Below are 114438 nucleotides of genomic sequence, written 5' to 3'. Positions count from 1 at the left end.
GAAGAGGTGGCAAGAATACACAGAAAAACTGTACAAAAAAGATCTTCATGGCCCAGATAACCACAATGGTGTGATCACTCACCTAGTGCCAGACATCCTGTAATGTGAAGTCAAGTGGGCCTTAGGAAGCATCACTATGTTCAAAGCTAGGGGAGGTGATGGAATTCCAGTTGAGCTATTTCAAATCCAAAAAGATGATGCTGTGAAAGTGCTGCACTCAATATGTCAGCAAATTTGGAAAACTCAGCAGTGGCCACAGGACTGGAAAAGGTCAGTTTTTATTCCAATCCCAAAGAAAGGCAATGCCAAAGAAAAGGCATTAGATTTTGTCAAATTTTTTATCCACATCTACTAAAATGAGCATATTATTTTTTCCTATAACACGGTGAATTACATTGATTTACGTATTTTGGACCAGTCTTGCACTCCAGGGATACTTTTCACATGGTCATGGTGTATAATACTTTTTCTACATTGCTGCATTCCATTTGCTAGTATTTTGTGGAGAGTTTTTATATTTCTGTTTATAAAGTATATTGGTCTGTAGTTTTCTCGCGATGTGTTTGCTTTTTGTATCAAGGTGTAATATTGGCCTCATAGAATGTGAGGTATTCCATCCTCTTCTGTTTTTTCTAAGACTGTGTAAAGGATTGGTGTTAGTTCTTCTTTGAATGTTCAGTAGAATTCACTAGTGAAGCCTGACTCCCCAGGTGGCGCTAGTGGTAAAGAATCCGCCTGCCGGTGCAGGAGCCAAGGGTTCCCTCCCTGGGTCGGGAAGATCCCCTGGAGAAGGAAATGGCAACCCACTCCAGTATTCTTGCCTGGAAAAGTTCATGGACAGAGGAGCCTGGTGGGCTACAGTCCATGGGGGTCGCAAACAGTCAGACATGACTGAGCACCCAGACATAGTGAAGGTACTGGATTTGGAATTTTCCTTGTGGGAAGATTTTGGATTAGTAATTCAATCTCTTGATGGAGGTCTATTCATATTTTCTGCTTCTTGAGTCAGGTTGTGTGTCCAGTCCTTAGAATATGTGATGAGAATGGCACTTTAGCTCCAGGGTCTTCTTCTAACTACTTTTAAATTAGAAGAATTTCTTGACACATTCTAACACATTTTTTTTTTCCACTGATATAACTCTGCCCTGCTTAACAAGTACAGCTAAGCATGAAGAGGAACATTTCTCAGTAATGTATGACACAAAAAAAGATAAAGCATTAAATTTGAGCCTAAACCACAGCTTCAAAATGTATAAATCAACTGTTGGCCAAATCAAAAGGAGAACAGACAATTCTACACTGGGATTACACTAGAAATCAGTGAGGAAAAGATAATTAGGAAGTCTCAGTTGTTTGGAAATTAAGCAGAACACTTCTAAATAACTTACGAGTCAAAGAATGAAAATTAGAAAATAAAAAAAATAAATAAAAAAATTAGAAAATATTTGAACTGAATGATAAGGAAAATAGGACATAAAAGCTTGTGAAACAGTTAAAATGTGCTTAGATGGAAAATTATAGCTTTAAATACTTAAAAAAGAAGAACATTTGAGAATTGGTGATCTGAAGTTCCATCTGAAGAAGCCAGAAACAATAGCATTATGAATTCAAAGAACGTAGGGAAAAAAAAGTAGTAAAGATAGGGGTAGAAATCAGTGAAATATAAAAACATCTACAGTGGGGAAAATGAACAAAGTCAAAAGCTTCTCCCTTGAGAAGATGAACAAAACTGATAAATTTCTAGTAAAATGAATTTTTTAAAGAAAGATAAAATACCAAATAATATCAGTAACGAAAGGAAATACCAATTAGTATCGGTAATGAAAGAAGGTTACAGATCATTTTTTAAAGAAGATATATTAACAACTCCATGACAATAAATTTAATAATTTTAATGAAATGGACTATTTCACTTGGGAAAAAAAAGCTTTCCAAACCTGACAGAAGATAAAATCTGAATAGGCCTATATGTGCATGCGTGCATGAATGCTCCGTCATGTCAGACTCTGCAACCTCATGGCCTCTAGCCCTCCAGACTCCTCTGTCCATGGGATTTCCCAGGCAAGAATACTGGAGTGGATAGCCATTTCTTACTCCAGGGCATCTTCCTGACCCAGGGACCAAACCCGCATCTCCTGCATTGGAAGGTGGATTCTTTATCACGGAGCCACCTGGGAAGCCCAGCCTATATGTAATACAGCAATTAAATCTTTAATTAGAAATCTGCTTATGCCAGAAACTGCAGGCTGAGATGGCTTCAGTGGTGGATTCTTCCAAATATTTGAGGAAAAATTAATACCTGTATTATACAGACTTTTCCAAAGAATAGAAAAGAGATAAGACTTCCAAACTTGTTTTATGAGGGCAGCACATCTCAAGTACAACACCTGACACGGACATCACAAGGGAACACGACAGGATAATATCTCTTATGAATAAGGATGCAAAATTCCTAAACACAGTGTTAAAATCGAATCTGATGATTTCTAGAAAGAATACTATATCATGGCCAAGTGAGGTATATCTGAGGAATCTCAGGTTGGTTTAACATTGAAAAATCAATTGTTATAACTAAATAAAGGAGAAGACTGTATGGTTTTCTCAGGAGAAAAACTGATTTGATTTAAAAGAACAAGACATTTATTATTAAAAAGTCTTAAGAAAGCTAGAATGATAAAGAAACTGCCTTCATCTGATAAGGGGTAGCTTTAAAAACTCTGGGCCTAACATTTTAGTTAATGATGAAATATTACTTTCCCTGAACTCAAGAACAAGACAGAGGTGTCCACTATTACCCCTTCTGTTCACAGCTGCCCTGAAGATTCTCAGCAGTGCAATAAGGCAGGAGGTAGAAATAAAGGATGTGAAGACTGAAAACAAAGTAAAACTATCATGATTTGTTGATGGCATGATTGTGTATGTGTAGAAAATCCAAAACAACGAAGAAGCCACTGGAACTAATACATGAATGTAGCATGGAGCAAGCAATAAACAATTAGGACATTTTAAAAAATATAATTTAAAATGCGTCCAAAAAACTCACCAAGGTACGTGAGAATAAACATAATAAAAGTTGTTGACTTCTACACTGAAAACTACAAATTTTCCAATATTCTTCCTAAGTTTCTGAAAGAAATTTCAAAAGTTCTACATAATTGGAAGTATATTCTATGTTCATTCATCAGAAGACAATGTTTTTACAGCAGTAAAAAGACTCTTGAGTGTCCCATTGACAGCAAAGAGATCAAATCAGTCCATCCTAAAGGAAATAAACCTTAAATATTCATTGGAAGGACTGATGCCGAAGGTGAAGTTCCAATACTCTGGCCACCTGATGCGAAGAGCTGACTCATTGGAAAAGACCGTGATGCCGGGAAAGAGTGAGGGCAGGAGAAGGGGACGACAACGGATGCGATGGTTGGATGGCATCACCGACTCGATGGACACGAGTTGGAGTAAACTCCGGGAGTTGGTGACGGACAGGGGGGCCTGGCGTGCTGCGGTCCATGGGGTCGCAGAGAGTCGGACATGGCTGAGCGACTGAACTGAACTGCGCGGAGAAGGGGGAGCTTGGCCGCGGGAAGGCTGAGGTGATCCTGAGCCAAGAGAAGTCGCTAAGGAAAGCTGAAGAAGAAAGGGAGAGACTCGTAGAGACGAACCTCGGGCCCCCCGGCGTAAAACGCGCGGGCCTGGGAGGCTAGCCACGCCCGCCCGGGAGGCCTGGGGAGGCGGGACTAGGAGTGCACCGATTGGCGGTTGGCCCCGCCTCACCCCGGGGCGGAACCAATTGTGACGGCGGCGAGGTTTCCTGCCGGCGCCGCCAGCGTGCGGCACGGAGACGGCGGCGTGCGCCGGCGTGACGCGGCCCCGCGGGATGGGCAGGGCGGAGGCCGAGGAGGCGACGGCGGCGGCGGCTGGGAGAGCGAGAGACTGCGGCCGGACGACGGCCCTCCGACCCGACCGCCATGAGCACCAAGCAGGTCACTTGCAGGTCAGCGCGCGGCGCCGCGGGTCCTTCCTCGCGCGCGCCTCACCGCCGCGCCAGGGAAACGAACCGGAACGGGGCGGTGGGAAGCGGCTCTCCCGAGGTTCGGGCTCCGGCCTCCCGCAGCGGGGCCGGTGCCCGGGACCCGGCGGTTCGTGGCGGAGCCCCGCGGGCGTTGCGCCGGCCGCCGCGCGGCTGGAAGGAGGGCGCGCTGGCGGGGCCGTGGGACCTATGGCGCTACCGCCCAGGTGTAGGCTCTCATAGTCGGTGAGGGCCTAGGGAAGCGGCCTTCGGTTCCTAAGCGTCTGGAGAACTCACGTGCAGAGTCAGCGTGTCACAAGCGGCTGTGTGGGAAATAGCGTTTGCTGTAAGTTTCTTTCTTCCCCCGCGTATCCCCAAGGCTTATGTTCTCGGCAGCCTTCACAGTAACGCTACTAGGCAGATTTTATTTCTGTTTTGTAGTGCAGGAAACTCAGGCCGACGGAGGGTGAGAGTCTCCCCTTAGGGAGAGACCCATTTCTTTGGAGAAATGCAACAGGAATGGATGGGTGGCTGTAGAAAATTCAAAGCCGGATGGTCCCACTGCGCCCGTTGAATAGAAGTGGTTTGGTGTGTAACACCCGCATTCCTCGGCGGGTATGTGGCTTGAAGGTTTGGGAGTCCTGCTTTTACTGCACGTGGAAAGTACAACTTTTAATAGTTGGTCTGAGTTAAATCTATGTGGGAAACGTTGATGGGCGGCGGTACCCAGCCCCTCAGTCGTATGGTTCCATTATATGTAATGAAGAGTTTAAGTATCATTTATGTTGTTACTTCTCTTCCTTACTATGAATAGTTGAGAAACTGTGATGTAAAAAGTTTCCTGTTAGCATTAATCTCTATTAACCGTTCAACCAGTTTATCCAAGGCCTAGGTGCTGTTGTCGGAAATTGGCCGTTTGTGTGGATAGAAAAGAATTTCACTAGGTTATTTGTAATAGAAGGTCTTTGTGAGGACCTGTGCGCATGTTTATGTGTATTTCTGTAAACTTACCCATGTTGGACAATATCTTTAATCGTTGTGGTCTGTATACAAAATTCCGGTTAAGGGGGGGTCTAAGCCGCGTCTGCCTAAGGGTTTTTGTGTCTGCGCTGCTTTGTAATGGAATCTCCCATCTGCGTGGTGTCTCATTTGACAGATGAGGAGAAGCTGTGCTCCGACTTGAAGCTTGCCCCGAATTCACATCCACCTGGAGGAACAGAAATGTAAATCAAGATCACCTTGGGGTTGTTCTTTCTATCCTAGGAGATGGCTTGACCTCAAAGCTTTGGTTCTGGTTTTTGTAGATAGGAGTGTCCTGCAAGAAGGTGGCGAGGAGAAACTAGAGTGGGTTGGACGGTTGAGAAGGAAACAGTTCTGTAGGAAGTGATGTTTGTTGGCAGGGCGCTGGGTGCTCTTTGAGATTCCTTACCAGCCATGTTGCTTGTCATCCAGCAACACACGTCATTCCGGCGATCACCAGCCAGGCCTCAGCAGTGAAGTGACTTCCAGGGTTACTCAGCTTCCAGGTGGCACATATGTGGCATCAGAGTTTGTGCTCTTGTAGGTGCTCTGGCCCCCAAATAAGTTTGGGAAATGCTAAATTAAAGTTTCTTTACTTCAGGAATTTTCAAAGCTTTTAATTTGCTTATACAAAAAAGGAAAACTCATCCAAAACTATACAGTGGGACTGTGCCTAGTGGTCCAGTGCTTAAGACTTTGCCTTCCAGTGTAGGGGAACTCTGGTTAGTGTAGTTCGATCCCTGATCCCTGGTTAGGGAGCTAACATCTCACATTCCTCAGGGCCAAAAAAACAGAACATAAGCAACAGAAGCAATATTGTAACAAATTCAGTAAAGACTTTAAAATGGTCCCCATTAAATAAATAAATAAATGGAGGTCCCTTGCAAAGGGATGTGAAAGAGTCTGGCGTCACAAGGTCTGCCTTGCCAAAGGAGAAACAGAGGACATATTTACATAGGAAAAATGGCAGTGTTAACCAAGAGTACCAGGTTAACGTTAATGCACTAGTGTTGGAAAAGCTTTTCTCACATCAGTACCTTATACACTGAGATCTATCTCCAGACATTGGCAACGTACATGAAATGTTCAAGGTTTGATTTGTTTGGGAGACCAGATCTAAAACTGGGTGGTCTGCTGTTTTTGGTTTATGTCAAGGTGCAAACTGGTATTGGTTTTCCTGGCTGTGAGATATGATGTATACATGCTTATGCTGCGTGTCAGCAGGACAAAGTGTTTGTTTTGCTTCTATTATAATACAAGCTAAATGGTAGGATTCCCAGACCTAAGGACAAAGACATTCCATGTTTATTGCCTGGAATGCAAGAATGGCCACTCACACCTCTCTGCTGTCGGTCAGCTCCCCTGACTCCTCAACGTTCCACTCTGTCCAGAATCTCAATTTTTTGCTGATTGTTTTTTCCAAACCATCTCCCTAGGTTTTCCAGTCTGTTTTCAATGGCCTTTATTATTGCTTGGTAACCAATTTGTTTGTCCTTCTCCTCATGTGATAGCAGTCCCTTTGTTAAGACCCATAATTACAGTTTCCAGAGAGTCAGGCCCGGAGCTTGTGACTCATTGAAAGGCACCAACAAAATACAGGGCACCTTGTGGCCCGTGAGTGATAGGAAGCACTTGAGCTCCAGACTTGGGCATCTCTGGATGCTGATTCTGGCTTCACCTGGGCTGCAGTCTCCTCATCTGTAAAATGGGGATGGCCATGCCCACCCAGCTTGGAAAAGCCCCTGGTGCTAGGAAAGTTCGAGGGCAGAAGGGGAAGAGGGCGTCAGAGGATGAGGTGGCCAGACGGTATCATTGATGCAATGGACATGAACTTGGGCAGACTCCAAGAGATGGCAAGGGACAGGGAGGCCTGGCGTGCCGCAGTCCATGGGGTGCCAGGGTCAGGCACAACCGGTGACTGAACAACAATGCCCAACCAGTAGGGCTGGTTAAGAGATAAGATAATAACAAATAATCCTAAGACCATTGAGGATGTTTTAGGCTAAGCACTGACATGCAGCCTATGAAGTACTGTGAATTATAATCATATTACGGATGGGAAAGGCTTGGAGATTTAAATTATTTACTCAAGGTCATATAGGAAGCTAACTTCACAGTCTTCCTTTAACCACTACACTGTTCTTTATTTCATCACTACCACTAATCAGTTATTTCAAGCCTGTCACCATGCCTCCCATTAGCTGCGTTCCTTCCCCTTTTTATAAAGTTTTTGTTTTTTATTTATTTGGCTGCAGTGGGTCTTAGTTGCAGCACACAGGTGCTTTAGTTGTGGCATTTGAACTCTTCGCTGTGGCATGCAGGGTCTAGTTCCCTGACCAGGAATCCAACCTGGGCCCCCTGCATTGGGACCTCAGAGTCTCAGCCACCGGACCACCAGGGGAGTCCAAATCTGCCTTCCCCTTTGATGGATCTGTTGTCACAGGCAGTACAGCCATAGAATTTAAGCCTGGGAAAAGGTAAAGGAAGGTGACACTGAGAATGCAAATTTCCCGTGTGCTTGGAAGTGATTTGCAAAAATGTTCTGCTAGAGGCAGGCACCATGGAAAGACCTGCACGAAACCAGGTTGATTGTGTTTGGCTCAGCCTTCAGCCACAGCTGCTGGTGGTTCTGTAGCTAGTAGTGAACCTAATACCCTCTGCAACAGATAAAAGCCACACCATCTGGAACAGTCTTTAGGGTCACCCCGGATAACAGATGACTTTGGAGTGTCCCCTGGAAAGAACCTCCCTACTCTGAGTCTCAGCTGTGCACGTGCCCCCCCCCCCCCCCCCCCCATATCCCAACAGCCCACAGTCCTCTCCAGCTTGTGTCTCAATCTTCTCTCTAGGGAGAGAGGGATGGTTTGGCCATCCAGAAGGGTGAGCAGTTGGAAACTCATCACGGGATACATGCCGCACGAAAGAGGCCGGGGTTAAGCTTAGTATAACCCAAATGGTGAGGAATCACTGTGAGCAGCTGACAAATGCCCTGGAAGGACTGGCGGGACGCCCCCAGAGAAGTTTTGGGTTTGTCACCGGGCAGTGGAAACGGTGACATACACTACAGAAATAGGACTGGACCGGCTCCACTTCTTGTTTCACACTTGCTTTGCTTGAGGCAATGGTGGAGGCTTAGAAGTTTTATTTGAAACCAAATTTCAGTTTAGTCACAGAGGTGAAATGCCTTGCATGGAGTCACCAGCTTCTAAGTGAGAAAACTCGGAACTTGGGTGGTGGTTAAATATTTCGAATTTTTGATGGGGAATATAATTAGTGCAGTTTGGAAGGTGCATTTTCTAAAGAGGACTTGTGGGAGGTGGTGGTAGAATTACTCAGTATAAAAGACATCTGCAGGCCCACCACTGAGGCCCACCACTGAGCATCTTTCCTCTTCTTGCCTGGTTAGTAGATGGTATCTAGCAGTCTTGCCCTGGTTCTTTGAGGAAACTTTGTCTAGTTTCTCTGAAAGAAACCTTTAATGAAGCATTTGTTAGATCTCACTTGTGTGGAACTGTTTTTGTAGCCAACTGGAACCTGTTCTTCTCCACTCTTTAGGAGTCTACTAATTCTGATAACGGATTTAGCTCGTCACTGATTGATTTTTTTTTTAACACCTTCAAAAATTACCCTACTTGAGGATGGTTGGAATTATCGCAGTCTGTGTTTCCTTTATATTTATTTGTTTGGCTGAGTTGGGTCTTGGTTGTGGCACGCGGGATCTTCACTTGCAGAGCATGTGGGCTCAGTAGTCGCAATGCCCGGCTTTAGTTGCTCTGCGGCAGGTGGGATCTCAGTTCCCTGACCAGGGGTCGGATCTTCATCCCCTGTACTAAAAGGCGGATTCCTAACCACTGGGCCACCAGGGAAGTCCCGGAATTACGTCATGATGTTGAGTAGGGTTTCTCCAGAAGAGTTCCCAAACTGTTGAGAAGTGTGGTACACTTTGATGTTGGGGATCCCAGAATTACCACTACAGCTGGTGATTGGCTAGAATGACCTGTGGAACTCAACGTATCGTTGTGTTCAAGACTGAGGTTGATCACAGTGAGTGGTGAGGGGTTACGGCTGGACCCTAAGGGAGACAGACTCCAGTGGCATCTCGGGAACCCGAGAGCAGGCTTGCTGCCCTCACCTCCTCCCGTGAAGGTTCACAGCACCCTTCTCCTCCCGTGGTGGGAACGCAGCGCCCTGTGCCCAGGGAAGGCCAGCAGAGACTCCGTGCCCAGGCCCGTCTCCCTCCGCCCGGCGTGTCCCCAAACCAGACTCGCGGGAGAGCAGGCGCGCAGCCCCAACGAGATCCTGCACAGGAGAGGCGGAGCGAGCCTCTCGGCACTCAGAGACCGCCTCTCAGTGTGGGGGCCGTCTCCCAGCCGGGTCCCGCGGGCTGCAGGCAGGGGCCTGCCTTCTAAGCGGGCTCAGGCCTGCCGTATTCACAGTGCTTTTGCACACTTGGAAAGCCAGTATGGTGAATACCAAGGTTTATTTAGGCCCTTTCTTTTTCTTTTTGTTTTAACAAGAGTACCCTTAGTTTGCCAGGTTCTGAGCCTCTTCTTTTTTCATAGAACTACAGCAGCCTTATAGCAGGTTACTGCACACGTCTCTGGTCTGGTGGCAGCCCCGGGGGTGTTGCCTGAGAAGAGCCTAGCTGACCACCTAGACAAGCCCCTGCAGGCCGCTGCCTCAGTGTAGTCGCTTGCATCGCAGGTCCAGTCATCTTTGTCGGCTCAGAAACTTCATTCTCTTGGTGTGTTTAGAGGTGACACGTGCTACCCGGGGGCTTTCCAGGTGTCACTTCTTATGTGAGCGGCTGAGCACGTGCTCCCGGCTCGGTGGGCACTGACATGCAGAGCAGAGTGCCCTGCTCACACTTCCTGGGAGAAGAGAAACTGCCCGGCGGGCCTGGTCAGCAGTCCGCCGGTGGGGAGACGTGGACGTACGTGTGCAGAGCAGGGCCGGGCGAGGGGCTGCAGAACTGCGGCGTCCAGCTGAGCAGCCTCGCCGGTCCTCTGTGGGGCCGAGGCGCAGCGTGAGCCCGTGTTCTCTGGTACCCTTCCTCGCCTCCGTTGCTGTTGGTGAAGCTCACATGATGTGAAACATACTGTTTAGCCGTGGTTGACTGTACATTTCAGTGGCGCTCAGTAAGCACCTTGTGTGCGTGCATGCGTGCTCAGTTTCCACTGACACTTTGTGGCCCCATGGTCTCTACCCACCAGGCTCCTCTGTGCATGAGATTTCCCAGGCAAGAATGCTGGAGTGGGTTGCCGTTTCCTCCTCCAGGGGATCTTCCCAACCCAGGAGTCAAACCAAGTATCCACAGCTCCTGAATTGCAGGTGGATTCTTGACCACTGAGCCACCATATGGCTCACCATCATCTATTTCTTGAGTATTTTTTACTTTCCTAAACTGAAACTCTGTCATCATTAAACACTAACTCCCCATGCCACTCCCCCCCCGACCCCTGGCATCTAACAATTTATCATTACTTTCTGACTCTCTGAATTTGACTAGGTATTCTCCATACCTTGTATACATAGGAATCAAACAGTATTTGTCTGCACTGTAAATTGGGACACCTGTTTAAGGTTAAGTTAATGTATGTCCTACAAACAGATTGTACTTTCTTCCCACCCCACCCCCTCCCCGCCCCAGTGCTGTACAGTAGGTTCTCATTCACCTCAGTTCAGTTGCTCGGTCATGTCTGACTCTTTGTGACCCCATGGATTGCAGCACGCCAGGCTTCCCTGTCCATCACCAACTCCCGGAACTTGCTCAAACTCATGTCCATTGAGTCAGTAGTGGCATCCAACCATCTCATCCTCTGTTGTCCCCTTCTCCTCCAGCCTTCAGTCTTTCCCAGCATCAGGGTCTTTTCCAGTGAGTCAGTTCTTCGCATCACGTGGCCAAAGTATTGGAGTTTCAGCTTCAGCATCAGTCCTTCCAGTAAATATTCAGGATTGATTTCCTCTAGGATGGACTGGTTAGATCTCCTTGTAGCCCAAGGCACTCTCAAGAGTCTTCTCCAATACCACAGCTCAAAAGCATCAACTCTTCAGCACTCAGCTTTCTTTATAGCCCAACTCTCACATCCATACATGACTACCGGAAAAACCATAGCTTTGACTAGATGGACCTTTGTTGGCAAAGCAATGTCTCTGCTTTTTAATATGCTGTCTAGGTTTGTCATAGCTTTTTTTCCAAGTAGCAAGTGTCTTTTAATTTCATGGCTGCAGTCACCATCTGCAGTGATTTTGGAGCCCAGGAAAATAGTCTGTCACCGTTTCCATTGTTCCCCATCTATTTGCCATGAAGTGATGGGATCGGATGCCATGATATTAGTTTTTTGAATGTTGAGTTTTAAGGCCAACTTTTTCACTCTCCTCTTTCACTTTCATCAAGGGGCTCTTTAGTTCTTCACTTTATGCCATAAGTGTGGTGTCACCTGCGTATCGGAGGATATTGATATTTCTCCTTTAAATCTTGATTCCAGCTTGTGTTTCATCCAGCCCGGCATTTCACATGAAGTACTCTGCATATAAGTTAAATAAGCAGGGTGACAACATACAGCCTTGACGTACTCCTTTCCCAACTTGGAACCGTTCCTTTGTTCCATGTCTGGTTTCAGCTGTTGCTTCTTGACCTGCATACAGATTTCTCAGGAGACAGGTAAGGTGGTCTGGTATTGCCATCTCTTTAAGAATTTTCCACAGTTTGTTGTGATCCACGCAGTCAGAGGCTTTGGCATAGTCAATAAAGAAGTAAATGTTTTTCTGGAATTCTTTTGCTTTTTCTGTGATCCAATGGATGTTGACAACTTGATCTCTAGTTCCGCTGCCTTTTATAAATCCAGCTTGAACATCTGGAAGATCTTGTTTCATATACTGTGGAAGCCTGGTTTGGAGAATTTTGAGTGTTACTTTGCTAGCATGTGAGATGAGTGCAGTTGTGCAGTAGTTGGAACATTCTTTGGCATTGCACTTCTTTAGGATTGGAATGAAAACTGACCTTTACCATTCCTGTGGCCACTGCTGAGTTGTCCAGATTTGCTAGCATATTGAGTGCGGCACTTTCACAGTATTATCTTTTAGGATTTGAAATAGCTCAGCTGGAATTCCATCACCTTCACTAGCTTTGTTCACAGTTATTCACTAGCTTTGTTCATAGTGATGCTTTCTAAGGCCACTTGACTTTGGACCCCAGGATATCTGGCTCTAGGTGAGTGATCACACCATCGGGGTTATCTGGGTCATTAATCTATTTTTGTATAGTGCTTCCGTGTATTCTTGCTACCTCTTCTTCATATCTTCTGCTTTTGTTAGGTCCATACCGTTTCTGTCCTTTATTTTGCCCATCTTTGCAGGAAATGTTCCCTTGGTATCTCTAATTTTCTTGAAGAGATCTCTACTGTTTCCCATTCTATTGTTTTCCTCTATTTCTATGCACTGATCACTGAGGAGTGCTTTCTTATCTCTCCTGGCTATTCTTTGGAACTCTGCATTCAAATGGGTATAGCTTGCCTTTTCTCCTTTGCTTTTCACTTCTCTTCTTTTCACAGCTATTTGTAAGGCCTCCTCAGACAGCCATTTTGCTTTTTTGCATTTCTTTTTCTTGGGGATGGTCTTGATCCCTGTCTCCTGTTCAGTGTCACAAACCTCCGTCCATAGTTCATCAGGCACTTTGTGTATCAGATCTAGTCCCTTAAATCTATTTCTCACTTCCACTGTATAATCGTAAGGAATTTGATTTAGGTCATACCTACATGGTCTAATGGTTTTCCCTGCTTTCTTCAATTTCAGTCTGAATTTGGCAATAAGGAGTTCATGATCTGAGCCACAGTCAGCTCCCAGTCTTGTTTCTGCTGACTGTATAGAGCTTCTCCATCGTTGCCTGCAAAGACTATAGTCAGTCTGATTTTGGTATTGACCATCTGGTAATGTCCAGGTGTAGAGTCTTCTCTTGTGTTGTTGGAAGAGGGTGTTTGCTATGACCAGTGCATTCTCTTGGCAAAACTGTTAACCTTTGCCCTGCTGCTTTTTGTACCCCAAGGCCAAATTTGCCTGTTACTCCAGGTATCTCTTGACTTCCTACTTTTGCATTCCAGTCCCCTGTGATGAAAGGGACATCTTTTTTGGTGTTAGTTCTAGAAGGTCTTGTAGGTCTTCATAGAACCTTTCAACTTCAGCTTCTTTAGCATTACTGGTCAGGGCATAGACTTGGATTACCGTGATGCTGAGTAGTTCACCTTGGAAATGAACAGAGATCATTCTGTCATTTTTGAGGTTGAACCCAAGTACTGCATTTCAGAGTTTTTTGTTGACTTATGAGGGCTACTCCATTTTTCCTAAGGGATTCTTGCCCACAGTAGTAGATATAATGGTCATCTGAGGTAAATTTATGTGTTCCAGTCCATTTTAGTTCACTGATTCCTAAAATGTCGATACTCACTCTTGCCATCTCCTGTTTGACCACTTCCAGTTTGCCTTGATTCATGGACCTAACGTTCCAGGTTCCAATGCAATATTATTCTTTATAGCATCGGACTTTACTTCCATCACCAGTCACATCCACAACTGGGTGTTGTTTTCTCTTTGGCTCCATCTCTTCATTATTTCTGGAGTTATTTCTCCACTATTCTCCAGTAGCATATTTGGCACCTCCTGACCTGGGGATTTTATCTTTCAGTGTTGGATCTTTTTGCCTTTTTATGCTGTTCATGGAGTTCTCAAGGCAAAAATACTAAAGTGGTTTGCCATTCCCTTCTCCAGTGGACTGCTTTTTGTCAGAACTCTCCACCATGACCCGTCCGTCTTGGGTGGCCCTACACAGCATGGCTCATAGTTTCATTGAGTTAGGCAAGGCTTGGTCTGTGTGATCAGTTTGGTTAGTTTTCTGTGATTGTGGTTTTCATTCTCTTTGTCCTCTAATGAATAAGGAGAAGAGGCTTATGGAAGCTGACTGAGGGGGAAACTGGGTCTTGTTCTGATGCGTGCGGCCATGCTCAGCTCAGTTCAGTCGCTCAGTTATGTCCAACTCTTTGCAACCCCATGGACTCCAGCATGCCAGGCCTCCCTGTCCATCACCAGCTAGCAGAACTTGCTCAAACTCAGTGCATCGAGTCGGTGATGCCATCCAACCATCTCATCCTCTGTCGTCCCCTTCTCCTCCTGCCTTCACTTTTTCCCAGCATCAGGGTCTTTACCAGTGAGTCAGTTCTTCGCATCAGGTGGCCAACGTATTGGAGTTCCAGCTTCAGCATCAGTCCTTCCAATGAATATTCAGGACTGATTTCCTTTAGGATGGACTGGTTGGCTCTCCTCGCAGTCCAGGGGACTCTCAACAGTCTTCTCCAACACCACAGCTCAAAAGCACCGATTCTTCGGGGCTCAGCTTTCTTTATTGTCCAGTTCTCACATCCATACATGACCACTGGAAAAACCAGAGCTTTGACTAGACTAGATTTGACTTTGTCAGCAAGGTAATGTTTCTGCTTTTTAACAGGGGGCCATGCCCAGTAAATCTTTAATCCAATTTTCTGTGTTCCCTCCCTGTTGTTTGACCTGAGGTCAAACTGTCACCCACGCCTCCACTCTTGGACACTCACGGGCGAGTCTGGCTCGGTCTCTTGTGGGGACATTGCTCCTTTCTCCTGGTTTGCACACACGGTTTTCACTGTGCCCTCCAAGAGTCCGTTTCCTTGGTCCTGTGGAATCAAGTCTGTAATCAAGTCCCACTGGCCTCCAAAGTCAGATTCCCTGGGGGTGCGAGTCTGCTCAGTGGCTCTGTGGTGGGGCTGATGGGGATCTCCTCCAAGAGGCCTATACCACACGCTGCGTGACCCAGGTCTGCTGCAGTCAGAGCCCCTGTGCCCGCGGCAGGCCACTGCTGGCCCGTTCCTCCGCAGGAGACACTCAAACACTCAAAGGCAGGTGTGGCCTGGCCTCTTTCCGGCCTCTGGGTCCTGGTGCGCACACGGTTGTGTTTGAGTCCTCCTTGCATCTGCGGCGGGTATGGGGTTTGATTCTAAACGCAATTTTGCCCTTCTACCATCTTGGTGGGGCTTCGCCTTTGTCGTTGGATATGGGGTATTGTTTTTTGTTGGGATCCAACATTCTCCTGTCGATGCTTGTTCAGCAGCAAGTTGCAATTTTGGAGCTGGTGCAGGAGAAGAGGAGCACACGTCCTCCTACTCCGCCATCTTGCAAACAGTTTGAGGTTCTCATTGGTCACGTGTTTTATATGTAATGGTGCATATATGTCAGTCCCAGTCTCCTGACGTAACCCCTCCCCTCTTGGTGTTTGTGGATTGTTCTCTACATCTGTGTCTCTGTTTCAGCTTTGTAAATAGGTTCAGCTGTACCATTTTCCCCTAGATTCCACATATATGTATTAATATATGATACTTATTTTTCCCTCTTTGACTGACTGCTCTCTGTATAACTGTCTCTGGGCCCATCCACTTCTCTGCAGATGGTATAGTTTTGTTCCTCTGTATGGCTGAGTAATATTCTGTTGTGCGTGTGTACTACACCTTTATCCCTTTGTCTGTCGATGGGCATCTTCATTCCTTCCATGTGTTGCCATTTAAATAGTGCTGCTATGAATATGGAGGTGCATGTACCTTTTCAAATTAGTGTTTTGGATTTAAAAAAAAAATTTTTTTAATATACCCAGGAGTGAAATTGCTGGTTCCATTTCTAGTTAGTTGGGAAATCTCCACACTGTTTTCCACAGTGTCTGCACCAATTTACATTCCTACCAACGGTGTAGGAGCATTCCCTTTTCTCCATGTCCTCGCCAACATTTGTTATTTGTGTCCTTTTTTATGATACCTGTTCTGAGTGGTGTGAAGTGATCCTGTGGTTTTGATTTCCCTGATGAGTAGTGATGTTGAGCATCTTTTCACATGCCTCTTGGCTGTCTGCATGTCCTCTTTGGAAAAAATGTCTATTCAGGTTTTCTGCCCATCTTTTTCAAATCATGTTGTTTGTTTGATGTTGAGTTGTATGAGCTGTGTATATATTTTGGATATTTACCCCTTATCAGTCAAATCATTTACAAATATTTTCTGCCATTCAGTAGGTTGTCTTTCCATTTTGTTGGTGTTTTCTTTTACCATGCAAAAACTTAATGTTTAATTAGGTCCCATTTGTTTATTTTTGTTTTTGTTTCCTTTGCTTTAGGAGACAGATCCCAAAAAATATTGCTGTGGTTTATGTCAAAGAGTGTTCAGCCTATGTTTTCCTCTAGGAGTTATACTGTTTTCAGTCTTACTTGTAGGTCTTTAATCCATCTTGAGTTTATTTTTGTGTGTGGTGTGCACTGGATGGCCCCAGGCATGTTTTCAAGAGCAGCAGTTCTCTCAGGTCAGGGCCCCGGTGGGAAGCACCGCACAGTGAAGCTGTCGGGAAAGCACTTGGTGGGTTGGAGGGGTGGGACGGTTTCTTGGTCCAGCCAGGACTCATACTGGTCATGAAGGAAGGTGGGTTATCACAGCTCGGTGCAGTGAAAGATGGGGTGCAGTGTTGTAGACAGGGGCCATGGTTTGGACAGAGGCAGAGTGACAGGAAAATCAGTTTGTGTAGGAAAAGGTCCGGGCTTCCTGGGAAGACCAGAGCTGGGGTCCCCTGTCCAGCAATTAGATCTTCTCTAAGCCTCAGCTTTCCTGTCTGCGTCATTGGTATAGAGCTGATACTCCTCAGAGTAGTGTCAGGATTAAGTGAGATATAGAAGCAAAAGTGCTAGACAGAGTCTTATTGACAGTACTGCTGGTCGAATCTGTTGTATTTTTCCTTACTTGTATTTCTGAAAACTTGTTGAGAGAGAGGGAAGGCCCTCTTTGCCACAAAGTCAAGAGGTATCCCTCTTTCAAAAAGATACATCGTCACAGGCTTACCAGGGAGAAATGGGTAAAACCAGGGCGCTCCAGAGCTGACAAGATGAGAGCTGGTGTGGAACATCTTGGGGGAGTTATCCTGCCACTCCGTCTGCCTTTGTGTATTTTGAGATTTTCCACACTATGTTTTTTAAGTAAGTTAAAACATAGGTTCACAGGTGAAGCCCCTTTACAGAGCACCTTCCTGATGAGATCCTCACTGACTTCTCCAGCCTCTCCAGTCTGGCCCTTCTGGAAGAGGCCTGGGAAGGGGTGGTGTCTTTCAGCCCCGTGTCCCTTACTGGGGGCACACTGGTCAGTAAAGCTGCCAGTCTGGCTGTGACCCTCCCGTCTGTCTCAGCAGGCCTGCTGCGCCCTCAGGAGGCCTCCCTTCTCTGCCTTTCTGTCTCTTCTCAGAAGAGACACGTCCTCCTCCCGCCCATGGGCACCCTGCGCTCTGCACACTGCTTGGCACGGCCCCCTGGGCTGCCCCCTCCCCACTGCGGTCCCGTGTCTCCTCAGCCCTGTGCGTGCATTGTGGTAAGGCACAGGTCTGCCTTGTAACTGTCTGCTTAATCGTCAGCGTTTTTTTACTAAACTTTAATAAGAGCTGACTCATTAAAGAGGTGAGTGACTGCAGCCATGAGATTAAAAGACGCTTGCTGCTTAGAAGAAAAGCTGTAACCAACCATATTAAAAAGCAGAGACCTTTGCCAACAAAGGTCCGTCTAGTAAAAGCTATGGCTTTTCCAGTAATCATGTATGGATGTGAGCGTTGGACTATAAAGAAAGCTGAGTGCCGAAGAATTGATGCTTTTGAACTGTGGTGTTGGAGAAGACTCATAAGAGTCCCTTGAACTGGAAGGAGATCCAACCAGTCCATCCTAAAGGAAATCAGCCCTGAATATTCATTGGAAGAACTGATGCGGAAGCTGAAACTCCAAAACTTTGGCTACCTGATGCGAAGAACTGACTCATTGGAAAAGACCCCAATGCTGGGGAAGATTGAAGGCAGGAGAAGGGGACGACAGAGGATGAGATGGTTGGATGGCATCACTGATTTGATGGACATGAGTTTGAGCAAGCTCCAGGAGTTGGTGATGGACAGGGAGGCCTGGTGTGCTGGAGTCCATGGGGTCACAAAGAATCAGACACAACCGAGCAACTGGACTGAATAAGAGCTGAACTTTGGGGGTTAGGTGAGATAGGTATTTATATTGAGCATTTATGTTTGTTTTTTTTAAACACACTCTCCCCAGTATTTGATACTTTTTATAATTTTTTAAAAACTAAAACAACCATCATTTACTCTTACAGAAGCAGTATATATTACATTCATGGTAGAAATACCTTTCTGCATTTTTGACACATATGTCAAACTGTGTGTGAGAGCATACTGTATGTGCTGTTTTAAAATTTGTGGTGAAATGAACGTAACAAAAATTTACTGCCTTAGCCGTGTGTCAGTGTGCAGTTCAGTAGTTAGTACATTCACACTCCTGTGCACCCATCTCCACCATCCGCCTCCAGAACTTCCAATCCCCAAACCAAAGCTGCCCCTTCAAACACTTCACTCCTCCATCTGCCTCCCCAGCCCCTGGCACAGCCATTCTGCTTCCTCGCTGTGAATTTGACTGTTCTGAGCGCCTCGTGCAAGTGGAATTCGATAGTGCTTGTCTTCTTGGGTCTGGTTTCATCACTTAGCATACCATCCTCAAAGGTCTTCCGTGTTGTAGCAACTGTCAGGCTTTCCTTCCTTGTGTGTGCAAACCACATGTTGTTTATATCCATTCGTCCATGACTGAACACATGGATTGTTTTCACCTTTTGTCTATTGTGAATCACGTGGGGTGTACAGATACTTGAGTTCTTGTTTCCGGTTCGTTTGTGTATATACCCAAGAGTGGAATTGCTGAATCATATGGCAGTTCTATTTTTAATTTCCTGAGGAATCGCTGTACTGTTTTACATAGTGATGACTGCACCATTTTGCTGTATGTTCTGTTTTGTAATATGCTTTTTTCAGTTAATACTCCTCAGTTTTCCATGTCAATAAGTTATCTGCTATCTAGTCTGGACGCGTCTGTACTCAGATTTTCTCATTTGTCCCACAGATTTTTTTTTTCATTTTCACCAAGAACTTTATTAAACAGTGTATTCACTGTTTTATTCCACCTTGTTGTTTAGTCACTAAGTCCTGTCTGAGCTTTTTGCGACCACATGGACTATAGCCCACCGGGCTCTTCTGTCCATGGGATTTCCCAGGCAAGAATACTGAAGCAGGTTGCCATTTCCTCCTCCAGGGGCACAGATGTTTTTTGGAGCTGCTTTGTCCAAACCAGAATATAATCCAGGACCGAGTATTGCGTTGGTTATTGCATACCTTATATTCTACTAATCTAGTGCAATCTTTGACAGCTTTATTGAAGTTAATTTTTCATGCCATTTACAGGGACTGTGTCTGTATGCAGCCTATATCAGCCGTGCAGTGGTCTGTATAAGGAGCGGTCTGTCCCTGTAGATGTGCCCCGTTTTTAACACTACATGTAAATGAATTCATGCAGCATGTGGTCTTTTGTGTCTGTCTTATTTCACTTACTATGATGTGTTCACACTTCATCCTTGTAGCGTGCATCATTATTTATTCCTTTTTATTGCCAGATTAATACCCCACTGTATGGACGTTTTGCAGTTTGTTTATCTGTTCACCAGTTGATGGAATTGTCAGAGTTCTCACTCTTTGACTATTATGAATAACGTTGCTATGAACATTCCTGTCCAAGTATTTGTTTGAACATGCTTTCATTTTTCTTGGATAGACAGAGTCGACACCTGGGAATGGAATTGCTGAGTCCTGTGGTAAATTTATGTTTAAGTTTTAAGAAACTGCCAAACTGTTTTCCAAACCGAGACCCTCTCCCCTTAACCTTTTTCCCATGACGCTTGATAAAGAGACCTGACCCACATACTGCCTCCTCTTTTGTATTTATCTGGTTGATTCATCATGAAGTCTTTTAGTTTGTTCCCAATCCTCCTGAATTTCCTATAAACTCAAAGATGTGCAGTTTTGGGTTTTCTTGAACTTTTTATTTTGTATTCTGGTATAGCCGGTTAACAATGTTGTAACGGTTTCAGGTGAACAGGGAAGGGACTCAGTCATGTATATATATATATATATATACACATATATATATATATATATATATACACACACACACACACATATATATGTATATATATATCCATTCTCCCCCAAGCCCCCCTCCTATCCAGGCGGTCACATAGCAACGAAGAGTTCCATACACTATACAGTCGTCCTTGTTGGTTATCCATTTAAGATACAGCAGTGTGTACATGGCCATCCCAAACTCAGTATTTCTTCCCCCTCAGCAACCATAAGTTCATTTTCTAAGTCTGTGAGTTTCTGTTTTGTAAGTTCATTTGTATAATTTCTTTTTGGATTCCGCATCTAAGGGATGTCACATGGTATTTCTCCTTCTCTGTGTGACTTACTCAGTATGATACTCTCGGTCCATCCATGGTTGCTGTAAATTGTATTATTTCATTGTTTTTTAATGGCTGAGTAATATTCCCTTGTATTATATGTACCACGTCTTCCTTATCCACTCCTCTGCCAGTGGATATTTAGGTTGCTTCCATGTCTCTGCTGTTGTAAACAGTGCTGCAGTCAACATGGGGTGCACATATCCTTTTGGGTCATGTTTTTATCCGTCTGTATATGCCCAGGAATGGGATTGCGGGGTCATATGGTAGCTCTATGTTTAGTTTTTTAAGGAACCTCTGTACTGTTCTCTATAATGGCTGCACCAGTTTACATTCCTCGCAACAGGGTAGGAGGGTTACCTTCTCTTCATACCCTCTCCAGCATTTATTGTTTGTCGATTTTTTTTTATGATAGCCATTCTGGCGGATGTGAGGTGATCTCTCATTGTAGTTTTGACTTGCATTTCTTGAATGATTAGCGATATTGAACATCTTTTCATGTGCCTGTTGGCCATCTGTATGTCTTTGGAGAAATGTCTGTTTAGGTCTTCCCATTTTTTGAGTGAGTTGATTGTTTTGATACTCTTAAACATCATGAGCTGTTTGTATATATTTTGATCATGACTAATCCCTTATCTGTCACATCATTTGCAGATATTTCTCCCAATCTGTGAGTTGTCCTTTCGTTTTGTTTATAGTTTCCTTTGCTGTGGCAAAGCTTTTGAGTTTGAGTTGGTCCCATTTATTTTTGTTTTTATTTCAATTATTCTGGGAGATGGATCAGAAAAAGATGTTGCTGTGATTTATTGCAGAGAGTATTCTGCCTATGTTTTCCTGTAGGAGTTTGATAGTATCTGGTCTCTCATTTAGGTCTTGAGTCCTATTTGAGCTTATTACTGTATGTGGAGTTAAAGAATGATCTGTTTGCATGTGGTTGTCCAGTTTTCCCAGCACCATTTGTTGAAGAGACTGTGTTTCTGACATTGTGTAGTCTTAGCTCCTCTGTCATAGATCAGTTGACCGTAGGTGCTTGGGCTTATTTCTGAGTGTTCTGTCCTTTTCCATTGACATGCATTTCTGGTTTTGTACCAGTACCGTACTGTTTTGATGACTGTAGCTTTGTAGTGTAGTCTGAAGTCCAGGCGCCTGATTCCTCCAGCTCTGTTTTTCTTTCTCAAGATTGCTTTGGCTATTTGGGGTCTTTTGTGTCTACACACACAGATTTTGAGATTTTTGTTCTATTTCTGCAAAAAATGCCATTGAAATTTGATAGGGATTGCATTGAATCTGTAGATTGCCTTGGGTAGTATAGTCATTTTGACAATATTGATTCTTCCAGTCCACAAACATGGTATATCTTTCCATCTGTTTATGTATTCTTACAGTTTTTGGAGTACAGTTCTTTTGTCTCCTTAGGTAGATTTAATCCTAGGTATTTTATTCTTTTTTGATGTGTAGATCCGCAGTTTTGTTGGATTCAGGTTTAAGTGTTTTTGGCTGGGATACGTGGCAGTTTTGTTGTATACTTCACTCATACTGAGTAACATCAGCAGACATAGTGTTTTTGTTTTTTTCATGTATGTATGGGTCCAACATCATTTGTTGAATTACCTTGACGCCTTTATCAAAAGTCAGTCACTGTGCCCGTGCAGTTCTACTTATAGGCTTTTAAAAGAGCCTCCCTCTGCGTCCTTGAACTGCAGTTGCTGTCTCTTCATCTCAGCAAGACAGCGGGGCTCTGCTTGGGGTTGTCCTCCCTGCTCCAAGGCCCAGATATGCCTCACGGCAGAAAACCGGGCTTGGCGCCTTTGTTTGCCTTCTCTTCAAGGGCCAGTCTGGTGTTGCCTTTTGTCCAGGTATGAAAGCAGTTGTTTGACATGTTTTGTTCTGTTTCCTAGTTTTTCACAGTGGAAGGACAAGTTGCATGTGCCTCCTGGCTGGAAGCAAAAGTCTCTTTTCTTGTGCGTCAGTTTCTGTTGCTGTGTCTTCAAGTTTTCTGTGATTTTCTTAGGTAGTGCTAATTTGCTGTCACAGTGTGATTGTCATTTCATATATTATAGCTTTCATTTGGTACATATATTGTAGAAGTTCCATTTGGTTCTTTGTTATATTGTCCAGTTCTCCTCGTGTTATTTTTGTGTTTCTCTTAAAACCTTCAGCATATTGAACATAACCTGTAATAGCTATAATTAAAGTCCTTGTCTCCTGAGTCTATCACCTGCCATTCCTGTTACTGTGACTGATTTTTCTCCTGATTGTGGGTCACATTTTCCTGCTTTTTGGTATATCCAGTGTTTTTGAGCATTTAGATTTTATTGTCCTCCCTCACAGAATGCTAAAGTTTAACTGCCAGTAAGTTATTTACTATCATCTAGCTCATTTTGAAGCTTTTCTCTCTTTTTCTAAACATTATTGAGGAAGATCTAAAATCTCTTTATTTGAGAACGTGTTTACCCTTAATGCCAAAGCACATCCTGCTCCAGTTCGCTCTTGAGTATTCAGTGAGGTCTCTCTGCTCTGGCTGGACAGAGCTAGAATGCCTCCCTGTGGTTCCTTCAGAGCTAGGATTGGACAACTTAGTGGAACGTTCTTATTTGTAAATGTCTTGGTGCTACGCTGTCTTGTTTGGTCCTCACCATGGGTTAGTAGGGTAGGTAGTAAAGTTTTGTCTTACAGGTGAAGGTAGCGGGGCCCACCAAAGCTGGTTTTGTGACGTGCTGACAGCTGATACCGCTGGGGCTTGAGCCCAGATCTCTGACTTAGTACAAGCAGACCCTTTAACTCTGAGAACAGAGCAGTTCTTCAGTTAGGAGGCTCACATTTTGCGTGTGTAATATATCTTAAATCAAGAGGATGTATTGTCAGGTAGAAATACATGGGATCGTTTTTCTTCTGGAAACGCTGCCACAGAAGTAGCTGTGATGTGTCTAAGATCACGGTGTCTTCTAGTCAAGGATGCATGGGTCCCCAGCGCCCACTTGGCACGCAGTTTGAGGAGGGTGTGCGTGCACTTGGCCCAGGAACGCGGCGGCTTCAGAGAGTGAAGCACACGCTCCTGAGAGCCCGCGCCTCTGCTCTCTCCCCAGGTACTTCATGCACGGCGTGTGTCGGGAAGGAAGCCAGTGCCTGTTCTCGCACGACCTGGCCAACAGCAAGCCGTCCACCGTCTGCAGATACTACCAGAAGGGCTGCTGCGCCTACGGGACGCGTTGCAGGCAAGAGCGCGTCTGCGCCGGCTGTCCCCTGAGCCGGCTGCGCGCGGGGCTCTAAACCCTACATCTGCAGCTTGGGTCTTGATGAGGGGAGAACTTCAAAAGGAGTATGCAAAAATAATTTGGAAACCTCAAACTTAGTGCCCTAAAAACAACTATAATTTTCCACAAGTCACTTTAAGGCCCATTCTTATGAGTCTGTAATTACAAATTTGCATTCACAGTATACCCAAGATTTTACGTCTTGCCTTTTTTTGTTTAATAACATGTCATAAGCTCTTCCCAGTGCTGCTACTGTTATGCACTAACTGTAATATTATAATTGTCCATAATGTTGATGTACCGTCATTTAACTGTTCCTATATTAGCTACTTTTAGAGACTTGAGTAGCTTCCAGCTTTTTGTTGTGAGTGCCCATGCAGAGACATTTATGTGCGCATAGAATCTTCGTTTGTAACCGACATCTGTAGGCAAGTTCTGTACCTTTTGGACAGGAGCACATTTCAAAGCCTTCCCTGTGCGGTCACAGTGAGCGGCTGCTCTGCTTCCGGGACCGTGGCGCGCCCCCTGTCCCTCCCTCTGCTCCCTGGACGCAGACACTTGGCCCACCCTGCTCTCCTCCCTCCAGTGGGCGCCCCCAGGAGTCCAGGAAACAGCCAGCATCTCCTGGCAGGTCAGGCTCCGTGTGGTCTGGGCAGCACGTCCGTCCCACTCAAGTTCCACACGGGCACTTAGTGGGAGTAATAGACAGCAGTGGACCACCCACTCTGAGTGGCCAGGCAGTTCTTACTAATTGATAAGAGTTTTATCGATTAAAATACAGGAGAAGTTTGTCTCCCTGTCCACGTCCTCAGATGGAGCAGAAGGGGAGACGCTGCGGGTCTGGGGCGGGCGGGAGGCTGTGCGTGTGGGGTGTCCTGATGCCTCTGCCGTGCGTTCTGTGCAGGTATGATCACACGAGGCCCTCTGCTGCGGCTGGTGGGGCCATGGGCAGCGTGCCCCACGGGGTGCCCTCCCCGGGTTTCCACAGCCCTCGCCCTCCTTCTGAACTCACCGCATCAATCGTGAGAACTAACCTACATGAGCCCGGGAAACGTGAAAAGAGGACGTTGGTGCTGAGAGACCGAAGTGAGTGAGCACGGCCCTCCGTCCCCCCTCTGAGCAGCACCCTGTGTTCTAGGTCTTCCCTGCCAGGGGGCTCCTCACCGCCTACCCAGAGCCAGCCTGAGAGTGGCCTCCTTTGGCTGCAGGGCGCTCTGGCCACACGCCTGGCCTCGTGCCCGAGGTGGGGCAGAGCCCGGGTCTGCGGGCAGAGCCCGAAAGGGACGCTGTTGGCACCGCGTGCTGTCACCGCGTGGGGTGCTGGCCCAGCTCTGAGAGGCCACAGGCTGCTCATCGCAAAGCTCCGCTTTTCGATGAAGCGCATGTTTCACTGTTTCTCGTCTGTGTCAGTTCATGGTCTTAGTTCTCACGCTGAGCCAGTTGCACTTTCAGAAATAAAACAGCCCGTTGGGGTTTGGGGAGTGGTCTGTGCCCTGGAACAGGGTTTGCCTGGGTCGGAGACTACAAATTGTAGTTGTTTTTATTGGCTGGTTCTCACCAGGTGAAGGAGTTTCTACTTCTGGAAATTGTTCAGCATAAGATAGGCAGATACCCTACCAAGCAAACAGCAGGTCCATCCCATAGATACCCGCTCTGAGGAGGTTAGGAGCGTGTGCTGGGGCGACGGCAGCTCCTGTGTGACAGGTGGATGGTGGCTAAGCAGCCAGCAGTCTGCCCCAGATCTTTAGTCTCCTCACCGTAAAGTGACTGGTGAAAAGGCAGTCTCTGTAATTCCGTTGACATCATTCCGGATTCCATTTGACTTTTTCTTCTTTTTTTTTAAGTGTAACTGGTCCATATGTTGACATTTCAATACTTGCCGTTTTTAAAAAGCAACTTTCACATTCTTTTATATAAATATATCACTGTCTGCTTTGCTATTTCCCTATGTTGCCAATTATGGCTTTTTGGTTTTTATTACAATTCTAAGTAATATCACTCTGATCATTTTTCTCCTCTGGCCTTTTGTTTTTTTCCATACATTCCCAAAGTCAGGGTTAATTTGTCAGGTTTTGACTGATGGCTTCCCAGAAAGGCTGGGCCCGTGTTCACGGGTCTGTGTGCTGTATCTTCTCTTCAGATCTCTCCGGCATGGCTGAAGACAAGACCTGCCCGGGCGTGGGGAGTAGTCCCGGGGGCTGTAGTGATGTGCAGAGCAGCCCCGAGCTGAAGCCACACTCCTACCTGGACGCCATCAGGAGCGGCCTGGACGACCTGGAGGCCAGCAGCTCCTACAGCGGCGGGCAGCAGCTGTGCCCCTACGCGGCCGCCGGGGAGTGCCGCTTTGGGGACGCGTGTGTCTACCTGCACGGGGACGTGTGCGAGATCTGTAGATTACGCGTCCTGCACCCCTTCGACCCAGAGCAGAGGAAAGCTCACGAGAAGGTACAGTGCCCGGCTTTGCATGATCGCGTCTGAAGGAGCGGGAAGCGCACCAAGTCACGAAATCCTTGGCAGCTCTGTCCACGTCTTTCTGCCAGTAATACCTGCATCCTGGGCCTGGGCAGCCAGACCGAGCCCCGGAGAGTTTGAGGAGCCTGGTGCTGGAATGGACCGGGCAGGGCCGGAGGCTCCAGTGTCTTACGGAGGCCTCTGCTCAGCACAGGCTGTGGGGTGGTCTGCACCCCCGCCGTCTCCAGGGGGTGTGGCGGTGAACACCGATTAGGGCTGCCCTCCTCCCCAAGGACGCGGTGCCCGGTGTCACGTGGGTTCACTCCTGTGTGCGTCCACTGTGCCAGGGCCTAGGCTGCACACCCTTCACGTTGACTCTGGTGCCTGGTACGTGGTGCCGCACCGGGACATGTTCACCTGCTTCCTGAGTGGAGGGCTGCGTCCAGTAACTGCTTCTCCTGGGAGGAAGTGATGCTGCTGACCCCTGCCCCTGGCCTGTCAGCCCGACATTTTAGGTTGAGAAATGTTCACCACGTCTGGTGTTGGTGTGGGGAAGGGCAGTGCCCAAGGGGCCAGGAGACCAGGGTCCCCTTCCTGGCAACCTCTGTGACCCCACGTTGGCCCTGTAACCTTCTCGGGCCTCTGACCTCGGGTTTAGATTGGAGGTGACCCTGGAGCAGTGTGGCGGGCAGGGGCCGAGCCAGTGGCGACCTGAGAGCGCATCGTGTCCCGGAGGCAGGCCCTGCCTCGGCAGCCTCAGTCCCCCGTCCGAGCTGGGCCGCGTGGGCGCCAGCTGCTCCCGGCTCGCGCCTCTCCCCGCTCCCGGACCTCAGGCTTCCCCCCTCCCCCGTACCTCAGGTTTGCATGTCAACATTTGAACATGAGATGGAGAAGGCCTTCGCCTTCCAGGCGAGCCAGGACAAAGTCTGCAGCATCTGCATGGAGGTGATCCTGGAGAAGGCGTCGGCCTCGGAGCGGAGGTTCGGGATCCTTTCCAGCTGCAACCACACGTACTGCTTGTCCTGCATCCGGCAGTGGCGGTGCGCCAAGCAGTTTGAGAACCCCATCATCAAGTAAGTGCAGCCGGGGTGAGCTGTAGACGCTGGGAGGAGGTTTGACCCGGGACCTTCTTCCATCCGCTCTGAAGCCTTCCCTTGTCCTCCAGGCTGCAGGGCCTTGAGCAGGTTGCAGAACCCCTGAACCCAGATGCCTTCTTTTAAATGTGGGTGTCAGTTCCTGCAGGCATCTGAGGTGTCGGGGGGACCCTCAGCAGGCACCCCTGTGCGAGAAGGCCCACTGGACTCCGGGGCTCACAGTCATTGGTGGTCCCCTCTTAGGACAGTTGCCGATTTTTTTCCCATCTGTTAAATAGGGGTCATTTGAACCCTAAATGAAGTAGTGCATGTAACACATCTCACATGGCGTCTGATACTGGAAGTTCCTCAGTGAGCCAGCAGAGGGCTTTGTCCCCAAGCCTTACTGAGAGAGAACTCACATGTAACAACATGGGAGTCTTAACTTCCTTGGCGGGGAGGGAGAAGAGCTCACTGTCAGTGAGGAGTCACCACATGTTGTGTAGCGTGAGAACGTCACACGTTAAGTCGTCATTCTCTCAGTGACCCCGTGACCATCGCCCTCGTTTTGTGTAGGGAAACTCGGCGTGGCAAGGTCGGGTGACTTGCCTGAAGGCACACATCTGTGTGGGGAGGTAGCAGCTTTGCTGAGATAAAACATACAGTTCAGAGGGTTTTTATTATTTTCAGAGCAGTTCAGCTGTCAGTACAGTCTAATTTTAGGACATTTTCATCATCTTAAAAACAAAATCTCTGCTTTGAGTCACTGCCTACTCCTCCTTCCAGCCCCTGGCAGCTACTTTGTTGTTCAGTCGCTCAGTTGTGTCCGCCTCTTGGCAACTCCATGGACGGCAGCGCGCCAGGCTTCCCTGTCCTTCACCATTTCCCAGAACTTAGTCGGACTCATGTCCTTTGAGTCGGTGGTGCCATCCAGCCGTCTCATCCTCATCGTCCCCTTCTCCTGCCTTTGCTCTTTCCCAGCATCAGGGTCTTTTCCAGTGAGTCCATTCATTGCATCAGGGGGCCAGAGTACTGGAGCTTCAGCATCAGTCCTTCCAGTGAACGTTCAGGGCTGATTTCAGTCAGTAAATCAGTGTCTCTTTGAGATTGCTTGTTCTGGACACATGAAGTGGAATCATACAATAAGCAGGCCTTTCTCCTTGGCTTCTTAACTCAGCATGTTTTCAGAGGTCACCTATATTGTAGCATGAATCAACATACTGTTCCCTGTAGTGACTGAGTAACATTCCATTATATGCCTAGACCACATTTTGTTTATGTGTTCATCAGTTGATGAACATCTGGGTTGTTTTCATCTTTTGGGTTGTTTAGCTGGTGTGCTTGTGAATATTTGTGTATTTGTTTGCCTGCTTATTTTCAGTACTTCTGGGTATACACTTAGGAGTGCAGTTGCTGAGCATATGGAAACTCTGTGTTTAACGTTTTGAGGACCTGCCAGACTGCTATCCAAAGTGGCTGAACCAGGGACGTCCCTGGTGATCCCGTGGTGAACAACCCCCCTTGCAGTGCAAGGGATGCGGGTTCAGTCCCTCCTCAGGGAGCTGAGATCCCATATGCCTCGGAACACCCCACGGCTCCCCACCCCATGCGCCACCAGAGTCCGTGTGCCGCAGCTAAGACCAACACAGCCAAATAAAATGCCCCAAAGCTCTTAGTCTGTTAAAAAAGTGGGTGAACCATTCTACATCCCCAGGGTCTTTCCTGATAGCTCAGTTGGTAAAGAATCGCCTGCAATGCAGGAGACCCCAGTTCAATCCCTGGGTCGGGAAGATCCACTGGAGAAGGGATAGGCTACCCACCCCAGTATTCTTGGGCTTCCCTTGTGGCTCAGCTGGTAAAGAATCTGCCTGCAGTGCGGGAGACCTGGGTTCGATCCCTGGGTTGGGACGATGCTCTGGAGAATGGAAAGGCTGCCCACTCCAGTATTCTGGCCTGGAGAATTCCAGGGACTGTATAGTCCATGGGGTCACAGAGAGTCGGACATGACTGAGCGACTTTCACTTTCAGCAACGTAGGAGGATTCCAGTTTCTCCACATTCTTGCCCACACTTATTTTGAAATTGTCTTTTGATTTCTGATGTTAGCCATCCTAGCAGGTGTGAAGTGATACCTTAGTATGGTTTTAATTTGCATTTCCCTGATAACCAATGGTACTAAACATCGTTTTCTGTGCTTATTGGCCATTGTGGAGAAATGCCTACTCAAATCCTTTCCCCATTTTAAAATTAGGCTGTTCTTTTACTGTTGAACATGTTTTAACTGTAAATTAGGCTTAGAGGAGTGTGTCTGTGCTTTTTAGAATTCAGAGGTGAGTGGCACCGGGCTGGTCACACACTTGCACACGAGGTTTGGTGGTGGAGTGGGCACAGGGTTTGTGACTGAGTCTCTCCCTCCCTAACCCGCTTCTCGTTGCAGGTCTTGTCCGGAGTGCCGCGTGATATCAGAGTTTGTAATTCCAAGTGTGTACTGGGTAGAAGATCAGAACAAAAAGAACGAGCTGATTGAAGCTTTCAAACAAGGGATGGGGTAAGTGCTGTGACCGCGGTGTGTGCGGCCGCCCTGTGGGGGCCTCAGGCCACTCGGTGTCTGCTCTCTCTCAGGCAGCGGGCCGGGCTCTGAGGGCGCGGAGATGAGCACAGCCGGGGTGAAGTGGGCTTGCATTTCGGTTCTTAGCTGAGCGGTGTGCCCCTGAAATCCTGCTTGTAATGCTGAGGTAGACCTGTCATGCCGGATGATTGATTCAGCACGAGACAGTGAGGATGGCGGTGAGGATCTATATGACAGACTTGTTCTAGTTGCTGGGGATACGGCTGTAAACAAATGACAGACAGCCCAGCCCACGCACTGTTCACATTGCACTAAATGAAGTAAACAAATGAGGTAAACAAGAAAGGATTTATTAGACGGTGGGACTAAGGAGAGAAGTAATCCTGGGAATGGGGACAGGAAATGAGGGGCTTGCGGCATCCGTGTTGGAGCCTGCAGAACCTCAGCAAAGCAAGCAGAGACCTCGAGGAGGTGAGGCAGTGACCATGTCCATGTGGTTGAGAAGGACATCCGAGGGAGGGGCCGGCCACTGCAGAGAAAGACTGCAGCCAGAGCGTGTCTGCCGTGCTGGGAGCAGCAGGGCGGAGGTGGGTGAGAAGGGAGGGTGGGCCACATCGTGTGGGGCTGGGGGCACTGGGTAGACCCCACTTTTATTCTGGTTGAGGTGGGCAGCCGTTGTAGGATTTTGACCAGAGGAGTGACATGACCTGATGTATATTTTGAAGGGATCACTGTGACTGAACCACTGCGAATATATTGAAAGAGAAGACAGGGGAAATGGGGAGACCAGTCAGCCTGTTACAACAAGCCAGGCGAGATACAGCAGGGGGGCCGGGCCGGGAGGCGTGGAGGTTTCTGGAACAGATCTGGACTCCCCATCTGTTGGGGAGAATCAGGATGAGTTTGCCGGTGCACTGCAGACGGTGGAGAGCTGAGAAGTCAGGTTTCACTCTCACTTCCAGCGTCACCACTCTCCAGTTTGTGGCTGCGCGTCTGTCCGTGTTGGCCAGTTTCTACCAGTTTTTGTGAAATCTGTTGAGGATTCAGCACTGGGAAGCGAGGCAACACAGCGCCGCCGACTGACCGATGGATGCACCAGTGGGCTGTCGCTGGCAGACTGGAGAGGAGAGTCCAGACGGTCGGTCCTGACCGCGCTCGTGTGTTGTCTGGTGGTCTGGACTGAACTGAAGAGCTGGCTGTGCTTCATGCGGTCTGTGTCGTGAGGATGGAATCTGAACCGTGTTGCGGGGGCACCAGTGACGGTTTCCAGAAGCGTGGGGGTTTGTTTCCATGGCTGCTGGAGCACTGGAACGTTACCCAGACTGTGTGGCTGGAGACAGCAGACAGCGCTCCACCGTTTGCAGGCTGGAAGCCCAGAGCCAGGTGTGGCAGGCTTGCCTGCCCGGGGCTCCGAAGGAGACTTGGTCCCAGACCCTTCTCACGACTTCGGGTGGTTGCACCCCTCTGCCTCCGCCTCCTCCCCTGCTTCTCCCCCTTCTGGCTCCTGTGAGGCTCTCTTGTGAGACGCCCCCCCCATTAACCCAGGACGAGCCCCTCTCAAGATCCCTCCAGAGGAGGTCCGGGTCCCGGAAACCGGGGATGAGGATGTGCCCACGATGCATCTCACTGGACATGGCTTCTCAGCCTGTTTCGGATGCTGTAACAAAACAGCACAGACCGGGAGACTTAAAAACAACAGGTGTGTTTACTGTTGCAGTTCTGGAGGCCGGGAAGTCTGAGATCAGCGAGCCGCACGATCAGGTTCTGGTGAGGGCCACACCCCGACCGTGTCTTCATGTGCTGGGAGGGTGAAGGAGCTCGCGGGGTCCCCCTGCAGGAGCGCCGCTCCCCTTGCTGAGGGCCCGCCTCATGACTCCATCACCTGTCTGCTGATCTCGTCCAGCTGGACGTGAGGGTTGCAGGGAATTAACCCATTCAGACGTGGCCCGTGATGGCTGAAATGCACGCACACCGCCACCAGAGCAGGCCTGCCTGTTTGAGCGCTGATCTCCTCCTCTGTTGGAGGACACCGCTACTGTTCACAACTGAGAGCTCCTCTGAAATTTTTTTTTAGAATTCCATTTTAACTGACATCTTTTAGGTTGTCTTTTTTCTTCACTGGTTTTTTTTTCCTTGGGATTACAATGTATTCCTAATTTTTCAGGCAGTTAATACTCCTGCTGCCATACATGAAATGCATGCAGTTGCCTCTTGATTAGCATCTTTGTGCTGCAGATGAAATACATATGCATTATGTTTACATACATAAGGCTACACAAGTGGAGATACAACTTTTAAAACTCAGCCTGACTGAGGTGTAATCGGCAGCTGCAGTTGGTTGTTCAGTCACTAAGTTGTCTCCAGCTCTTTGCAACACCATGTACTACAGCATGCCGGGCAGGCTTCCCTGATCATCACTGTCTGAAGCTTGCTCAAGTTCACGTCCATTGAGTCGCTGATAACATCGAACCATCTCATCCTCTGTTGTCCCCTTCTCCTGCCTTCAGTCTTTCCCAGCATCAGGGTCATTTCCAGTGCGTCAGTTCTTCACATCAGGTGGCCAAATCATTGGAGGTTCAGCTTCAGCATCAGTCCTTCCAGTGAATAGGGAAATAATGATTTCCTTTAGGATTGACTAGTAGGAACTCTTTGCTGTCCAAGGGACCCTTAAGAGTCTTCTCCAGCACAGTTCGAAAGCATCAGCTCTTTGGTGCTCAGCCTTCTTTATGGTCCAACTCCCACATCCGTCCATGACTACTGGAAAAATCACAGCTTTGAGTATACAGACCTTTGTTGGTAAAGTGATGTCTCTGCTTTTTAATAGACTGTTTAGGTTTGTTATAGTTTTTCTTTCAAGGAGCAAGAAGTGTCTTTTAATTTCTTGATTACAGTCACAATCTGGAGTGATTTTTGGAGACAGGAAAATAAAGTCTGTCACCATTTCCATTTTTTCTGCATCTGTTTGCCCTGAGGTAATGGGACTGGAAGCCATGATCTTAGTTTTTTGATGTTGAGTTTTAAGCCAGTTTTTCCACTGTCCTCTTTTTACCCTCATCAAGAGACTCTTTAGTTCCTCTTCACTTTCTGCTAGTAGGGTGGTATCATCTGCATAATATCAAATTATTGATATTTCTGCCGACAAGCTTATGATTCATCCAGCCTGGCATTTTTCACAGTGTACTCTGCATGTAAGTTAAATAAGCAGGGTGACAGTATACAGCCTTGACGTTCTTCCCAATTTGGAACCAGTCTGTTGTTCCATGTCCAGTTCTGTTTTTGACCTGCATACAGGTTTCTCAAGAGGCAGGTCAGGTGGTCTGGTATTCCCATCTCTTTCAGAATTTTCCACAGTTTGTAGTGATCTCCACAGTAAAAAAGCTTTAAGGTAGTCAGTGAAGCAGAAGTAGATGGTTTTCTGGAATTCATTTGTTTTTTCCTACGATCCAAGAGATGTTGGCAATTTGATCTCTGCTTCCTCTGCCTTTTCTAAAACCAGCTTGAACATCTGGTAGCTCACAGTTCACGTATTGCTGAAGCCTGGCTTGGAGAATTTTGAGCATTAACTTTAACTAGCGTGTGAGATGAGTGCAATTGTGCGGTAGTTTGAGCATTCTTTGGCATGGCCTTTCTTTGGGACTGGAATGAAAACTGACCTCTTCCAGTCCTGTGGCCACTGCTGAGTTTTCCAAATTTGCTGGCATATGGAGTACAGCACGTTCACAGCAGCATCTTTTAGGATTTGAAATAGCTCAACTGGAATTCCATCACCTCCACTAGCTTTGTTCGTAGTGATGCTTCCTAAGGCCCATTTGACTTCACATTTCAGGATGTTTGGCTCTAGTTGAGTGATCACACCATCGTGATTATCTGGATCGTGAAGATCTTTTTTGTACAGTTCTTCTGTGTATTCCTGCCACCTCTTCTTAATATCTTCTGCTTCTGTTAGGTCCATACCATTTCTGTCCTTTATTGAGCCCATCTTTGCATGAAATGTTCCCTTGGTATCTCTAATTTTCTTGAAGAGATCTCTAGTCTTTCCCAATTCTATTGTTTTCTTCTGATCATTTCTTTGCACTGATCACTGAGAAAGGCTTTCTTATCTCTCCTGGCTATTCTTTGGAACTCTGCATTCAGATGGGAATATCTTTCCTTTTCTCCTTTGCCTTTAGCTTCTCTTCTTGTCTCAGCTATTTGTAAGGCCTCCTCAGACAGCCATTTGCCTTTTGGCATTTCTTATTTTGGGGGATGGTCTTGATCCCTGCCTCCTGTACAGTGTCCCAAACCTCCATCCATAGTTCTTCAGGCACTCTGTCTATCAGATATAATCCCTTGAATCTGTTTATCATTTACACTGTATAATCGTAAGGGATTTGATTTAGGACATACCTGAATGTTCTAATGGTTTCCTCTACTTTCTTCAAGTTAGGTCTGAATTTGGCAATAGGTTCATGGTCTGAGCCACAGTCAGCTCCTGGTCCTGTTTTTGCTGACTGTGTTTAGCGTCTCCATCTCTGGTTGCAAGGAGTGTAATGAGTCTGGCTTTGGTGACGTCCATGTGCAGAGTCCGCTGTCTGAGCAGCAGTCGCCATTGTGCGCTGCAGTGTGCTCCGCACACTCACTGTTCTACGTTAAACGCTCACTCGTCCTGTGGGTGAGGGTTTGTCGCCTTTCACCACCTCTCCTGTTTTTCAGCACTCAGTTCCTGGCAGCCAGTTTCTCCTCCGTTTCTGTTTGTGTGACTTTGGCCCTGAGAGCCCGGCATGTGTGTGAGTCTTCCCTATCTGACCTCACTTAGCGCGACGCCTCCAGGACAGTCCAGCCGTCTCGCGCGGCGGGGCTTCCTTGTCTCCCGGATCGCGTCTCTTACGGTCCGCCTGGTGGCCCGGGGGTTCCCAGGTGGCACTGTTAGTAAAAATAACACCTGCCGATACAGGAGATACAGGAGACGCACGTTCGGTCCCTGGGTGGGGAAGATCCCCCAGAGGAGGGCATGGCAAGCCAGTCCAGTATTCTTGCCTGGAGAATCCCACAGACAGAGGAGTCTGGCGGGCAGGAGTCCTACGGTCGAGAAGATTCTGACACGGCTGCGACAGCTGAGCACGCGTGCAAAGTGCTGAGCGGTAAAAAAGCTGCTTCCAGTGCGGCAAACACCAGTGCAGTCCAGGGATCGGGAGTGTATACTGGAGAAGGAAATGGAAACCCACTCAGATCTTGCGTACAAAATTCAATGCACAGGGAAGACAGGTGGGCAATAATGCATGCGGTCACAAAGACTTAAGACAAAACGCAGGAACAGAGCTCAAAGACAGGCGGTATTTACATTCCCCAAATCTGTGTAAAGGGGCCCGAACACACCGTATTTTAAGTTGTTGGTACAGACACAAGACGGCAGCATTCCTGCATTTTCTGTTCTGGTTGCTAGAGCAGCGAGAGGCTAGAGAAGGTCCGGGTGCTAGGTGAGAGTGGGGTGTGCCAGAGGACACAGCCAGGGACTTGCGTCTCCTTCCCGCCTCCCCGTTGGCCTCACGCCCCAGCAGGCAGATCTCAACCGCTGGAAAACCGCTGGGCTGAGGGTGCTGTCCCGGCAGGGAGGGGCTTCTCATGGAGAGCGGGAAGAAGTCTGGCCCCAGGACGCTGGCAGACGCGGTGCCTTTTCGGAGCCCTTGCTGACTGGAGGGTGCGCCGACCTTGGGCCCTCCCGGCTCTGCAGAATGTGGTCCCCGCCGTGCGGGGCCCAGCGCTGTCGTGGGCGGGCTCATCCTGACCAGCTCCTGTAGCTCCCTCCGTGTCCAGCGTCGGGACCCAAGACTACTCAGGCTTCAGGGGTGGGACACAGCCGGGCGCCAGAGCCCTCGGGGAGTGTCGCTGGCCTTGCTTTTACCTTCAGTTTGTGGTTTCCTTTGGAATAGGGTTCCTTTTCTGTGTTGTTTCTCCTGGGTGTCCAGCCACTTGATTGACTTATGTATGCACATAAATATGCGTGTGTGTGTGTGTGTATGCACATACACATATATTTTTGTTTCACTTAGTGCCTTAGTTTATTGCAGAGTGGGGTCTAGACTTGGCCGTGCTGGACAGTGTCTTTCTGGACCATCTGCTCTGCATGCGTGTGTTCACGTCATCAGGCCCTCCCGCCCGCCGTGCCGGCAGCATGTTTTCGTCGGCGGCGCTCAGGCTGTGCCGTGGGCCTGGCGGCCAGTTGTTTGTGCCGCGGGCTCAGTTGTCTTGTGTTTTAGAGCCCACCTATGACCAACAGCGTATGTATTTTCCAGAATGCCTGCATCTAAGGTCTTTCACCCTGTATGCCAAGTCCAGGGCTGTCCAGGCTGCTGGAAAAGGCCTCGCTTCCTCCTTGCTTTGTGGCTGAGCAGCCCCTTCTGTACAGGACCCCACCTCCCGAGCCCTGATGGCCTGCCCCAGACACTGCTCTGCGGCACGTGTCACTCTCGGCCCTCTGGCCGTGTGACTCAGAAGGGCCCGTGACCGGGGTAGCACGGTGTGGTGACAGGAGACGTCCCCAAGGCGGCAGCGGGCCTGCATCTCCTCCGGAGCCTGGCGCCCGGCGTGTTCCAGGCGGCGGGGGAGCTGGGCTGGAGGAGCGCGCAGGGGCTGGTGTTTCGTGCCTGCTTCCCGCTGGCCCTTCACAGAACTGGGGTGAGGTCTTTCTGGGGAGCTGTGTATACGGGTGCACGGTGATCTGCCGTGGCGGCGGGGGGCCACTCTGGGAAGAGGAAGGGAACCCACCACCAGGACCCTTGCAGACCGGAGGACTTTCCAGTACTCCTTACAGCCCACAGGGCGCTCTGAGCTTTGGGTTCACTCGGCTTGCTTGAGTTGTAGGCATGGCCCTCCTGGGTCTGTATAGACCGTGATCCCATCCTGAATGACCGAGGGTGTTGAAGAATTAGTAAAAGGTGACTCACGACTTTGTTCTGTTTTGCTGTAGGTCCCTAGGATATTTTTCTCCAGGACCTGATGGGAGTCCTGTGTGCGAAAGTTAATGTACTTGAGGTGTCTCTTGAAACATCTTTATTGAAATACATCAGTTGGTTACGTTTAAGCTACCAATTTTATGCTAATCACGGAACTATCTTGACATCAGCAGTCTATGTGACTTGCTTCTCTGAAGTGTCATTGTATTTTATACCATGCTTTCTTCTCAAAACTTTTCTCTGTCTTTTCCATTTTTCTTTCTCAATATGTTAAATATTGGTCTTCCCTTGTAGCTCAGTTGGTACAGAATCTGCCTGCAATGCAGGAGACCCAGGTTCAATCCATGGGTCAGGAAGATCCCCTGGAGAGGGGCATGGTTACCCACTCCAGTATTCTTGCCCGGAGAATCCCTGGACAGAAGAGCCTGGCGGGCTGTGGGGTCGGAAGAGTCAGATGCAACTTAGCAACTAAACCAACCAACCAACACATACTTTAGGATCTTACTAGCGCTATTTCAATCAACTAATTAAGCAGAGTTGCCCAGTCTACCTAATAGGTTTTTAACGTAAAGTGTAAGACAAAACAGTAAAGTAATATTTTATCTTACATGAAAAATATTTAATTGCTAATGCAAAGCAAAAGAATGAGTATTTAACTTTCTCCAACAGAAATAAGGGGGCCATTGTGTTCACATGTGTAGAACATGTGAAGCGATTTATGGAAATGGAAAACTTTTGGTAGTATGGATAATGTAAACCTGTATCATCCCAAAGTGGTTAGCTTCCATTTTAAAGGTGAGAAGACAGAACTGTCTGCTGGGTACTTATGACATAGCAGACAGTGCTCTATGTGGGATATTACTCACTTAACCAAGTAAGGTGCTCTTCTGCTAGCAAATAAAGCCTCCTGAAGTTTGGAGGAACACTGGCAGTATCAAGAGGCAGGCAGACTTGTAATAGAAGCCAGGCATTTGGATAATTTACAAACTTCATATTCAAATGATATTCAGCTAATCATATTCAAACCAGTGGAAGGCCATGGTGCAAGTAACTCTAACAGGTAGTCCAGAACTTTTTACCTGGCTTTTAGCACATAGATCATATATGTTTTGTCTGCATTAGCATCAATTTTAGAATATTACTCAGCACACACTGAACAGCTTCCAGTGTCTGACCTCAGAATTACTGCAGGAGGTCAGCATGGTCTTCCTAAGTCAACAGGAACTTACACCGTTACCTGTTAGATCTTATCCTCAGAGGCCATATAACTCGGCTCAGGGAAATTTATAAAACAGAAAATAATCTCAGACCGTCTTCCAATTAAGGGCTAAATATTGTGACACAGACCGAAAATGCTAGAGGCTTTTATTCTCACATGTAAGTATTACTGTTAGGAACTGATAACATATTTTTTTTGTAAGTGATAAACTTTTTTATACTGCCCACTCAGGTTCTTTTTCTCCCCCCACCCCGTCTTTCCCTCTCTCTGTTCATCTTCTTGAACGTCTTTAAGCAGCAGCTGCTTTGAAATGCTTGTTATCTTGAAGTTAGCCTCTTGTGTCTTTTCTTGTTAAGAAGGGTCACTTTTTACTGATTCTTACGTGTATCATTTTATATTGTTAGCACCCAGAATGGTGGGGAATGACAAAGAGCCAATGACAAATCTTTCCTTACCTCCAATAGTGGATTTCCACCAACATTGTCTTTACCTTCTTCAAGCCACAAAGACATGGCTTTTCCACTGAGTTTTAGCCCCCTTGCCGAGGTATTTGACTGGGACCTGCTCTAGGTTGAGCACTATTATTTCTTAAAAAGGTAACTCAACCTCTTACCATTCCATTCTTCTAGGTGTCTATAATCCCTTGAAAAACGCTGCTTTTGTTCATTCTTTAGCGCCTTCAGGTCTTTTTATCATATCTGTATTTCTAGTTTATCTGCAGAAATGGTACTAAGAGCAAAACTAGTTCCTTTAAGTTACTAAAGGCTTGAGATCTTGTTTTACTGTTTTTTTACTTCCTGTGGTGTCCCGTGTGTCCCCCAGAGGGCAGGAGCAGCCGGGCAGAGGGGTCCCGCCTGTCGAAAGCTCTGCTGCAGCTGGCTGAGAAAACCCTGGTGTAGCCGTTGGGCTTCAGGGCCTTGCTTTCTGTTGCAGTGTTTCTGTGCACTGCACAAATTGAGCTGTGGGCCCAGCCCCTTCAAGCTAAACGCCAGTGTGGGAGAGCTGGCTAAGAAACCTGATGGGAAGTTAAGGACAGGTATGACACAGGTTTCCTGGTGACAATGTCAGAAGAGCAGAATGGGGTAGGCACCTCGAGCCCTGTGTGTGAGGGGTCGCGGGGGCAGGTGGAATGGTAGGGGTGCACATCTGGTCTGGGGAGCAGTCCCTCGGGTTAAAGAAATGTGGGAAATGTGGGGTTTACAGCAACCCAGACACAGCCTCAGCCTGACCGGGGTCTTTAGGAAAAGGACGGCAGGGCACAGTGGTCACGGCCCTGTCCCTACCGGCTCCCCAGGTTCCGCCCTCCTCACCCAGCACACCAGGGGCCGCCCCCGAGGGGCGCCCCAAATGCTTCGGCAGTGCGTGAAGCGAGAGGAGGGTCGCCCGGGGGGGTGCTCTGTAGACAGCGGTCCTTGGTGGCCAGATAGGGCTGGGGAAAAATCATCCTGGGGTGGGGACTCGAGGACAGTGTCTAGAACCTGACAAGTAAAAAGCCAGTGTCCCAGAGACCCCAGTAAGAACCCTCAGAAGCTCGGGAACAGGGGCCACAGCCCTCTGCCGGCCTCCACGGCCCGTCTCCCATGTGGGTCAGACCTGTGGGGAGCTGGGCTCCAGCTGTCCTCATCCTCTGCATCTGTCTGCTGGGGTCGGCCTGCGTCTTTCCATCTTCTCCAGACACCTTGCGGCTTCTTGGGCACCTCTTCATCTTGGGATAACTTTGGACCACATATAAGCCAGATTTCATTTTCGCAAGGAATGTGAATTGTCTGGTTTTGAGTTTCAGGAGCAGGGATTTTTGAGAGAGATCTGTAGCTAGAAACTGAAGACGGGGGCAAGTTTAACTTTCAGACTACGTTTTGTAGACAAACACTGTTCTGAGCAGGGGTCTGTGGCACAGAGTGAAGAAGCCCTGCTCTGGAGGGTGGGACCAAGGGAAAATTGGAATGAGACCCGTAAGGCAGCGGCCGAGGTCCAGGCTCCTGTGGTCACCTTGACATCACTGCTGGCCGGGAGGACGGGGAGCTTGCCCGGGTGGAGCCAGTGCTGGGACTCCGGGTGGAGACGAATCAGCTGGGCCGGAGGTGTGGTCAGGCCTGCTGCCCCGGAGGCCACCAGGGCTCCCCGTGTGCGTTGAGACTCCGCACCGTGGTGCACCACCGTCCAGCGTGGAGATCGGCTTCCAGCATCTCTCAGCCTCCCTGTCACCACCTCTGATGGGAGGCTGACCCTGCTCCGGCAGAGATGGCGAGGAGTGGTTCATCTACACCCAGGTTTTGACATTATCCTCTTCTGTTTTCAGGAAAAAAGCTTGTAAATACTTTGAGCAAGGCAAAGGGACCTGTCCATTTGGAGGCAAATGCCTTTACCGTCACGCTTACCCTGACGGGCGGCTGGCAGAGCCTGAGAAACCACGGAAACAGCTCAGCTCCGAAGGCACCGTGCGGGTGAGGACTTTGTGGGCACTGGCCCCAGGGGAGCCAACAATCTCAGCCACTCTGCTTGCGTGTTGCTCTTAGCAGTAACCAGGTGTGTCTGCTGGCTGTCTTTGCAGTTCTTTAACTCCGTGCGGCTCTGGGATTTCATTGAAAGCAGAGAGAGCCGGCACGCCCCCAGCACTGACGACGTGGACATGACGGAGCTCGGGGACCTCTTCATGCACCTGTCCGGGGTGGAGCCGTCCGAGACCTGAAGAGCCGCCGCGCCCTCCTCGGGGGCTCTGCGGCCAAGCCTCCTGCCGCCGGGGGCGCCGAGCTGCATCCAGGGTGGCCCGGGGCGGCGGGGGCCGGAGTCGGTGGGGCTGCACTCCTCTGGGTCTCAGCCACTCGTTATTACAGCCGTGGGAAGAGTGAAGGATATAAAATAACCTAGCAGTAGATGGGGTTCTGCGTCTCTAGTTGCTATTGTAGGGGACCCGGCCTGGCCCTGTCTGTGGCTCGGGCTCCACGGACAGCCAGCGTGTGGCGCCCCCGCAGCAGCAGGCACGCTGAGGGGAGACCCCTTTGGGGGTCAGAGGGCTCCGGCGTGGCGAGCACCCCAGCACCTGGCTAGGTGCAGAACAGCGTGGGTGCCGCACACCTTCCTTCCCTGGCACGCAGCTTGCCTTAGGCTTCTCCAGTGCCCCCAGGCAGGGCAAGGGCATTGTGGCTGATGTTCCTCTGAGGGGGGCTCCTGAAGCAGCAGGGGGCAGAGCAGATACTGCCCCCCGTGTAGGGTTTGTTTGAGGGTCACCAGGCAGATGACAGCCTTGCCCGGATGCCCCAGGGACACGCCCCTGGCTGTTACCTGCCGACTTGTGACCCAAGGGTCCCTGTGCGCACTCTCCTCTGTAAACTGGCTTTGATTTGAAGTGTCATACAAATTTAACAGCACCTAAGAACAGTTTCTAGTTCTGACCCAGCAGTGGTCCTGAGAAAAACCAAATACAAGTTTCTCATCAGTTGTGATTTTAAGAGCTTAAAATACTATCAATCCCAACTCACTCCAAGCCTGAATTATCTATTTTTATAGACATCTGTAGATACCAGATATTTTATAAAATGTATTAAAGTATGGGTAGAAGAAAGTCTACTCTTTACCTGAGTTTAGAGTGCTTTTTTGCATAATTCCTTTACAGTTATCTCTTTAGTGGAGGGTGAACAGAGGCTGGATTCCATTCACTCTGGCAGAGACTCTGGCCCATTTCCCGCTTTTGGAGTTCTGCTCCGGAAGGCTGAACAAACAGAATTCGATCTGTGAGCTCACGATTTACTTTCAGAGGAGGAAACAGCCATTAAACCTACATTTAATTTATTTTATTAAAATAACATAATTGAATAACTGTATTTTGTCAGGCGCATAAAAACAAAATTAAACCCAAATTATCAAGAAAACCTGTGTTCCTGGCTTCCTTGCACACGATGTGATGCAGAGACAAGGCTGGCCAGGCCCCGCCCCACGGGGGCCGCTCCTGGAAGACGACTCGGCAGGCTGAGGACTGCTCCCCGGGGCGGGGAGGCCCAGCGCCTCTGGTCACCAAGCCCAGCGCTGGAGCCCGTCAGGAAAAGGACGTGTCCCCGAGTCAAGTCCCTAGTACCAAAGCGGGCTCGTCCAGGCTGCCGCGGTTCCAACAGCCCTGGGCCGTTCGGTGCATTATGTGCAAAACTACCTGTTTGCCGCCACACCAGGTATCTGCAGAGAAGTCCTTCTGTGATAGAGTCCCTCCTAGAAGCTGACTTAGAGAATCCACACGTCCCACGTCACGGCTGGTTTGCCTGCCACCTTCATTTCCCCTCTGAGCATGTTTGTTGCCCCAAAGACACTCCTGCAGCTGACAGCTGGGCCCAGTGTGTGACCATCAACAGCCACGGGTACGGCTGGAGGAGGTTGGCTCATGAGCTCGGGGGCCGCCGGGGGAGCAGGGCAAAGCAGCTGGAGAATGGCTTCCTCCTCCCGGGACAGAAAGGGCAGAAAAGGCAACGTGAAGTTAAGGCCCTGTTGAGTGGTGTAGAAGGTCCTTAGCAGCAGCTTCTCGGAAGACCAGCTCCGTCCCCACAGAAAGGGAACAGATGGTGGTGCCTGCTAACCACCCTTCCCGCCAGCAGCCCAGGCGCGGGGCCACTAGAAGACGGGCAGCCGAGGGGACGTGGTCAGCGTGCAGGCGTTGATGTCCTCGGTGTGGGCTGCCCGGTGCAAGGAGGGCTCCGAGGCACTCCGGTTGATCTTGGGCAGAGAGTGCTGGAGCAGCTCGATGGAAGAGAGGATCTGAAAGAGGCACCAGGGTGGTCTCAGGGGGCGCGCCAGGTGTCCCTGCAGCAGCTTCCCCTCGGGCCTCGAACCCTTCCCACCCCACGCACGGCGTGTGCAGGGCACGCGTCCGGCCGCTCCGCATCACTAGACCCGCTCTAACCCACTCGAGCGCCCAGAGCCAGCCTTACCTGGGGAAAGAGAGGCCTCTCTTCCTTCACTTTCTTCACGCAGTCGGCTACCAGCCTCTTCATGGCTTTGGGGCAGTTCTTGTAGAGCTTGCTGAGGTCTGGGGAGGCGTAGCCGCGGCCCACCATGAAGATGATCTGGGGAGAGAGCGGGGGAGGGAGGGCGGTGAGCACAGCGCCTCCAACCCTGTGCTGGGAGGCGGCCTGCCCTCCCAGAGCCAGTGGATGGGCGCCAGGGACCCACCTGGTCACGGTTGTTGATGTGGGAGTAGGGGAGCTCCCCCGTCATGAGCTCGTACAGGACGATGCCGTAGGAGTAGACGTCGGACTGGAAGCTGAACGGGTTGTTGTCCTGCATCCGGATCACCTCTGGGGCCTACGGGACCAAATGCGCCCGTCACTGTCTGGAGCCGGGCTGCCCCGGGGCTGGGTGTGCCCGTACTGTCCTCAGAAAGCCCCGCGGCGGCTCATCCCCAAAGGCTCCCACGCTCAGCATCCATGAGCTCAGGGCCCGACGGGAACCCAGCTCCACGCCGCGCTGTGCCGCCAGCTCCCTCCAGGGAGCCCAGGAGCTGCCCGTTCGCACCCGGCCCCCCACCCGCCCGGGGCGCCGAGCCGCCTCACCATCCACAGGATGGAGCCGGTGGGCTGCTCGACCTGCTGAGAACCACTCCAGCGCGACTTCACCGTGGCCAATCCAAAATCGCCGATTTTCACCGTCAGGCCTTCATGGAGAAATATATCTCAATGCTCGTTAAGGACACTAGTTTAGAAGGATGGTCCTGCTCCTCCTGAAAAGCTGCCCCAAGTTCTCCCTGGCACCTCCTTCTCGGCCTTTCCTGCACTGGACCTGCAACGCTTTGGGGGGGGGGGGGGGGGCGCAAGGGACCAGAGCGAGGGGCCTGGCCAGCCCTGCCCTCCCCACAGCCTGCAGGGCCTCAGGCCCCAAGACTGTGAGCATGGCCCGCGGCCTGCGCCCCGCCCTCCCATGACCAAGGGAAACCCCACAGTCCTGAGTGCTATCTGCCTCCAGACGTTTCCCGCGAGAACAGGTACCATGGTGACTTCAAAATCACAGCCAAACTTGCCTCCGTCCCGGGTAAAGTAGTCAGGCGGTTTAAGGCCGACGTGTGCCATCTGCCAGTGCCCAGTAATTCATACCTGCTTAGAATCTGCTGTCTGCTTTCGTGGTATGATGTGTCGGCCTCCAAACCCACCACTAACAGGTATTTCCTGCCTCAGACACATGCCCCAAGTAGGTAACATCCCAAATTCCAACCCGTCACAACTGCTGTGCCTCGCACTGGCCAGGAGGCAAAGCTGGGCTATAAAGCCCACTCCTCTGAGAGGCTGGCGGGGGGCGGGGGGGGGGGGGGAGGCAGGTGCACCCTTGTCTACCTCACGCCTACAGCGTGAAGACTGCTTTTATCCACTTCCCTTCTGCAAAAGCACATTAAAGCCTAGAAAAGGGTTGATTCCAACGGTAGTCTATAAGGAAACCATTTCTGTACATTCAAGAAAGACAAATTCAAGTAATAATTTTAAAAATCTTACAACTTTCGGCTTGCATCTACTTTCTGACCTGATATAATCCACAAACCAGAAATAAACATGAGAGACAAAAGGCCCATTCCCCCAAGTTAAATTTAGTAATAAACAGCATTCTAAATTAGGCCTGTTTCAAGCATAACCAAAACAAGTATCTCAACTTTGGTGGAACTCTTTCCAAAGTCACTTTTGCTGAGGTAAACTTTAAAAGTCTTCTAAACTTAGAACTGAGCAGTCTGATGAAACCACCACCAAAGGATACTGTTGGATTTCATGTCTCTGTGGATGATGTTCTTTGCATGCAAATAGCTGTGAAGGGAAAATAAATCTATTAAAACCAGTTTGAGAGACATTGGTAAAAAGCAGCTTCCTTTAAATTACATCAAAGAAGCAAACCACTTGGAAGGCCTGACTCCTAGATGAGGAGTTAGAGGGTTGGCCAAAATGTTAGTTCAGTTATTTATTTGGTTGCATCTTACAGAAAAGCCTAACTGAACTTTTTGGCCCCCCTAGTGCATTCGGGAACTGGTCCTGCAGTGGTTCAGCGTGCTCCCCATTAGGACTTAGACCTGAAAGTGAGGCTACAGCACAAACGGAGGGTCGTCTTTTATCATCAGTTTTATTCAAAAGGGAATTCTGACAACCCAGATGTCCATCAGCTGATACACAAGTAAAACCGTATCTGTACAACGGGCTGTCCTTCCACAGAAAGGACTGCAGCACTGAGACGCTGCAACATACACACACGCCTCAGAAACGCCACGGCGAAGAGGCAAGACCGACACGTCCATCTCATTAATCTTGAAAATGTTCTACAATTAGACAGTGGTAAGTGGCTGCACAACTCTGAATATGCTAAACAAAAAAAACACCTGAACTATAAGGGTGAATTTCATCTCTAAAAAACGAGTAGTCATTTCTGAAAACACATACCATGCAAATTCCATATGAATTTTACAAACACGACATGAGATTTTATAAACCCCTTGCAAGCACAACTTTAGTTCGGGGAACTTCAAAGGAAAACAAATTATTGGAAAAGTGACATCTGATAAACCCCCAGTGGGTAAACCACACTGGACGGCTACACCTCAGAGGCATGGTGCCCCCCAGAAGCCGCCGGCCCACTCTGTGTTCTGGGGTGTCTGGCAGAACTCTGAGGGCAGCAGCTGGAACCTGAATCTGAGCCCCAAGCAGGTAGACTCAGCTCAGGCAAGAAACCCGACTTTCTCGTTCCTTCAGTCCACCCCTCAGGTTCACTTCCAGCTGCGCAAAAATACCAGGGAAACCACTTAACAGACTTGGCTTTCCCTAATCTTGGTTTTGATTCAGGGACAAGCTGGTGCACGGGCCCCAGACCTCCTCCTCGTCAAGCCATGCACTCACTCCATTCCCTGAGCCGTCTGCCGGGCGATGTCGATCAGCTGGAACATCTGGAACTTGGTCTCCTGGACGTGCAGGTGCTTGTAGAGGCTGCTGCCCTCGCACCACTGCGTCACGATGGCCAGGTTCTCCTTCGTCATGTAGCCCATGAAGAGCAGGATGTTCACGTGCCGGGTTTTGCTGGAGAGGGGAGGAACAAAAGGCTCGGAGCTTCTGCCTCTGCAGACAGGGAGACCCATCCTGCCCCCGAGTGCCTCCTGTGGGCAACTGACACCGCCGTACAACCCCTGGGCTCGCAGAGCACCCACGGCAGACTGCTCCCACACAGCTGCTGCTCTGGGCTGGCAGAGCGGCCCTCGATGCCGGCCTGGATGGCAGAGAGGACGTCCCCCGCCAGCAGCAGAGACTCACCGAACTCCCCACAGGGGTCACAAGGACCCCTCATCCACGGAGCCCATCCTCTCAGCCTATTCCTACAAGTCTAAATAGTGACTCCAAAAAGATTTATAAGCTGATGGTTTTGAAGTCCAAATTAAGGCCATTTGGTTATAAAGAGTTCTTGGAAATAAATGTGAAAACAGAACCTATTTCTCCCTATGTCAAACTAAAACCCAGCAACAGAACCTGAGCTGTTGAGGTGGTGAGCCCAGAGGCTGACGCTGAAGGGCGGTGCCATCAGAGCGGCTCTTCTCAAGGCCTAACAAGCACAGGAGCTGGAAGGAGGTTCCACTCCTTTCCACTTGAAAGGCAGCCCCACAGGAGCACGCCCCCAGAGGCGGGTCTCGCCGCAGCCCGCTTCCTCCACAGGGCTGCGAGGTCCACTCTCCACTCACCGGAGGACAGCCACCTCGTTCCTGAAGGCCTGGAACTGCTCTGGGGTGGGGTCCACGACCTTCAGAATCTTTACTGCGACGTCTCCTGCAAATGAGTTTATAGTCAGTGCAGCTGATCTTAACTTCATTTTTCATGTACACCTGTCTGAGGAAGAGGCAGTGAATCCCTTATTCAAAAATCACAGACAAAAAAAAAAAAAAAAATCACAGACCTACACAGATAGAACAAATACTATGCCAATTTTTGAATTATTCAAGTGGCTGGAAAAAAAAAAAAAAGGTTTTATACCACTATCCTTCAAATTCTGCCCCAGAGGCCTTGAACCAGCTTAGCTTCAGCTGTTCCTGTCAAGCCAGGCGTCCCCGGTGGTGAGGTGACTGTCACAGCCTGGGCCCGTGAGGACGACAGCGGTGAGATGTGAACCGCCCGGCGGATGCTGAGTCTCCTCCGGGGCCAGATGGGGGGGCCCAGGAGCAGGCCAGCGACAGCCCAGATGCTCCCTTGCACAAACTCAAAGATCTGTATTGTAATGAAGCTCCTCTGCCTTCAATCCCATTAGAAACCAATCCTATCAATGACTGCTGACGCTCACTACACCCTGACATGTCTGCTTTCACAGGTTATCACCTCCTTCAATCCTCACAGCCGCTCTATGAGGTTAGCACTGCTGGCCTCACCTTACAAGCAACGCACAGAGGTTTGGTCAGTTGGCCAAGGTAGTACTGCCCAAAAACGCCAGAGCCAGGGTTAGAACCCCGGTCTCACAGCTGTACTTCTAACAAAAATACTGTCAGTCACTCTTCACATACCTTTAGAAACATCCACAGAGCGATCCTACTTTATAGGTACGACTGATTTAGAAGCCACTTTCAGAAGTTATGTTGTCCTTGTAACAGTGACGATGATAAACTGCCTGAAGCCCTAGGAGGACCTCAACTTTCAGGACAAATGATCAGACAAAGCGGCACCTTGGAGGTGACCGAGTCCCCCCCACATCCTGAGCCCGTGCCCACAGCAGCACCCCGGCACCTCCGCTGGGGTACTCGTTTCACTTTTGTGGGTGCCAAATGGTAGAGAGATGGTTTTCATGTCAGGTCGCTGCCCTGCGATCTCTGCATCATCTGAAAATGAAATCACCTAACAGCAGTTTCCATGCTGATTCTTAACCAATTTCTGGCCACATGAATTTGCAGAGGGCCCAGGCTGCCTGCGGACGGCAGAGACACACTCCGCTTTCAGAGCTGCCTTCAATTCCTGGGCAGATGGAGCTGGTAAACCGCGCAGCCCAAGCCCGAGCTCCTGATGCCGGACAGTGGGACAAGAGTCTTCTGGGTACCTGCCCATCCTGGAGCATCAGAGCCAAGACAGAATGCGGGTGAGGGCGGTGACACAAGAGGGGAGTAAGTACGTCGGCAGAGGATGGAGGTCTTCGGAGGGAGATGGGGCGTCAGCCAAGGGAAGAGGCAGTTCTGGACGAGGAACCCCAGGAACACAGTGAGGTGAGGGGGAGGAGAGAGATGCCAGGGCAAGGCCAGCGTGTGCTGCGACACCTGCAGGACGGGAGGGGGGCTGGGGGGAGTCTGAGCACGGGCCCAGGCTCGGAGCAGGCGGAGGTGACAGGAGGGCAGGAGAAGGGACAGAGGCGGAACCTCGTGAAGGGGGACTGGCTCAGCGGCAATCGCGGAGAGGCAGGGCGGGCTGGGCCGGGGTTGCATGAGGACAGGCTGGGGAGGATGCGGGCGGAAGGCCCGGGTGGGGCGGGCTGCCCTCAGTGGAACCGCTTCCGCGTGCTGGGCCTAGTCGTGCAAGCCCTGCCCCTCTCATGGCTCTCCTCCGGGCACACGCAGTCCCGTGGTGGACTGATCAGCTCAGCAACCTCAGAGAGATCAGCAGCAGCCACAGCCAGCCCCCCGCGACGCCCCCTGACCTGCACTCAGCTGAGCACCCTCCCACTCTAGGCTCTACTTTCTGGAGCTGCGAACAAGACGGACTCCCGTGAAACAGTCATCTGTCTGTGTTCCACCGTCACGGCCACCTGAAATCCTCCCATCGTTCTCAGTCCAAACGCCAGCCCCCAGGTCCGTGTGACCGCGCGGGGGAAGTCACCCACAGGCCCGGGTCGTGCACGTCGCTGACGGGGAGACGGGGCCCAGAGGCCCGCCAGCTCAGGTCAACGGCCCTGCCAGCGGGCTGTGCACTGGGACTACAGTCTGGGTCACAGCCGCCCTCGTCTGTGTGCCCCGGAGCGAGGCCAAGTTTTCAGGTCACTCAGAAGCTCCCGTCACTGGTCTTCAGGCCAAGGCGGGGCAGCCTCCTGAAGGCCGGGCAGGGTCCGGGACGCCCGCCGCGCCCAGTGAGACCAGGGTCTCTCCAGGCCCTCAGAACCCACAGCCGGGCCTGACCGCCCCAGCCTGCAGCCCCTCAGGGCTCCTGGGGTCCCCGGGACAGGCCAGGGGGGCGGCCCGCTCCACCTCTGCTGCCGCCCTCCTGCCACTCCCTCCCGGACTCCCCACCAACCAGCCGACTGGCCGCCGGGAACCAGGCCCGCCACTCCTTACCTGCCTTCCTCCATGTTCCTCCTGAGCACTCAGCACACACCATCTACTGGGCTTTCCTTGGTCATTATCCCCACCAGAATATTAACTCCGTAAGAGAAAGAATTTGTTTCCATTTTGCTCAGGGCTTCAGCCCCAGCCGTTAGAGAAATGCTCGATATTAGAATGCTCAGGAAACACTGGCTGAAGAAACGAGTAGCTTCTAAGCGGCACCGGTCAGCAAGCCAAGTCATGAACTGAAAAGCTGCCTGTCTGAGGCTCTGGAGCTGGAAGTGGGCACAGCCTCTGACAGGGAACGCCGGGCACTGAGACGGCCCGCGGGGCCGAGCGCGTCAGGACCACGGCCCCCTCAGTGGCTCGGGGCCACTGCTGAGGGGCTGCATGACATGGGTGCTAGTCATCAAACCAGAACTTCGCACTTTCCCTCCACAGTAATGTCAGAGGCAGACGTGGTACAAGCTCTAAGATACACTGCTCCTGGTTATCATGGGTTTAATAAGACACTAAGCTGGTATGATTCATCCACCATTGAAGAACAGCTGCCATCACTGATGAATCTGAAGTGGGTTTGTTTTCCCTTTTTATATTTCAATTAACCCTCCTGTTTTAATCATCTAGGATTGTCTAAAACTTATTACACACAGCCCTGCTTTCTAGAACAGAAACAAACTGAACCCCATTCCTCCTCTTCATACTGACTCAGTCAAGACGAGGCTCAGCCTGAGGCGGGGCCAGGGGTCCCCATGCATGGCTCCGCCAGCTGCAGACCTCACACATGACCCCCGAGTGTCCTCGGTTTGGGGATCTGCTGCCTCTTCTCACTCTGAGAGAATGACCCTGCTGCTAACACTCTGACAGCTTCAGCTGCTATCTTCATCGCTTTTAATGCATTTTTGCAATTGGGAGACCCCAAATTCACGCTCCAAAGGAGACTCGGCTCTCGGGCCCAAGGGGTCTCTTCTGTACATGAAGTCAGTGGGCTCTGTTCACGGGTCTGAGGCCTCCATCTTGGCTGCTTTAAGACCTTTTCTGTTTTTAGTTTTTATTTTTGTTCTGCAGCTGGGTAAAATAAAAAGCACTTAAAAATCACCAAAACAGCTGTAATTTTTAAGAAATTGAATAAAGCATTATATATAGGAATCAGAAAAGCATGGGGGGGCGGGGGGGGAGGAAGCAAGCATAGCATAAAACATTCACTCTAGAAATCATGGTTTCCTTGACCCTCTCCTTCTTCGTCTTCATTTGCAGACCACAGCTGGCTTTCTGAGAGGCTGACCTGAAAGTCCATGGCTCCTCACTCCTCTGACTTTTGAGACTCTTAACTCAGAAAAACTAGAATCTTAAAAGCATTAGATGTTATCCACATTCTAATGGCTGTCTTCATGGAAGTAACACTAGAGCAATATACCTCCTTACAGTAACCTACAAGCTCACAACTGAGAGAAAATCTACCACCTCAACGGCAGTACTGTGGCAAATCTAATGCTCTAAAAAATTATGAACCCCCAATAAAAGTGCTCAATCGGAGGAGGTTTAAATTTGGGCAACACTTAAACTGCATGTGCTGGCTTTTGGTGAAGGCTCTAAAATGTATAAAAATGATAAAATGCTCTTAGTGGGCGCATTAAAAGAAGTATTTTCTGCTCCAGTTCCTGCAGTTACTTACAGGCTTGCTGTCTCAGATATAAGCACTCTATCTCACAAAACTGTGTTTTTCTTTTCTAAGGGATCACCAAGACATTTATGACATCTATTTACAAAATATTCAGCAATAGTATAATTTCTCGGTGACCTGGGAGGCAGGCCAGTAGTATATTAGATGCAATATTCAAAAGGACGGGAATCCCCCTTCATGTAATTTACAAATATTCAGTCCTTTCCTAGTTCTTACAAAGAACCAGAGACTTGTCAGATGATTAGCTCTAAGTGGAAACCCCACATGTTAATGAACATAAGCTACTTGCAACGCTGCAAGTGTTTCTCAGTTGTTAACAAGTTGAATCTTAATGCTCCAACGCCTTTTATGCTCATGACTTCTCTCAGCCTTTGTCCATTTATGTGTAAAGATAAACACGGTGGCAACCAAAGTAGAAATGCAGGCACTCTAGATTCTGTGTGTGGTCTTGTGGGGCTTTTGTTGGTCTGCTTGCTTGCTTTTTTGTTTTATTAAAATCTGAATTTAGAGAGATGTCTTTTGGGGAACATGTAGCATTTTCAAGAAAATACTGTATCTGCTGACATTCTAAAGGCAAAGGCTTATTAAAAGCCTGACAGAGAAATGTTAAGTGTGTTGCCAAAATAAAGAAGCTGTGGCTACAGACCTTAAAATAGAAAGTTTCTTCCAATGACAAAGTGTTTCCATTCAAATAAGAACATCAACTCCAAACAGATTCAAGAATACAGTCTGTGCATTCCTGTCTGACAAGAGGTTCCCACAACCAATCCCAGGGCAGAGCAAAGACAATCTACCTTAGGAGGCTCCAGGTTTTACTGTGCTGACTGTCTGACCATGGGTGTGTCAGTTCCCCTTCTTGAGAACTTGGTTTTCTGCATGTAAAATCTCTAAGGGCCTTGCCAGCTTTAATTTGCTGGAGTGCCTGACCCTCCTAATAACAGACTCTTAAACACATTTAAGGAGCTTCAAAGCATGTCCCTCCCAGGTTCACACTATCTAGTCAATTTATAAGAAAGAAGAGACTGTGACATTTAACAAAGATGTTCTCTGGGGGAGGGAGAGGGAGTGCTCAACTCTTGTTCAGCAATTTCAAGTTATCCTGAAAACTTTTTTGTACCAATTATAGATTGTTGAGTCCTACAAAGCACAGTATGCAATGTCACCGAGACGGAACAGGGAGCCATGGACAGTGCTGCTGGGAGCCCACCTGGCCCTCTCTGGACTGAAAGAGGGCTTCACCCTGGTAGTTGGCGGGGGTGCGGGGGGTACCAAACTCACCATGCCACTTGCCCTTATAAACAGTCCCGAAAGAGCCTGACCCAATCCGAGTGGACAGCATCACTTCACTGGCTTCTATCTCCCAGTAATAACTCGAATCTCTCTGTCCACGAGGCCTCTAAAGCAAGCACAGATCATTAATATATTTCATGAACAGTTAAAAGTCTGCTTAAGAAGGGTGTCAAAGAAAGGATCAACCCAACTCCGTCCATTCCCAGATCTTTTAAAAATACATATTAACTGTAAGTCTACTTTTTGTCATTTGAGAAAATACTATTTTGGTTCCTGCCTTGCAACAAACCAGCAAGTTTTCCAGTGCAAGCATGCCAAAAACAGCACTGACAGGTATAACATATTCATTTAATGAGCGTTCCCCACCCCTAACATGAACGGCATCCTCATTTCTGACCAGGCTTTTCTTGCTGAACCCGGACATGCAGCGGGTGCTGTGGGTGCACTCACAATTTTGTTCTTCTCCTGGGTGCTGGAGCCCGGCGCCCGCTCTCTCTGTGCCGGCGCAGGGGTTTTGGGCTGTGACCAGCCTGTCGGGCTCAGGTTGTTGGGGCTGCTGGACAAGGCTGAAGGGGAGCCTTAACAGACAAGACAAACAGGATCCACTCATGGATAAGTCAACAGAAGACACAACAGCATAAAGAGAAACAGCCCATTACTATCTGCTAAATGACTTAAGCAAGTACCTGATTCACTGTGACTTCGAATTGCATCCTGAAACAGAAAAGGAAAGCTGGTCAATTTCTGCCCTAGAAAAGATGTTCTCTGGGGGAGGGAGAGGGAGGATAAGGATTTACAAGAGCAAAAGAGATTATAAAATCTCTAAATCACAAAAGGTCTAATTACATACACTAACTTTTCTTTGATTCAATTCATCAAATGTCTGTAGCCAGTATTATCATCATATATTAGGAGGACTGCTGCTAGTTTCTCATACATGACAGACATGACATTCTTTTTTCTCTGAAGAAAGCAATGCACACAGCAGACTGGTACTCTTTAAAGGAAGGCTAACAAAGTTACTATCAAGCTGAGAGGTTTCCAATGGTTGGGGATCTTGTTCCACTGAAGCTCAAAAAAATAATATTTTTTAGCAAGGGATTCAGTGCCCAGTTCACTCTTACTCCTCTAGGAGTTAGATTTGCGAAGAGTAAGCACCATGACTACATACTTTATCCAAGCCTAAAATCATGGAAAGCTGGAAGAACCGTAAATCCCCTAGTCTGAAACCTACATTTTACATGTAAGAAAACATATGTGAACAGGCAAAGGGACATGGCAAGGGTCACACAACCAGCAGGTGGCAGAAACAGAACGAAAAATAACCACCCAAGGACCTCAGCCAGGAGCTCATTCATCACAAAATGTTCCTCAGATCTTGTGGGGAAGCTCGGAAATGAGTTACATTCTACTCAGGTGAGAGGTCAAAGGTTACCCTTAGAATTTATTAGAAACTATTTAGTTGGAACAGTTTAAATCACAGGGCCCTCCCATGAGGCCTAAATCCCTTTTCTAAAAGGCTCACTTGGAGTACATAAGTAACAACAACATAAAACCACTTCACCCCATATCCTCGAAAACGAGATTTTTCTTGAAGTCCTACTCTGTTCTCCTTGTGTAACCACAAGGTGCTTTTTTTACAGAATTATTACCAGAATGCTTGCACCCTGCGGTATCTTTACAAGAGACAAGAGAAATCACAGGCCAAGCCCCCCACACTTTGGCAGCCCCATCTTCAGAGTTTACCAATAAAGCCTGGTTTTAGGGTTCCCCAAACTGGTCAGTCTTCAGAATTACGTGGAGAGGTGTGTAAAAACACAGATTCCCAAGCCCCTCCACCAGTAGAACTGATCTAAGAATGTCTGGGAGAAAAGGTGGGAAATCTAGGAATCTGCATGCTCTTAACAATGACAAGATGACTGCCAGGTGGACAATCCTTTGTCCAAAAATAACCTGAATGTCAGTAGAATATTTAGCAGCTGTAGTTTTCTTATTCAACTAATCTATTGTTTTCAATCAAAGTATGGCACAACATATTTTTATTGACCAGAATTATATGCCCAGTGCATTAGGATTTTTTCTTAATGCCATAGTAATTTTCTTCCCTGTTTTTTCTGTGCTAATTTCTACAGCTGGATTGACATGTCATCTTGAAATCTAAATATTAAAGAGAACTAAGATGATTTATACAAAGCAAGAAAGTGTACTTTTAAAATGCTGAATCAAAATTTTAAAACACAGGAGTCAAAAATGTGCTCTGCTTCTGAAGTACAGACAGGATCAAGCACAACAGATGTGCCAGTTATTCTACAATTCAAAAATTTTCACTTTTAGTGTTCCCCCTAACTCTAAGAGTGTTTATACAAGAACAGATTATATATCAGAAGAAAACTGGTATATTACTGTATCATTATCAAGGCTCATCACAATAAAATAGTAAGATTCATAGTCTGCATACACACAACCTCACAATAATCGTGTGATAACCTAAGTGCCCCTAAACGACCAATTTAGACCCCACATTCAAAGGACAAGTATGTCAGAAATGACTTGAGGTCTGAGTACTGTGAGTTGTGTCTGAGGTCACAGGTGGCCCTGAGGTTTTTCAAGGACCAATTCAGAATGCAGAGCACAGTTGTCTCTGATTCAAAAAAAAAACCTCTTATCAAAGGAATTTCAGGGTATACCAACCAAACTGACACATTTTGTTGTAAACAGAATAGTGATGGTGTTCAGTAAGAAGTAAACAAACTAGCATTAGTCTCTGGTTTAAAATTATTTTTAAAGAACAATTTTAATACCCTGAGACTCAAAATCCCACCTGAGAAACTGATTTCACCTATCAACAATACCACATACAGTATCTTTTTTAAACTCCTAAATATGCTGCTGCCAAAAGAGAAAACATGAAAGCAAGTCTGATGAGAAATATAAAATGCAGGGATTGTTTCATTTTTGATAGTCTACTGTCTGACAGTCTAAGAAATCCTGATAGTTTACAAGAAAGCAAAGGCATGAAGAAGAATACCTACTCTTCCCCTCACACAAAATCGTCTGGACCACGCCCTGGGAGAAGCATTCAGGCTGTTATTCTAGTCCAAAGCAATGAGAAATAAGAAGAATAAAGAACAAAGGAAGTATTTTAAGTGTATTCAGTTGTTAATAAAGATGAACCAGAAAGCAAACCAAACAAATAGAACATACCACAAAGCAAAGAAAAGAAAAAGCAGTTTGAAAACACTAGCTTTGGGCACTTTCATATATTCCTAAATACCTGCTTGTTAAAATCTTAGGACTCCACCCTTTTATTTCTAAATAAAATCACAAAGTCTTTCAGAGAGTTCATAGTCCTCTATCACTATTATTTTCTTTTCCCCGCTCCCCCTCCAAAAAAACACTACTCTTTATTGTAACTTATCCACTAGTTCACTGAAATTCTCTTCCTATCTAACCTGGAAAGAATGAGCTCAAATGTTAACATCTCTTCAGGAAATTTCAGTTCTCCATTTGAATGATATACCAACAGGATCATTAAGCTAGTCCGAGGATACAGTGAATAAGAAATTCAGGAAGTCCAGGGGCCTGAGAAACTGCTGCAACATTCTTTACCAGGTTAGAAAACCAAAACTCTCTGACACAACTGTCAACCCACCCGAACGACTGACTGATGCTCTCCACCACCCCCAAGGGGCCCTTTTACCTCAATCATCCTGTTGTCCACAGGCAGAGTGGTGCTGACCATGTGGACGTTAGGTGTGGACGTCGACCTCTGCCTCTGGGAGAGCGAACCTTCAGAGGAGGGGCTGGAGGTGTTGAATGTGAAAGCGTGGGGTGTGGAGTATCTGTGCTGGGAACTAGGCGACAAGCAGAAAGAAAGTCCATGGTTGACACTCAGGCCTCTGGAATGGAAAGTTTTTCGACTACTTGCTTCATTAACATCCTGGGGCAAACCCTACTTACACTATGACCTTCGGCAAAAGTATTCGTTTCTTTTGTCAATCTAAATATGCACCATTTAAATTTTTTCTTCTATTGAGGTGCCTCTGCATGCAAATTTTTAAGAAGGAAATAATATATGCGCTCAGCATTCACGTACAAAGAAATGATACTTCAATAAATCACGTCTACAGAATACTCCAAAACTTTAGACCACCTCAACACTACCCTCTACAATTAAGCTAGCTGGAACTCTCCCAGGTTCATTTCGAGACTAAATGAGAAAAGCTGCAGGAAGGTCCCTGACACTCCTAGGCCCGCCCAGTGCGCCTGCCCACAGGCAGCACCTTCCTCCTGGGCATCCCCTCCCCGCAAACAGCTCACAAAATCAATCACACTGACTTCGGCTTTTAGATCTGAATACCTCTGACATTTATCACTGGCTTCTTTTACCCAATGACACTCTCCTACCAGCCAAACTGGGAACATGCATTCAGCATAACACTGTCATTATTTGTTCAGAAGATTACTCTGGGTTTTATTCAGACAGGTTAGCACCATGCATGAATTCAAGGGATGAAAGACTTTTTCTAAGAGAAATTGTTCTATGGCCTTGAAAAACTGCCTTTCCAGGCAATTCAACATGAATGGCCTCAGAGGCCTGGTTTTTTCTTCTATGTAAATATTCAGAGGCAAGTACAATTTTTCAGTCAAACATGCTTTTAAATTACCAAGAAAAATAAAGGTCATACACTAATACATCCAAGTATCATTTCAATACAAATTCCTTATTCTAAGATATGCTGCCTTGAATAATTTCCATGTTAGTTTTACAAAGGCCATTAAATATTATATGACTACATATAAAGTGAAGTCAGATATTTTGGGCAAAGATGTAGAATTATTTTAGGTTCCAAATTCATGTGTAAAACTGAATGAGGCATGTGAACTCAACAAAACTCTGATTCTAAAGTTGCAAAACAGAATAAAGACAGATTATGTGCAAACTTACAGGCACATTAAAATGGATTATTTATATTAAAAATCTAATTAGATTTTTTCAAGATAGCAGTTTATTAAACATCATGGTTTTAGCAATGCAAGGCCATAATAAGCATTTCAAAGTCAAGGGTTTTATTTTTATTGAATCACCGTGTATCATTTTGGGACCCTTTCCCTGAGGCTCACTGTATACTGACAAAGGCAAATCTCCAAGTCTTTAAAATGTAATGAATGGATAAAGAAGATGTGGTACATATATACAAGAGAATATTAGCCATAAAAGGAAAAAAACAGGGTCATATGTAGAGATGTGGATGGATCTAGACTCTGTCATACAGAGTAAGTCAGAAAGAGAAAAACAAATGTCAAATACTGACGCATACATGTGAAATCTAGAACCACAGTTCCGAAGAACCTATTTGCAGGGCAGCACTAGAGACACAGACGCAGAGAAGAGACCTGTGGACACTGGGGGCAGGGGCGGGTGCGATGAACTGGGAGATGAGGACTGACGTGTACACACTACCGTGTGTGAGACAGAGCGCTAGTGGGCCGCTCCCAGACAGCACAGAGCGCTCAGCTCAGCGGAATGGTGACCTAGAGGGAGGGATGGGAGAGCGAGCACAGAGGTCCAAGGGCGGGATACGTGTATTTATACAGCTGATTTATGTCACTGCAGAGGAGAAAGTAACACAACACTGTAAAGCAATTACATTCCAATAAAAAATACAAAAACAAAACACACAAATGCGATATAAGGAACATGCCAGGATACCAGGATTAATTGTATTCAGTCACTTTCCAGAATTTAAGAACTAAAGGACTACAAAGAGAAAGTTCTACACTTTGCTCTAACACCAATGTGGAGTTCCACAGAGGCCGCACGGAGTTTACATGGAAAGAGAAGGGAATCCGAGGGAACTCCAGTCCTCTGTGTCACACTTTCAATCCCATCTGCCCCAGCACAACTTCCCATAAGAAAAGCAATAGGTGCAAAGTACCCAGGAGGTATCCGGGAAACAGACTCTCGCATCCGACGCATCGTCAAAGAAGGCAGCGCTGGGACCCCACCATCACCAACAGTGGAATTTGGGAACAATCTAAATGAAATCAGAGAAAGGCAGGTTTACAGACCTGTGGTAGTGATTTTACAGTCAGCCTGCTTGGCCTTCCAAACTCAGCTTCTCCTAGTCACATTTTCCTGGACCATTTTAGGCTACCCAGAGTAAGTTGTCTAAGTAGCTCAAGTCACGTCCAACTCTTTGCGACCCTATGGACTGTGGCCCGCCAGGCTCCTCTATCCATGGAATTCTCCAGGCAATACTGGAGTGGGCAGCCATTCCCTTCTCTACAGATCAAACCCGGGTCTCCTGCAAATGGATTCTTCACCACTGAGCCACCTGGGGAGCCCACCGATGGACTACCAAACTAAGTGACTGGGCTTAAATGACCACAGAACGTGAACAACCTTGACCTGCCAGTGAACACAGAGTCTCTAGTGTGCATTTCTAGGAAATACTGGCCTAATGTCCAGCTACATCAAAATAATGTTTTTTAAAAAATCTATACATAGTAGGCACTTTGCAACCTAAATCATATAGCTTTTCTAGAAACATTCTGTCTCGGAAATGCACAAATGGTAAGACTGAAGCATGAAGGACAGATCACCTTCAGCACCAAAAGTCATACACAGAGAAAAAGTGAATTCACATCAACTGGGCATCTTCCCGCCATGAGATGAGCACTCAGTGCCTGGAAAGCTCACGCGTTATCACAGAGAAGGCTCACAAGAATGCTGCAGCCAGGGGAATGCCTCTTTTACAGACGAGTGAGCCGAGGTTCAGAAGTAATGACAGTTAGTTAATGATAACAGTGAGAGTCTGACCAGTGTCTGCTGGACTCCAAAGTCTGTGCTACTTACAAAGTTCTCTCTGCAGAAGAGACAAGTTCTCTCTGCAAAAGCTACGTGTGACTACCACGAAAGCGAAACAGATGCTCCCATGGTGGCTTAATGATAACACGCCCTTAATTTTTCTAGTGCCCTCAAAAAGAGGTAAAGTGCAACTCTGACGTTTCCTATCCCTGTTCACAGGTTTTAAGAGGTGCTCTGGAATACTTCTTTAAACCTTACTAAAAAAAAAATAGTCTGTCTATATGGAATATATTTGAGTAACTGGCTTGTTGTCAGAGGGATATACGTGTTTATAGTTTACTGTAAAATCATTTGAAGACTAATGTGTTCCCTAGTTTGAGGTGAAGAAAACAGCAGCAGCCATACTCACCAGCCCTTCTCTTCAGAAGGTCTCCTCGGCGTATTTAACACAATGCAGAGCAGTGTCTCCTAGCAACCGAGTAAGAACCCTGGGGCTGCTCACGTCACCTGCTCCTGGTCTTACGGAGTCACAGTGTATCAATCTCTATTCAACAGTCCCCTCAGCTCGTTTTAGAAAGTTGTATACACACCACACTAAAACTTACTAATTTCAGAACTGTCATATTTCTAAAGTAGATCATTTCCAGATCATGATAATTCACTTAGAAAGTCTAAAACCCAGACCTGTCAGTCAAATATACAATTTGCATCCTCCAAGGAGGTTTATACCTCCCTGTCCCCTTATATTCTTTGAAAAAAGAACAATGCCTTACAAGAGCTGTCTGATATTACTCCAGTCCACACACATAGTGGGTACTTTGGTGCTACAATGCTCGTGAAACTTGTAGCCACAAGTCTGACATCTAAATCCATTTAGCAAGAACTTCTGACAGATGTCACAGAAGGCAAGCTTCAGGAAGGTTTTCCGAGCCTGGAACAAGAACACAGGTGTGTAAATTATGCTGAATAAAAGACAAAATAATTTCCTCCTTGGCCTCCATGAGGTTTCATTACAATGGAGAATCCTACTTCCAACATTTATAACAAAATTCATACACAGAAACTGAAGTACATCTGTGATCTAGTGAAACCTAAACTGCTTTACTGTAAACAACGGCATAGCTTTAAACAATCCAACAACATACATGCTTATTATCTCTGAGAAATTCCGACTGTGCCGGCCAAAGCACCCAACAGACCACAAAGAGAGAAGAGATCCGCCACTTACAAAGTTGTGTGTTGTGAGGGGAACATGATCCAGGAAATCCACTTGAAGTTCCTCTCCGATCAATGAGGCAGCATCAGTATTCCAATCTAACCGTGCTTTTTTACTAAAGAGGATTTTAAAAAGCATTACATGAATGGGAAATATTTAAACGAGGTAAAAGAACTGAATACCCATAAATAATAAATACCATTCAGCTCATGCCTCATAAACATAAAACCTAAAGCCCCACACAACACTAACACTTCATTCACACAACAAATCCAGAGCAGGTTCCTACCTCCATCTTAAGAATGAGAGAACTGCGGCTCTAAGAAGGTGACTTGGCTCAAGGCTACACAGAGTTTAAGGGCCTATTGGAATCTAGGTCAGTCAGACTACAAATGGGTACTCTTAAAGTTTTTTTTAAACAATGCAATAAAACAATCTCATAATAAAGGAAATTTGCAATAAACTGGGTATCTTTAAACATTAGAATCCTATAAAAATCCTATAAAACGGGTTAAAAATATTGCAAGAGTAGCAAAATTTAATCTTCACTAGCCTACTTCATTCTTGAAAATAAATAAGTGGAAAGGAATCACAAATGAAATGCACTTTTTCTATTAATAATGGTCTCAACTCTGTAGAACTGTTTATAGTCTATAAACTGAGGAAAGACTTAAGTGTCTTAATATTTACTCTGAAACTATTCTTCTGTGCCTACACGAGACATAAAAGCAGGTATATATAAGTAAAAATGAATGCCCAACTCCTTTCCTGTGTCCTATGCAGTCCACCCGGCCCATCTTCTGAAGGAAGAAGACCCTCGGACAGGGAGAGAACACTGCATACACAACACCATTCAAACTTCTGCCCTTTACCTACAAGAAGCCTTCAGAGCCATTTCTCTAATTACCTAACAGGAAACAATCCATTCCTTAATTCCCTGAACAGGGTACAGGAAACCCAACATGACTCTAAGTCCCGTTTCACCCTAGTGGAGAAGGTGAGGGTGAGTGCTGTTTTCTGATCAGCCCTCAGGTGCCCTCCACCCAAGGGAGAACTGAGGATGGCTCCAAACAAACGTGCCTGGACGAGCGGGGCTCAAGTCCCCCACCCCCACCCCGTCTCAGCCCCCCAGTCTCTAAGGAGCTCTATGCACGAGCTTGGGGACCAACCCGCAACTGTACCCAAACAGAGCTGGCATCTGCTTCAAAGATTTTCACTTCAGCAAAAAGCCTCCGAAGCTGAAAGGAGCATCATCAACAGATGACTTTATGCTCACCCTTCTGAGCAGATTCATTCCCTAGTCTCCTCTCTCAAACTAGGGAGTCCCTTGAAAAATAAAACATGCAAGCAAAAAAAGGAGGGAAAGTTAAGGTATCATCCCAGAATTCTGGGGGGACAGTAACCGGTAACGGATGGTCACAGACAGCTCTGATGCTTCAGGGTATTTATTATTATTACTCTTAGACTGTGAAGTGATGTCTCTATCTTTCCATCATCATTAGAAATAGGATGTCCTATGGATTGTCCCTGAAGCAAATTCTCCTGCATCTTTTAGCCCTGTGTCTGTCAAACTGCTGGGATTCAGTAAAACTGAATAAAAATGAGTGAATTGTCAAAGTTTATCTCTTACAGACAACATTCTTTAACTATAAATAATAAGGCAAACACTTTCTAAGTACCCATTTTGTAAACTGCCTTAGAGCAAACACAAAAGCCTTGCTCTCAAGAAACATACCATCTGACATTACTGCTTCCTTCTGTGGAAACGGTATCCAGCACCTAATATGTATTTTATTTTCCAATGTGATATTTAAGCAAAATTTTCAAGTTCTTGGTATCTTACTTTTCTAAGCTGTCTCTTTACAAACAAGATATTCAAATATTCACTATTGAATAGGTAGCAAGTACTTTTTTTTGTTTGATGGAAACAGTTACTATCTGAAGCTAGGAGATCCTCACTAGTATGAAGGAAGACCTGGCTGACTTTCAAGTTCTTACCCCTTGTGTTCGTGGAGAAGTCTGAACACTGCACAGCACTCTGGTTGCAGACCCCTCACCTTGAGAGCCTTCATAAGGCAGTCATGCAAGCTCATTCCATTCCGCACATTGACCTACAAACGAAGGACCACCATTAGAACAAACACAGGCTGTGCAAGCACACTCCTTGGAAAGTGAGCACAAAATAAAGGCATCGGTCTGTAAAGGTGTATGCAGAAAATGTATGACAGCATTGCTCGGACAGCTGACCCTTGAACAACATGGCTCCAAACTGCACAGGTCCATTTACACGTGGACTTTTTTCAGTAATAAATAATACAGTACTACATGAGTCGTGGTTGTTTGATCCAAAGGCTACGGAACAGGAAATACAGAGCAACAGACCCAGGGGCTGACTATAAATTATATCTGAATTCTCAATTGCACACAGGGAGGGCACCCACAACCCTCAAGTTGTTCAAGAGTCATCTATAATGGCAAATACATACACAGAGAAGACAACCAGAATGCCTAGCAATAGGCGAGTGCTGGAATAAAGCACTGAACAGCAGCGTGTGTCCCACTGCGCTGTTATTACATTACTTCTAACGACCTGTCAGAAGGGGGTCATCTTAATTGGGGGAAAACATTTTTCAGAATAAAACAAAGAGTAATATTAGATGCAAAAGATTAGATCTGATAAGAGTGCCTGAAGAACTATGGACAGAAGTTCATAACACTGTACATGAGGCAGTGACCAAAACCATCCCAAAGAAAAAGAAATGCAAAAAGGCTAAGTGGCTGTCTGAGGAAGCTTTACAAACAGCTGAGAAAAGAAGAGATGCAGAAGAGAAAGGGGAAGATATACCCAACTGGATGCAGAGTTTCAGAGAACAGCAGAGAGAGATAAAAAGGCCTTAAGTGAACAGTGCAAAGAAACAGAGGAAAACAGCAGAATGGAAAAGACTAGAAATCTCTTCAAGAAAACTGGAGATATCAAGGGAACATTTCACAAAAGGATTGGCAAGATAAAGGACAGAACAGGTAAGGACCTGACAGAAGCAGATGAGATCAAGAAGAAGTGACAAGAATACACAGAACTATTAGGGGGAAAAAAAAAAAAAAAAAAAAGGTCTTAACGACCCAGATAATCGTGATGGTCTGGTCACTCGCCTAAAGCCAGATATCCTGGAATGTAAAGTGAAGGGAGCCTTAGACAGCATTACTACAAACAAGGCTAGTTGGAGGTGATAGAATTCAGCTTAGCTATTAAAATCTTAAAAGGGGGACATCCCTGGTGGTCCAGTGGTCAGGACTCTCCATCTCAGGACTCTCCACTTCCACCAAAAGGACCACAGGTTGGATCCCTGGTCAAGGAACTAGGAACTAAGATCCCACATGCCACATGGTGTGGCCAAAAAATAAATAAAATCCAAAACACGATGCTGTTAAAGTGCTGCATTCAATATGTCAGCAAATTTGGAAAACTCAGCAGTGGCTACAGGACTGGAAAAGGTCAGTCTTCATCTGGAAAAGGTCAGTTTTCATTCCAGTACTAAAGAAGGGCAATGTTAAAGAATGTTCAAACTATCATACAACTACACTCATTTCACATGCTAGCAAAGTTATGCTCAAAATCCTTCAAGTTAGGCTTCAACAATACATGAACCGAGAACTTTCAGATGTACAAGCTGAGTTCAGAGAAGGCAGAGGAACCAGAGATCAAACTGACAATATTCTCTGGATTACAGAGAAAGCACAGGAATTCCAGGAAAACACCTACTTCTGCTTCACTGGCTATGCGAAAGCCTTTGGGTGGATCACAACGAACTACGGAAAATTCTTTAAGAGACGGGAATACCAAACCACTTTACTTGTCTCCTGCGAAAACTATATGCAGGTCAAGAAGTAACAGTTAGAACAGGACATGGAACAATAGACTGGTTCCAAATTGGGAAAGGAGTACATCAAGCCTGTATATTGTCACCCTGCTTAACTTACATGCAGAGTACATCATGTGAAATGCTGGGCTGCATGAATCACAAGCTGGAATCAAGAGTGCTGGGAGAAATATCAATAACCTCAGATACGTAGATGATACCACACTAACGGCAGAAAGTGAAGAGGAACTAGAGTCTCTTGATGAGGCTGAAAGAGAGTGAAAAAGCTGGCTTGACACTCAACATTCAAAAAACAAAGATCATGGCATTCAGTCTCATCACTTCATTGCTAATACAAGGGGGGAAAGTGGAAACAATGGCAGATTTTAGTTTCTTGGGCTCCAAAATCACTGCAGACAGTGACTGCAGCCATGAAATTAAAAGATGCTTGCTCCTTTGGAAGGAAAGCTATGACAAATCTAGACAGTGCATTAAAAAGCTGAAACATCACTTTACCAATAAAGGTCCGAATAGTCAAAGCTATGGTTTTTCCTGGAGTCATGTAGTTATGAGAGTTGGACCATAAAGAAGGCTGGGTGCTGAAGAATTGACGCTTTTGAATTGTGGTGCTACAGAAGACTCTTGAGGGTACCTTGGCTGCAAGGAGATCGAACCAATCAATTCTAAAGGAAATCAGCTCCCAGTAATCAGTGGAAAGACTGAAGCTCCAGTACTCTGGCCATCTGCTGCATAGAGTCAACTCACTGGAAAAGACCCTGATGCTGGGAAAGATTGAAAGCAAAAGGAGAAGGGAGAGACAGAGGATGAAATGTTTAGATAACATCTCCAACTCAATGGACATTTGAACAAGCTCCGGGATATAATGAAGCACAGGGGAGCCTGGTGTACTGCAGTCCATGGAGTTGCACAGAGTCACAGATGACTTAGCAACTGAACAATGACAAGAAGATGATTTAAAGGGCGGGGAACCTATATATGTTTATACATGTCATATGCATGTGAAAAAGTAGCTCTTGCCCCTAAGAGAAAGTGGTTTCTTCTTGTTTAGTCACTAAGTTGGCTCTGACTCTTTTTGACTCTATGGACTGTAGCCCACCAGGCTACATGGGATTTCCAAGGCAAGAATACTGGAGTGGGTAGCCATTTCCTTCTCCAGAGGATCTTCCCGTCCCAGAAATCAAACCCCATCTCCTGCATTGGCAAACAGATTCTTTAACACTGAGCCACCAGGGAAGCCCCAAGAGACAGTAGTTGGGAGAGAGAATATGATCAACTTTCCCTTTCTATCTGTATGCAGGTCAGGAAGCAACAGTTAGAACTGGACATGAACAACAGACTGGTTCCAAATAGGAAAAGGAGTACGTCAAGGCTGCATATTGTCACCCTGCTTATTTAACTTATATGCAGAGTACATCATGAGAAACGCTGGGCTGGAGGAAGCACAAGCTGGAATCAAGACTGCCAGGAGAAATACCAATAACCTCAGAGATGCAGATGATACCACCCTTATGGCAGAAAGTGAAGAAGAACTAAAGAGCCTCTTGATGAAAGTGAAAGAAGAGAGTGAAAAAGTTGGCTTAAAGCTCAACATTCAGAAAGCTAAGATCATGGCATCTGGTCCCATCACCTCATGGGAAATAGATGGCTAAACAGTGGAAACAGTGGCTGACTTTATTTTTCTGGGCTCCAAAATCACTGCTGATGGTGACTGCAGCCATGAAATTAAAAGACGCTTACTCTTTGGAAGGTAAGTTATGACCGACCTAGACAGCATATTAAAAAGCAGAGACATTACTTTGTCAACAAAGGTCCATCTAGTCAAGGCTATGGTTTTTCCAGTGGTCACGTATGGATGGGAGAGTTGGACTATAAAGAAAGCTGAGTGCCGAAGAACTGATGCTTTTGAACTGTGGTATTGGAGAAGCCTCCTGAGAGTCCCTTGGACTGCAAGGAGATCCAACCAGTCCATCCTAAAGGAGATCAGTCCTGGGTGTTCATAAGGACTGATGTTGAAGCTGAAACTCCAATACTTTGGCCACCTGATGCAAAGAGCTGACTAATTTGAAAAGACCCTGATGCTGGGAAAGATTGAGGGCAGGAGGAGAAGGGGACGACAGAGGATGAGATGGCTGGATGGCATCACCGACTCAATGGGAATGAGTTTGGGTAAAGTCCGGGAGTTGGTGATGGACAGGGAGGCCTGGCGTGCTGCGGTTCAGGGGGTCGCACGACTGAGCGGCTGAACTGACTGAAAGTGTCTGACTCAATGAAATATTCATGCAAACATAAATATCCACCAGAAATAAAAATCAACTAATCCAATCTGTAACATGAGTTCTTTGGATCAAAAATTTGTATTTCAACTTATTTTCAACAAAATGGTTCATCTTCCTAACCAAAAAGCCATCTCACATTACACTGCACAGTAGAGGGGGGCAAGCAGGAAGTAGAAGAAATAAAGTCTCTGGCCTGCTGGCAGGGCAAACAGCACTGCTGGTTTAAGTAAGTGTGCACACCCAGCCAGGTAGTCTCAGCTGTATAGACACCTTCATACCCCCACGTACCCAGTCCTCAGGAGCTCAGCAGGCACTTCAGAGCCTAAGAGAAAGTGTGAGCACCCAGCATGCTAATACCAGCAGCTATATAAACATTTCAACTAAGATTTTAAGCATCCAGTAAGAGCCCCACACAGTGCTTTTAAAGCCAATAAACTTTATCAAAAGTAAGGCAACTAGACTCAGAATGGGCAGCAGGGTGAGCAGAATGAGATTTGCAGTGCTTGCAAACTGCCCACAATGGAGTCCTTCTGCTGCAAATGTGACTGCTGACAGAAGCCAATCCAGCCCCTTTCCAGAGAGAGGTAAGTGATTTTTTTATTTTAGAAGTTTAGAATATTTTCAACTGTTCATCTTCAATGTTTCACAAGTTTATTGTTAAGGTTTCTTGAAGCAGTGATACCCTTAGAAATATCCCACCAACTTCCAGCTTTTCAGAAACAAAACAACTCAGTAAAGGGAGAGACTGATCTGAACTGTGCGGACATCAAGAATGAGGACAATGAAAAGTAATAAACACTCACGCAGTAAGACAGCCAGGACCTGTGTCAAATACTGTGCAGTAGTACTTTGAAAACTGAAAAGTGCTATCTGTGATATTTAGTCTTCATTAGAAGCCAGAGCTCCAAGAGCGAGACAGTTCTTTAAATATCCTCTAATCCAGCGGGGTTCCCAAATGTGGCTGGTATCAGAGTCACCCGAGGAGCCTGGGAAAATGTATATTCCCAGCCTGCCCCCTCTAACACACTCATCTGATTCAGTTCATCCTGAATGAAGCTCAGGAATCTGCAGCTTACACTGCTTCTGAGGTGATTCCAATGGTGATTAAAGAGCCTGAGCTCTGATCCAATCACTCATCTAATAAAAAGCACCAGCAGTAAGTCAGAGACACATGTTTACAAAACAAATGACAAGAAAAACTCAAAAACCAAGCAACTACTAATTATTCTAAAAGTTACTTATCAGATATACACCCTCTCTGTCACTCTTCTCTCTGTATCCCATGGATACATGCTGTGATCAGTTACCGCCTGACTAAGCTCTGGAGCCCACTACTAAGTGATTATGACAGTCATCCTGGGCTCCAGCAGTGAAGGAAGCTGGGGATGACTACAAACAGCTGCCTGACCGAGCCGGCCCGCACATGACGCCTTCCTCCTTCAGGGACCCCCGGAGCTGGGTGCCCTGGTACCAGCATGTTTGGGAACCCCGCTGGAGTAGAGGGTATGTAAAGAAATGTCTCACTCTTGGAGCTCTGGCTTCTAATGAAGATTAAATATCACAGATACCACTTCTCAGTTTTCAAAATACTACTGCACAGTATTTGACAGAGGTCTTGGCTCTCTTAGTGTGTGGATGTTTCTAGCAGAGGCACACAGTCCAGCTCTGGTCAAAGAAACAAGAGAAACTAACTCTCCCTGCTGGAACCTTCTCAAAAGCTGCTGCAGGTGTCCCGCTTTTCCAACCAGCGCCCCAGCCGCCAGCCGCGCCCCACTGGAGGCCGTCAAGGATGCGCTGACGCAGAAAACACTCAGGAACCAGCGTGCCGCCAAGTCGCTCCAGCCGTGTGTGCCCCTGTGCGGCCCCACAGACGGCAGCCCGCCGGGCTCCTCTGGCCCTGGGAGTCTCCAGGCAAGAGACTGGAGTGGGCTGTCATTTCCTCCTCCAGAAACTATCATAACGAGTCACTGTGGCTAGCATAAGCCTCATTTCATAAAGGTCAGGAACAGAGGTTCAAAATATTATGGAACTTGTCATGATACAGCTTATAAAAGGCAATAACGGGATTTAAATTTGGGCCTCGTTGTCTTAAAGGCCTATACACTTAACTATTGTGCCAAACTAAGGTCCCCCATCTGCAGGCAAACGGGTAGACGGGGGTGGAGAAGACAGGGGCAGGAATGCCCAGAAGCAGCACCAGAGGGTCTTCAGCTCCCCGACACATTCACCCTTCCCACTTTCTTAAGGTCAGAAAATTAATGAGAAAACTCACTTTGCAAACAAAAGATTACTGCTGAAATAAGGAGATGATGATTATTATTTATTTTGCCAGTCATTAAAGTTTCATTTCCAGGAAAAGGAACAAAAATAAATTTACTCAAACTTTAAATGCCTTTGAGTTTTGCCTTCAGCTTAAAAATGTACCTTAATGTACAACACTGTAACTGGGAGGCTCTTTAGGTTTCATAAAAGTTAAAGGAAGTTTTAGTAAAGAGGAGAGAGTGGAACTGTTAGAAAGAAAACTCTGGACTGCACTTTCCAACCTGGGAACTTTTCCTCACCTAGGAACACAGAATCAACACAGGTGCCGATTTTACACAAAGAACAGAGGGTGGGAAAGGATGACGCCTGGACGTTTTGAACGAAGGTTCTCTCGGACCGTATGGGTGTGTGACAGTCACCCACCAAGCACAATTAGCACAGCTTCACTTTTCGGTTTCAACCAGGTGGTGTTCCGCGCCCCCTCCCAGAATAGGAGGAAGGTTTTTGAGCAGTGATTTCTTAGAAAAGTTGAGATTTTGTGTCAGAAGCTACACAGGAATAACTGGCTAGTCCAGGGCCTTGGAAAAAAGCTTGGTTTCTAGGCTACCTCCAGCTTTGCCCCTGAACCTAGGAAATGTACTAAAATAATTTTTTCCAGGTAATTTTATTTTCTTCTGTATACTTGACTGTAATATCAAAAAAATTTAAATGAACAGTTTGCTTTAACACACTGAACAAAGTTTGTAATTAGCCAGAAATGTCTACGCAAATTTTTTAAAGAACCCTTTGAAATATATCCCCACTAAGAATGTACTATATTCACCTGACACCAGTCAGAATGGCCATTATTAAAAAAATCTAATACAAACAATAAATGCCACAGAGGGTGTGGAGAAAAGGGAACCCTCCTACACTGCTGGGGGGAACGTAAAAGGATACAGCCACTGAGAAGAAGAGAATGGAAGTTCGTTAAAAAACTAAAAACAGAACTACCACTATGATTCAGCAATCCCACTCCTGGACATATCTGGAGAAAATAATTCTGAAGATACCCTAATATTCGCTGCAGCACTGCTTACAATAACCAGGGCATGGAAGGAACCTACATGTCCACCAACAGAGGAATGGATACAGGTGTGGTACATATATACACAATGGAATATTACTCAGCCATAAAAAAGAATGAAACCCTACCATCTGCAGCGACATGGATGGACCCAGAAATTGCCATACTGAGTGAAGACAGAAAGACAAACACAAACATCATGATATCACTTTCACATGGAATCTAAAAACACGGTACAAATGAGCTTATCTACAAAACAGAAAGTTAGATATAAAAAACAAACCTATGGTTACCTGAGGGTAGGGAGGAGGAGGGATAAATTGGGGAACTGGGCCTGACATATACACACTGCTATATACAAAGCTGATAACTAGTAAGGACCTACTGCTAGCACAGGGAGCTCTACGCCACACTCGACAATGGCCTACACGGGAAAAGAATATCAAAAACCGGATCTATGTGTATGTATAAATGATTCACTGTGTTATATACCTGAAACACAATATTGTAAATCAACTATATTTCAGTAAATATTTTCTTTAAAATGTACTATTTGTTTAGGTGAATTGTCAGAAAAGACCTTCTAGGCAAGACTAAGTCGAAAGAAGGCCAAGAGCTAGAAGGAAAAAAGCAAGGGGGTGTGAAGAGAATATAAAGCAATAAAATCTGCAACTAGAAAGTCAATTATCAGAGACTCTAAGGAGAACCCTCCTGCAGTGTTGGTGGGAACGACAATTTGTGCACACATGATGAAAAACAGTATGGAGGTTCCTTACGAAACAAAAACCAGAGTCACTGTATGATCCAGCAATCCTACTTCTGAGCATGGATCCAAAAGAGACAAAAACTCTAATTCAAAAAGGCACATGCACTCCAGTGTTCACAGCACTACTTACAATACCCAAGACATGGAAACGACCCCAGTGCCCACCAATGTGTTAGTTACTAAGCCATAAAGAAGAATGAACTACTATCATTTAAGATTATCATACTAAGTGGAGTCAGTCAGAAAGAGAAAAACAAATATTAAGTTAATTATCATTTAAATGTGTAATCTAAAAATAGATGAATCTACATACAAAATCAAAACAGACCACAGACATAGAAACCAAGCTTATTATCAAAGGAGAGGGGAAATGTGGGATAAGTTACGAGTGTGGAATTAACAGAAACAAACTACAACACATTAAACAGACGAGAAACATGGGTTTACTGTGTAACATGGAGGGCTACTGGATATCTTGTAATAAACTAGAGTGGAAAGTCATCGGGAGCACATATACACGCTGGAATCACTTTGCTGCACACCTGAAACTAACACAACGGTGTAAGTCAACAATACCTCAATTAAAAAAAAAAAGGTGCAACTACAAAACACTAAAATAAAAATTAAAGACAAAGACTCTAAGAGACAGTGAAGATTTTTGCTATCTATAAGATGGGCAACATGATCTGTAATGTTTTTTATAGGTGATGGACACTACATTTTCGGAGAGGAATGTTCACGTACCACTGTTCTTTGTTTGTTTGGCAAAAACACACGGATAGTGTTGCTTGTCTTAGAAGGGTCCGTAAGTTTGCCATCATCTGATGCCCGACGCTGATAGCCAAATTGCTGAACTATTGTAGGGGAGATGCAGCTGGTGCCATCAAACACCGTGTCTTTGAATCCAAAACCATTGCTGATCGTCTTCCAGGCCCCCTGTATGTGCTCCATTGATGCAGCTTACACAACACTTCAACCTAGTAAAAAAAATAATAATAATTCTTGAGTAAAATTAATTAGCTCAACAATATAATATACAGAGTAACTGTGAAAACAATAGTATGTGGGGTTTTTTGTAGGTGACGTATTCTGCTTAAATACATTATTCAGAAAACTTCTATTATAGTATATTTCCATAGAATATTTCAGACAACTCAAAAATGAACACGATGAGGACTAGAGATCAAAAGACTCATCAACGGTTATACAACCAGGTAAAAGCCAACGTGGAACATGAGCCTAGGTCTCCTGACTTCTAGTCTAACGCATTTTCAATCCCACTTTTTCTTTTGTTATTGTATATTAAGCACAACTAGCTTTGAATATTAGTAACACATTAGTACTATGAGAAATACAAAAAAAAGTGTAAGCCATAATTTTCTGCCTTTGAAGAAGAAAAAGAAATTAGTTTTTGTAAGATGTTAGACACTTTATATATAAATTATCTCATTTAATCTATAATAAGGACCCAGAAAGATTTTAAATACCTTCCTCCAACCATGCTTTAATTTTTAAACAAATGAGGCAGAGGAAAACAATGCTACTTGCCCAAGAATATCCAGGTTGATAGGTAAAACAACCAGATTCTACATCTGTTTATATTTAAAGTACATGAACTTTCCAACATAACATTCGTTGGAGTTCAGTTTTAGTACAGAAACAAAGCTTACAAACAGATGCAAACAGAGACAGTAACCTAACAAAAAATAATCAAATGTTTTAATAGGACAACAAGAAAACCGCAGCTGAAGTCCACAGACAGTCACACAATGAGAGTAAGAGATCCTCTGCAGTGAGGACGTGCAACGTCCTGGCGCCGACTGGGAGTCAGCAAGCATGCGGAAGTGACAGGTGGTCCACAGCCACACCACCCTGAAGGCGATCGATCTTGGCAGAAGTGAGAGGTGCTTCCACCTTCACACAACAGTGAGGTCGACAGGGAACCCATCCTTCTCAAGCCTTCCTCCTTCAGAAAGTTGTTTTATCTTATAATCAGCAGTAGTTACCATTTACTAGATGCCTACTATCTAGTATGAGAATGAGTATACGCTGCATACACCCCATTCATATCATCCACTGTGATCCTTAGGGGGATACTCTAGGTGGAAATGACATCCATTTCACTCTACCTGGCAGAAATGGGATTCAGATCCAGGCAGCTCTATCTGATTCCAGAGTCCTTACCTTGTCATACGTAACACTGACACTTGAAATCATTTAGTCAGAGCTAAAATGGCCCAGAGTTAAAGATCATTTAATCGAAACGTCTTGCTCTGAACCAGAAGCTTCTGTCTGCACATCCACTATGTGGTAAGCTCTTTCTCACCTCACATGCCTGAATCCAGAGGGGACGATAGACACTAACTATTCTGAGCTGACAGCTGAGGAAGCTAGAGAAGTTTAGAGACAGGATCACTATCTGGCATCACTCTCACAAAGTCTTGGCACAACTTTTTGGAGGAGAATATGGTTTAAAAAAAAAAAAACTATTAAAAATGTGAAATGTTCTCAAAGACTAACTTGGTAATTCAATATTGCCCTCGGAATTTATCCTACAGAAGTATAAGGCAAGGCCTTCTCTGATGCTCCTGTGGTTAAGATTCTGCACTGCCAATGCAGGGGGCATGGGTTCGATCCCTGGTTGGGGAACTAAGATCCCACATGTCGCATGGCACAGTCAAAAAAAAAGATAATATGTATAAGCACCTTCACTACAGTGTTGTTCATTTCCTTGAAAAACTGTGGAAAAGACCAAATACTTAACAACAGAGAATTAAACAAATCATGTTAATTCCCATGTGACAAATAAAGTTGCTCTGTATGTGCAGAGATAGAAAAAGCTACCCACAAGACAAAATGAAAAATGTAGTCTGAACCTCTTTCATACTAATCTAGAAAGGAGAAAAATCTAAAATCATTTTTTTAAAGGTGAGAAAATCTCAAATAATAAACAATGTGCCAATAACTATTTTAGCAGGATGGTTCGGAAATTTTTACTTTATATACATCTACTTTTTGCTTTTTATATTTTACTACTACACTAGAAGCCTATTTTATTTGTGTAAAGGGGAAGGGCAGGACAAGATCCTACAGCCTTCAAGGGGCAGGACCATAACACATTGCCTCCCATTTCTTTCTGACACCACCCAAGCTCCAACACATTCCTAATTCTATTACCATGAGGTCACTTTTTAGGGGCATCTACAGCTTCTTTTCCCTAGACCTTTTTTCCCCAACTAAAGAGGAAGACTTATCTGAGCATCTCAGTAGCCTGAAAAGGTGTGGCTCACATAATCGACAGGTACAGAGCAGCAGATTAATCTTAAAAACGCATCTCATCATTTCCCTCCCCTGTTTAAGACTCAGAATAAAAGCTAAACTGCCAAGCCACGCTTCACATCTCAGTACTTTTGAACTTTCTGTTCCCTTCACCTGGAAAGCCAAAACCTCCAGAAACAACCAAGCTGTCCTTTTCAGATCATTAAGGTCTTTACTTAAAATATCATTTAGAGACACTTTCTCCACCCTAACCTTAAGACTCCACCGCCCTACCCCCATCAAATAACCCAGTCTTACTTTCTTCATCCCACTTACCACTTACGCTCACTGTTTACAGATTTTGGTCAGTACCTCCCACCCTTTTTGCTCCATGCCAATCTTGCCAGTACCTCCTGCCAATCATGTTCACTACTGTATTCTTAGTCCTTAATACAGTACCTGGATCACAAAAGCACTCAAATATTTATTAAATGAATTCAGTTAGGAACCAGAATAATGCTGCAAAAAATATATTTTAAAAGAAAAGACCTGTCAAGAACTAGTAAATGAATTAAATCTCCATCTGGTAGTACATCTTTTAAAAAATATACCTATTATTCAGCAAAAGACAAACTGCAATAAACTGCATTCTATATTATAATCTATTGGCTAAAGAACCCACTTACAAGACTTAACTGCAGCCTAAATTCAAGATCATAGTTATTTTATGATAAATTCTGTGTCCTACTGTAGGCACTTAGAAAATAACAGTGCTGGTACTTAGTAGGAACACATTACAATAACTTAATAAAAACTGACAAAAGCAAATCCACTCTAATTCTCAACTTTTTGATTATTTATCATTCATAACTTTGAAGTTTCCATGTCTATATCAAGACCATTTACAGGCTAAGAAGCATGCTAAAGCAGTGCCTTTTTCATGCCACTCACAGAAAATGATGAATCCTAATTGTAGGGCATGCTGAGATAAGCAGACAAGCCCAGAAAAGCCAAGGGCCCTATCAGCTGCCCCAGTACTGACCTCTGTATCACAGGAAGCTGTAAGCCAAAGTATCCCGTAATCAATTAACGAGAAAGGATACACATCTAAAAACAAGAACAAAGAAGCTTCTAAAAAACCATATAGCAGCCAACATACTTCAATATTAAATGGAGACATTCAGAAACTCCACTGATACCACCCCCAAATGTAAAAGTATGCATAATGTAAAATATAAATCTACTTTCTAATACTGTGATCTCTCCCTCTCAAATTGACCAACATTTGGTCAGTATCTGTTGACCAAATGCTCTAAGTTAAAATATATATGTATACACACCCACACATATCCTCCTGAAGATATAATAAAATTAGACAGTCCAAAATAGAAATCTACTTCTGATAGTAAAAGGTCTTTCACAGTTCCCAAGAAAAGTTTCAAAACAAACACATTCTCTTATGAATAGAAAAATTCATTATATCAGAAAGTGAAATCGCTCAGTTAAGTCCGACTCTTTGCGACCCCAAGGACAGTAGCCTACCAGGCTCCTCCGTCCATGGAATTTTCCAGGCAAGAGTACTGGAGTGGGTTGCCATTTCCTTAACCGGGGGATCTTCCCAATCCAGGGATCGAACCCGGGTCACCCACACTGCAGAGGCAGGCGCTTTACCATCTGAGCCACCAATAATTTAAAACAAGACATATATACTTCCCTACAACACAAGAATATAATAAGAGGATTATCAGTCCTAACATAAGAAGAACTCCTGAAAATTAATAAGAAAATTTTCAAACTTTAATTATGGAGTATTTCATATTTTCATATTTAAGTAGAAAAACTACTGGACATTATTGCTAAAACTGTAAATTATTCATCCATAAGATGGTTCCAGGGCTTCCCTGGTGGGTCAAATGGCAAAGAATCTGCTTGCAATGCAGAGAAAGTGTTAGTCGCTCAGCCGTTACAACCCCATGGACTGTAGCCCACCAAGCTCCCCTGTCCATGGGATTCTTCAGGCAAGAAATACTGAAGTAAGTTGCTATTCCTTTCTCCAGGGGAACTTTCCCATCCAGGCATTGAACCCAAATCTCCTGCATTGCAGGCAGATTCTTTATCGTCTGAGCCACCAGGGAAGAGGCCCGGGTTTAATACCTGGGTCGAGAAGATCCCCTGGAGGAGGGCATGGTAAACTCACTTCAGTATTCCTGCCTAGGAAATCCCATGGACAGAGAAGCCTGGTGGGCTACAGTCCATGGGGTCGCAGAGAGTCAGACACGACTGAGTGGCTAACACTTTCACACTTCTCAAGATGGGGCCAATGACATCATCTTTTAAAAAATACTTCCAAGACTACATGTGCTGTGTAATATCAAAAGTAAATCAAACATTTTTAAAAAGAAGTTTAAAATGTTCATAAAGTATTTCTTGGTATTTATCCAACCTTTTCAATCCTTACATAAAAGTGTATTGTGTAAAAGAGGATTGTTCAGTAAGCCATTTGAAGATAACTTTGGAAACAAAAAGTTGATATGGAACCTAATTTTAAAAGCTCTTTTCTGTCCCATGATTAAAAAATAACTTTTTAGATAACTCTCTTCACAAAGTAGTAGCTTTATTATGACAAAAGACCCCTGATTGTAAACACACTTGTGTTTATATATATACATATAGTGAGACAGCCTAAGAATTTGTATTCGACAAGCTAAACACTGATCTTTTACCAGAAAGGACCCAGCATATTCACAATCTCACTTACTATGATAGTAAACTGCTATAAATTTAGGAAGCCTACAATTTACTTAACATGAATTCTAGCCTATTCTAGAACATTCTAGAACAGGCTAGGCTCAACGGGTCTCCTTCTGCATTCATACCCCTTCTCCTCCAGTCATCCCATTACAGAGCACCACAGAAATCAAAAAACCTAGATCCTACTCTACTCTGCTTCCTCCGTGACTCTTCCATTAAAGATTTGCCAAAATGGGCTTACCCCCAAATTCAGTCTCTGAAACACACCACAGGGGTGGACATTTTATGGGAAAAAAAAAAGGGGGGGGGGACAATTAATTGATTAATAGGTATCACAGCTTTCCTGAGTCACTTACTCTATATCTGTCAATCATTAGTTGATCAAAATTTCCCTAAATCTATTACTTCTAGCATAATATCTGAGGCTGACAACCTCCATAGGTTCACCAAAAAGTTTGCCTTGCATTGACTTCATGCTTCATCTGTCACACTGGAATTTGAAGGTTTTGTAGTCTAAACTCTTTTTATTTTTTTTTTTTCAGTTCTACCACTTTATTGCTACCAACCCATCTCCCTCCACCCTCGTGCACACATGCTCAGTCACGTAACCCCATGGACTGCAGCCCGCCAGGCTCCTCTGTCCATCGACTTTTCCAAGCAAGAATACTGGAGTGTGGGTTGCCATTTCCTTCTCCATAAACTCTTTTTAAAGCTGAATCTTTCTATTTCAAAATGTTTGCTTTTACTATCATAGTTCACTTGTCATAATCATTCAACCTCACTTATTCTCTGCATGAATATTCTTTTAGAAAGTTAGAGAATGACATCTATCCTATATCTAAGTTAAAAAGTGGTTTAGAAATTCTAATAGTACTGAGTTTCGTAGGCGGTGGTTCAGTCGCTAAATCATGTCCAACTCTTTTGACTCCATGGACTGCACAGCCCTCTGTCCCAGGCTCCTCTGTCCATGGAATTCTCCAGGCAAGAATACTGGACTGGGTAGCCACTTCCTTCTCCAGGGGATTTTCCTGATCCAGGGACTGATCAGGCAGATTTCAGGCAGATTCTTTACCATCTGAGGCACCAGGGAGTTGGGGAGCAAACAAAAGAGCCACACTAGAAAGCACACTGCCCTGAATACGCAGCGAGGGGGCTTAAGGAAGCATCTAAGGCCAAACCCCCGAATCATCTGCGCAGTTCTATCTTGAGATCCATTTCAACTGCCTTCTCTGGGCCCTTCTGATTGGTACAGTAGTGCCTCATCTTAGAAAGCTTCGCGTTCTGCAGTTTCAGTTACTCGTCTGAAAATATTAAATAGAAAAGTTCAGAATGAATAATTCCTAAGCTTTAAGAGCTTTTTGAGCTCTTAAAGCCTTTCAGAGCTTTTTGATTTCTAAGTAGTGTAATGAAAGCTCACACCAATTCACTCCCTCCTGCCGGGATGTGAACCACCCCTCTGTCCAGCACACCCACACTACATATTCTACCTGCTCTGTAGTCCTTTAGGAGTCTTCTGGGTTACCAGGTGGGCTGTCGCGGTATGGCAGTGCATGTTATTTTACTTAACAATGGCCAAAAGTGCAAGAGCTGTGATGCTGGCAATTCGAATATTCTCTTACTGTGCCTAACTTATAAATTAAACTTTATCACACGTATGTATGTATAGGATAAAACAGTACAAGAGTTCCAAACCATCTGTAGTTTCAGACACCCATGGGGGAGTGGGGGGCAGACACTTAAGAAAGTATCCTTCACCGGTAAGGGGGGATGATTAAATAATTAAATAGTATCCATTATGCTTCAAACAAGGACAGAATAAATACCTTCTTAATAGCCAGCTTCTTCAAGGAAGACTTCCAAAACTCAAGTCTCTTTCTCTCCTGACTGTAACTCAGCACTTTTTCACACTGTGGAGTGTGACCCATAAGTGTTCAGAATATCATTTTCATGAGTTATGACCAGCTTTCTCAAGTAAGGTAAAGCAGAGTGTATCCACATAGCAGAATTAAGTGTTATTTTGAGAAATCTCTGACTCAGGTACACACACATCATAAAATGTATTCCTTAGTAGAGATCACTACTAAGTCTGAAAACTACTGGTGTAATTATAAAGCTCAGAATCCCTACCAGAGCATTCACTGAGTTCTCAAGTGCATTTATCCACACAGAATATATCTTCTTGTACTTGAATGATCAATTTTTTTAAGGATCCATGCAGTCTTAGATTGTCTTAGTTTTACCAATGAACTTTCTCCATGTGTCTGCTAATTCCACCTTATGTTATATACTAAAATAATCATTTCTGCTAATTCACTTGATTCTTCCAGTTTTCATGTATTTCACTGCCAAGCAGACTCAAAGAAATTCAGTATACTAAGCTTTCATTCTTTTCTCAGGTTCCATTAGTTATTTTGTGAGCTTATTTATCATTCTCATAAATGACAGAATGATTTCCGTTCGTTTCCAAGTCAAACCATTCAATATCAAAGTAATCCAAGTCTATGCCCCAACCACTAATGCTGAAGAAGCTGAAGCTGACCGGTTGGTTCTATGAAGACCTACAAGACCTTCTAGAAGTAACACCAAATAAAGAGGTCCTTTTCATTATAGGGGACTGGAATGCAAAAGTAGGAAGTCAAGCGATACCTGGAGTAACAGCAAGTTTGGCCTTGGACCACAGAATGAAGCAGGGCAAAGGCTAACAGAGTTTTGCGAAGAGAATACACTGATTATAGCAAACACCTTCTTCCAACAACACAGGAGATGACTCTACACATTGACATCACTAGATGGTCAATACCAAAAGCAGATTCATTATATTCTTTGAGATCTAAGATGGAGCAAAGTCAGCAAAAAGAAGACCAGGAGCTTGACTATGGCTCAGATCATGAACACGTCATTGCAAAATTCAGACTTGAATAAAGTAGGGAAAATCCACTAGGTCATTCAGATATGACCTAAGTCAAATCCCTTATGAGCCATACAGTAGAGGTGACAAACAGACTCAAGAGATTAGATCTGACAGAGGTGCTGAAGAACTATGGATGGAGGTTTGTAAAACTGTACAGGAGGCAGTGATCAAGACCATCCCCAAGAAAAAGAAATCCAAGAAGGCAAAATGGTTGTCTGAGGAGGCCTTACAAATAGCTGAGAAAAGATGAGAAGTGAAAGGCAAAGGAGAAAAGGAAAGATATACCCATCTGAACACAGAGTTCCAGAGAATAGCAAGGAGAGATAAGAAAGCCTTCTAAAGTGAACAAAGCAAAGAAACAGAGAAAAACAATAGAAAGGGAAAGACTAGAGATCTCATCAAGAAAACTAGAGATACCAAGGGAATATTTCATGCAAAGATGAGCACAATAAAGGACAGAAATGGTATGGACCTAACAGAAGCAGAAAATATTAAGAAGAGGTGGCAAGAATACACAGAAAAACTATACAAAAAAACGTTTTAATGACCTGGATAACCACGATGGTGTGATCGCTAGAGCCAGACATCCTGGAGTACAAAGTCAAGTGGGCCTTAGGAAGCATCACTACAAACAAACCTAGTGGAGGTGGTGGAATTCCAGTTGAGCTATTTCAAATCCTAAAAGATGATGCTGTGAAAGTGCTGCATTCAATATGCCAGCAAATCCGGAAAACTCAGCAGTGGCCACAGGACTGGAAAAGGTCAGTTTCATCACAATCCCAAAGGGCAATACCAAAGAATATTCAAACTATAGCACAACTGCACTCATTTCACATACTAGCAAGGTAATGCTCAAAATCCTCCAAGCTAGGCTCCAACAGTACATGAACCAAAAACTTTCAGATGTACAAACTATATTTAGAAAAGGCAGAGGAACCAGAGATCAAATTGCCAACATCTGCTGGATCATAGAAAAAGCAAGGAAATGCCAGGAAAACATCTACTTTTGCTCCACTGACTTTGCTAAAGCCTCCGACTGTGTGGATCACAACAAACTGTGGAAAATTCTTCAAGAGATGGGAATACCAGACCACCTGACCTGCCTCCTTAGTAATCTGTATGCAGGTCAAGAAGGAACAGTTAGAACCAGACATGGAGCAACAGACTGGTTCCAAATTGGGAAGGAGAACGTCAAGGCTGTACATTGTCACCTTGCTTATTTAACTTATATGCAGAGTACATCATGGGAAACGCCAGGCTGGCTGAAGCACAAGCTAGAATCAACACTGCTGGGAGAAATATCAATAACCTCAGATACGCAGATGGTACCACCCTTATGGAAGACAGCAAAGAAGAACTAAAGAGCCCCTTGATGAGGGTGAAAGAGGAGAGTGAAAAGGCCAGCTTAAAATTCAACATTCAAAAAAAACCAAGATCATGGCATCCAGTCCCATTACTTCATGGCAAATAGAAGGGAAAAAAATGGGAATGATGACAGACTATTTTACTGGGCTCCAAAATCACTCAGGACGGTGACTGCAGCCATGAAATTAAAAGACGTTTGCTTCTTGGAAGAAAAGCTATGATCAACCTAGACAGCGTATTAAGAAGCAGAGACATTATTTTGCCAACAAAGGCCCACAGAGTCAAAGCTATGGTTTTTCCGGTAGTCATGTACGAATGTGAGAGTTGGCCCATAAAGAAGACCAAGTACCATAGAATTGATGCTTTCGAACTATGGTGCTGGAGAAGACTCTTGAGAGTCCCTTGGACAGCAAGGAGATCAAACCAGTCCATCCTAAAGGAATCAACCCTGAATATTCACTGGAAGGACTGATGCTGAAGCTGAAGCTCCAATACTTTGGCCACCTGATGCGAAGAGCTGACTCACTGGAAAAAGACATTGATGTTGGGAAAGATTGAGGGCAGGAGGAAAAGGGGTTGACAGAGGATGAGATGGTTGGTTGGACAGCATCATTGAGTTGATGGACATGAGTTTGAGCCATACACAACTAAGCAACTGAACAATGAACATTTATCATTCAAATTTACTGTGACAATATCTACTGTAGTGGATTCACTGACAGTAACTTGAGACCATTCTCTAACACTGATTAGGCTACATGGCTCACTAACTTTTAAATACTATGACAGTTTTAAGGCATGGAACTTATACACCCATGGGTCTCACATGATGAAGTCTCATTTAAATATATATGTATATATATTTGTCTATTTGGTTGTGCCAAGTCTTAAGTTTTCAGCATGCCAAATCTTTTTTTTCCCCAGTTGCAGCATGTGGGATCTTAGTTCCCTGACTAGGAATCGAACTCTGGTCCCTTGCATTGTGAGTATGATGTCTTAACCACTGGACCACCAGGGAAGTCCCTATGAAGTCTCATTTACGAAATTAGTTTACTCCATGTTGAAGCTGCAATCTTTCTTTCTCTCTCAAAATGGCCCTTCTTCTCTACCATCTCATTTATCACTTCTTATAAGGATTGCTGTTGCTGTAAGGTCTTCTGTTTCCTATTCTTTTCTGCTTTTAAAGGAAATACCAAATAAGACTGTGGAGTTAAATCTATTTCACTGAACTTAATGCAGATTCCACTCCCAATTTAAGTCCTTCTCCAAAGTGGACATGAGAAAGATTATCCTCACTCAGAGTCTTGTAATTTTTTTTTTTAACCTTCTCTTCTGGAGAGTTCCAGAGATCAAGTGTCTGGATAGAAAGCATGAGAACCTCAAAACATACAAAGTAGGCTTCGGGAAGTCTTTGAAGGCAGCCCCTATGTAGAAAAATTCTACATGCCTCTACTGAGCTTTGGGTTCCTTGTGATGTCCTTCAGGTAAAACTCTTCCCATAAAACCCCCTTTCTTTGCTTCCTATTCATGAAGAATTTACCACTCTCTCCTGTTTTTTTAATATTGATATTATTCACATGTATGCTATTAATAGCCCTTCCCTAATTATTTCCATGTCTGCATCCCTATTTGACTATAAGCTCCTTGAGGACAGAGTACACACATGCCTCTTTGTTTTCTTTTCCCCAGAACTTACTACTAGCACAACATGTGACTCAAAGGAGTTATTCAACCAAGACTTCAAATCAATGTGAGGGCTGTTGCAGAATCCACAACATAGTAAACATTTAGAGTTATGTAAATTATTAAGGGAAAGGGCTATTTTTAGTACGTAATATAAAATTATAACCACAAGCAAGCATCCATGAAAAATTCAAATACTTAACAAAGACTAGTTATCTGAACAGTAACAATATTGGTTTGTTCTCTATTTTGACACCTGCCAAAACTGACTAGGAAACAAGATATATTCACCAAAAATGAATTTCTTAAAATTCTGTACCAACTATACAGCAAGAATGATAACATTAGCTAACTGCTACTGAGTTCTTTACATTTCAGTATGTACAATACTACTGAGTACAGACTACAACATGCAGAGTAATACTGAATTTTTCACATTTCATTATGTAAGTATCAGTTCTTTAAATACAAGGATATAAGGAAATTGTAAGACCAAGAAAGTTAAATAAAACTGTCCAAGGTTTACACAGTAAGATAGAGAGCCAAGATTACTGACAGAATATCTAAGGTCAAAAGCACTCACAAGTTCTGCCAGAGCTTTATCACACCATCACTCTTTATTCTTCAGGCAGATAAGATCAATGCATTTGTGTGGCAGGCTGTTGCTCAGATGAAGTGCCAGATTTCAACACTGTGGCTGCCTGCTCTAGCTTCCTGCTACTGGCTCCTTCCTTCTCCTCTGATCATTTGTTTTTATTACATTTTTATTTAAAATATGATATAATTAAATTTGGGGAGGGGCATAAAAAAGGAAAGTTACCCATAACCTTATTCATCCTAACAAAACATTTTTGGATACCATCTCCTAATATTAGAAGCATGATACATGGATATCTGTTCAGAACTACTTCCACCTTTTATTAGCTGTGTGGCCTTTTGCCAAATTACTTAATTTCCCCCATACCAATTTTTTCACTCAGTCATATTACGGAGCAACTATTATGTACCTGACACTGTTTTACTCTAGATGCCTGAGTTAACTCAGTGAAATTAGAGACAAAGAACCTTGATCTCCAGAGAAGCGGATCTCCTAGAGGACACACACAAAACAAAGTAAGTTATATAACATGATAGCAGGTGATAAGTGCTGGGGGAAGGGAGACAAGTTGCAATGTATATAATGAGGTCAGAGTCGGTCTCACTGAGGAGGTGAAGAGCTGAGTGCGGAAGTCAGGAGTTTGACTTGCAAGCAGCTAGGGGGACAGTCAAGGCAGAAGGAGCAGCTAGTGAAAACCCTCAAGGAGGAGTGTCCCGTGCCCAAGGAACAGCAAAGATCATGAGCTCAGTGAAGTGGGAGTACAGCTGGGGGAGGGGCGATGCGGTCAACCTGGGTCACCACTGGAAGGACCCTGCCTCTTACTGAGGGAAATGGGAAGCCACTGAAAGGTTTTGAGCAGAGAAGACTCACGACCTAAGGTCTTAAAAGGACTAGTCCAGTTGCTACACTGTAAATAAACTACATGTGCAGTAGACATCCAACTATGAAGTTCAGAAGATGTCTGTGCTGAAGGATTAACCATGGTTCAATGGCTGTGCCTGACGCTGATATTGCTGTGGTTTCTGCCTTACCAAGGCCACTCAGCTCAGAGAGTGGCAGAAAATGAGCCTGTGCCTCAGTGTGCCGTGAACACAGACAGAACAGGCTGAAGGAAGGCGTCCTCCTAAATCCCAGGAAGTGGGCAGTCCTGGGAGCTGAGCTACAGACTGTCACTACTTAGCAATGCTCTCTTTGGGGCTAACTGTGGCCTCAATCCTTATCCATACATGTACCTACGCCTAACTGCAGTCTCAATCCAAACACCGTTACATTATTCTCCTTCCAACTTTAAGTATTTGATAGTTGTCTGTCTAATCATACCCCATTGTGTTGCATGTAATTCATCCTTAACCTATTCTTAAGTCACATATTTTTTTCAGCGCTAAAAGTCTCTGAAACCAGAACATATGCTAAAAACAATGCTATGCCTTACTTGTCCCAACAGAGAGCCTGAAAAGAATACCATCAGGTATGTATGTATTTTGCTTAATAACCTAGGTATGAGATACTAGGTCAAAAGGTAAGAATTATGGATGAATGCTGCTACTGTCACAATTTTAATATTTTAAAATTGGTCTGGGACGAATTTTTGTCTTTAAGATAAGCTTATTTTCTGAAGCAACTGGTGGCTATTTTCTCTGATCTTTTTTACCGCAGGGTGTGGGGGGGGGGGTGGCAGGCGGGGGGTGGGCAGGGAGGTAGGGGGTTAGGGTAGGTTTAACCCGGAAAGGGAGGGTTGTGCTATTTCATTTTCTTAGAAGTGACAAAGACTTCTGAAAGTTTAGAGAGGTTAAAGATACAGACTGATAAAGGCAACACCAATGGGTGTAACTTTCTTAAGAATTTCACATTAGGTCAGCTTTCCATCAGCAGGCTGGGTATTGAGTACGATTATTTTGTGTTTTTTATACTCCATGGAAGAAAAGGAGCACTCAACAGCCTAATTCCCAAAGAGGTCTCTTAAGCTCTTCTAATAAAGTGGCTCAGGTCTTTATTCCTGGAAAAAGTAAAACAGAGGGTCTCTACACAGGGAGGTTTCAGGTACAGTCGACAGCATGGGTGCTATTCTGAAAACCATGCTAACTGAATGCCTAAAAGCAGAGAGCAAGGAGCTTCTTCCACAGCTGGGCAACCAGGCTCAAAAAAAAAAACCCAACATTAGCTCCCCTACCTTACAATGAAGCTCAAAGACAACAAGCCTAACCCAAGCATTCAAAGATTCCAATCAGCTATTTAATTCAAGCCTTTTAGAAATAAGACTGCCAAAGATTACCAGACACTTTAACATGGATGATAAAGACCAAAACACAATAGGAAACACATACACCCCTGCATGACTTGAGCTATCAGATTAACTGAAATCATCAGAACAGAGCCCATCAAGTGCTCATTACATTAAATTTTACAGTAATGGGATAACAGAAAATTCCACAAACTTCTAAAGGAAAAAAAATACAAGGGATCAGGAATTGGAATGGCTTCAAACTTATCAACACTGGAAGATAGAAAAATAATGAAGGAAAGACTTCTAAATTCTAAAGGGAAATTACTTCCAGTTTAGAATAATCACCAAAACTATTGTAGAAAAGAGGTATTTTCTGGCATTTATTACTAAAAATATTTTACCCTTCATGATCCATGTCTCAAGGGATTTGTTACATGATTAAGAATAAATCAAGAGATGAGATGAGATATAGGGAAAAGGGCATCTAACACAAGAAAGAAGCAAAACAAAACCCTCAGGCCAGTGGAGGGAAACCTCTGAATCACACCTGTGCATCAGGGACAAGCAGCCGTAACTGTGTGACCTTGAACTCTGAAGTGCCTTGAACTGCACCTTGTACTGCCACCAACACTCACCCACACGTTAGCCTTCTCTTTGGGTAGAGAGAGGGGAGGGAGAGAGAGGTAAGGGAGGGAATGTAGGGAGAGAAGAGATGGATGCAAACAGCCCACATGTTTAGTTTTCCATGATCCTATACTCTCCATTTTCTTAACTGAACTATAGCTGATTTACAATGTTGAGCTAATTTCTGCTGTACAAGAAAGTGATTCAGTTATACACACATATATTTCTTTTTATATTCATTTCCATTACAGTTTATCACAAGATACTATAGTTCCTTATGCTATGCAATAGGACCTTGTTTACCCATTCTATATATAATTGGTTAGCATCTGCTAAGCCCAAACCTCCACTCCATCCCTCCCCCAACCCCCTCCCCACTGGGCAACCACAGGTCTGTTCTCTATGTCTGTGAGTCTGTTTCTGTTTTGTAGATAAGCTCATGTGTGCCATATTTTAGATTCCACATATAGGTGACATCATACAGTAGTAGTCTTTTTCTGACTTACTTCACTTAGTATGATAATATCTAACACCATCCATGTTGCTGCAAACGGCATTATTCTTTCTTACTGCTGCACAGTATTCCAGTGTGAGTGTGCGTCTGCGTGAACATCTTCATCATCCACTCATCTGTCAATGGACATTTAGGCTGTTTCCATGTCTTGGCTTTTGGGAATAGTGCTGCTATGAAAAAAGGGGTGCATGTATCTGCCCAGGAGTGGGACTGCTTGGGCCATGCGCATGCATGCATGCATTCACTTCAGTCATGCCTGAGCCTTTGTAACACCATGGACTGTAGGTAGCCAGGCTCCTCTGGAATGGGATTCTGCAGGCAAGGACACTGGAGAGGGTTGCTATGCCCTCCTCCAGGGGGTCTTCCCCACCCAGGGATTGAACCAGTATCTTCCCCTGCATAGCTGGCAGATCACTTTACCCACTGAGCCACCTGGGAAGTCCTGCTGGGCCACATGGCAATTCTATTTTTAGTTTTTTGAGGAACCTCCATACTGTTTTGGCTGCATCAACTCACATTCCCACAAACATTGTAGGCAGGTTCCCTTTTCTCCATACCCTTCTCCAACATTTGTTACTTGGAGACTTTTTAATGATGAGCCTTCTGACTGATGGGGAGTGATATTTTATTGTAGTCCTGATTTGCCTTTTTCTAAAAATTAGCGATGTTGAGCATCTTTTCATGTACCTGAATGCCATCTGTCTGTCTTCTTTGGAGAACTGTCTATTTAGGTTTCTTATGCCCATTTTTTGATTGGGTTGTTTTTTATTCTTGAGTTGTATGAGATGTTTGTACAGTTTGGAAATTAAGTCCTTGTTGGTCTCATCATTTGCAAATACTTCCTCTCATTCTGTAGGTTGTATTTTCATTTTATTTGTGGTTTTCTTTGCTGTACAAAGGACTTCTCTTGTGGCTCAGCTGATAAAGAGTCTACATGCAATGCAGGAGACCTGGGTGCGATCCCTGGGTTGGGAAGATCCCCTGGAGCAGGGAAAGGCTACCCACTTCAGTATTCTGGGCTGGAGAATTCCAGGGATTGTACAGTCCATGGGGTCACAAACAGCTGGACACAACTGAGTGACTTTTTCTTCTCTCTTTGCTGTACAAAAGCTTGCAAGTTTGGTTTATCTTTGCTTTTCTTTCTACTGCCTTGGGAGACTGACCTAAGAAAACATCAGTACAATGTACGGCATAATCCTATGCCCTCTCAGTATACCCTTCCTTACACAGGAGCTAGTGAGAGCGGGGCTGCACCTTGAGATACTCTGGGTGGTTGAGCAACATGAACAGAACAGTCGGTCTAGCAGTACCGGGTTTCCCGAAGCATGGGCCATACATTACTCATGGTTTACAAAGACGGTTTTAGAGGATTTGTGGACATGACACAAAATAACACTGAATCAATCAAAGATTGTGATAAAGATTATGATGCCTCTTTAACACGTCTTAAGCTCCATTTTTTAAAAAAGCCACTAATAAACTCTAACTAAAAATTAATTCTGTTGTTTTTATTATATTAAAATAGCAGCAAAGGAATACAGTACTATATGTGATCCCTATTCTCCTGGCATCTTCTTTTGGCATCTTCTTTTGGATTCATTTTGACTGTGTATTTTGAAAGTGCACATAACATAGTTCCCTCCATTTTGTGCAAAAGAACTGAACGCGAGAGAGTAATTAACCATCATCCATCCTTGATGCTTCGCTTCTGCAATTTCAGGTGATGCTAGCACCCAGTTCTTATCTCTATAACTCTACAGCCTCAAGCTACTTTACTATTTTTAAAGTGAAAGTTCCAGGAATACCCGGGCGGTCAGTCCAGTGGTTAGGACTCCACAGGAGGCACAAGTTCAATCCCTGGTCGGGGAACTTAAAGAGTCCACAAGCCTCAGGGCACCGCCAAAAAAAAAAAAAAAAAAAAAACAAGTGAGCTATTTTAAGAAAATATATTAAATAAGCACTACTATAGGCAGGTCTCTGTTCTGGTAAAAGTCAGGAAGATAGCACTTCAATGACTGAAACTGGTGAAACACTAGTCTAGCAGAGGCAATACACTCTTTAAATGACCCTGTACTCTGCCATTACTTATCTGTCAGGCTTTTAAGCAAGTCTGATCAATAAAATCCTAGTAATCAAATCTAGAGGGTTTCTCAGCCTAACGATCCTCTCTTCCTCCTGCTGCTGCTAAGTCGCTTCAGTTGTGTCCAACTCTGTGCGACCCCACAGATGGCAGCCCACCAGGCTCCCCCGTCCCTGGGATTCTCCAGGTAAGAACACTGGAGTGGGCTGCCATTTCCTTCTCCAATGCATGAAAGCGAAAAGTGAAAGTGAAGTCGCTCAGTTGTGTCCAACTCTTCGACCCCATGGACTGCAGCCCACCAGGCTCCTCTGCCCATGGGATTTTCCAGGCAAGAGCACTGGAGTGGGGTGCCATTGCCTTCTCCGCTCTTCCTCCTAAGAGACTCATTATTCTGCACTTGCTCCTCCTGCACTCCTCCACCTGCTTTGCTGGCTTCTGTTCTTCCTCCTGCCTCAAAACCATGGATGTACCTCAGGACTTCTAAACTTTCCAAGTGTTCCACAGCCTTTCCAACCTGGCCTACACACACTGCCTCCATCAATGAAAAGCGTGGCAAACAACACTGTTGTCTCCCAATCCCACATTCCTCTTTTGAGAACTTCCTTCCTTCAGCCACAGGAATAAGCCCCAAGCAGCGACGTTTATCTGTTTCCATTCATGACCCCGCCCCTTGAGGCCGCACTACTACTGAATGGTACAATCAAGTGGAAACTTAATTTGAAACTCAGAGACTATAAAGAATGATCCTTTGAACTAAGAACACGGAAACAGAGTTATAAGAATGTTGGTCCATGTATGTTCAAAGCAGTCAAAGCAAGTTTGCTATTAAGAGAACAATATTCTGCAAACTGACCTACAGATTCAACACAGTCTCTAACAGAACAGGCTTCTTTGCCAGCTTCTTAGTAGATATTGCCAAGCTGACTCTAAAATGCATATGAAAATTCAAGGGACCCAGAACAGTCAAAATAATCTTGAAAAAGAACAAAGTTTGAGGAATCATACTTACCAATTTCAAAACTTACTATCCAAAGCTACAGTAATCAATGTGGTACTGGTATAACAATAGTCATATAGAGCAACAGAACAGAACTAAGAAGGGCACCAAACAATTCAGATATCCACATGCAAAAGAATGGAGTTGGACCCCTACTTCAGAGAATTATGTAAAAATTAAACCAATGGGTGAAGACCTGAATAATGTAAGAGCTAAAACTGTAAAACACTTAAAAGAAAACAAAAGAGTAAATCTGGATGACCTTGAATTTGGCAGTGGTTTTTAAGATAGAACACTAAAGACACAAGCAACAAAAGAAAAACAGATAAATTGGACTTTATCAAAATTAAAAACTTCTTGCTTCAAAGAACACAATCAAGAAAATAAAAAGATAAAGATAACCTAAGTCTGGCAGAAACCAACGCAATTCTGTAAAGCATTTAACCTTCAATTAAAAAATAAATTAATTAATTGAAAAAAGGGGGGTAAATCTGCAAATCATGTATCCTATAAGGGATTTGCATCTACAATATAAATATTCTATAGAATACAGGCTGAAGAATTCTCAGAATTCAATAGTAAAAAGACAACCCAATTTCAAGATGTGCCAAAAATCTGCATAGACATTTTTCCAAAAAAGATACAGAAACAATCAAGAACATGAAAAGGTGCAACATTACTAACCTTTAAGGAAACGAAAAATCAAAAACATAATAGGACAGCACTTTACATGACTATTATCAAAAAGCGAGAAAGAAAAAGGGAAAAAGAAAGGGAGGGAGGGAAGTGCTGGCAAGGATACAGAGAAAGTGAAACTCTTGTGCACTGCTGGTGGGAGATGTAAAATGGCATATGGCCTCTACAGAAAACAGTATGGTACTTCCTCAAAAAATAAGAGTTACTATACGATCCAGCAAGTCCACATCTGGATACAGACCCAACAGAATTGAAAGCAGGAACTCAAAATATTTGCACACCCATGTTCACAGTTTACTCCCAATAGCCAAAAGGTGGACACAAGCCAAGTGTCCACTGACCAGTGAAATGATAACAAAATATGCTATACACATGCAAGGAGGTATCATTCGGTCCTAAAAAGCAAGAGGATTTTGATACCTGCTACAGCATGGATGAACCTTGAGGACATTATGCTAAGTGAACTAAGCCAGTCATAAAGGGACAAATATTGTATGATTACACTTATACGGCATACCCAGAGTAATCAAATTCAAAAAGAAAGTAGGATTGTAGTTCGCAGGGACAGGAGTGGGGAGTCAAGGCGGGGAGGTTAACGGTACAGAGTTCCAATATGAGATGATGGAAAAGTTCTGGAGATGGATGGTGGTGATGGTTGCAACATAATATAAAGGTACTTAATGCCACTGAACTGTGCAGAAATTTATATTATGTATATGGTACATGGTGGTAAATTTGTTATATTTTACCACAATAAATTTTTTTACAAAGAATGTTTATAGTTGTCTAAACCTACCATTTTTTTTTAAAGATAGCACATCAAAACACCATTATAGTCACTGATAGTAAATCTGGAGGCTCTGGGAAAGCCCATGCACCTCCCTGGACCTCGTGGCTTCACCTTAAAAATCAGGTGCAAAGGACTAAATCAGACCTACCTCTAACTTGGGAGTCTCAGAACCCCTGTGAACCCCAAATGTCACAAAATTGGGGTGGCCAAAAAGTTCACTGGGGTTTTTCCATAATATGTTACAGGAAAACCCAAATGAACTTTTTGGCCAAACCAATTAAAAAAAAGAAAAAGTCCTCCAGGAATTCCCTGGTGGTCCAGTGGTTAGGACTTCTTACTTTCACTACTTTCAATCCCTGGTCAAGGAACTAGGATTCCAAAAACCACGTGGCCATAAAAATAAAACATTCTGGTTACTTGCAATATTTCCAAACTAAAACTAATAATCTATTCTTTTACCTTCCAAAAGTCCACTCCACTCAGAGCAACAAAAATCATCAGGCTTCACTATCTACCGCAGATTGAAGCTACAGGACCTCAGGGCAGACTTGCAGGTTATTAGAACCTTTGATGTTGCTGCTGTTATGAAGTCACTCAGTTATGTATAACTCTCTGCGACCCTGTGAGTTGTAGCCCGCCAGGCTCCTCTTTCCATGGGATTCTCCAGGCAAAAACACTGGAGCGGGCTGCCATTTCCTACTCCAGGGTATCCTCCCAACCCAGAGATCAAACCTGAGTCTCCTGCTTGGCAGGAGGATTCTTTACCACTCAGTCACTTGGGAAGTCCATCAGAACCTTAGGACATCAGAAAGTTCACAGGAACATTATGCCTAATAGCCAAAAGGTAGAAACAGCACAAATACCCATCCAGTGATGAATGAATAAATAAAATGTGGTACACTTGCCCTCAGGTATCTGCAAGGGATTTGTTCCAGGATCCCCTGCGACAAAGTCCAAGGACACTCAAGTACCTTATATTAAATGGTGTAATATTTGCATAAAAACTACACACATCCTTCCAAACTTTAAATCATCTCTAGATTACTTACAAGCAACTGAACAACAACAAGACTACCTACAACACCTAATGCAATGTAAATGATATGTATACAGTTGCCTTGACAAGGGAACAAATTCAAGTTCTGCTTTTTGGAACTTTCTGGTAATGCCTTCGGGTAAACAGCATTTCCCAGGGAAGCTCTTCAGAGTAAAGAGCTCCACACATGAGTTCACATTTCACTGGCCTCCAGTGAGTCACTGTGAACAAATCATTACGTCCAAATGGTTGGCCTTCACAAACTGACTGAAGCAAATCAGGCTCTCCACTAGAGTTAAAGATGAGATCAGTCTCATTAAAACTGAATGGCTTTTATTTCTAACACATATATATGGAATTTAGAAAGATGGTAATGATAACCCTATATGCAAAACAGAAAAAGAGACACAGAAATACAGAACAGACTTTTGATCTCTGTGGGAGAAGGTGAGGGTGGGATGTTTCAAAAGAACAGCATGTATACTATCTATGGTAAAACAGATCACCAGCCCAGGTGGGATGCATGAGACAAGTGCTCGGGCCTGGTGCACTGGGAAGACCCAGAGGGGTCAGGTGGAGAGGGAGGTGGGAGGGGGGATCGGGATGGGGAATACGTGTAAATCTATGGCTGATTCATATCAATGTATGACAAAACCCACTGAAATGTTGTGAAATAATTAGCCTCCAACTAATAAAAAATAAAATAAAATAAAATTAGATACAGTTGGAAAAAAAAAAAACTGAATGGCTACATAATAGGGAATAAGGGCTGACAGTTCCTCAGAGAAAAATATGGGTACAGTTACAATGAAAGGGGGTAACAGAAACAAACAACAGGTGTCCACTTCACCAGTTTTCAGGTGACAATCACCAAGATCAAGGGTTTGTTAAAGGAAGGAGCTTAGAGATACATCCTTAAACTGACCTACTGTGCATACTCTTAAATGTAGAATCAAAACTCAGGTTACATCTTTAACTTCTTCTCAAATATTGTCACTATTTGTAAACACACATACCCATGACAAATCAGGCAAGCGACATGGGTCTTCTTAAGCCCACGTCACTCTGTTCTTCAGCAAATCTTAGAGGAAGATCCTTGAGCAGGCAGGGGACAAAATACCACATGTTTTCTTGTTCAATCGCTTCTGTGGAACACATCTATCAATAGGACCAGGAAAATGAAATTTCCAGAAAGTGAAATATGAAAAAATATAAAAGGAACAGACTTGACAGATTAAAAAAAGAAAGAAAGAAACCAGCATCTTTTAAGCATCTATTACGAGCTAGGTCCTAAGCATGTAGGTATTCAAATGCTGTTTCATTTAATCCACATAACCTCAAGTTACCTGCCTCTTCTACCAAAAAAAAAAAAAAAAAAAGGAGCTGGAAGAGATGACCCATACTGACCCTTCTAGCTCTAACACCTTGTAATGATTCTACTGGCATGAAAATCTAACAAATACTACAATTTTCTGATACAGAATATCCTTCCCTAGCTTTCCAAATAGACTATATGGCAACCTTCTCTTAATGATTTATAAGTTACTGTAATGAGTAACCTCTAGTTATCTATAGAATGTAAATACAGCAGATTTTCCAAAAACAATAATTTTACTCAGATTTGAGTTGGGGAGGTTAATAAGGTAATTACAGTTTTAAATATGGGCTTCCCTGGTGGTTCAGACATTAAAAAATCTGCCTGCCATGTGGGAGATCAGGGTTCGATCCCTGGGTTGGGAATATCCCCTGGAGAAGGGTACGGCGACCCACTCCAGCATTTCTTGCCTGGAGAATTCCATGGACAGAGGAGCCTGGCAAGCTACAGTTCATGGGGTGGCAAAGAGCTGGACATGACTGAGCGACTAACACACACACAATTTTAAATATTTTTATAACATATCTATTATGAAGTAAAAGTCAAAAACCAAATATTTAAAATGTGACTTCAAAAAACGTTCAGGTTTAAAGGGTAGGCATTTAATCTAATATTAGTGGCAGTTTGATGGAAAAGCTTCAAAACAACAATGACAATCAACGCAACAGACAACAGAGTCCTGTGTCTCCTCTCTACTTCTCAGATGCCCCCTGCACTCTGGCTGCCAGAACCACTTCTGACTTGACAGTATTTACTTCTGCTGACTTCCCTACTCCTCAGCATTTGCTCTTGACAACCTGACTCGAGAAAGAGAATCAAGCCTGTATATTAAGGAGAACAGGAAAAGAAAGAACGTAGTCTACTAGGCTAGAGAGGGAAAGTCACTCAGTTGTGTCTGACTCTCTGTGACCCCATGAACTGTAGCTCACCAGCCTCCTCTGTCCATGGAATTCTCCAGGCAAGAATGTTGGAGTGGGTAGCTATTCCCTTCTCCAGGGATCTTTCCACCCCAAAGGACTGAACCTGGGTCTCCTGCATTGCAGGCAGATTCTTCACCATCTGAGCCACCAGGGAAGCCCAGAGAAGGCCTAACCCACTGAGTAATAAAAAGGCTTCAGTATAGGCTTATTTGCAAGGTCAAACCTACATTCCAGAAGATTAAGAGTACCAAAAATCCAACATTCAGCTAAGCAAGGTCCTCCTACACACTTGGTCCACACAACTATACAGACTCTTATGGTAAAATTTTTAACACCCAAATTATTAAACTCCATGAAAATAAAGACTGAGCTCTGACAACCTCTGTATACTTAATTCCTAGAAGAGTACTTGCTGAATGACCAAATAAACTGAGCTTGCACTTTGAAGTCAGAGACTTGCTGATGAATAACCTTCTTGGCTGTGTGGACCTGGGCAAAAAACATCTACACCTTAATTTCCTCATCTGTAAAATAAGAATATATTTTAAGAGGTGGAGTGGTTATGAGAAGTAAATGAAAAACTATAAAGAATGCAAATTTCACTGTCTGGTACACTGTGGGCACTTAATCCAAAATAGCTATTACTACACAATAGCTGTATTATATTATTGGTAATAATACTGCTTATCCACACAACAGAGTAAACTAGATACGATCCTTGATTCCTTTAGTATTTTCCCCACCCACATTTAATCATCCAACACCTACTGTCAGACCCTCTAAACTCCACCACTCTAGCCCAACCCAACCATTCCAACCTAAGGCACCATCATGTCTTGCCTAGATTACAGCAGGTGTCACTATGTCCACTCGCAAACCCTGTGAATCTGTTCTCTACCTAGATCTGTCACTGTGTCACTCAGACAAATCTGGTCACATGATTACTCTGCTCAAGTCCTTCTCTTGAGTGTGAATGGTTCCCTCTTACACTCAAAATAAAACCCAAATTCCTTAAAACTATGACCTACAAGGCCTTACATGATGACCTGGCCTCTATCTCTATTCTACACCTTATCACCTATCCTCTCTTTTAGTTCACTCATTTCTGTCATACTGACCTTCTTGTTGCTAGCTTGTCAATCATGTTTCCACTCAAATGTCACTCCTCAAAGGGGACCTACCTCCCTGACCATCCTGTTTTAGTGTATACTGTCTCTAACATTTTTCTCTCTTTACTGAGCTTTACTGTTGTTTTCACCATCCTTTATTCCATTTTTATAATACTTTGAAATTATATTAGATATCTGCCTACCCAGTGATTGTCTACCCTAGATAGTATGTTCCAAGAAGCTACGTTCAGTTTACCCTAAAAACCCTATCACCTTTCACAGTGTCTAGCATGCAACTGGCCATTAAGACATTTCCTGAATGAATAATAAAGGCTGGCATCTAGGTCCAGTGAGTGCTGAGTTCTACTAGAAATCATCAGTCCAGTCATTTCTGAACCACGTGATGCTGAGGGGCTACACTCCAGAACTAGAACACTGACAATTGTGGAATTCTGCACCTGGAGGATCAGCACAGTATAATCACTGGCTGGCAGTCAGCTCATCACTCTAACAGCTCTATCAGACAGATGCCCAACGGACAAAGCCAGCTGGTGACAGCCAGGAGAAGCCGTTACGGAATTCTACCACGCTTGAGCTGTTTCCAAAGTTTGATTTACTAGTGTTGTTTGGCATTTTTCTTCACAGTTGTTTTATTTTAAAAATAAAACCAAGCACCATTCTTGTTCACCTGCTCTGTCACACTAAACTGTAAACATGTTCCACCTACACACACATCCATTTGTCCTAAATATACACTGCTGAAAATAAAAAGTGGTTTTAAGCCACAGAGTCCCTACTAAAGAAATGTAGAAATGTGTTTTTAAACATGCCTAAAATCATGCAGAATGCAAAAAGAATGAGTAGAAAGAATAGGATATCAGACAGCAGGAGGGGTAGTTCAGCCTAACAGAAATACAATAATTAACAAACATTTGGGGTACATGTCCCAAAACAAGAATGATTTCTTAAGCATAACCAAAAAATGGCAGTTCCTGTTTAAATTTTTGGATGTTAATCTAAAATATTCTTCATATACGTAAGTTGTGAACCATGAAACTAATCAGCACAGTTAAAGAGAAAAATCAAAGTTTTGTTACAGTTTTCAGCAATTTCAGAACATACAAAAGCTAAAATCTGAGAAAACTGATACATTTTCACATCAGGTTTGCAAATGATTCTAGCATCAGTTACTAGTCATCACCTTCTCTATATTCGCTATGGGCCTAATACCGTATGTTGTAACCTCTAAAAATAAGTCTCCATTTTAGAGAATGATGAAACCAGTATCTCAGTGAATAAAAACAAGGAACTGCTGTATGTCAGCATGTTTTACAGGCCACAGCTAATTAGATGATTAAAATGATAAATTTCTCAAACTCTTTAAAATAATTCAAATATAGGAATGTTAAGAAAAGCTCAACTCTTTTTTTTAGAACTCAACTTTTATAGCAAATTCTTTTTTTTTTTTTTTTTTACAATCAAGAACCCATTCCCGGGAGTTTCCATGAACAACATGCACCAGGACAGTCCAGCAGAAAACTGAAGAAAAGGAACAGAAGCAGGGTGCCAGTGATTTTCATCGTATACTTTCACGAAATATCTAAGTCTAAACACTGGTAAAGCAAGGTACAAATCCTCTCCATAATACTGCACTTCTGTCCTCAGGCAACAAATCAAATGGCCCATAAGAGCACCGTACCTACCACTCAACTCCCAGGCATTAGCAGAGAAGTCACAAACGTTCTCTCGGCTAAGGCAAAAGACTTCACAGAACTCTGCAGGCTGTTTTTCCACAGTCTGTGGAGTTTTGAGCACTCTTCCCACAATCCTCACGCCCCAAACTACACAAACCACTTGTGTAGGAACACTTGGATATGTAAACAAAGTAAAAGGGTAGGAAATACGAGGGGCCATACTGTGTCTCTGAAAACTGACTTGCTTAAAATATTTTAGAGAAATCAAGTTATTTCCTAGTCAATTCCTAACAAGCCGTTGAGAAGTGATATTACAAAGGACACTGGGATACTTTATTCTGAAACTCAGAATCCAGAATATACAGGTTGTGATACAGGCATTTTAAACTCAACACATTCATTTCAGGCTTCTCACCCTGTGGCTCAGCTCTAGCAATAACGTCAAAGAACTGCTTCATTCAGAGGCGTTTCTAAAACTGAATAAATAGCACCAGATTAATAAAAGAGTAATAAATTAATTACTCTGGGACAGTCTTGTTTTTTTTTGTTTTTTAGTTTACCATGTGCTATTAAAAAAAGTGTTCAGAAAGCATCTGTTTCAGGTGCAAGATTATTAGGGAGCAGCACACATACAAACACTAACAAACAGCCCCAGGCCACGTCATGTGAGAAGAGTAAGACTGTGCAAACGTAACCGCCAGTACGCAGTGTATACTTTTCAGTGATTTGAGTCCTATGTTTAAGGTCCATCACCTAACTCAGGGCCTAATCTGACAGATAAATGTTTGACTGGAAACACTATCCTACCGACATCTGGAGATACAGACCTCAGCAGAGCACTCACTCAAACATTCCTCATTGATTGTCTTGTAGTTACTCTCCTGCAGGGTTAGACACCTTTGGACCATGGTAAGTAAAACAAATTGTAACAGCCTGATTAGTCCAGGAAACCTCAGGAGTTCAGTGTACAAGAACCAAAATGTCCTAAGACTTCGGCCTAACAGAGCCAAGGAGCGGCTGCGCCAACTTGGGGGTTAAGGCTGACTGTCTCCCCCTCACCCGACCTCAGCCAAGCCAAGCAGCCAGATAAATGCCACTATTGCTTCCCGACTAGGGAAACACACACACACGTAACTACCTCACAGACACAGAGGGACAGCATTTTCCTTCAAAACTGCCTCAGCGAATCAGTATACAAAATCTGTCTTAAAACCTCACTTTTGAGCTTTTATTCAAATACTACTCTTTTATTTCACTTAAAAATATGAAAGTGGTGGAGCACAAATACCTAAGGCAACCAGCACTTTGGTGTTAAGCTAGATTTTAAAGACATTCTTAAGCTACCTAATATCAAGTTTCTAAGAATGTAGCAATGGATTCTGTGGTTGAGATTGATTGCAGAAAGTTTACTTCAATCAAGAGAACTTAAGATTTTACATTATAGTTTATTCCTCTCCACTATCTCACAGTGCTATTAAAATTAAACAGGGTAAAACCAGGTATTATTCCCAGTTCTTCTGTAGACAAAGAAAATATGAAGTTCAAAAGGTTTAGTGACAATAAGGGAAGCAAAACAAAAAATTCAGGCTCTCAGACTCTAAATTACAGGTCTATTTTAACACATTAAGAAACAAAAATAGCTGTTTAACAATGGTACTATTACTACTTTGAAATAAATACTGTTTATAGGTAATGCAGTATATGGAAAAAAGGAAAATATTTGTTTTATATAACATAAGCAATTTAAATTTCCTTCATATTTAAGAGATTTTTACTTCCTTTCTAAACAATGGTTTAGTTCAAATTCATTATCTTAGAGCAGTTGTTTTCTCAACATTTTTTTCACATAGCCTTTCTTTCTTCTTATCCATTAAATAATACAGGATAGAAGAGTATCACAAATATAACCCTGGGACTTCGTGGGTGGTCCAGAGGCTAATACCCCACACTCCCAATTCGGGGAGGCCTGGATTCAATTCCTGGTCGGGGAACTAGAGCTCACATGCCACAACTAAAGGTTCGAACGCCACAACTAAAGACCTGCCTGCCTCAACTAAGACCTGGCAGGGCCAAATAAGTATTTCAAAATACATATGTATAATCTTTTATTTAGAAAGCTAACTCTCGTAATCTGCAGCAAATGAATAACGATTGAACACAAATATAATGAAGTCTAAATTGTGTTTAATGGCTCTGTAGCTCAGGGATTAGAGCTCTGGTCTCATAAACTGTTTTGAAGTCATTCTTTTTTTATCTTCACTCCAAAATTTTTCTCCCCAGAGTTGGTAACAAACAGAAGTTAGATAAAATCTCCATGTAATTAGAAGACTGCTAAACTACAAACCATGACTCACTAATTCTTAATATTAGTCAATACAAAAGAACTCCTATACATCAAAATAACCTGGGCACTGCCCTAGAGTTAAAATTCTGCTGTAATGTTTTGTAGCTGTTGTGAGTTTCTACTTGGTTCAAAAGGAAAGAAATGAGGAGAAATGGGTAGCAAGGGCTTGAAAAGACTACTGCTGGAATAAATGACCTGAATACACTAAGACACCCACAGCTTTAAACAGCCTCTTACTCACGACATCTAGACTCCCCTCTACTCGGCATGTTTTACAAAATGTGAAAATTAAACAATGTATGTGAAGCACAGAATGTTGGCCTGACACAGTAAATGTTCCCTATTATCATGATGAAACAGTCAGGAATTCTTCTAGACAGCCATAAACCTCCAGCCTGGGTTTTTCTGAGTTCAAAGCCTAACACTCTTCACTACTACGGTAACTGTGTTCCAAAATTAAGTCCTAGCTTTCAAAATACAGATCAACTGTTTAGCTCTCACGTTACTCGGGTTAATGTGTGCTGTGAGCTCAGTCACTCAGTTGTGTCTGACTCTTTTTGACCCCATTTTGGACTGTAGCCCACCAGGCTCCTCTGTCCATGGAATTTTCTAGGCAAGAATACTGGAGCAGGTTGACATTTCCTCCTCCAGGGAATCTTCCCGACCCAAGGATCAAACCCGCATCTCTTATGTCTCCTGCACTGGCAGGCAGATTCTTTATCACTGAGCCACCTGGGAAGCCCAGTTGGGGGAATAACACAGCTAATATGTTATCTTGTTCATTTGATCTCTGCAAATGGTCTCTATGTTCCCAGAAATCTTCTGCAGAGCCCGCATGGAGTAATAATTCTAGATGCTTTACCATCAGTCTGTATCCTGGAACCTGTAAACACATTCCTAAATTATCTACACATCAACACATGCCTAAATTACCTACAATTAACAACCAAGATAACTTTCTGGAAAATACCTCCTTCTCTGCTTAGATTTATCATTTCCTCAAGAAGCTTCTTATTTTTATATTTCTCCATGGTGGGAGAAATTAGACAAGATTTACCATCCAAGAGAAGTGAACCTAATGCTATGTACAACTTAACAACAAGCCTTAGAAGAAATGTAAAATATCCTATTTCACTGTTCTAAAAAGTAAAATACAGTTAAAAGTAGCTCTATTAACTAGAGAGGGTATATGTGAAGTATATGTCAATTTTAACCAGGTAACTAATTAAAATATTCTAACTCCATATCCTCCTGGTAAATCAGAAAATTAGAAAATACGTTGAGAGCACAAAGTAGGGGAAATGGCAGCAATGAAATAAACTGAGTCCATTAACTTTTAGTAACGCCAACAGCCATTCTGATCACAACACTAACACGACTCCAAAGCCTTGTGTCAACTCAGTTTTCACTACTTAATTGTACACTGAACTTTTAAAATTACAAAAACCAATACATCATTTTAGAAATCTCTGCACTAAACTCACTTTTCAGAGTACATAAAAGTCTAAGCAGCTTAAATATTCTCATAAGAACTGGCAAAATTAGGTGGGTAACCCCAACCACTCTAAACTTTAAAAGCTTCAGGGTCAGCCCACAATCGCTTTATACGTATGCAAGTGACTGTTTCTAGCAGTTTATGAAATATTGATTAGTGGTGAAGAGAAATACATTTTGGAAAGAATACTTCTTAAAGTGCTATTTTAAGCTAATTCCCTAAATTAAATACGTAAGATTAGAAGAAAAGTTTTCACATACAAAGTCACAGCACAATTATCATCTTATAGAAAAAAGGTAATGGAACTAATTATTTCTACTCAAGTCAAAAGGGTTTAGAAAAGACAACTCTTCAACAGGGGTTATCTCGGGTTCCCTGGTGGTCCAGTGGTTAAGACTCCTCCCTTCCACTGCAGAGGATGGGGGTTTGATCCCTGGTGTGGAACTAAGATCCTGCATGGTACAGAAAAAAAAAAGGGGCGGGGGAGGGATATCTCTGAGGGCCCTGTGAAAAATAAGTACCCGGAGAGGCAAATTAGAGTATCCTTGATCCCGGCCCTCAATAAACTTATAATTTAGATGAAGAAGTAACACAAGGACAAGGTGGGGTTAATCATACAAGGCCTGTGAGAAGGAAACGGACCTACTGTAAGTCATTAAGAAAATTATAAAACAGCATTCCCAGAAACCTAACAAAAACCTTAAGTTTGCATCACATCTTCAGGCTACATTCTGAGGTGCAAAGAGTGTGTAAGATACAGTCAAGAACTAACCTAGAAAACCCCTTTAATCTCTCCTTAAGTCGATAGCCTATATTTAGGGCATTTACTCCATCTTTCTCCGTGCTTCTTCCTCTTTAAAGTAAGGATCACAATGTACCTTCATCATCAGGATTATGGGAAGATTAAACGAATTAAGGTAAACTCTTAAAATAATCTGGTATGCAGTAGTTAAAGGTAAGCTGTTATCTTTAGGATGTCTTTTTTAAAACTGTATCTTCAGACAAAAAAATCACACTCAATTATGAGATGGTCAAATTATAAGGCTTGGGAGAATTGAGAATGACAAAGAATAGATTCACTTTCTTCAACTGCAATCAAAATCTCCCAAGAACATATGCTCAGTACCATGAGGAGTGAGTGATGGCTGAAACTGCCTGCACTATTAAAACACTTTTTGGCAGGACAAAAACATAGTTTAATACTCATTTCTTCTTTGCTTTTGTTTTTTGGGGTTTTTTTTTTTTTTTTTTGGCCACACCACAGGGCTTGAACCCAGGTTCCCTGCAGTGAGAGCACAGAACACTAACCACTGGACTGCCAGGGAATTCCCTACTCATTTTAACATACTTACATTGCAGTTTCACTCATTTCTCCTTTAAGCTCATTTCTTTGCTCAGTCTAGCCCTGTTCCATCTGAGGGACTGGGTGATCAATTTTTCAAGATTACTCCAAGCTTTCTTTAAGGAGTAAATGTTTTTCTATTTTCTTTTTTTCCCTTTTTTTTTCATTCAATTGGTCACACAACACTGGAAAAAACCCACCCTCACACATAAAAAGTTTCTGCTGAAACAGACACACTCAAACACTTAAAAATAAAATGTCATCTCATCCAAGCTAGGAAACAATAATAAGTCTGGTTTGGAAATGGCTCAGCTACAGTTTCCCAACCAGTCCAAAAGGGCAACTCAGAGGCACTGCAAGGTAGTGTGTGTGTCAATATTTGGAGTTTCCTCATCCCTCTTTCTCAATTTCTGACCACAAACTGGTAACTTCATCAGATGACTGGCCAGCATAAACGCACATGAAGAAATGTGATACTCTACCCTTCTAATAGTTAGCAAGCCGGGCTGCCCAAGTTTAGAAAAGATCCTCACTTTTTTAAAGGATAATTTTTAAAAAGTTCATCAGCTAGTTCAAACAATTACATTAAAACATCAGTTCCACAGTGAAAGACATATGGAGCCCATTTAATTTTAACTCTTAAGTTTTTCATTTTTTTCATTTTAAGTCACTTTGTCTAAACTCTTTAACTTATTTTACTTTTCATCTCCAAATCAGTCATTGCTTCTTCATTTAAGCAGCAACTGTTCATTTTTTAATGAATGGAGCTACTCACAAAGTATATCCTTAAACACAAGTAGAAAAATATGCAACTCACAAATAAAATATGGTTTAAGTATGATCATTCTGATGGTCGGGTAATAATGAAGTAAAAAACAGCTACACAGTGGAAGGGGAAGGAGAGGAAATAAAAACCACCCAGACATCTCATCCTGCTAAGCTAATGCCTGGAAACACTGACTTAACCATACCAATAATTTCTGTTCCACATAAAAGGCATAAATTTTAGTGGCAAGTCCTGCATAATCAACAAGTGATTTAAAAAATAGCATGAGCTTTCTTCAAAAATAAAGACATGAAAAAAATTTAATAAAATAAAGACATGAAATATAAGTGAATCCACTATTCTGCACACTGGCAGCTCTCACCTGGGCAGACATTTAGATCTATCCTCAAGATAAGTAGTCCTCCAGGTTTACAACCTTGCCAAAGCTATTTCAAGAAGTAACCATCTGATTTAGTCATTTCTCCAATGATTCCTTGTGGAGTCAATGGCTTTCATAGAGAAAAATTCCCTGGTCTTCAATGATAACCACCAAAGGTAAGCATCTTGCTTGTTTTGAGAACTTGTAAGAATTACAATAAGGTATACCTGCAAAACTGAGCACCATTTGTTTCCCAGAAAATACTTTAAATCAACTTTTCAAGAATATTTTCCTTAAACCAAGGCCATGTTCAAAGGTTTCCTCTGTAAATTGGACCATTAATTCATTAAAACTCTAAGTTATACCCAGCTACTTTGCCACAGGAGTAAAAAAAAAACGAAATATGAAAATGTAACCTATGTAATTACACATCAAAGTCTGAATGCCTTAAGGAAAAGAACTGTATGTATTTCCTACATCTTGTTATATACGCCATCATCCAGTACAGTAGGGCTTCCCTGGTGGCTCAGTGGTAAAGAATCCACCTGCAATGCAGGAGTCAAAGGAGACGCAAGTTCAATCCCTGGGCTGGGAAGACCCCCTGGAGGAGGGCATGGCAACCCACTCCAGTATTCTTTCCTGGAGAATCCCCATGGATAGAGGAGCCTGGTGGGCTACAGTCCATAGGGTTGTAAAGAGCCAGACATGACTGAAGTGATTTAGCACACACGCCAGTACAGTACCTTGCACAAAATTAATGTTTAAATATCTGAATAAAATATTAATGGAGAAATGATGTAATTACACTACTTATCCTAAACCTTTCTCATGGATATTGAATCACTACCTACCACATGAAAGTACTGATATATAGAATCCAAAAAACCAGAATGCCTCTCTATATACTGCAACTTGGCACAGAACTGAGTGGAAAAGTGTAAGGAGCACATCATTTGACAATTTCTAATCATCTATTTCAACTGCCAGTGGCTTTGAAGAATATAAAGTTCAGAAAAATAGTCCTTGCCTTTTTAAAGAAGAAAAAACAAAAAATCATGACTTACCAAAGACTGACTGTGTACTAAGAGCTTTCAGGATGACAAAGAGGCCTACAACAACAAGAACTGACAGCTTTGTGTGTGTGTGTGTGTTTGGGGGGGGGGGGGGGCGGTGATAGAGGAAGAAGGAGTAACTTCTTAAGAAAGCAATAAGAATATGGAGTATGGGACTTCCCTGGTGGTCCAGTGGCTAAGACTCACGCTTCCAATGCAGGGGGCCCAGGTTCAATCCCTGGTCAGGGTACTAGATCCCACATGCCACAACAAAGACCTGGTGCAGCCAAATAAATAAAAAAGAATTAAAAAAAAAAAAGAATATGGAGTATGGAATGGTCACTTCCAGCCTGAGCAGAGGAAGAGGTAGACAATGAAGGATGATTTCACTGTATTTGAAATTGAAGGGAAAGCATTTTAATACGTACATGTAAATGTTTTTCTTTATAAAAAATGGAACTTTAATGTACATATTTTAGTATCCTACTTTTTTCACTTAGTGTATCTTACCACTCAAGATTAATTGAAATAATTATTTACAAGTTAACTGAGTATTTTTTAGATTAAAAGGGGATGAAGGGTATTAAGGAAGGTAACAGCAACAACTACATGTATCAACTTAACAAAAAACTTTTTTTCAAAAAAGCAGTCATTAATTGTATAATTAACTTATCTCTTTGAAGAACATTATATACAAATACATTTATAAAGGAGGAAAAGTCCATAGATGCAAATACAGCCAACTTCCTAGACTTCTGGTTTGCTCAGTTCCTCTAATTAGCACATGCATGCGCACACGCACACACACACGCGCGCACACGCACACGCGCGCGCGCACACACACACACACACACACACACACACACACACACACACAGAGGAATATTATTCAACCATGAAAAATAATAAAATTCTGACACACAGTATATTATGGATGAATCCTGAAAACACAGTAAGTGAAATAAGCCAGATACAAAATTATAAACATTGTATGATTCCCCAAAGGTCCAAAAGTCAAAGCTATGGTTTTTCCAGTTGTCATGTATGGATGTGAGAGTCGGACCATAAAGAAGGCTGAGAGTCAAAGAACTGATGCTTTTGAACTGTGGTGTTGGAGAATAGTCTTGAGAGTCCTTTGGACTGCAAGGAGATCAAACCAATCAATTCTAAAGGAGACCAACCCTGCAAATTCATTGGAAGGAATGATGCTGAAGCTGAAGCTCCAATATTCTGGCCACCTGATGCAAAGAGCTGACTCACTGGAAAAGACCCTGATGCTGGGAAAGACTGAAGGCAGGAGGAAAAGCGGATGACAGAGGATGAGAGGGTTGGATGGCATCACCGACTCAATGGAAATGAGTTTGAGCAAGCTCTGGGAGATGGTGAAGGACAGGGAAGCCTGGCGCGCTGCAGTCCATGGGGCTGCAAAGAGTGGGACACAACTGAGCAACAATGATTCCCTTTATATGGGATACTTGGACTAGCAAACTCACAGAGAGAAGGTAGAGTTCACCAGGGGCTGGAGGTAGAGAGGAACGGGAGTTATTGTATCAATATAATTGTTATAGGGTTCTATCTGGTATGATGAAAAATTTCTAGAAACAAATTAGCGGTCATGTTTGCACAACACTTGAATGCACTTAATGCCACTGAATAATACACTCAAATGTGGTTAAAATAGTAAATTTTATGTTATGTATAGTTTGCCACCACCACTCCCCCCAAAAAAGCCTAAGGGGCCCATTTTGAATTGTCAGACAGCTAGATAAATACTAGGCACAGAGTATTTATGATGGTTATTCTCACATTCACATTTCTCTAACTCCAGTCCAGACTAAGACCAAGGAAGGTAGAAGAGTATCATTTATACCCTCCATGTAGAAAGCCTATGAATGCAGAAGAAAACAGCCAGTGTGGCAAGAGCAGCTTGAACCAATAAGTCAGCGAGCTGCTAAAGCAGGCAAACGTCCTCAGGGAGCTGGCACTGAGAACCCAGAGCACTCTACTGATAATGCAAAATAGAAGGGGAAGCTAAGCAAGCTTAATTCCTTCCACAGAAATCCTAAGCTACAAAGTTCTGAGTATGAGTTTAGTAAGTAGTATACCATTTTAATTGTAAGCATTAGTGTCTGATGGGCAGAAGGAAGGAACTAAATCCACAGGCGATTAACCTGTGAATCTCTACTTATGCAAATAATGTTTACTATATAATCAAAACAAAGTTTTAAGAACTAGAGCTTTATAAATTAGACATGCCTCAGCTCTAAGGAGCTTAAATCTAGCCAGAGATGTAAGACATCTATATAAAAAATTCAGTTCAATAAGCATCATTTAGCACCTTATACTCAACAAATTGAACTGAAATCAGGGGCACCAAACACTGTGCTAAAAACTCCGGGTATTCAAAGGCGATTAAGATCCAATCCTGAGAAAAGATGAGAGGTGGACAAGTACTTTAATAAAACACATGTCACAGTAAGTACATATCAAGGCTACAGTGTGCTGCTGTACCAAAAAAGTACAGACACAAACCATGGAAGTTTAAGTAAAAGGTCTTATTATAAAATCTAGCATTAAATCAAGTGATTTAGATTTAACAGTTTCACCAAAGTGCACAGACCTGGTCCCTCAATTTCTGAAATTTTTTCACAAATGTCAACAAAGGACTTGCACACTGAGTAGAAAGCAATAACTTGAGTTTATAATCTAATGGGATGATAAACTCACAAATGACCATATGATAAAGGCCGTAAGAAAAATAAATGCACGGGTTTTAAGGTAGGGTTCAAGGGAGAAAACACGATGAGAAAAGTATCAGGAAATGGTATTTAGAAGATGGTGTTCAAAATGGCTCTTAAAAGAGGAACAGATAAAAGTGAGGAAATCGTGTGAATCTCTCCTCAGTAGATAAGGTCACTGAGGCAGGAACTTGCCTAATTCACCCTCTACCACACTAGCCTGCTGCACTTACTTAGGTGCTTAAGAAAATAATAATAAATGGCTTCTGAATTCCACTGAAGATAGTAAGGGAAATCCACAATACCAAAATATAAAAGCAAGAACTGTATGCTGAGCCTGAAAAGCAAAGGAGACTCCTAGACGATCTGCCACAGGAAGGAAGGGCAGCACAGAGACACGTGAATATTCCTGTATCATCACAGAGCAGGCAGATACCCGAGAACCTCGTAATACACCTCCCTCCACAAGAGAAAGCTGGTATGGGAAACAAAGGAGAAAGCAGAGTTCCTCTAAACAGCGTAACTTTCTGTATCCTTTCAATTCTGGAGCATGTGACTGTATAATCTACACAAAAGATTAATAAAATCTAATTTTTAAGATTCTGGTGAGGGACAGGGAGGCCTGGCGAGCTGCAGTCTATGGGGTCACAAAGAGTCGGACTCGACCTCACGACTGAACAATATACATTTAAAAAGGGAATCTGGCAGTAATGTGAAAAATGCAATGGGAAGAAACAAGAAAAAGGAGTTCAGTTTAGAGGTTCTAACGACAGTTAAGGCAAATTCAGTACTAAAAGCCTGAAGTAACCTGAGGGAAGTAGAAAACAGTTGAAAGAAGCCCAAAAATATAGTCGTCAATGACAACTGAGACTGACTGAATGTCTGGAGGGACATAAGGGCCCACAGCATGAATAGAGCTTATCTTTATATATTTATCTATATGTATTTTTCTATTATAAAACAATATATTTGGGGACAATGAAAAGTAATATAAAGTAATAAATAATTTCTGTTTAACAACTACTGGTAACATCTACATGTGCTTTCTTCCTCTGTGTAGGTTTTGAGTTTTTGACTCTTTAAAAAGCTTGAGATATAACTTATATCCCACCCATAACTTATAACTTATAAGCCACCCATTTAAAGTATACAACTCAATGGCTTTTATGAGACTCACAGAGTGGTACATTTACCTCCACAATCAATTTCAGAACATTTTCAATACTTCAAAAAGAAACCCCTATCACTGTTCACTGCCATTCCCCTCTCCCTCCAGCCACTGGCAACCACAAATCTACTTTCTGTCTCTGCAGATTTGCCCGTTCTAGGCACTTCATGCAAAAACAATCACAGAATATGTGGGGTTTTCTGACTGACTTCTTTTATTTCATATGATGTTTGCAAGATTTCTACATACTGGAGAATGTACCAGTTTTGTTGTTGTTCTGTCCCTAAGTCATGTCCAGCTCTGAGACCCCCACAGACTGTAGCATGCCAGGCTTCCCTGCTCTTCACCATCTCCTGGACTTTGCACAGATAAATTCCTTTTCACTACTGAATAATATTCCATTGTATTAAATGTTGTGTTTTTTAACAGAACTACAATCATTCAGATATAGCATTTCTTGTGTCATAAATGCTTCATATATGCCATAGTTCAAGAAACGCATCATGCCCCATAAGTGGCTGTACCACAGTTTACTTATCCTGAAGTTTTTCCAGTTTTTTCTACTATAAACAAACTTTTTAAAATGCAAATGGGAACTCCTTTCAAAATAATCTATCTGGATCCAGGGAAATGCCTCTCCCAGAAACTGAGCTTCCTAATGAGATTTGCCACAGAGAACAAAAGTCATGTTCTTCTAAGGAAAACTCAGGATTTCATCTACCCCAAACCTAGGTAAAGGACAGATGTTAAAAGCTATCTAACATGGGGCGCTCAGCCTGGTTGTTAGGCCGACTGTCGCCCCTCCTTGCCTAAATAAAGGTAACCTACTTCTGTTGAAAAAATAAATAAACAAAAGTTATCTAACATGGAAAAGCATGGGATGGGGTGAATTCCGAGTGCAAGCACTGACATATACACATTACCATGCGTGGAACAGACAGCTGTAGAGAAGCTGCTGTGTCAGACAGGGAGCTCAGCTGGGCGCTCTGTGATGACCCAGAGGCAGGACAGGGGCTGGGAGAGGCTTGAGGAGGAGTGGATACAGGTACACATATAGCTGACTCCCACTGTTGTACAGCAGAAAGTAACACAACATCGTAAAGCAATTACACTATAATTTTTTTTTTAATTTTTGAAAAGAAGAAAGAAGTATGTCTCCATAGAATCCAGATTAAGAATGAAAACTCGTAATTTTAAAGATACAGTAACATAGGTAACCATTACTAGCCAGACTCTTCTACCAGAAACGTTTACGGATGAAGAAAGTAAATACCCTGTCCAAATGTGATGCCTAGTATTAAGTGGCTTCAAACAAATCAGACCACTTTTCCCTTCCCCAGTGGGTTGGAAGAAAATAAACAGGAGATAAGTCTTGACTAACACAGTAAAGATATATTATTTACTCTTGCTACTGAATGACAGTACATAAAACCCAACAGGCAGAAAGAAGATGCCACCCATAGGGTCCACCAGGATCCTCAGAAGCAAGTAGACAGATCTGGTTCCCCTAAAGCATTTCACTGCCTGTGACTTCCCATTCATTAACCAAAAATGTAAACAATTTCTAAATCACAAAGGTTTTCATTCCAAATCAGTTTTAGGATTGTTAATCCCCACCCAGTAAAATCCCTTAGAATCTGATCTAAAAATAAAACTATGTGTCAAGTGTTCCTCAAGAAAAACTATCTACACTGATTGGAATGTGAAGCAATTAACACACTTCTTGAGTGAGTTGCCAGAGAGACTTGAGATAGCCTGGGCCAAAACCAGTAACAAAGGAACAACACCCACTTGACATTTTCCTTGGTTAAACTGACATTCTAGGAGTAATTTTAGAAGAAAAGCTAACAGATCTGAAGTTAACTACTAAAATCACTGTGAGCTTCACAAGTATCCTGGGAGAAAAGGAGGAACAGAATGACTCAACCACTATAAAATTAAAGATGAAAACTATGATATGTAATTAAGGAATTTTTATTTACAACTTTAAGGCAAGGAAAAAAAAAAACAAAAAACCAGCTATTACTATCCCAAGGATTACAGGCAAGGGAGTGAAGCCCAATACCAAATATACTAACTGAATTATAACACAAATAATTAGTATCACATTTGCAACCTGGGCAGTTTAGCAAATAAGAATTCTTAGACATCCATACACAAAGATAAACACACACAGCAATGAAAACCCTAAACCACCTCATCCTAAATGAATCCAAGTGTTCCTTGATCTCCCAATTATTTTAGTCAAGGTGAACAATTTTCCAACCACAGTCATTTCTTTCGGAGAACTGACTTTGACAACACATATGATTTAAAAAACAAAAGATCTTTTTAAGTCAAAGCTTGACTTTATGGTTTCATAAACCCCCCACTGTCACATAGTCCACTGCCTTTCAAAGGCAATAGTTAAAATTCTCTTCTGCAAGTCAACATTAAGGCATTCTGTTCATCTAACACGCTCCTCCCAAGACCAGGATTATTATGTATGGGCTATTATGTTAACATGCAAACAAAACCACTCCCCATGTAACATTTTTCTATTTTTAGGCAACAGGTTATTAACAAAGCTTTATCTGGAATTAAAATGTGATAGAATCATGCACCTACTACTAACAGGTTACTTGAAATAGTAATTTGAAGTTATTAATTATATTTTCCATTTAATAAGTAACCTAGTGCTTCTGGAGAAGTCAAATTTAACTTCCAAGAAGTTGTTGTTTAATCCTCAGAGCAAACTTCTACTTTGGATTTCACAAATGGCAAGTTTTAAACTAAAAGCAACCAGTCTCAGAGCAGTTTTAATATAATACTTAATGCTTAACCATTCTCCATTTCATCTTTTAGATACTTTTCATCATAAGTGACCAGCTTAATCTGCTTCTCACTGTTTTCTCCTGCAAAACCAAAACCTATAAAACATGTTCTCCTGTATTTCACTCACGCCTTCTCCTTTGAAGGCATACACATCTTTTAATTCTTGTTAAATAACAGTTTTAGAAAACTAAGCAATTTCACTACAACTTATAATCACAAACACTGCATACCTAAAAGATAATAAGCTTTTACACAGAAAGAGTAATAGGTTAATTTTTCCAAGTATCCTGTGTTCAATTGGGTCAAATGTTTCTGTTGCATTTTAAACAGCACAGCCCTTAAAGTGATAAGGGTGAAAACAAGCCAAAAGAATTTTAGTCTTAATGTTCTTGAATGGTATATAATCATCACAACCCAAGAAAGATTCAGGAACTTCTAGATGAAGTCTGTTAATATCATAATAGTCACTTTAGCACAAACATTAACCACAACAATACAGCTCTTTGGGGAGAATTATGTTCATAGAGCTAAAGACTTTAAAACAGAATTGGAATCCACAGAATCAATCCAAACAGTTTACTATATAAAACATTTACTAAACTAAAAATACTCAGTTGCATTCTACAATTTTTCAGATGTTTCATATAATCTGCCAATTTCTAAGCAACTGGGGAGCACAATTTATGTTGTCAACAACCATTTAAAATGCGGTATTAGTAGACTGTCTTACATTTATAAAGACAACATTTTTGTGAGCAAGCACAACTTCAGAAGAACCTTTTGCAAGAATCCCGAGAAATATGAATTCTGTTCATTCACCACAGTGCAAGAGCAAAATATTTGACATAAAGCATTTATCAAAATATTCTTGACGGAGCTTAACAAAGTAAATCTGTGCAACTACTAACAGCTTTAAAATCATCAAGAGAAGGGGGAAATCGATTATCAGCAAGAAAATTAGCAACACTCATCTAAAATAACTCCAATTAAACTAGCTCACTATCTTCAACAAAGAAAGATCCTTCGCAAGCTAGGCAACCTTTGTTTCAGACCCTCATCTCTCACCACTTCCTTCCTGCACCCCAGACGGCTTGCTGCTCCCCAAATTCATCCCAACTCCTGCACATCTCGGGGCCTCCGTACCAGCTGTTTCCTCAACTTAGCCTGCTCCGCCCTCCCCACCTGAAGAGCATTTGCTCAGCACGAAAGTCCCCTCCAGTCGACGAGCTCCCTCAACTCCCCCAGGCAAAACGAGCTGTTCCAAACTACCAAGACCCTGGGTAAACCCATCCGAATCACAGCGTATTGTTTTCACACTTGGGAGCGAACGGAGGGGCCGCCTACCTCCACTCAGACCCGAGAGGACGAAGCAGGCAGAAATAATGAACGCGGGCTGAATCCATTCCCTCCTTAAGACTTTTCAGAACCCCGTCACACCTAGAGGAGGCACAGCAGACCCCAACCTTCCTCCCACCAGAGAAAGGGGCACACCCTGGGCCCCTGAAAGAGAACAATGAATGAACACAGCCGCCTCGCCTCTCCTCATGTCCAAACGCCTCTCTCGGGGCATCGACTAGCTCTGCAGAGCCTCTGCAGCTGCAGAGCTGAAGCGTCCAGGCGGCTCTCACTTCACACAAAGGAGCCCTGGATCTTTATTCCCAAGCATCCTGGGGCCGACCGTCAGTATAAGCATCCCAATCGTATCATCAGTAACCCGCAGAGTCCTGAGCCCCAAGGGGAGGCCCGGATGCCTTCCTTTGTGGTGGGACACCGACCTATTTCCTCCTCTTGTCCCCGACTGCTCTCACCTTCCCGAAAAGGGTGTCACTTGAGAGAAGATGCAAGCCCGGGTCCCCCACTCCGCGGCCAGAAAGAAACGACGGTGGTCCACCTCAGTGACAACACGGATTCGAGGCGTCTCTGGGCGGATTTTCCCGTGGCCGAAATACAAGTGCTCTGCACCGGGAACTGGGGTGGCGCCCGCACGTTTCCCCGAAACACAGGGAAATCTTAAGTGGGGAATATGAGGATTCGGCTCGCCAGCCATGACACCGGGCCCCGGGGCCCCCGCCCGCCCAGCGCCACCCGGGGTGACAGCGGCCTGGCCCGGCCCTCCGCCCGACCGCCGCGGGGCCGCCCCGTCAGCGACGCCCTAGCCGGGCCGCCCGGGAACCCGGCCCACTCAGCCCCGCCGCCCCGCTCCCAGGGCCCGGCCCTGCAGCCTACCTGAGGGAGCCCGGCCGCCTCCGCGTCCAGTCGTCCGGCGGCGGCGTCTGGTCCGCTCCTCCTCCCCGCGGCGGGTGAGGGAGCGGGAGGCGATCACATTCGGCGCGTCCCCAACCCAGGGGACGGGGCCCCGGGCAGCTCTCGCATTGTCCCACTCGCGCTCCGCGGCCTCAGGGCACACACCCCAAAGCCCGGCCACCTAGCCCTCTCCGGGGCTCAACAGCGGCAGTAAAGCCTTCCCGTCTCACTCTCGTTCCCGTCTTAATCCCGCCATCTAAGATGGCGGCCCCAGCGCCCGCACTTCAGAGACTCGGGCGGCCCCGGGAGGCGAGCCCTGCACTCGGTGCTCCTCCTCCCGACCTGCGCCGCCACCAGCTCTCTGCTTCTGCGCGAGCCCGCCTAAGAGCCGACTTCAAACTTGGCTCGGGCATCCATCGCTCTGGCCTGAATTCTGGCCACGCCTCCTAGTGGGCGTGGCCTGGAGATCGCGCTGGTCGCCATTTCGGAGTCGTGAAGGCTCCAGGGAGGGTGCTGACTGGCCAAGGGAGTGGCAGTCGAAGAGAGTCGGAGTTTCGCTGCCCCGAAGGGGTCTGAGACTTAAAAGGGAGAAGACCAGCCTGGTGATATCTCAAGGCTCAGAGATAACCAAATGAGCCCGAGGACTCAATGTAGAGAACAGCTTTGGCGTGTCCTCCCTGAAGTCCGACGCATCAGGTGACACATCGCGACTCTGTCGTTTACCCATCGTGTGGGAAAGTCCGTAAACTTTTGAGTCTCAGTCCCTTGGTGGCTCAGACGGGAAAGACGGTAAAGAATCTGTCTGCAGTGCAGGAGACCAAGGTTGGATCCCTGGGTCCGAAAGACGGCTGAAGAAGGGAATGGCTACCCACTCCAGTATTCTTGCTTGGGAAATCCCATGGACAGTGGAGCCTGGCGGCTACAGTCCATAGGGTTGCAAAAGAGACACAATGTAGCTACCAAACAACAACAAATGGATATTTTAATGCATATACCCATCGCGCCAGCAATCCACTTCTGGACACTAATTCTAGAGGAATAGGTACACGTAAGCACAAAAAGGCACTCGCTAAAATGTTCATTGCCATGATGTTTGCATTAGAG

The 114438-nt window shown here is 44.5% G+C and overlaps 2 protein-coding genes across 2 annotated transcripts; one reads left to right on the top strand and one right to left on the bottom strand.

The window, feature by feature from the left end:
- Positions 1-3845: 3845 nt before the first annotated feature.
- On the top strand, positions 3846-41766 carry MKRN2 (makorin ring finger protein 2). The gene is made up of 8 exons (XM_061128904.1): positions 3846-3991; positions 23487-23615; positions 24559-24740; positions 25795-26099; positions 26964-27178; positions 29615-29725; positions 40197-40341; positions 40449-41766. The coding sequence occupies exons 1-8, from the start codon at positions 3966-3968 to the stop codon at positions 40584-40586; spliced, it is 1251 nt and encodes a 416-aa protein (XP_060984887.1). The 5' UTR covers positions 3846-3965; the 3' UTR covers positions 40587-41766.
- Positions 41674-113674, bottom strand: RAF1 (Raf-1 proto-oncogene, serine/threonine kinase). Its single transcript, XM_061128903.1, has 17 exons — positions 113317-113674; positions 71112-71344; positions 62118-62230; positions 60132-60234; positions 59677-59834; positions 58032-58130; positions 55793-55946; positions 52779-52806; positions 52543-52670; positions 52081-52198; positions 46572-46656; positions 45742-45918; positions 44618-44664; positions 43432-43550; positions 43052-43183; positions 42811-42945; positions 41674-42637 (listed from the first exon to the last, which is right to left on the bottom strand). The coding sequence occupies exons 2-17, from the start codon at positions 71316-71318 to the stop codon at positions 42494-42496; spliced, it is 1947 nt and encodes a 648-aa protein (XP_060984886.1). The 5' UTR covers positions 71319-71344; positions 113317-113674; the 3' UTR covers positions 41674-42493.
- Positions 113675-114438: the final 764 nt, after the last annotated feature.

Source organism: Dama dama, chromosome 24 (genome assembly GCF_033118175.1).
Source record: "Dama dama isolate Ldn47 chromosome 24, ASM3311817v1, whole genome shotgun sequence".
Taxonomy (NCBI): domain Eukaryota; kingdom Metazoa; phylum Chordata; class Mammalia; order Artiodactyla; family Cervidae; genus Dama; species Dama dama.
The sequence above is the reverse complement of the archived record's forward strand: the minus strand, read 5'-3'. Positions and strand labels throughout refer to the sequence as shown.

What these genes read in the sequence shown, in the direction of transcription:
- MKRN2 (XM_061128904.1), top strand. Translation starts at nt 3,966, where the DNA reads ATGAGCACCAAGCAGGTCACTTGCAG. An exon ending in GCCTACGGGACGCGTTGCAG is followed by an intron (nt 23,616 to 24,558) that starts GCAAGAGCGCGT and finishes CGTTCTGTGCAG; the next exon opens with GTATGATCACACGAGGCCCT. An exon ending in GTTGGTGCTGAGAGACCGAA is followed by an intron (nt 24,741 to 25,794) that starts GTGAGTGAGCAC and finishes TCTTCTCTTCAG; the next exon opens with ATCTCTCCGGCATGGCTGAA.
- RAF1 (XM_061128903.1), bottom strand. Translation starts at nt 71,318, where the DNA reads ATGGAGCACATACAGGGGGCCTGGAAGACGATCAGCAATGGTTTTGGA. An exon ending in CAAACAAACAAAGAACAGTG is followed by an intron (nt 62,231 to 71,111) that starts GTACGTGAACAT and finishes CTTCGTTTGTAG; the next exon opens with GTCAATGTGCGGAATGGAAT. An exon ending in AGTAATATCAGACAGCTCTT is followed by an intron (nt 58,131 to 59,676) that starts GTAAGGCATTGT and finishes GATTTCATTTAG; the next exon opens with ATTGTTCCCAAATTCCACTG.